The sequence below is a fragment of the Suncus etruscus genome, chromosome 20, assembly GCF_024139225.1.
Source record: "Suncus etruscus isolate mSunEtr1 chromosome 20, mSunEtr1.pri.cur, whole genome shotgun sequence".
In the NCBI taxonomy this organism is placed as follows: Eukaryota; Metazoa; Chordata; class Mammalia; order Eulipotyphla; family Soricidae; genus Suncus; species Suncus etruscus.
This window is the reverse complement of record NC_064867.1, coordinates 31,770,549-31,914,727: the sequence shown is the minus strand read 5'-3', so window position 1 is coordinate 31,914,727 and position 144,179 is coordinate 31,770,549. Positions and strand designations below refer to the sequence as shown.

Genomic DNA, 144,179 nt, shown 5'->3' with positions numbered 1-144,179 from the left:
TGGCGCTGGAGGTAAGGTGCCTGCCTTGCCTGCGCTAGCCTAGGACGGACCGTGGTTCGATCCCCCGGCGTCCCATATGGTCCCCCAAGCCAGGAGCGACTTCTGAGCGCATAGCCAGGAGTAACCCCTGAGCGTCACCGGGTGTGGCCCAAAAACCAAAAAAAAAAAAAAAATGACTGTTACCTCTTCTGAGACTCCCTGGCTCTGGCGCTGTACCATCTCCCTCCTCTTCCTCCCCTGCACTCATGCCAGCATGAAATCTTTGCTTTACTTGCCTGGAGACTTCTCCACACTTAGAAAGGACAAATCTGGGGGCCAGAGTGATAGCACAGTGGTAGGGCGTTTGCCTTGCATGCAGCCAACCCAGGACAGACCCCAGTTCCATTCCTGGCACTCCATATGGTCCCCCGAGCATATTTCTGGTTCCTCCATATGGTCCCCCAAGCCTCAGGAGTGATTTCTGAGCACAGATCCAGGAGTAACCCCTGAGCACTGCCGGGTGTGATCCAAAAGCAAACAAACAAACAAAAAAAATCTGCATCTAGGACTGAAGTTCTTCATTTGGGGAAATATGGGGTGAAGGCTCTGGGAGGCTCTGTTAATAAATGAGAGAGAGGGCCGGAGAGATAGCATGGAGGTAGGGTGTTTGCCTTGCATGCAGAAGGACAGTGGTTTGAATCCTGGCATGCCATATGGTCCCCTGAGCCTGCCTGGAGCGATTTCTGAGCATAGAGCCAGGAGTAGCCCCTGAGCACTGCCGGGTGTGACCCTCTCCCAAAAAAATAAACAAAAAATAAACGAGACTAGAGAGAGAGAGAGAGAGAGACGAGAGAGAGAGAGAGAGAGATGAGAGAGAGAGAGAGAGAGAACGGGGGGGGGGAGAGAATGAGGAGCTTTATAGCTTCAGGTTGTGTTTCACGCCCCCCAAATCCTGTCCTTCTCCCACCCTAGCCCCCTAGGTGAGCTTGCAGAATAGAGGTGGCCCAGGGTCACCTTCTCCATTTTTAAAGAGGCAATTTGATGAGCCGCAGCGGACTCTTAATTTATTCACCCCCCCCCTCCCGTGGAGTGCCAGAAAGAAGCCTGTGTCTCTCTGCCAGGCTCGTGGCAGAGGGGGAGGGAACTGGCACATATTAATTAGCTTAATAAGCATCTGTGTACAGGGCAGGGACCCCAAAGCCAAGTGCCCTGTATCATGGACACCATCAATTGCCGGCTTCCCTGCCTGACCCTGGATACAGAGAAATGAATCACACCCAGCCTGCAAAAACTCTTACGAAGGGGCCGGAGAGAGGTCAGGCGTTTGCCTTGCATGTAGAAGAACGGTGGTTCGAATCCCAGCATCCCATGTGGTCCCCCGAGCCTGCCAGGAGCGATTTCTGAGCATAGAGCCAGGAGGAACCCCTGAGCGCTACCGGGTGTACCCCAAAAATAAACAAACCAAAAAAAAAAAAAAAAAAAAACCAAAAACCTTACGTAGCAGACCAGAGATGTAGCACAGCAGGCAGGGCACTTGCCTTGCATACCATCAAGCCAGGTTTAATCCCTGAGCACAGAGCTGGGGTAAATTTAAACCCTGAGTTTAAATGGGGCTGGAGAAAAGAGAGATAGCATAGCTGTAGGGCATTTGCCTTGCACACGACTGACATAGGAGGGACCTAGTTCAATTCCCAGCATCCCATATGGTCCCCCAGCCTGCCAAGGGTGATTTCTGAGTGCAGAGCCAGCAGTAACCCCTTGAGCACAGCTGGGTGTGGCCCAGAAACCAATCAATCAATAAATAAATAAATTAAAAAAAAAACTCCTGAGTACAGCTAAGTGTGGCCATGAACTCTATCTCTGTCCCCCCAAAAGTCTCTCAGCTGCTCTGGGCATCAGCTCACTGCCCTTTGTCCATGGACTCCACCTTCTGGACTAGCTCATGGTCAGGTCCATCTCTGCAGGACTCTCCTCTCTGCAGAACTCACCCCCTTCAGCTCTGGAAACCTTGGTGGCAGATGTGGGGAGAGGCATGTAGGCACATGGCATTTGTATTTGTCAGCAGGAGCCAGGCGACCATTTCCCCAATGATCTGGCTAAGGACCACCAATTGGGAATTAGGGCTGAAAGTATAGAAGACACACAAACTCAAGCCCCAGTCCTGCCTGTCCCAACTCCATACTCCCACAAACCTCTTTCTCAGATGGGTGCTTCCCTTCCTACACTTCCCACCAGTCACCATACCAAGGGCCCAGGAGAAAGAAGAGAACAACTCGATGCCCACAATACTAAAGGTCAGAGCATACTGGCAGTCAACAGCCAAGCTCTTTGTAAATCCCATATGGATCTACTTTCTCACTCAGATAAACTGGTGGCTTTTTTTTGGGGGGGGGGTCACACCCAGCAGCGCTCAGGGGTTACTTCTGGCTCTATGCTCCTGGCAGGCTCAGGGGACCATATGGGATGTCGGGATTCGAACCACCATCCTTCTGCATGCAAGGCAAACGCTCCACCTCCATGCTATCTCTCGGCCCCAAGATGGTGGCTTTTGTTTTGTGAAGTCTAGACCCATTTCTGACCCTTGGATTGCTTGGCTCATGAATTTTTTAAACTAAATCCTGTGAATTCCCACTTCACTCAGGAACAAGCAGCAGTTGCCAGACCAGGGACCACTCTGACTGTGGGTTTTTTTTTTTTTTTGGGGGGGGGTTGGTGGGTTTTGGTCATGCCTGGCAGCACTCAGGGATTACCTGGCTCTATGCTCAGAAATCACTCCTAGAAAGATCGGGGATCATATGGGTAGCCGGGAATTAAAGCAGGGTCCAACCTGGGTTGGCTGCATGCAAGGCAAACCATCCTACCGCTTTCCTATCTCTCCGGCCCCTGTGTTCTAAAGAGATTTGTTTGTGACCATCAGTAGCCCTGTCAGGATCCAGATACGGGATTCCCTGTGTAGACATAGGCTTGGTGGTTAGGATAAAGTTGTTGTTGTTGTTGTTTTTGGGGGGTGGGGGTGGCTACATCCAGTGAAGCTCAGGGGTTTCTCCTGGCTCTGCGCTCAGAAATCGCTCCTGGCTTGGGGGTTCATATGGGACTCCATGGATTGAACCCAGATCTGTCTTAGGTCAGCCATGTCCTACTCTGTGTTATCACTCTGGCCCCAGGATGATGGAGTTTTTAATGAAACCTGTTAAAGTGTTGGAAGCATGTGGGGTGGCAGCCATGATGAGATCCGTTCTCTGGATACAGAAATCAGGGCCCCACAGATGCTCAGGGACAGGACACATGGGGATGAACAGCAGAGGGACGTACCCCAAAGGTGGTTATAACCCATGGTCAGTATTTCCCCTCCCATCAGCCTAACTGCACTGGACAGAGGACCTTCCAAACCCATGGAGAGAATTCTCCCTGGAACACTGGTCCTTGCAGAACTAGACAAGGGTTGAGGAATTCCTTGAAGTCAGAGCATGCCCATGGTAGGTGAAGTACCTGTAAACCCATCTTCTCTGCTGACCCCTTTATCTTGTCTATCTGTGCCCCTTCTGGGGGAACTTGAGGACACTGACTCAGTGGACAATCATAAAGCACCCAGAATTCTGCCTCATATCCAGGTTTTGCTGTGTGATCTGGGGTTTTGATACAAAATGAAAACGCAATGTCTCTTGTTTTAAAGTGAAGAATTTCAAAATGGTAGCAGCAACACCACACGGGTTTCATTAAGCCCAGCATGGACCTCCCTCTCTGGGTCGCTGTGTGTAGGCCCCCAGTAATGCACTGGTACACCCCAGAAAACAACCTGCAGCCTGACATGCAGCCTGACCTGGCAAAGAAGCGACACACATATTTAATGTGTCATCTCACCCCCATTTCTGGGAGGTGGTCACATTTTTGGTGAATTTGTAAATGAATAAACTGAGGCACAGAAGATTTTTACTTTCCCAGTCTCCCCCAAATCTAGCCACTGGCATGCTTCATTTCTGTTCCATGTTGATCCCAAATCTGGCCTTTGTTTTCCTGACCCCAGAAAGCAGGGATCGTGTTTACCATGGGCTCAAGTGTATTTTTATGTTTTCCAATAATTGATTCCAACAGTCCTTACAGACGTCCTGCCGAAGGAAAACATGTTTTGCTCGTTCAACCTTAGACTTCCTTGTGACGCGCCACTGTCTCGAGGAAAGCGTGGGGTGACTTTTCCCTATTTTATTTTCCATCTAACTGTCCCAGAGACAACAAAACATGTTTTCCATTTTTTTTTTCTCCAGAGGAAATCAGAATTTGCCTATTGACTTTTTATTGCCTGAAATCCATCTTCCTCCAAGTGTGACTCTCTTGGTTGCCCTGAGCCTTGGGAACAAATGTGGCGCCAAGAAACCGTCACAATCACAGTTTGCTTTGGTGCGAGCTTGTCCCAACTTGGAGATCCCGAGTTCATCTTTGTTCATAGTGCAGGGCCTGGGAAAAGGGCATCCAGAGCGAGTGTTGTTGTCAGAGGGAATGTTTTGCAGAAAGATGCATAAAAGTAATTGGAGGTGAGGTCCGGTTAAAGGTCTCCTGGATGCCATACTCTCCAAAGGCCTCTGTTCCAGCACTGTTTGCTGAACTCCGGTGCTGCAATTTGTCTTAGTTAAACCACTAGCAGTGCCTACCAGCGTAAACATGTTAAAATGCCTTCCTTCTCCACCATTCTGCAGACTCTTCTGTTCGCAAATGTTCAAGTGGCTCAATTCTGGACTTTCTGTTCTGTCCTGAGTCCATCTGTCTCTGGTTTCCCCAGGACCACCTGTCTTAATCACTATTGTGCCCACGAAAATCAATAAGTCACCATGGCCTAATAACTTCCCTCTTGCTGAGGTGGCAGAGATGGCCCAGGCTTTATTGCTACGGCAAACCCCTCGCTATCTTGGTGACAGTAAAAGCGGGTAAAGTTGAGACAAGGTCCAGGGCTAAGCGGTGCCGATAAATGAACTTTCTTCCTCAAACCTGCCATTTTGGGGCAAGATGCTAGATGGGCAAGGTCCCCAGAGCAGCCCTGAACAGATTCTTGGAGTTGGGCTGGGCTAGAAGCAGTGTGTGGAGAGGGACAGTGTCTTGAGCAATGAGTCAAATATACCAAAATGGATGAACTGGCTCAGTGTCTGGGGAGCCAGAGAGTCTTGGGGCCCTGCCCCAACTCTGCTATCATACAGCTATGTGGCTTCAGATAGTCATGCTTCTCTCAGCCTCAGTTTCCCTGATTGTAACAATGCCAGTAGAATTGCTTGTTGTTAGCCCTTGTTGAGAAACAGAGGCCAGTGCATAGATTGCTGGCTCCAGGAAGGACCCTGGTCGCCCCAGAATATTATGACAAGGGCTCAGCTACTTCAAGATAGTTCCCCCCCTAAAAAAAAAGATAGTTCCCCCCAAAAGAGCTCTTTACAGAGATCTAGAATGTCCTGCTCTGCTGGAAGAGCTTTCCTGGATGGGGAAACTGAGACCTCAGAGCAGGGGGCAGCCTGAGTGGGGAGTGTCCTTCATCTGTCTCTGAGATTGCTGAAGTAAGCCCTGACCTTGCATTTGGCCCAATAAAAGGGGTGCTTGGCTCATCCATCCTTCCCATCACAGTCAACAGCTCCTCCTCATCCTGAGAGCGACCCCTTTAGCTTGAATCCCAGGCCTCCGCAGGTGGGAAGAGGCCTCAAAGGTCTGTATGATGAGCCACAGGGGGGCTGTACCAGCTGGTACCAGGACATGCCTAGGACATTGCTAGATGACTGAATGATGAAAGCACCCATCTTAGCAAGCTGTTCCCTGGGGTACCTAGCACCCACCTTTACACAGAACAATGGAGTTTCCTGGGAGGCGGGACTTGCCATGGTAAGAGAGGACTATCATGGGCAAAGATGGTTCTCAGGAGTTGCCATGGTATGACAAATGCCATACTTGCCACTGCTGTATCTAATCCTCTCATCTTCAATGGGTGCCCTAGAAATTGGGCCAAAGATTGGGGTGCACGTGCCTGGAATTACGTAAAAGTGCTCCCCAATGGGCTGTAATGGGTGAAGTACTCAGCAAAATTGTGCTCTACCAGGAGATTGGCTCGGTCTGGCTCCATAGAGCACCACAGGCTTGGTCCCAGCTCCCACTCAGGCCTTCCCCCCTATTGCCATGCATGCCAAAACATTGCATGGCCCCGTGGCCTTTGTCTTTGGTACTACTGTCTTTTGACTGCATTCCACCCCTGCCTGGCCCAGCTCTCTTCCTGTCTTGCTCCTTCCCACCATTCAGGCCTCAGCTCAGATACTGTGACTCTATGCAACCCCCCCCCCCCCCTTCCCCATCTTCCCCTCTCCCCCTCGCCTAGTCAGTCACTCTCTCGCCTGAGTCGGGAGATGATTTTTTTTATGGTCCTTGCTGCGATCGGAAATCACTGTGTTTCTTTTCTGCAGTTGCTTTATGTCTGTTTCCATCTCCAGAATATAAATGGGTTTTTTTTTACTCTTTCCCGGAGAGACTCAATCACCATCTGCCCAAGCAAATGCAGTCACCCCCATTGTACAGGTGCCCAAACTGAGGTTCTGAAAAGTGCAGGACCGAGGTACATGGTTTCTCACTAGTGAGGGGGCACCGTAGGGGAGATAAGGAATTCTCTATCACCTTCGCCCATAATAGCCAGTCCTGGAAAGCTACCTGACCTGGGAACCTTATTTGGGTCTACTCTTGGCTTCCCAGCCATGACTCCAGCCAGCTTGAAACCCCTGGGAAAGTCATGCTAGGGCTTTTAGTGAGAAGCCCAGCAGTGTCAGTCTGTGTCCTGCTCATCACATTCAGGGACATGGTGAGTCTCACAGCTCTCTCTGGCCCAATATTTCCACCCTGCGCCCACAATATGCTGGACTGCTTCTAGGGTGGGGTGTTGGCTACTGTCTGCTCTGGTGATCAATGTGAATAATAAACGTTTAGAGTTAATAAGCTCGAGTTAACTTCTCTCGCTTGGGTGACTAATGGGCTTCCCGGAGCCCATAACTCACGCTGTCGGCTGCTGCAGGGAGCCTTAAGCCTCTTTCCCTGGCTGCACCCGCCCTCGACCCAGCCTGCTGTGAAAATGCAGCTGAGCGGGAAGGAGGGCCCGACTCGACTCGGCCTTATTTATGGCCACAACTAAGCCACTTTCGGGGAGCAGTAGAGGAACCTTCCTAACTGGCTTCTTTGGGCCCTAGAGATGAGATGGCGATCATACCACCAGGGCCAGGGGCCAGTGGTTATGTTCTTTCCCCTTCTCTCCTGGACCTCCAGTATCTAATTTATCAAAGTTGATGATTGCTAACACATTTATAGGCCATGTGATGGACGGTGGGTGGAGGACAATGAGTCAGTTCTGTTCACAAAGAAGGCAAAGAGAAGGGCCAGGAACTGGAGACTCTCTCTAGCAATCTTGTACCATGCTCAACCCAAAGGATGTTTGGTCCATCAGCACCCCCAGTCCCTGGGAACTTGCTCAGAGTATGGAATCATTAAAAAAAAAAACTTTTATTTATTGATTGATTGGTTTCTGGGCCACATCAAGCAGCACTCAGCGGTTATTCCTGGCTCTGCACTCAGAAATTGTCCCTGGCAGGCTGGGGGACCATAAAGGGTGCTGGGAATCGAACTAGGCTCCTCCCAGGTTGGCCCGCATGCAAGGCAAAAGCCCTAACCACACTGCTGTGCTATCTCTTCAGGCCCCAGAGTGTGGAATCTTGGCACCTCCCTGCAGGATGGCTGGACTGGAATCTACATGTGAATAAATGATTTCTGTTTCTGTCCCAGACTGGATCAAGCCAAGGTCAGGAACTCAGTATCTTGATCCTGGCCCTGCCAGGAGAAGGCATCACCAATTGCTTGCAGCACATCTACCTGTAGAGCTAGAAACAGCTTCACAGCTTTTTTCTACAAAGCAGCCTCTGCCCTTGGACAGAGCCTGCAGATGAGATAGAACTAGAGGGTTGGGGGCCTGAGCAATAGCAAAGCAGTAGGACATTTGTCTTGCACATGGCTGACCCAGGACGGACCTGGATTCGATCCCTGGCATCCCTTATATGGTCCCCCAAGCCAGGAGCAATTTCTGAGTGCATAGTCAGAAGTAACCCCTGAGCGTCATCGTGTGTGGCCCAAAAGCCAAAAACAAACAAATAAACCAAAAGAAATAGGAGCCAGAGAGCTAGCACAGCAGTGGGGCATTTGCTTTGCACGCAGACGACCCAGGATGGATAGTGGTTCGAATTCTGGCAGCCCATATGGTCCCCTGAGCCTGCAGGAGCGATTTCTGAGCATAGAGCCAGGAGCAACCCCTAGCGCCATTGGGTGTGGCCCCAAAACAAAACACATAAACAAACAAAAGTGTTCTGGAGAAGCCAGAACAATAGTACAGCAAGTAAGGTGTTTGTATGTGACTGACCTGGGTTATATCCCTGCATCATATGGTCCTCCGACTCACGAGGAGTGATTTCTGAGCATAGAGCTGGGTGTGGCCCCAAAACCAAGACCAAAATAAAAAGAAAGAAAAGCAAAAGTGTCCAGAGGCTAGAGTACAGTAGGTAGGGCGCTTGCCTTGGCACATTGATGAATTGCTGACTGGGCTTCGATCCTCGGCTACCCCATATGTTCTGAGAGCACTGCCAGGAGTCATCCCAGAATGCAGATGCAGAAGTAAGCCTCAAGCATCCCCTGTTTGTTTGGTTTTGGTTTTTGGGTTATACCCAGTGTGCTCAGGGGTTAGTCCTGGCTCTGCGCTCAGAAATCGCTCCTTGCAGTCTCGGGGATCATATGGGATGCCGGGGATTGAACCCAGGTTCATCCTGGGTTGCCACATGCAAGGCAAACATCCTATCATTGTGCTATTGCTCCAGCCCTAGGCATCCCCTGGTTTGGTCCCCAAATCAAACCAAACCAAGTATTTGCTCCCTAAGTGAGCTGTGAAAATGGACTCCCAAAGTCAAACAACACAGAAGTGAGATGAAAAGAATATAATCCTAGGGGTCAGAGAGGTAGCACAGCTGTAGGGCACAGCTGACCCAGGACGGACCTGGGTTTGATTCCCATCATCTCATATAGTCCCCTGAGCCAGGAGCGCATAGCCAGGAGTAACCCCTGAGCATCACGGGTGTGAGCACCCCCCCAAAAAAAAAAAAGAGGATATAATCTTTTATATACACCCAGCAGTGCTCAGGGGTTACTCCTGGCTCTATGTTCATAAATCGCTCCTGGCAGGTTCGGGGGACCATATGGGATGCCAGGATTCGAATCACCGACCTTCTGCATGCAAGGCAAACACCTTACCTCCATGCTATCTCTCGGGCCCCAAAGAATATAATCTTCCTCAAAGGATTCCTCTGCTTCCCAGGGGAACAGACGATAGTGATTTGTGAATATTTCTTGACAAGTGACTCTGCTCTTTGAAACCTATTTATAAAAAAGTGAGATCAATCCACATACCTGATTCTACAACTTGCTTTTTTTTTTTTTTTTTGCCGGCGAATAGATCCTAAATCTGGCTCCTTACACACGTCAAATATCTGGACTAACTGTCCATCAAAAGGCCTGCTTTTGCAGCAAACATGTTCGTGCGTATTCTGTGCATCTTCTATGTCCCTGTGGTTCTGCGGCAAGAGTTTTGCCCAGTGGAATGACTGGATCAAAGGACACATGCTTTTTAAACTTTAATAGAATCGGCAGTGCACTGTCCCAAAAGACTGTCAGCGGCTCACACCGCCATCGCAACATAAACCTTGCCTGCCTGGCCCCTCCCTGCTGCCACTGAATGGCATCAATATTTAATATATTTACTATCTGATAGAAGAAAAATGGCATCTCATTGTTCTGCTCATTTGCATTTCCACAACTGCCTGCCAAGTTGTGCATCTTTTCCTGTGTTGATTGGTCGTTGGCCTCTCTGCAGGGTTCCATCATTTTCTTTGTGCCCCCCCCCCCATCCCCCCCTTTTTTTTTCTTAGATGGATTTTCAGGCACTCCTGATATATGAAGAACTCTTTGTTTCCCATGTAAGGGTCCCCCTCCAGTACCAAAAAATCTCTCCCAGCCTCCTGGACAAAAAGATGCAATGATAGGAAAATCTATAGACCCTGGTTCCCAGGTCTGCCAGCTCCACCCTGGGCTGGAGGAGGCAGAGCTGAATGAAAGCTGTCCTGGACCTCAGACTGAGGCTGTGAGCTCATGGGAGGTTAAGCATAAATATACTAAATCCCAGCTGGAGGAGCCTTCTGGGAGATGGATGGTGTCAGGAGCTGCCACTGTTGGGAAAGATGGTCAGCTCGGGGCTGCTGGAATTAAGGAGCCTGAAACAAGATCAGCTCTGTTCCAGGTCAGGGGGAGCTGTGAGCCCTTGCATCAGGGACAGGCATCCTGATGACACATTCCCAGCTGACACAGAGAAGAAATCCTTGCCATCTCCTACTCACCCCTTATTTTAAAAATTGCATCCCATGGGGTCAAGAGTATTTGCCTTGCATGTTGCTGATCCTTAATTCAATGTTTGGTATTTTATATGGTTTCCAAGCACAGCCAGGAGTAAATCCTGAGTGTAGAGTCAGGAATAACCCCTGAGCATCACTGGGTGTGGCCAGAAAAAAAATGCATCTCGATTCTTCTCCTTCTGGTTTTTTGTTTGTTTGTTTGTTTGTTTATTTTGGGGGTCACACCAGGTGGTGCTCAGGAGTTATTCCTGACTCTGCACTCAGAAATCGCTCCTGGCAGGCTTGGGGACCATATGGGATGACGGGAATCGAACCTCTGTCCATCCTGGGTTGGCCATGTGCAAGGCAAACGCCCTACCGCTATGCTATCGCTCCAGCCTCCACTTTTTTATTTTTATATTTAGTACCCATTGCTTTGAACATAAAACAAATGTGGCTGCTTTGTATATAGTAGGTTTCTGCTCTATGAACTCAATAGCTTTAGTCTATTGGGGTTGTTCTGTGTTCCTTCCAGAAGTTTCTCCAGTAGCTGTTGCTCTCCGTCTGGGCTGGTAGGAACATAGGTAGTGAGTTCCTCAGAGGGAGAGGCAAGCAAGCTGAATTTGCTTGGGGGGGGGGATATATTGCCATATTTATCTGTCTTCTTCTCATCAAGGTGAGACCCAGAAAGGCCAATAGGGCACCCCCTTTCCCCAAGGACTACAAGGATCCTGAGAGGGAGCCAGCTGGAAATCAAGCATGCTCCAACTGGGTCAACTTCTGTTTATGTCCTTGTCCTGGCCTGTCCTGTGCCCCGTCCCTCCCCTGCTCATTCCCAGGCCAACTTCAACTCTTCCCCCCCAGCGTGAGGCCCTCGTGTTTTGGAAAAAATCAACCAGCATTGCACCAGACTGAAAATATCTCAAAATATCACTTGCAACTTCCTCCGGCTCCCAGAGGCTCCCTCCCCACCTGGGTGGGCAGAAACCTTTCCCTGGCTGTTGATTTTCAAGAAAGGCTCTTCCGTGGCTGGGACACAGGGAATTTCCAGTATTTTTCTTCTATTGCGTCTTTCTCTCTTTTTTTTTTCTTTTTGGCCTTCAGACACCCACATTGTGCTGTCCTGACACAGCTCCAGGCCATGTTTTGGCCCTAGAGGCTTGGGCTGGGTCAGTGAGGCCTGGACCAGCTCAGCCTGGGGGCAGAAACAATGCTTCCATAATTCACTGAAACTCCCCTTGGATGACTCCTTCCTGTTGCTCATTGTCTCCAGGCTCTAGGGCTGCACAAACTGCTTTTTCCTGCAGCTATATTTAAAAGGGCCAGACCCTGGAAATAGGGCTCCAGGCTGCCTTCACTGTGGGGGCAAAGGTAGGGAGGCTGGATGGAAGAGAGACCCCAGGTATCTTAGCCCTTTGTGCCTGATGCGCGCGCCCGTGCACACACGCACACACACACACACACACACACACACACACACACACACACACACACACGTTTGTTTGTTTTTGCTGTGTGGGCCATACCCAGCAACTCTAAGGGGTCACTCCTGGTTCTGCACTCAGAAATTGCTCCTGGCAGGCTCTGGGGACCATATGGGAAGCCAGGAATCAAACCCGGGATTCATCTTCGGGTTGGCCGTGTGCAAGTCAAACGCCCTACCACTGTGCTATCTCTCCAGACCCAATTGCTATTATTTTTATTCCCCTTACAAAGATGGGGACATTAAGCACAAGTTTGCCACCTGAGTAACCCCTGAGCACCCACCGGGTGTGGCCCCCAAAACAAAAATAAAATAGCAACCATAATAACCCACATAAGTTTCTTAGAAACCAGTTAACAAGACCTGTATTCAGCACCTGTGAGGGGCCGGAGACTTGATTTGCACGTAGCTAGTTCAGGTTTGAACTCTGACATCCCACATGATGCCCTGTGTACCTCCAGGAGTGATCCATGCTGGATTGCAGAGCAGAGGTGATTAGGAGTAAGCCCTGAACACCTCTGGTTGTAGCCTCCAAACCAAACCAGAATAGAATCTCTGATGAAAATTATTGATTAGAGATAGTGTTCCATGAGTGACACACTTGGGACAGAAGTGTTTTGTATTAAGTGGGGGGGTGAGAAACCCCTTTGAAGGTAGGAGGAAATATCCAATGTCTGGGGGACCTGGTTGGGTCCCCAACAGAATGGATGTATGTCAGGGCAGCTTTAGGTCACAGATAAGCCCTGTTCAGAAAAGAGGTAGGTCAAATAAAGGTTCTCTGGGGTCTTCCTCTATTAGTGCCTTTGAAAAGGTTGTTGTACATTGAGGCCGGAGAGATAGCACAGTAGTAGGGCATTCGCCTTGCATGCAGCAGATCCAGGATGAATGGTAGTTCAAATTCCAGCATCCTATATGGTCCGTCTAGCCTGCCAGGAGTGACTTCTGAGCACAGAGCTAAGAGGAACCCCTGAGAGCCTCCAAGTGTGGGGCCCCCCCTACCAAAAGAAAAAGGTTGTTGTACATTGTATGACTGTAACTCAATCATGAATAACTTTATCTGTGGAAAAAAATACCTCAGTATCAACAACCTTGTAATAAAAATAAACTCTTAGATACTGTAAGAAAAAAGAAAAAAGGCTGTGGGAAGCTGAGCACCAGAAGTGACCCTGGAGTGCCAGATAACAGATGAGTGGTTAAAGAAACTGTGGTACATCTACACAAAGAAATACTATGCAGCCGTTAGGGAAAATTAAGTCAATTTTGCTTCTACATAGTTGGACATGAGATTATTATGCTGAGTGAAATATGCCAGAGAGAGGGAGAGAGAGGGATAGACATAGAATAATCTCACTCATCTGTAGGATATAAGGAAAATAGAAGACAGTATGGGAGATATTCAGAAACTATAGAGATGAGGATTAGGAGGACCAGTCTATGGTAGGAAGCTTGCCACAAAGAGCAGAGAGTGCAATTAGAGTAGTTAGTGCAGTAGAGTAGAAAAGGGTCTAATATAAAAGGGACATTCATAGCACCCCTTCATTAACAGTAGGTGAACGAGAGAAAGAGAAAGAGAAAGATAAAATACCTTCCCCAGAAGCAAGTGGTGGTGGATGGGTAGGAGGGAAGAGTCCATCAGAGAGAATGAGAGGAAAACTGTTGACATTGGGGGCTGGAGAGATAGCATGGAGGTAGGGCATTTGCCTTGCATCCAGAAGGACGGTGGTTCAAATCTCAACATCCCATATAGTCCCCCGAGCCTGCCAGGAGCAATTTCTGAGCGTAGAGCCAGGAGTAACCCCTGAGTGCTGTCGGATGTGACCTCCCAAAAAAACCCAAAAACAACAACAACAACAACAAAAGGAAACTGTTGACATTGGTGGCAATAAAATGCGCATTGGTGAAGGTTGTTGTACATTGTATGACATTAACTCAATCATGAGCAAGTTTATCTGTGAGTGTGTGTGTGGGGGGGGGGGGGAGTAGTAGAACAACCTTATAACCAGGGTGTTTAAATTAAAAAAAAAATTTTTTTAAGTGACACCTGGCAGGGCTCTCTGACAACTCCTCTAGCAGACATGGCTAGAAAATAAGTCTCAGGGGCCGGCGAGGTGGTGCTAGAAGTAAGGTGTCTGCCTTGCAAGCGCTAGCCAAGGAAGGACCATGGTTTGATATCCCCCCCCCCCCCCGTCCCATATGGTGCCCCAAGCTAAGCCAGGGGCAATTTCTGAGTGCTTAGCCAGGACCCCTGAGTATCAAATGGGTGTGGCCCGAAAAAAAAAAAAAAAGAAAATCACAGTCTCCCCAAACACAGGTCTGCAGGGATGCTTTACCCAAGGTCCCTCTGCTGAGAAGGAGGGGTGTTCAGAAAGGTGTTTGAAAGGGGGTTCACCACCTTTGGTTCTCCAAGGAACAGGTTCTTCTGCCAACACCTAATAGCATCTCTGAGTTGGAGCTGGAGCGATAGCACAGTAGTAGCGCTTTTGCCTTGCACGAGGCCAACCCCAGATGGATCCTGGTTCGATTCCCGGCATCCCATATGGTCCTCCGAGTCGAGCCTACCAGGGGTGATTTCTGAGTGCAGAGTCAGGAGTAACCCGAGAGTACTACCAGGTGTAATCTACCTCACCCCCCCCCCCCCAATAAGAATCTCCAAGTCTAGTGAGGCGCTCTTTGAAAGTACCAAGAGTGTTGGATCTAAAATACAGCGGGTAGGGTGCTTGCCTTGCACACAGATGACCTGGGTTTGATTCTCTGCATCCCATATGGTTCCTGGAGCACCATCAAAAGTGACCCCTGGGCCCGGAGAGATAGCACAGTGGCGTTTGCCTTGCAAGTAAGCCGATCCAGGACCAAAGGTGGTTGGTTCGAATCCCTGTGTCCCATATGGTTCCCCGTGCCTGCCAGGAGCTATTTCTGAGCAGACAGCCAGGAGTAACCCCTGAGCACCGCCGGGTGTGGCCCAAAAACAAAAACAACAAAAAAAAGTGATCCCTGAGCTCAGAGCCAGGAATAATTCCTAAGAATGGCCTGGGGGTAACCTTCCACCACCACACATACATGAAAGTGCTAAGGATGTGTAGTTCTATGTCATTCTCAGGTCATAGGGTCACCTATGGCATCCCACAGTCTCACCTCCTGAGATGAAGGATCTCCTTATTTCCTTATTACCTGGTGACACACTACATGGAGGGTCCTAGGTGAGACAGCACCACCACCTTCCATCCTGGGGTGCCTCTAATCAAGGTGAACTACATCTAATTTCTTACATCCCCTCTCCTAGCTAGTCCTCCTGAAGCCTAGCCCACTCAGGAATGAGGTGTCCATTCTTCCAGAACTCAGAAATGGGAGGTAAGTGTGGGGAGATTTTAAGGGACTCCAAGGGGCAGAAATAGAGAAGTGCCCTAAGCCAAGCTGTCTCAGGTGGCAGATGGAAACTGAGTGAAAATCAGCTGAGTGAGTGAATGGAGGTGACTGGCCACATCTCCTTAGGGTTCCTGTGAGGGGCAGGTATATCTGCTGGGTTCTGGGGTTTGAGGTCTGGACACTAAGTTCTCCACTGTCAAATGGATGTAGGGGATGACACAGAGAGCACAGGAAGACTGGAGGGTCATCAATGGGCTATCACTTCCGGGTTACCCCATGGGAGGCCCACAGCTCCCCCATCCCCTGTATACCTCACTCTGGTTCCCACAAAGCAGGAGGTTTCAGGGATCCTCCTCTGTTTGCAGATTGCAGTGACAGCACCACCTGTTCCCTAATGACAAACCCAATAATTTTCTAACTTGGGTCCTGGCCTCAGGAAAAAGAGGGGGCCATATTTCTAGACCCTCCTTCATTCTTTTACAATAGCTCCTGCCCCTATGGGGTGCAATTCTTCACCTGTAAGGCCTGTGTTCAAGACCTTCTAGCCAGGCAGGTGGGCCAAAATAGTCATGGTGATAGAAACGCAGCTTTTTTTAATTTTTTTTTCTAATTTTTATTAAACACCATGATTTACCAAGTTATTCATAATACAGTTGTCTCAGGTGTTCAAACACCAATCCCACCACTACTGTGGCCTTCCCTTCACCAGAATTCTTTGTCTCTCATTCACCACCCTAGCCCGCTTCCATTGCAGACACAATCAGATTTTCTTCTTATTGTTTGTTACAACATAAAAGCAACTGGAATTATCAAGATGCAGATCATCAAAGGTCAATTTTATATGACCGTTCTCTCTCTCCATGGTTTAATAAAGTCAGCATCTAAGGATTTACTGGGCTAGTTTGGTGCTAGTTGAATCTTTTGTGCTACTGGTTAGGCTCACTGAGCTTAGTAGATTTTTTTGGTTTGTTTTTGGGGGAGTTCACACCGGTGAACGCTCAGGGGTTACTCCTGGCTATGCGCTTAGAAATTGCTCCTGGATTGAGGACCATGTGGGATGCCAGGAGATTGAACCGAGGTCTGTACTAGGTTAGCTCGTGCAAGGCAAATGCCCTACCGCTTGTGCCACCGCTCTGGCCCTGAGCTTGGCAGATTTCTATGGAATTTTTCCACCATATTTCCTGTGATACTACTGTGCTGACTCTAGATACTGTGCCAACTCTAGATACTGTGCCAAGTCAAGATATTGAGGTGCTGTCAGATTCAGTGTATATAAATCTAAAACAAACTGGCTTGGAAGTTTGATAAGGTGATCCCAGAGTTGGACCCTTTGTGGTGAGGGTAATGGGATGGTGTTGGGCTACTGTGGTTCATGCAGGAATGCGAATCTGCCCCTTGCCTTTCTGAGAAAGCCAGACCAACTGGGAATATTTTTCTTCTGGGACATGGTGGGAGAGCCAGGCTATTTTTCTTGTCAGTTCTTTTCTCCTAGCCAATGGCTTCTGGTTTCCATTCCAGGCTTTCTTTTCATAGACATGCAGAGCACAGCCACTCGCTACTCACTGACTGCAGAACTTCCAACTGCTTCCAACTCATGTGGAATTGGGGTGGTCTTTTGAGACTGGAATGCCTGGGGAATGTGTGGCAGTCCCCAGTCCCCAACATGTCAGTACTCCCAGTTCTAGGATTCTCCTTCTTCACCCACCCACATCATTTTCCTTTTTTCCATCATTTCCTTACCTCTAGGGCTAAAAATGAAAATAACTCGCTAGGCAGGGAGGGAGATAGGGGCAATGGGAATGGGAGTGTTGCACTGGTGAAGGGAAGTGTTCTTTTTATGACTGAAACCCAACTACAATCATGTTTATAAATGCAGTATATAAATAAAGATATTATTTAAAAAAACTCTCCCTCTTTCCCATATGTGAGCTGACATCATTGGGGTCCCCCTTCCACAGCCTCTGGGCCAGAGGAAATGAGAGAGAGAGAAGAGGGGAGGGCCACCCCACCTCCCAGAGCGGACAGGCATTGTCATGCAGCCAGCAAGGAACAGTACCACCAACCCCTCCAACCCAGAGCTGGGTCTTTCATTTCCTTGGCAAGAGATGCACAAGATAGGAGTCTCAGCTGATTGTTGTTCCAACTGGGGGTGACAGGAACTGGTGCCTTAACCATGATGCAACTGAATTGAGTTGGTGTGTGTGTGTGTGGGATCTATTTCCTCATCTTGGTGCTCTCTCTCACGTTTTCCAAGGTGAGCTGAGGATTTTGCCTAATCCTATGTGTGACCCACCCCTGGAAGGCTGGCTATGCTGATGAAGATCAAAGTCACAGCCACAAAGCAGTTGTGGCAGGTTTTGTCTTTTGTTTTGGGGCCACATCTAGTGTACTTTGGAGCTATTCCTAGCTCCCTGCTCCAGAGTTGCTCCAGGGGACTGTGGGGAATCAGGTGTTGGTGGGGACTAAATCTAGGACACCTTCAAGCAGACTCAGGTTCCAGGTTTTGTGTTTTGGAGGAGAAACTTAGAAAGATGAGGGGAAGGGATGTCTGGTATCAGCATTCAGGAAGTGTTGCATGTATTCTGAGTGTCCCTAAACTTGGAGACAAGTCCTCCTGCAACTCCACTCTTTAAGCCATGCCTACTCTCTACCTCACCCTCCCCTCTCTGCCTGCCCTGCCCAAACCATGCCACTTTCTTCTCTCCCACCCATGACCCCCCTACAACTCCTACTATCCATTCCTGCCCTGCCCCAGCTCGTTGAGGACACTACTACCTTGCACCCTTCTTATATGCTCTGGACCTGTCACACTGGCAGAAACCAGAAGTGCTCTTGGGGATATTTTACCTCATTGTAGGGGGAGGATGCTCTCCTATCACTCTAGCTCTGGTCTCTCTGATCATAGAGCACAAGACACCCCCAGGGATGTTTCTGATTTTGAAGGCCTCAGCCCAACAAACTCCCTTATTTTGGTGCTAAAATAGCTCCTTCTCCACAGTTCCCAGGCCCAGTTCTGTAGAAATAGGGGACAGTAACCGAGCCATCTGGAGCCTCTGGGTTCAGACTTATGAGCCACTTCTCCCAGACTGAGGTCTATAGCCCAGGCCAGTCTGGTTCCCCTCGACTGGTCATTTGTGACCTCTTCTGAGATGGAAACCTCTGCCAGCCTCACAGTGGCTTCTTCATGAACGGGGTTTTCGCTGCTTGCATAGGCACCAAACATGATATTTACAGCTCTCTAAGAGGAGAAATGGAAGAAAGTGGTCTAGTGTATATATATGTATATAAACATATACATATATACACACACATACACAACACACACACACACACACACACACACACACACACACACACACACACACACACACACACACACACACACACACACACATGGCTCTCCACCCCCAGCAAACTGGATACACATTCTTCTCTAGTGCATATGGGTCATTCTCCAGGATAGACCACATGTTGGCCATAAAACAAACTTCCATAAAATCAAGAGGATAGAAGTTGTACAAACTACCTTCTCAGATCATAATACACTGACATTAGAAGTGAACTGCAGGGAGGGAGGGGAAAAAAAAAGGAAGTGAACTGCAAATAGCCACAAGGGAAAACTTTAACACCTGGAAATTGAACAGCTCACTATGGAACAAGCAGTGGATCAGGGATGAAATCAAAGAGGAAATCAAAATATTCCTGGAAACAAATGAGAATGAAGATACAAATTATAAGAATTTGTAGGACGTGGCAGAAAGGGTACTAAGAGGAAAATTTATAGCTTTATGAGCACATATCAGGAAGGAAGCAGGGGCCTACATAAATAATTTAATGAACCAACTAATAAACTTAGAAAGTGATCAACAAAATGAACTAAAAATATGTGGGCAGAAGAAAATAAAAAAGCTTAGAGCAGAAATTAGTGAAGTAGAAATCCAAAGAACAATTCAAAAAAGCAATGGAAGCAAAAGTTGGTTTTTTGAAAAAATCAACAAGATTTAGATAAACCACTGGCAAAACTTACAAAGAAAGAGGGAGAGAGAAACTTAACAAACCAAGTTAGAAATAAAAAGGGGGAGATCACTACAGATATTACAGAGATTCAAATGGTAATCAAAAACTACTTGGAGATATTCTATGCCATGAAACAAGAGAACCTGGAAGAAATGGGTCAATTCTTGGGCTCTTATAATCTTCCATGGCTGAATGATCTTCATGAATCAATGACCCTGAATCTTCCAGGATGATCTAGCATATCTAAACAGACCCATCACTATTGAAAAAATTAAAATGGTAATCAAAAATCTTCCCATAGGGGCTGGAGAGATAGCACAGCGGAAGAGCGTTTGCCTTGCATGCAGCCGATTCAGGATAGACATTGGTTCGAATCCCAGAATTCCATACGATCCCCTATGCCTGCCAGGAGTGATCTCTGAGTACAGAGTCAGGAGTGACTCCTGAGTGCTCCTGGGTGTGACCCAAAAATACAAAAAATAATAAAATTTTCCCATAAACAAAAGCCCAGACCCAAATGGATTCATTAACAAATTCTTTCAAACCTTTCAAGAGGACCTACTACCAATACCTTTTAGGCTCTTTCAGGTAATTGAAGAAACAGAAACACTCCTAAATAGTTTATCTAGTCCAGTCTTTATGGAAAACAATATGGAGATTCCTCAAAAAATTGGAAATTGAGTTCCCATATGATCTAACTATACCACTTCTACAGATATATCCTAGGAACACAAAAACACAATACAAAATTGCCTTCTGTGCACCTATATTCATTACAGTGCTATTTACAATAGCCAAAATCTGGAAACAACCCAGATGCCTGATAATAGTTGAGTGGCTAAAGGAACTGTGGTACATATATTCAATGGAATACTATGCAGCCATCAGGAAAAAATGAAGTCATGAAATTTTCCTATACATAGTTGGACACAGAAACTATTATACTGAGTGAAATAAGTCAGAGGGAGACAGACACAGAATAGTCTCACTCATCTGTGGGATTTAAGAAAAATAAAAGAGGGACTGGAGAGATAGCACAGCAGTAGGGAGTTTGCCTTGCATGCAGCTGACCTGGGAGGGACCCAGGTTCAATTCCCGGCATCCCATATGGTGCCCTGAGCCTGTCAGGAGCGATTTTTAAGTGTAGAGCCAGGAGTAACCCTTAGCACTGCTGGGTATGACCCCCAAACCAAAAAAAGAAAAAAAGAAAGAAAAAGAAAAGACAGTATTGTAATAATACCCAGAGACAATAGAGAGGAAGGCTGATAGGACTGGCCCACATTATGAAGCTTACCACAGAGTGCCCTGCCTGACATCCTCTCTCTCTAAGCCTTATTTTAGTGTTAAAAATTATGATTTAAAATATAAACCATTTTATTTGTAATGATAAATTATCTCACTGTAGGTGAATATTTCACATTTTATTTATCTGTTGCTGGACATGTGAATTTTTATATTGGTAGCTTTGCTAAGAGTATTTGTGTATAGGTTTGTATGTGAGGGCTTCTATTTTTTGTTTGCTTTTTTGTTTTGTTTTTTGGGCCACACCCGGTGCACTCAGGGGTTACTCCTGGCTATGCGCTCAGAAATCACTCGTGGCTTGGGGGACCATATGGGGCACTGGGGGATTGAACCGCAGTCTGTCCTAGGCTAGTGCGGGCAAGGTAGACACCTTACCCCTTGTGCCAATGCTCTGGTCCTATTTTTATGGTGAGTTTGACCCATTATCACTTACTGTATTATTTAATTAATGCTTCCATTCTTGGGAGGATATTCTTGATGAACATTCAATTACAGGTTGACTTTGTTTCATTGCTGGGAAACTTGCATTTGTACTTATTTCTCTTTGGTATATGAACATTTGTTATTTCTCATGAGACACTACCATACATTTTTATTAACTTGACTCTGATATACTCTGGTAGTATGGTAGTATTTGCGATCACCCATTTGGTGTGTGTGCCTTGTGTGTCTTGTGTGTGTGTGTTTGTGTGTGTGTGTGTGTTGTGTGTGCTTTTTCAAATTTTATTCTTGGCTATACCCAGAGGTACTCAAGGCTTACCCCGGCTCTGCTCAGGTTTCATTATTAGCAGGCTTGGGGGACTATATGAGATGCCAGGGAACAAACCTAGGTTAGCTGGATGCAAAGCTTTATATGCCAGAATAATCTCTGGCACCTATTCTCTCTTTGAACACTGCGTTGTTCACATTTTTTTTTAACATTTTAAAAACTTCCTTTTAAGTTTAGTTTGGATCTTATATACTGTCCTAACTTCTAGTTCTCTGATATTTTTCTATAGTGTCTAATCTGAATTGAATGTTCTTTCATTTGCAATTTTGTGTCTACATTTTAGAAGCTTTCATTTAAAAAAAATTTTTGGTCCACACTCTTGTAGTGCTCAGGGGTTACTTATGGCTCTTTTTGTTTTGTTTTTGGGCCACACCCGGCAGTGCTCAGGGGTTCCTCCTGGCTGTCTGCTCAGAAATAGCTCCTGGCAGGCACGGGGGACCATATGGGACACCGGGATTCGAACCAACCACCTTTGGTCCTGGATCGGCTGCTTGCAAGGCAAACACCGCTGTGCCATCTCTCCGGGCCCTACTTATGGCTCTTTGCTCAGGAATCACTCCTGGTGGGCTCTGGAGACCATAGGACATGCTGGGGATTGAACATGAGTCAACCATGTGCAAGGCAAATGCACTACCCTCTGTCTGATTGTTCTGGCTCCTGAAAATTCATTTTTGACTGGATTCAGGCCTAAAGATGGTTCTCAGAGAAGACAGTCTCCATCTCTGGCACTCTACTATTGACTTTTATTTTAATTTTTGGGTCACACCCAGAGATGATCAGGGGCTACTCCTCCAAGCTCTGCATTTCAGAATTACTATCGGTCGTGCCTGGGTGTCATATGGATGCCAGAAATCAAACTTGGGCTAGCTACATACAAGGCAAGTGCCCTGCTCACTGTACCATTGCCTCTGGCATTTTTGGCCTCCTATCTCTCCACCATTCAGCAAAATCTATGCTCTTTTTCTCTTGGGATGCTGTTTCTTTCAGTATTATGAGCTAGTGTGTGTGTGTGTGTGTGTGTGTGTGTGTGTGTGTGTGTGTGTGTGTGTGTGTGTGTGTTGTGTGCCAGACTCGTGGAGTAACAAGGTGCTGATTCTTGGCTCCTAGATGGTTGTGGTGTTTATGTCCAAGATTTCTTACTTTCTTTACTCAGAACACACTGGTGGACATCATCACTTTTAGTGAGATTAAAGTAGAGGATTTTGTGATCTCTTTCGGGAGTCCAGTGCCAAGGCCTATTAGGATCAATAAATCCAGGCATGTCCACCACCATTTTCTTTATAATGACCAAGTGTGAGAACACTCGCACTGATATCTACAATGCAACCACAAACAGATTTGCACTTTCTTTGCTTATTGTGGTTGATTTGATCTCTAAAAGCACCACCCCTTACTCAACAACCATCTACTGTGCTTCATAGAGAAATCTTCCTATGGTTCCCAGCACTGATTTGGACCGCAAAGCAGCTCTCCTAAACGCAGCAGCAGCAACTTCGGTTATCATCTCTTTCAGGCATAAAGTTTGTGTTTATTATCCACATCACTGGGTTTCTAGCAGCTAGGAGAGAGTAGTTTAGTTTTCTGTGCAGACAGCCAAATGCCTCAGGCACCATGGAAAAGGCTTCATTTAATATATTTTTTTAAATTTTTGGGCCACACCCAGCGGTGCTCAGGAGTCACTCTTGGGTCTGTGCTCAGAAATCGCTCCTGGCAGGCTTGGGGAACCATATGGGATGCTGGGGAATGAATCTGGTCAGTCACATGCAAAACAAATATCCTCCCTGTTGTTCAGATAACATTTTGTTTTTGTTTTTGTTTTTTTGGGCCACACCTGGCAGTGCTCAGGGGTCACTCCTGGCTGTCTGCTCAGAAATAGCTCCTGGCAGGCACGGGGGGACCATATGGGACACCGGGATTCAAACCAACCACCTTTGGTCCTGGATCGGCTGCTTGCAAGGCAAACACCACTGTGCTATCTCTCTGGGCCCTCAGATAACATTTTTTTTTTTTGGTTTTTGGTTTTTGGGCCACACCCGTTTGACGCTCAGGGGTTACTCCTGGCTATGTGCTCAGAAATCGCCCCTGGCTTGGGGGGACCATATGGGATGCCGGGGGATCGAACCTCGGTCCTTCCTTGGCTAGCGCTTGCAAGGCAGACACCTTACCTCCAGCGCCACCTACCCGGCCCCGCCCTCAGATAACATTTTAAAGTGCCTCATGACATATCAGAAATGTTATGCGGTTGTGTGTTGAATAGTATGGCTTTTATTTGAAAGAGTCTTAAATTATTTTCAGGCAGTTAAATTTGAGATTTTATACTTCCAAGACTTGTAATTTTTTTTAATAATTAGGGTATAATTTACATATAGAAAAAAACCATTTTTAGATATATAACGCTTTGAATTTTAACAAATGCAGAGTCAGGTAACCACACCCATAAGAAAGATATCATTCCATTACCCTTTCCCCCCAATTCCCCTCATACCCTTTGTGGTCTTCCCTTCCTCCCAACCCCTGTCAACTAACCACTTACCCTATTTTTTTCCCTATTGTTTGTCAATCATTGTTTTGAAGTTTCACTATGGAGGGTTTGAACTAGTCCTTCCTCCAAGATGATTTATCTCTGCTTCTACAGTCTGACTTTTCTGTGGATTCTGCAAAAAGACTCAACTCTTGACCTTGGATTGGCTGGAGCCAGATGATCTGTCATGCCTCATCCTGAGCACGTGCAATTTCACATCCAGCCAAACCCTCACAGAAATTTCCAGTTACATGCAACCTTCTGGCACTACATCTGTTACAGGCTCCTTCTTCTGATACCCTGGGTCTTCCTAATTCCAGTCAACGCCATCTCTCCAAACTCTGATTTCTTCCCTCGGTTCAGCAACACTTGTATATGTTTGAATTCTCTTGTCTGCATCATGATCTGAAAAAGAGATCTGGCAGGAAACTAGGGGTGATGGCTAAACTCACTTCTTTTCTGGGGTATCAGAATCACCCCTCTCTAACATGCCAGGAAGCGAAATCCAGCCCATCTCCCTGTTGCGCAATCATGTCTGATTTCTTGCTAATGTTTTTCATCCTTTCTTTTGTTTTCACACACGGAAAACATCTGCTTTATATTCTAGCTGACACTTGTGAGTCTTGGATTATCTGGTAGTTCCTGTTCCTGTTCATTCCTATATTTCAGTCTTGTATGCTTTCATTTTAACCTGGGGGGCTTTTAATCAATTGGACGTGATGGGAATCCATCAAGATTGAAGCTGAGCGAATCTTCTTCAGAGGTAAGGTGTCTGCTTTCACCAGACAGCCTGAGGGTGTCACCCAGTTTCTCAGACTTTAGAGAAAACACATAATAAACTCAAGTCAACACACAATCTCTGGGAAGGCAGAGAGAGGTTAGGCAGGCTCAGAAAGATCCTTCATCCATTTTTTGCTTTGAAATGGAGACATTCTGTTTCCTTAGTCATTTTGTGTGACAGCCATCCCGGATCACTATCTGGGGTTTTCGTCGAGAGCTAACCACCTTCATTCAGGTACACAGCCACGTCTCCTGTCCTCCTACAACTCTCTCACATCCAGGACACCTAAGATCTCAGAACAGGTGGAGGCTGAGTGTGGGTTTGCCCTGGTATTCCGGGAGTCCTCCATTCCAGATGCTCTTGTGGGCCCCAACATGCAACAAGAAGGCACTTTGATGGGTATATTTTCTAGGTATTTTGTACCTGGTACATATTTCAGGCTGAAAGCAAGAGTACTACCTGATGCCAAGAGCAGGGTGTGGTTCTCAGCTCTCCCCACATAATCATATTGAGAACAGGGGGTGGAAATGGCCCCAGGAACTTCATGTGCTGAGAAAATCTGTGCTTAGCCCTTCCTGTAAAAGGTCTCTCTCTCTCTCTCTCTCTCTCTCTCTCTCTCTCTCTCTCTCTCTCCTTTCTCTCTCTCTCTTTCTCTCTCTCTCCCTCCCTCCCTCCACTCTCTTCTCTCTCTCTTTGTCTCTGTCTCTGTCTCTGTCTCCCTCCCTTCTCCTCTTTTCTATGAGGACAGCTAGGCACAGTGGCCCTCGCCCTGTCCTCTTGCTCCCTTCCCATCCCCGGCCCCCTCATCCCCTTTTGTCTCTCTCCTCTACTGGGCTCTGTCAATCTCCATCCTCCCTCTTCTTCCTCTCACCCCATTTCCCACCAGGGCCCAAATGTGAGTCCTTCCTCTCCAGGGACAGGGTAACAGAACCCAGTTCAATCCTATCTGTGACCTCTGAAGAGTGGGCTATACCAGGGAGCTGGGCGCCGGGCACCATTGCTGTGATGTTTTCTCAGGAAAATCCCTCCGGCCTATTTGACGTGCCACAAAAGAAACACTTTCCCCAGGCCTTGGCGTGAACCAGTGGTGTTTAGGACACCCCCTCCCTCCTTGGCTTTGGAGAGCCGGCTGGTCCCACTGCTGCCTCACCCAGGCACTGAAGGCATGTTTTTGTTTTTGTTTTTGTTTTTGAGCAAGATGAGAGGACTGGAGGCAGAGCAGATTGGCCTGGGCAGCCCTGGGGGACCTCATTTCTTAATGGGCTGCTTCTGCCCGACCAGGGACCACTTCTTAGCGTTCTTTTTGTTGACTTTGATGACGGGACTTACATCTTCTTCTGGTGGCGGGGACGGTGATGTCAGCGGCCTTGCTCTGCAAATGAGAGAGAGATATGAATGAATGCTGGTCAGGGTGGAGATGGCTGCGTGGATGATGTGTGGTCCTCAAGGCTGGTTCTATGCTATTAGTGTCATTTTCCTGCTTGTCTGAACCTCTGAAGAATTCCTGTAGCACAGTGGGTACTGTCTGCCTTCCATAGATGTCAGGACCTGCTATGGGGTTTCATCACAGGGCCCCTTGGGCTCACATGAGGTCACCTACTTCTCCATGGCAGCCAGGTACTCCTTGTCTAGCCTTTCTGTCAGGATCAGCGAGCTCATGCTCCCCTGGGTGTCTTCAGACTGCGTCGTTCTCTTGGCTGTGTCATGATCATCTGAGGACACATTGGAGACCGAAGGGCTACAAGGGAAAGGGGGCTACTCAGCAGGGCCTGGGGATGGGCCCAGAGCTGGGGACCTGCCAGAAAACCCCCACTCCCAATTATTATTACTTTTTTGGGCTTTTAAAGCACACATGGTGTGGCACTCAGGGGTTACTCCTGGATCTGCACTCAGAAATTATTCCTGGCAGGCTTGGGGGACTAAATGGGATGCTGGAGATAGAACCTGGGTTTAAGTCATGTGCAGTGTAAATGCCTTCCCTCTTTGCTATATATAGCTTTGGCTTCCTAGTAGCCCTTTTTAATGCCCTAGTTTCTAGAGCAAAAAGCAGAGCTTCGTCTAGCCAGGCAGAGCAGGCATCAGTTCCCCAGGTTTGCCTGGAGCTCAATCACCCCCTAGCTGCCACTTTCACTAGAAAAGGCAGTGGAAGGATTGGATCATGTATCCTCACCCCTACTGGCACACAATAGGGGACTCCAGAACATGGTGGCACTGGGATTAAAGAGGGCACTGCATGCTTGGATGAGCTGAGACCACACCAAACAGAACTGGTGTCTTCATCATAAGGACATACAGGGACATGTGGGGACATAGATGCATACATGGGATGATGCCAGGAGAAATGTCACAGCCAAGGAACCATTGGTAGCAAGACAGCACCTGGCCTGGCCTTCCACAACCCTCAGAGGCCCATGGTGGCCCTCACCCTTGTCATGGGCATGTGGCTTCCAGAATTCCAGCTAATCTGTTTGTGTGTGACACTGGAGGATACCAACAAAAGGTCACAAGTGGTAGCCCCTTGTCTCTGCTGCCTTCCTAGGCTCTGCTCTGCTTACTCATTCTGGACCAGAGTCTGGTTCTGAGCCCCTGCTGTGACCAAGATGGTGGCCTGCATGCCAGACCTTGTCTCTTCACTCCTGGGCCCCCTCTGGACCTTCCCCTGACCTGTCCTGTCGCTGCCCAACCCTACAGTTCTGAACACCTGCTACTAGGCTACACCCTCTTGGTTGCCCTAGAGCTCATGATGGCAGAAGGAAGTCTGGGGTGGTGGTGGCTGGATCCAGGTGGATAGAGTTCTTACTCTGGGGATGAGTGGAGAGGGGTTATTCCAGGAGTTCTCTGTGATCATTCCAGCTAGGGCCTATGTACCAGGCAGCTTTCCTGATAGTGTCTGCCTGCATGGACCCCATGGTCAGGGCTTCATGTGTCCATTGAGGTTGTGTGTATTCAAGAGGCTTTATCTCAACAAGATGAGTTCAAACCCCACTTCAGTGTGGCAGAATCTCAGAAAGAGTCTCAGAGAGTGATTTTTGGGATGTACCAGGAGAGAGAAGTGACCAGTGGGGATGGGAGGAGAGTGGCATGGGGTGAGGGAACTGTGATCAAAGCTTTACACATACTCGGGACAGGTTCCCTCTTGAGTCCCGGGGATACAGTAGCCCTTCCTCAGGTCAAGGCTTCCTCAGGCTGGGCTAGTGTGAGAACAGAGCACCCCAAGAATCTTCCAGGAAGTTCTGGGCAAGTACCTCTGAGAATTGGAAGTGGACAGGCCAGGGGCAAATCTGGTGGGAATGGGGCCTGCCAGACTGGGTACAAGTGGGTCCCTGCCAGGCCAGTTCACCGCTGCAGTTAGAAGATGCTTTTCCTAGCTTTGCTCCATAGGTTTTGTTCATTAAAAAAAATGAATGTTGGTACTGTTTTTGAGCCACCCCTGGCAGTGCTCAAGGCTTATTCCTGGCTCTGTGCTCAGGGATCACTCCTGATGGGCTTGGGGAACTACATGGGATGTCGGGGATCGAACCTGAGTAAGGTATACGCAAAGCAAACTCCCTGCCTACTGTGCTATATTGCTCCGACCCAAAGTTTATGAAGTTCTTTCCCCATCTCCCATCCAGGTTCTCACTTCCTCATCAGGTGACTACTAACACTCTCATTTGAAAGGTGACAGAAGTGAGGACTAGAGAACAAGAGGCCATTAGACTCCCCAAAGCCTGGGGCTCCTCGTAGTCTGAGAGGGCTCTTCCTCAACAAATGAAGAAACTCCCCTCCCCAAAGCCCCCCCACAGCCTGTGCTCTGCACCCCCATACTATGCCTGCTCCTTGCACTCACAGAGCCCACCATGGAAACAATGGCTGAATGCTGAGCTCCAAGCATCTCCCAGCATCCCTTTCCCTCTCCCCCCACCAGCTTTACTTGAATTTATAGTCGTCGGGCAAGAAGTAACCCATCTTGCCATCTTGGCGAGTGCGGAAGATCTGTTTCAGCAGGTTCTGGCGGCTCACCCCATAGCCATTCAAAATGCAGCCCCCATAAAGCAGCTTCCCGGATGCGAACATCTGTGGGCAGATAGGAAGAAAGTGGGGTGCAGGCCTCAGCATGTCACTGCCACATGGGCACTGACTGACATGGGGCCTTGGAACAGCAGTTGTGAGGGCTCCGTGGTCCACTGCTTTTACTTTGAGTAACATCAGAACTAGTGAGGCAGAAACTGGAGCAGGTAGGCTGCTTGCTTTGCATGTGCCCAACCTAGCCCTTGGCATCCCATATTGTCCCCCAAACCCTCACTCAGGAGTGATTCCTGAGTGCAGAGCCAAGAGTAAGCACTGAGCAACATTGGGTATGCCCAAAACACACACACACCCCAAAAAACCTAGTGATATAGAATTGTGGAGTCTCTAGGCTGGGGCTGAGGCTGGGACAGGGTGGGAGGCCATGCTCCAGCCTTGCCTTCTTGGCCAATGGGGATTCCACGAATACTCACCAGGATCATTCCCTGTACCACTGAGTACTTTTTCATCATCAGGGGAGGGTCCATCTGCAGGGGCCCATTCAGATCATAGAACAGCAGGCGGTAAGGGTCACGCCAGCACTGCGGAGACATAGAGGTACCAGGGCCTTGCCCTGTGCCATAGCACATCTGGATCTCTACATTTTTAGCCAGCCGGGGTCCCACTGAGTCCCAAAGCCACACATAACACCCCCAACTCCTGCTCTGTGGGTCTTCTGTGGGCACTTCCTGTGATCCACCCTGAGAAAGTTCTCATTCCACTCAGGGCTCTGTCAGTGACAATTGTCTGCACCAAGTGACAGTCCCTGCCCTGACACACAGGGTCCTCAGGATTCAGTTGGCTCCTCTGACTAAGGGAAGCCTAAAATCTAAAGGCAAAAACCTGAGTACCTTGGCACCCTGAACACACACACACACACACACACACACACACACACACACGTGGAAAAACATATACAAATGCATGCATTCATGGGCACACATACTAAGCATGTATATGTTCCCAGACCAATATACATAAGAACACATAGACACGCATAAACATACACACAATAGACACATGTTTCCCTCTGGGCATGTCCTCAACATTGTTATTAAAAACATTCAATTTACAGGGCGAGGGTGGGAGAAATAAACCATTCAATTTATAGACACAGACCTATATATCTGAAGTCCTGGTCCACCCAGAGAGAGGCTGTACCCTCCCCCCCCGCCCCCATTTTTCATGGCATTTCTGTTGAGTCTGCTTTTCGTTCAGGTGCCTCCAGTCACCCTTCCAGCTGTTGCTTTTAGAACATGAACCCAGACTGAGTCCTGGACTCTTAACTACAGCTCAGGGGCCTCTGCCTCTGTCCATGCCACTCCCTACTTGTAGCTCAGGCTGCACTGATGTGCTCTAGGGACCAAGAACCCGAGCTTGGGACGCCCCTAGCTCCCACAGGCATGGGCAGGGCCTGTGTCTCTGCTTGCACATGGGCACAGATGGGGCCTTGGGAAGTTCTCACTGACTTGAACGAAATTGCAAGCTGGCTTTCTGGGTGAAGTTAGCCTGTGTCTTTGGGGTCTGAGCTGAGGCTCACAAAACCTGCTAGAGTTTGGGTCTAAGTCAAGGCAGGTGGGGTCTGTGTCCAAAGGAAGACAGGGAAGAAGAGTCTGGCAGGATGTCCATTGCTTGCATAACTGTGCTTACCTGACGGGGGACAGCTATGACTCAAGATCAGGGGGTCCTCCAGCAGGTACCAAGTGGAAGGGAGCTCCCAGCACACTGACTGATCAGCCCTGGAGACTTCAACCACTAGGCCCTATATCCTCACCCCACCCCTGTCCTGGGGGGACACCCCTGGACTCCTGGAGCTGTAGATTTCCAAATCTAAGGATCTGAGGTCAAGACTGATCCTTTGACTGAGACACATCTGGGGCCTGGCCTGGGGAGAGGTTAGCAGGCCTTTGGCCCCGTCTCCAGATATCAGATCCTCAGTGGGGGCGTCACTTGTACCCAAACCCTCCAGGCTGCCCATAACCTGTTGCATGGCAGAAAAGGACAGTATCCTGGCCTTGATTCCAGGGTCAGCGAAGACCCCAAGCTTGATGGGGGACAGGAGGAGGAAGCAGAGGGAGAGGAGGGATTCAAGGTGGAGATGTATGGAGAAAAGAGAGGGCCCACTTAGTCCCCCACTGACCCGGGTCCTAGGCCCCACCTGTATGCAGGGTGAAGCCCGGCCCTGCTGCTGTTGACTGTAGAGCGATTCCAACAACCACTGCAGCTCGGCCGTACTGGGGTTCAGGCTTGAGATGATCCCAAAGACCAGCACCTGGCTGGGGTCACGGGACACAGACAGGAAACACTCCAGCTCCACGTCGGACACTTGTGGCGGCTTCCCCAGGCACTTGCAGCCTCCCCGGGTGTCCTCCTTGCGAAGGATCCTCCGCAGCACCAGCGGGCAGTGGGACAGTGAGGACACCCACTTAGTGGGGGTGGCCACTTCTGAGACCTTGCTTCTGGGGGGGCAAGTGAGAGGGTGAGAAAAGCAGAGTAGGCACAGTGTCAGCTTGGCCCTGCATCTGCAGGCAGTGCTCAGGGCTGCCCTTGCCTCATGGCCTCGGTTTCTTCTGAGCTGCAAGATGGGAGAAAAGAACTTGGCCACTCAGCTTTGAAGTCAACACAGCTTTTTCCTGTCTGCTCAGCATACAAGATGCAGAAGGTGGGCCGGAGAGATAGCACAGTGGTAGGGTGTTTGCCTTGCATGCAGCTGATCCAGATGGACAGTGGTTCGAATCCCTGCATCCCATATGGTTCCCGAGCCTGACAGGGGCATTTCTGAGCACAGAGCCAGGAGTAACCCCTGAGCATCACCGGGTGTGACCCAAAAACAAACAAACAAAAAAAGATACAGAAGGTATCGCACTGCAGTCTTTGCTCTGGGCAACACATTCCCCACCTGCAGGTTCTTCCAGTTGCTGCCCAGGCTCCAGACCTTGCTCACTTCTCCCGCACATTCACACATGTGTTCCCCTCCTTCTGCTCCAGCTGCAGAGTCTGAGTTGGTGCTGCTCTTACTGCTGGCCCAATTGTCATCTCCAGGCGCTTACCCCAGAATTCATTTTCTCACCTTCTATGCCCCTTGATACAAATCACCTCTGCAACCTTCTGGTTTTTTGTTTTGTTTTGGTTTTGGAGTTTGAGTCACACCTGGCAGTGCTCAGGGGTTCCTCCTGGCTCTGCATTCAGAAATCACTCCTGGCAGGCTTGGGGACCATATGGGATGCCGGATACAAACCACCGTTCATTCTGGATCGTGTGCGTGTAAGGCAAATGTCCTACCTCTGTGCTATCTCTTTGGCCCCCAACTTTCTGGTTTTTAAGTCCTTTTGCCACAATACTTCTCCCCCTGACCTTCCTTCCAACACCCACCTCACTCTAACTTCTGTACATTCACATATGTTACCTTGCAGTTCACCTTTTGTGGCATCTTTAGTTCTCAACACTGTTATTTTTATTTGTTGCTTTGGGGGGCCATAACCGGAAGTGCTCAGAGATGACTTCTGGCTCTGCATTCATGGATCACTCCTCGCAAGCTCGGGGGACCACATGGGATGCCAGAACCTGAACATGGGTCAGACGTGTATAAGCTAAATGCCCTCTCTACCTGCTGTACAATTACTCTGGCTTCTGTCTTATTTGAATAACCCTCCTGTTATTTTTGTGTTTTTTTTGGGGGGGGGCCACACCTGGCAGTGCTCAGGGGTTACTCCTGGCTCTACACTCAGAAATCGCTCCTGGCAGGCTTGGGGGACCATATGGGATGCCAGGATTTGAACTCCCATCCTTCTGCAGGCAAGGCAAACACCCTACCTTCATGCTATCTCTCTGGCCCTTCCTCCTATTATTTAAAAAAAAAAACAACTTGCATAATGGGTTGAGCAGAAACTATATTCACTATGTACTGATCATGAAATAGGAGGCCCTACAATGTGAATGAAGGAGAAGAGAGGCCCAAAGTAGAGACATAAGTAGACATAGGGACATAGGTTCCTAGAGAAACTCTGGGTGAAGGTTAGGATTACAAACATTATCCTGAATAACACCAAGGCCAGTAATTCACTTGTTAACATTTTTCTGAAATGGGATGTAAACCAGTTGTACAACATTTGCCTTGTATCTGTGAGAAATAGGCTTGATCACCAAAACTACACAATACATATTTTTGGTTTTTTTTTGGTTTTTGGGTCACACCCAGCTGTGCTCAGGGGTTACTCCTGGCTCTATGCTCAGAAATCGCTCCTGGCAGGCTCAAGGGACCATATGGGATGCCAGGATTCGAACCACAGTCCTGCATGCAAGGCAAAAGCTTTACCTCCATACTATATCTCCAGCCCCACAATACATTTTTTTAAAGTTTTATCCATTGATACTAATCTGTTATTATTAAGAAGATTAAAACTTTCTTATTTATAAAAATGAACACAGAGGGACCAGAGCAATAGTACAGTGGGGGATGCATACAACTGTCTTTTATGCAGTTGACCAGACTTAATTCTCAGCATCCTATATGGTTCCCTGAGCACCACCTAGAGTGATTCCTAAGGACAGAGCCAGGAATAACCTGATGCAGCAAGATGTGTTCCCCCAAATTAACAGAGTGTGGAGGCTTCTGGCCCTATTCATCACAACATATGATGGTACATACAAAACACCCAAGGGGCACTCTAGCGGTGACTTCATCTACAAGGACTTGGCAATGACTCTGTCTGGACTCTGGGTATCCATGAGCCTCTTTAACAGTTGAACTTAATGCTGACCAGAGAGAAACTTCAGTGACCACTGAAGAGAACAAGGGAAAAAGCCTTAACACTAAGAGTTTAGAAAAGTCACTAGGTGGGCCCAAGTAATAGTGTAGCAGGTAGGGCATTTACCTTGCACTTGGCCAACCTGGGTTTGATCCCAGCATCCCATATGGTCCCCTGAATTTACCACGAGTAATTTCTAAGTGCGAAGCCAGGAATAATCCCTGAGTATCACCAGTCCCAAAACAAAACAAAACAAAAAGGAAAAAAAGGTTACTAGGGACCAGATATAGAACAACAGGTAGAGAATTTTTCTTGCATGTGGCTGAACCTATTTGAACTCCAGGTCCACCAAGAGGAATTCTTGGGTATAGAGATAGAAGTCCTGAGCACTGCCAGATGTGACCCAGAAATATAAAAGAAAAAATAAAAGTCACAAAGCAAATTATTACAAATGACCACAAGTAACACTACCACACCCAGGGGAATTCTGATTTTTAGAATGAACACATTATACTGTTAAAAATGTTGTTTTCAACACCAAAAGTTTGTGAGGAATGAAGTAAAACAAGAAAATATGGCTCGAGCTGGAGCCATAGCACGGTCCTCAAACTTTTTAAACAGGGGGCCAGTTCACTGTCCCTCAGACCACTGGAGGGTCTGACTATAGTAAAAATAAAACTTATGAACGAATTCTTATGCACACTGCATATACCTTATTTTGCAATGAAGAAACAAGACAGATACAAATACAATATGTGGCCCGCGGGCCATAGTTTGAGGACCACTGAATTGTAGGGCATCTGCCTTGCACACAGCTATTGGTCTCCAGCATTCCATATGTGTTCCTGAGTCTGCCAGGAGTAATTTCTGAGAGCGGATCCAAGAGTAACCCATGAGCACTACTGGGTGTGGCCCAAAACAAACAAACAAAATATGGCTTCGGCTGGAGCCATAGTTGAAAGGCAAGTAGAAACTTGCCTTGTACTTGGCCAAGCTTGAATAGACCCCTGACATTCCATTAGACCCTGACATCCCCAAACACTGCCAGGATTAACTCCTGAGTACAGTCAGAAATAAACCCTGAGCACTGCCAGGTATACCCCCAAAATAAAAATAATAAAAATAACAACAGAAAATATGACTAATTCACGAAGGAAAATGAATAGAAACTTCCTTGAAGAAATCCAAGTATTAGATTTAGTAGACAGGCTACTACTACTACAGCTATCTTAAATATATTACAAGTACCAATAGGTATTATGAATAAAGAATTAAAGAAAGCCAAGAGAATAGTGGACTATCAAAGAAGAGATGCCGGGCCAGAGAGATGGCACAGTAGTAGGACCTTTGCCTTGCATGCGGCTGATCCGAGAGGGACCCGATTTGATTCCCGGCATCCCATATGGTTCACCAGCTGGCCTGGGGTGATTTCTGAGTGCAGAGCCAGAAGTGACCCCTGAGCAGCCAATCAATCAATAAATGAAGTGAAAAAGAAAACAAAGATAAGATGCCAACAGGGCTAGAGAGATAGTATTGTAGGCATGGTGCTTGCCTTGCACATTGCCCTGGGTTTAATCCCATGCATCACATATGGTCCCTTGAGCACTTCCAGTAGTGATCCCTTAGCACAGAGCCAGGGGTAAGACCCTGAACACAGACAGTTATGGGGTCCCCACCCCATCTCTTCACATCCCCCACCACCAAGAGTAAAAGTCAACAAACAGCTAAAAGTTACTAAAAGTAACCATCTAGAGATTTTGGAGTTGAAGAGTGTAATAGCTGAAACGAAAATTTCAGCCGCACATCCAATCTGAGGAGCAGAAAGGAAACAGAAGAAAAATTGGTAATACTTCGGGAGTTGTGAGACCCATGAGAAATACCAACATGCACAGAGTGAGCATTCCAGAGGCATGGAAGAGGACAGTGCAGAAAGAATCTGTGAAATTAGGGACTGGCGTAAGTAACAGAATGAGTCAAAATGGAAAGAGAAATAAAAATGGAATAAACTCCCCAAATTTGATGAAAGACATGGCTGTACACATACAAAAAAACTCAATAAACTCCAAGTAGTATAAATGAAAAAAGATGTATATAAAAATAATAATGTAATAAAATTATTACAATTATTATTGTAATCAAAGAAAAGAGTAGCTTAAAAGCAAGGAGAGAAAAGGAAATCAGCATACACAGAGATCTTCAATTAAATTAGTGGCCATTAAAAAAATTCTCGGGAAGTCTAGCAGCATGGGGTTCGGCAGGCCTCCGCCATGCCGGAGGCCTTCTTAACCAGGCCTGGGGGGGGGGCGGTGCGGGACTTGGGTAACCCCAGCACCCCTCTACTGCCTTGCTCCAGATCTCCAGGGCTTCCCCAGGCCACATGCCTGGGCAAGCCGGTGAGTTGGGCCCCTTGGCGGAACTTGAAGATACCCTAGGCTTTCCCCCATTATCCATTCGGCTCCTTAGGGAGGGTCTGGGTGGGGCTTCGAACTTCTGGCCTCCCAGCTTCTTGAAGTCACTGGTAATCTCTTTCCAGTCTATATATTCAAGATACATTAATAGTACTCACTATCATTGAATTATGTTTTTATGTATGCAGAATGTCCATTTTTTTACTCTGCTCTTTTGCACACCTACAAAAGATCATTTTTCTCTTTAACTTCCTTAACCCCTATCATCATTACTCCTCATTTACCCTTTCTAACTTAAGTACTGTAGAATCCTAAGTCACAGACCAAAGTGGTGCCCTGGAGTTAACACCCACCCAACTATCCCAAAAGGCATAAAAAGGACATGTATGTCTTTTCAACATTTTATGGGTGTTTTCTTTGACAGCTATAACTTTTGCTGAATATTTTCTTATACAGTGACGATCCCCCCCCCCTTTTTTTAATCTTCTCTTTGTGAACTGTTCAATATGGAATTTGGTGTGGAAGAATCCCTCAGTTTAATGCTTATGTTTGAATCAAGTCATGGGTATTGTTGGACGTGTTCTTACGCCCCCATATACTCAGATAACATCACGTGGCTTTATTTCTTGTTTGCTTAGGCACACTAAAACGGAAAAATACTATACATACCAATAAGTTCTTATCTAATAGAGATGGGAATACACAAATCTTGTAGTGCAATGGGACCCTACACCCTGAACATTGACATAAAGACCTGGCACAGGCCTCAGAAGAATGGGCATTCTCCATTCACCCCTGATCTAGAGAAGACATCTACAAAACATCCAAGGTTGTCTATAACATCACCTGGAGGCAATCCGCTACCAGGGAAGACCCTACAGCTGCTCTGACATCTATCTACTCAAAAGAGACTTCCCTTAACACTGAGAAGACTTAACAAGAACAATGACCTGCTTACTGGACAGGGCTTTCTGTATTGCCCCTTAATTGTGAGGTGAAACTAGAGGATACTCCACACCAGCCTGACTTCAATGTAGGATGTGCAGATTCCAGGATCTTTAATACAGAAACCTGATGCCAACAATAGGACTGCGTGAAAAATAAAACTGTATTGGCACTACAGACAATGACTTGGATTGAATAAACTAGTTTGCCTGGAGCCTAGAGTTGGTCTTATGCCAGGAAACTTCAGGGGTAGTGGTCTCCTTGTATTTAGAATACAATAGCCAAGGCTATTCCTTTCTATGACCCCCATATTTTGGTAAGCCTATGCAAACAATATTTGCCACTCTAACACCGTTTTTACTGTGCCCTTTTGACTAACCCTTAAAAAAAACCCTCTTAAACTTTTGATGTTAACTTAAACTAATATGTATGTGCATGAATATATAAAAATACTATGCCTTCAAAGTTAAGGAGTCACATAAATCTCATGGCTTTAGGTTGCTTTGTGTACTGCTAAGAAATGTTACAATGTACTACAATCTGGGGACTTGTGGACAAAGTAATTGTACATGGGTTCTGCCTTATTTTTCTTTTTTCTTTTTTTTTTTTTTTGTGGTTTTTGGGTCACACCCGGCAGTGCTCAGGGGTTACTCCTGGCTCCATGCTCAGAAATTGCTCCTGGCAGGCACAGGGGACCATATGGGATGCTGGGATTCGAACCGATGACCTCTTGCATGAAAGGCAAACGCTTTACCTCCATGCTATCTCTCCAGCCCCTGCCTTATTTTTCTTAATGTTTTTTTTACTGTAAGTTCAATATTTAGGCGTCAGCAAGGGGATTTCTTTTGAGAACTCTGTTTATGGGAGATTGTTCTTTTACTGTAACTTTACCTTGTCCTCTTTGCATCATTGTTCTCATAATTAAAAATAAAAAATTAGGGCCCGGAGAGATAGCACAGCAACGTTTGCCTTGCAAGCAGCCGATCCAGGACCAAAGGTGATTGGTTCGAATCCCGGTGTCCCATATGGTCCCCCGTGCCTGCCAGGAGCTATTTCTGAGCAGACAGCCAGGACTAACCCCTGAGCACCGCTGGGTGTGGCCCAAAAACAAAAACAAAACAATAAATAAATAAATTAAAAAAAAGAAAAGAAAAAAATCTCCAGGATTTACCTGGAAGAAGGTCAGAGGAGAAAAGATGGCTGAAATGAGTTAAGACACAGGGCAAGGTAAGGATGGCATGTGCTTAAATAGGTTTATGATATAGGCCACAGATGTTGGCCAGGGCAAATAAAGATGTTATCTCTCTGGAAAAAAAAATCTCCAAATCTTTTGGATGATTTCTGTAGGATGATACAATTAAAGTGCTGAGAGAAATAAAAGACCTATCAACAATTCTATTTTGAGCAAAATTATCCTTTAAAAATAAAGGAGAAAGGAAGACAACCCAGATAAACACTGAGGAAGTCCGTCACAAATAGGCCCGCTCTACACACACACACACACACACACACACACACACACACACACACACACACACACAGAGAGAGAGAGAGAAAAGTCCTGTAGATTGAAATGAAGAGATACTAATGTAACTAACACAATATGAAAAAATAAAGATAACAGTAGTACCTAAGTAAACTAGCATCACTGTATTTTCCATTCCTGTTTTTTCTGTTATTATTTAAGATACTGATACATTAACAATAATTATGAATCTATGTCAACCGGGCACACATTGCATAATAATGTAAACTATGATAACAAGATAGAGGAATGGGGATAGAATTGTATATTTTTTTTATGCAATTGAAGCTAAGTGAGTTTGAATACAAACTAGACTGTGAGAATAAACTACCCCTAACTCAGAGTATCCACTGAGAAATAATTTTAAAACATACAGAGAAGTTAGAGGAGAGGATGGGCTAAGTCCCCACATGATCAAAGCCACACCTCTGCAGCCATCAACCACAATCATTGCTTCTCCAATGGCCCTGTTTCACTATTCCCCTATAGCTCTCTGCATAGGAGACATATGTCTCTGCAGAGAGACACCAATCTGAATAAAATTCCAGATATGCTGGTATTTGGACTGATATATCAGGACTTTTTTTGAGAGTGAGTGTGGGCACATACTCCCCCGCCCCCACCTTCTCATACTTCCAGAAGACCTAACAGCCAACAACACTCCACAAAAGCCACGGTATCAGCAATAGTGCTTGGGATTCCTATCGAATCCATTTATGTTTTATAATGTCATCCCCATAGGAACACACCAATTCAGATGCCAATGTGTATCTGAAGCCAAATGAAGAGAATGACCAACTAGCAACAAGATCTTACTAAACCTCTGACAGTGTCTTAATAAACTTATTGTGAGATACAATGGTTTTTTCTGTTGTACTCTTTTTATTCTTTTATCTGAGCATATAGAGTCAGGAGTCACCCCTGAGCACTGCCGGGTGTGAACCAAAAACAAAAAGACAGAAAACCAAACAAACAAAAAATCTAAAGTATGTTGTTAGTAAAAAAAAAAGTTTTGAAGTTGCTTTTAGATTATATTCTCTAGGACCTAAGATCAAACCTTCCCAACTGCAATCATGTTTTAATCAAGGTTAAACAGATAAAATATTTAAATAGATAAAATAAATAGATAAAATAGATAAAAATAAAATAGACAAATAGCTTAAATAGATTAAAAAAAAAAGATCAAACCTAGAGTTGGATCCAAGAAAGATCCTATCCCTGACCCCCAAAACAGTGTTTTAAATTTATTTTTTGAGCAAAAAAATAATGAGGATATAAAATAATATTTATATTTATTGACAAGGCATTAAAAACTCTGGATGGATTTTGTCGATGGGGGCACAACAGAAAATTGGGGGAAAGCACAGAAATTTCGAGAATTACTTATCTAGTACCCTCCTTTTGCAGTGGAAGGGCCTTTAAATCACGGGCCAACACAGCTTTTTGAGGGACCTCTCCCTTCTCCTTCTGCCAGATCTAAGTCAAATGTCTGCATACCAAACTCAACCCCTTCATCAATTACCACGGTGCTTGTGGGCTCCCACATTTGGAGCAGGACCTCACTCTCGAACTTGCCAGCTTTGGCTTCTGCAATTCTGAAAGTATGGCCCTGAGTTCTTTTGTCCAACTATCCTTTCTCACTGCACTCTTATACCTAGGCTGTGATTTCAGATAGACTCTAGGATAGCTCAAAATTGTCTCTCCTGCTCAGTCCTATTCTACTATTCAGCATCCTTGCAGGGCTCCTGGGAGGGGAAAGTTAGGAAAGAGAACTTTCACAGGTTCTGTTCAATCTTTCTAACACCTCCCCACAGGGAATCCTATCTTCCAGCCTCCGACAGCCTCCCTTCCCTGTCTTGTTGTTGTCTGCTGCCTTCGGAAAAGTAGCATCAAAGTCTATGGTAAAACAGCTGTGACATAAACAGCAAATGGATTTATCAGTTCCTTCCTTCCTCCTCGCCTGGGTTTCTGAGGATGTCTGGAAATGCATACGCACACGACTACACATCTTTGCTGAATTTACAGCTTAAACAGCACTTTTACATGTTTAACAGCCTTTGCTCCTCACAGGAATCTGGAGGATATTATTGGGAGAGAGAAAACAGTGTGGTGGGTTATTAAATACATCAGACATTGGAGGAAACTGAGGTCTTAGGGACTTAAAATAAGGAAGTCTGCTCTTAAGCATTCATGTGTACGTGGTTCATTCCTACAGCCCCAAGACATTAGAAATGTCTTTTTTTTCTTTTCGTTTTCTTTTTTGGGCCACACCCGGTGACGCTCAGAAGTTACTCTTGGCTATGGACTCAGAAATCGCTCCTGTCTTGGGGGACCATATGGGATGCCGGGGGATCGAACCACGGTCCATCTTAGGTTAGCGCATGCAAGGCAAACGCCCTACTGCTTGCGCCACCACTCTGGCCCATAGAAATGTGTCCTGTGATGTGAAGAAATCAAAGAAGTAAAGATCTCTGAGACCCACTGAACAATCCTAGAAAAACTCACAACAATGACTCTGAATAATTCCAAACATTTAATTATCTAGAGTCCAATTCCTACTCATTATTGGTGGGACAATGTTTATAACTTGGACATTTATTCTTACTGATCTCCTTAAAAAGCTACCCTTAACTCACCCTTCCACGTTCAAATTAAGTGACCCATTCCTTTACCTCACATACCTGCTGGTTAGTCACCTATGACTCTATCTATAAAATATATTCTGCATAGGTCTAATTTTCTCATTTTCTGTTCTCTGCCTTGACTGTCATCAAAACCATCTTCTATTCAACAGTCTAAATTTATGTTCCCACAGAGCAATCAGAAATGTTTAACTTCCATCCATGACTATGTAAATTCTTTTAAAACAACTCTCTAATAAAATGGGAGGAAATGCAACCAAAATATTTACAAATAGTTTCAGATCTCATATCAAGGTCTTTAATTTATTTGGATTTGACCTTTGGGCCTGGTGTTAGAAGTCTGAGTTTGCTTTTTACATGTGGTTCACCAGTTGTTGAAGAGGCTTTCCTTGCACCATTTTGCATTTCTTCTCCTTTTAACAAAAGATTAATTGATTGTATATCTGGGGGTCATTCTCTCAATACTCAAGTGTATTCCATTGATCTGAGGGTCTGTCTTTATTCCAGTACTGTGCTGTTTTAACAATTATTGCTTTGTAATACAATTTAAAGTTGGGGAAAGTGATGCCTCTACCTTTTTTTCCTCTAAGTGTTGCATTAGCATTTATAGGACATTTATTGTTCCAAATGAATTTCAGGAGTATTTGATCCTCTTCTTTAAAGTATGCAATAAATATTCTTAGTGGATTGCATTAAATCTGTATAATGCTTTGGTGATTATTGCCATTTTAATGATGTTAATCCTCCCAATCCATCTAAAGTGGTTTAAAGTCCTTGATATCAGACCTGAAATTATAAGGTATATAGGAGAAAATATAGGCAAAACACTCCATGACATTGAGATTAAAGGCATCTTTAAGGAGGAAACACCACTGTCCAAACAAGTGGGAGCAGAGATAAACAAATGAGATGCGGGGCCGGAGAGATAGCATGGAGGTAAGGCGTTTGCCTTTCATGCAGAAGGTCATCGGTTCAAATCCCGGCGTCCCATATGGTCCCCCGTGCCTGCCAGGAGCAATTTCTGAGTATGGAGCCAGGAATAACCCCTGAGCACTGCCGGGTGTGACCCAAAAATCACAAAAAAAAAAAAACAAAACAAAAAAAAAAACAAATGAGATGCTTCTGCACTTCAAAGAAAAACAGCATTAGGGTAAAAATGTCATCCACAGAATGGGAAAAACTATCCACCCAATAACCATCAGATAAGGGACTAATATCTAAGATATACAAGTTACTGATAGAGCGTAAGAAAAAAAAATCTGGGGCCGTGCGGTGGCGCTAAAGGTAAGGTGCCTGCCTTGTCTGCACTAGCCTTAGACGAACCGCGGTTCGATCCCCCGGTGTCCCATATGGTCCCCCAAGCCAGGAGCAACTTCTGAGCACATAGCCAGGAGTAACCCCTGAGCGTTACTGGGTGTGGCCCAAAAATAAAAAAAAAAATCTAGCCTCATCAAAAATTGGAGAGAAGAAATGAACAGACAACTCTTCAAGAAGTAATACAGATGGCCAAAAGGCACATGAAAAAATGTTCACATCAATAATAATCAGGGAGATGAAAATCTAAACAACAATGAGATATCAGCTTATGCCACAGAGAATGGCACACATCACAAAGAACAAGAACAACCACTGCTGGCATAGCTGTAGGGAGAAAGAAACTCTCAGTCACTGTTAGTGGGAATGCTGTCTAGTCCAGCCTTTCTGAAAAATAATATAGGTATTCCTTAAAAAACTGGGCATTGAGCTCCCATATGATTCAGCAACACTACTCCTAGGGATATACCTGAGGACCACAAAAATACAATGTAATAATGCCTTCTGCACTCTTATATTCAGAGCAAAGCTTTCTATAATAGCCACAATTTGGAAACAAATCAGATACCCAATAAATATGATTTAAAGTATTGTAAAACCAAGTACTTCAATAAAAATGGTTAAGGGAAAAGAAAGAGAAAGACAGACGAAAGAGAAAATGAATGAATGAATAAGGAAAAAAGAAAGAAAGAAAAAGGAGAGGGAAGGAAAGGGAAAGTGAGGGAAGGGGAAGAAAGAGGAGAGGGGAGGCAAGGAAGGGAAGAGAGGGTGAAAGGAACCATGAGAGCTGTCCCAGACCTTTACTTAGTAAAAGCAATACAGTGTTTGCAAAGCACAATAATGCCCAGAATCTCAGTAAAAATAACACAGGCAAGACTCTGACAAATAGTTCAATATTTTTTCATTAGAGAATCCCAGGAGCCTATGACAAACCCCTAGGTCAGGGGAGAGAGAGAGAGAGGGAGAGAGAGATGGGTAAGGTCAGATTGAGGGCCAGGCAAAAGGAACATGTATATGATGTAAAGTGAAAGGATACAGCTGAAGGTAGCCAAAGGTCTGTCCAAATCAGGGAGAAAAGCCATAGCCAGGGGTAGAAACCGTTCAATCCACTTGCTCCTTCAACCGTCTCTTTTTATTTTAATTCATATTTTTTATTTAAACACCTTGATTACAAATATGATTGCAGTTGGGTTTCAGTCATGTAAAGAACACTCCCCTTCACCAGTGCAACATTCCCAACACCAGTGTCCCAAATCTCCCTCCTCCCCACCCAACTCCCGCCTGTACTCCATATGAACTTTCTACTCCCTCATTCATTCACATTGTTATGATAGTTCTCAGTGTAGTTATTTCTCTAACTGCACTCACCACTATTTGTGGTGAGCTTCATATCATGAGCTGGACCTTCCAGCCCTCCTGTCTTTTGTCTCTGAGAATTATTGCAAGAATGTCTTTCATTTTTTTTAAAGACCATAGATGAGTGAGACCATTCTGCATCTATCTATCTCCCTCTGACTTATTTCACTCAGCAGAATAGATTCCATGTACATCCATGTATAGGAAAATTTCATGACTTCATCTCTCCTGACAGCTGCATAATATTCCATTGTGTATATGTACCACAGTTTCTTTAGCCATTCATCTGTTGAAGGGCATCTTGATTGTTTCCAGAGTCTGGCTATTGTAAATAGCTATGCAATGCATATGGTGTGAGGAAGGGATTTTTGTGTTGTATTTTTTTTGTTCCTAGGGTACCAACCACTCTCCACACCCTGGTCTTGGTGGGGAAGGAAAATAGGGGGTATAGATTCAGCCAGCCAATTACAATTAGGATCTTATTTAAAGGGGCAGACCCCTTTTATGGCTGGTTGGTGCTGGACTGTAGAACTAGATATGTCTGTATCCTGAGGTTATAAATCAAACCTTAAAAAGTGTAAAAGAGTGGGGTTGAGAAAAGGGAGATTTGGGACATTGGTGATGGAAATGTTTCACTAGTGAAGGGGGTATTCTTTACATGACTAAAACCCAACTACAATCATATCTGTAATCAAGGTGTTTAAATAAAGATATTAATAAAAATGTAAAAGAAAGGACATATACAAAGAGAAATATATACAAGGTGTTTTAAAGACAATATTAGAGGGGCCAGAGCAGGCAGAATGTTTGTCATGCACATGGCCGACCCAGGTTCGATCCATGGCACCCCATATGGTATCCTGATCTCTGCCAGGAGTAATTCCTGAGTGTAGAGCAAGAGTAACCCCTGAGCACTTCTGAAGAGTCATGGGTCAAAGATGGAATCATGGGGCTGGAATAAGTAAATAGGGGTTAAGGCACTTGTCTTACAAGCGACCAACCCTTCAACCCTCAATCCACAGCAGCAGACTATCAGGAATAACCTTCGAGAACTACTCAGTGTGATACAAATGCCTCCCGAATAGATGAAGTCATAGGAATACTTCAAAAAAAAATCTAGTGTATCAAAATTTGTGGGATGAAAGAGAAACAGTGCTAAAAGAGAGATTTATCATTAAATATTTATATCAATCCAGGGGCTTGAGAGAGTACAATAGGTGAGGTACTTGCCTTCCACAAACCCAACCCAGGTTTAACCCCACCCAGGTTTAACCCCCAGCAGCCCAATGGTTCTCCGACCATCAGAAATAATTCCTGAGTACAGAGCCAGGAGTAATCCCTGAGCACTGCCAGGGATCGCTTCCCAGCCCCCCAAAAGAAAGAAACACTTCAAGCCAGTAATCTAAGCTTACAACCTAAAACACATGTGAAAAAGGAAAAAAATTGAATGCTAAATAAGTAGAACATAGATTTAAAATAAAGAACACAGGGGCCAGAGAGATAGCATGAAGGTAGGGCATTTGCCTTGCATGCAGAAGGACAGTGGTTTGAATCTTGGCATCCCATATGGTCCCTGGAGCCTGACAGGAGCGATTTCTGAGCATAGAGCCAGGAGTAACCCCTGGGGGCTGCCAGGTGTGACCCCCCAAATGTAATAAAATAAAATAAAGAACAGAAATCGATGGCATTGAAAACAAAAGAAAGTAAAGGCGGGCCCGGAGAGATAGCACAGCGGCGTTTGCCTTGCAAGCAGCTGATCCAGGACCAAAAGTGGTTGGTTCGAATCCCGGTGTCCCATATGGTCCCTTGTGCCTGCCAGGAGCTATTTCTGAGCAGACAGCCAGGAGTAACCCCTGAGCACCGCCGGATATGGCCCAAAAAAACAAAACAAAACAAAAAACAAAAAAAGAAAGTAGAGGCAACTGAAATAAAGTTGATTTCATCTTGAAAAGACTAAAAAAAAAAAAAGTTGGCAAAACTACAGCAAGGACCAGAGAGATAGTACAGTAGGTAGGGCATTTGCCTTGCATACAGTTATATTTGGGCTCAATCTCCAGCACTACATATGGTACCCAGAGCCCCACCAGGAGTTGATCCCTGAGAGCAGAGCCAGGAGTCAATCCTGAATACTACCAGATGTGGCCCCAAAACAACCCCCACTAAAAAAAAAAGTGGAAGAATCATTTGTGACATATCTGTCCAAAGTCTTACATCTACAATATATAAAGATCTCTAAAGGATAAATAAAGACAAAAGCCATTCTTATTGCACCATCAAGAATGTCTGGTTTGGGACCGGAGAGACAGCACAGTGGTGTTTGCCTTGCAAGCAGCCAATCCAGGACCTAAGGTGGTTGGTTTGAATCCCAGTGTCCCATATGGTCCCTCATGCCTGCCAGGAGCTATTTCTGAGCAGATAGCCAGGAGTAACCTAAGCGCTGCCGGGTGTGGCCCAACCCCCCCCCCAAAAAAAAAGAATGTCTGGTTTGATACACACTGTTTGTTCTCACTAATACCTCTATTGTTTTTTGGTTTTTGTTTGTTTTGTTTTTATTTTGGGCCACATCCGGTGACACCAAGGGGTTACTCCTGGTTAGGTGCTCAGAAATCGCTCCTGGCTTGAGGAACCATATGGGACGCTGGGGGATCAAACCACGGTTCGTCCTAGGTCAGTGTGTGCAAGGCAAATGCCCTACCGCTTGCGCCACAGCTCCGGCTCCACATTTACTGCTTTTTCTTTTTCTTCAAGGCCCTTCTCACTATCCAATTTGACGCCAGTTTTGGAGGACTCTTCTCTCCAACTCCTGGCATCATAGCTCCAGGAAGATGAAAGTTGGTACTCTTGGCTTCCTGCTAAAACCTACAACCAACCCCCCCCCCCAACCTCTGATGCTCAGAAGCTGAAAAAAAAAAGATGGCGCGACCCACCTGGTTTTGATCAGGCTTCTAGTATGGAGGCTCTTCCTTGGGGTGGGGCTCTCGGGGGAATTCTCTGCTTCATCATTCAGGGCCTCTTCAGCAGAGGAACTGGGGTGCGGTGGCTGTAGCTTCACCACAGATTCTACTTTGCAGTGTAGACTTTGTCTAGCGCTCCGCTCAATGGCCACAGATTTCACCCTTGCTCGGCTGACAATTGTTTCATCCCGGACAGGATATTCGATGGTGAACAGTCCTATTGGCAGAAGTCACTCCTGGTCACTCTCCCTATGGCCTGGCATTCCCACCCAGCTGTCAGGGCCTGCAAGGTGCCTCTCTTTCACATGCCTTCATGTCCACTTGGCTCCACCCTGCTGTCTCCCTGCTGGCTAAACACACCAACAAATCCATGGCAACAGCTTATTTAGCTGTAAGTCCTAGGTTAGGCCCTTCTTCCCCCCACTCCAGGGATTCTAGGTTTTACAGTTCTTCGTCTCCATAGCAGTCTAGATCAAAGCAGCCCCCCCCCCAACCCCAGCATCTCGAAGCTTTCTTCTTCCCTGTGATGGCTGCCCCCTTGCTCTCTAGAGTGAAGTCATGTCCACCTACCTACTTTTCCTCACTGCATTGTATATACTTTGTTGGTTTTGCTTTCCCTACAAAACTGGAAATCTTGTCTAGCCCCTGCATTCACTTCCCAAATATTTCTAGAATGCCACACACTGGACATCCAGAGACAGCTTAAAACAGAGACCCTCCCCCCCTTACACACATCTCTAGACCCTCGAAACACTAAGGGGATGCAGATGAGAGGGGCAAGGAACTAGTGGCCATCTTGGGGAACAGGGTTTATACTTAGAGCATGAATAAAGTGCTGTGGGAAGCTAGAGGTCAGAGTGGTCTATACTTCAGTGGTAGCTGGGTAGGAAATGACAGTTTTTAGGGGAACAACTAGCAGATCTTCAGGGGAACACAGACCTCTGTGAACCCAGAGGGCTAAAGGACAATGCTTCTTCAGTCAGGGAATCCTGCAGCATTGCCACCTGCACTCATTGGCACATTTTTTCTTTCTCCTGCAGCCCTCTCTGCTATCGATTTCCCCAGAGAAAAGCAGGACAGTGTTGAATCCAGGAGAAGGAGCTGAGATGGAAACAGTGTGAAGGCAGAGAGAGAAATGCAGAGGAGGGCCGGAGTGGTGGTGCAAGGTGTCTGCCTTGCCAACGCTAGCCTAGCACAAATAGTGGTTTGATCTCCTGGGGTCCCATATGGTCCCCCCAAGCCAGGAGAGATTTCTGAGAGCAGAGCCAAGAGTAACCCCTGAGCATCACCGGATGTGGCCCAAAAACCAAAATAAATAAATAGATAGAAGAAATGCAGAGGATATGGGACCCCCCCCCCAAAATCAGCCAATCCATGGAGATGTTGAAGACACACGTGGGTAAGCATATGCCAAGGGGAATCAATAAAAGGTCCCCGACTAGCCCTTATCATCACATCAGCCCATGGAGACATTTTCCAGGGGAGGGTGCGGAAAGAGCTTATTGGAATTAGGGGATGTAGAGGGGTGGAGAGATCGCCACCTTTTTACACACTTACCTGCTGCCAACAAGATGCAGTTCGTGAACTGGGACACTGTCTTCTGGAAGCGCTTCTTGATCAGCAGGGCACGACTGGTCCTGAAATGCTTGTTGTCCAAACTGCTGCTTATCCTGCGACACATCTGGGGGCAGGCCAAGGTTAAAGTCACCATTACTACCTGTGCCCATCCTCTAGCCCCAGCAAGGCCACAGTCCGACCTTTCTCTGCTGCGGAAGAGGGCAGGGCCCCTGCCAGGAGCACAGAAAATTCCTGAACCATGACCCCACCTGACTCTTCTAAACTCCACTCGGGGTCTCTGGAAGACCCTCAAAAGTAGGCTGGCTGTGTGTGTGTGGGGCCCTTAGTGGCCATTTTTTGCAGTAGGTGACATGGATTTTGCTCTCACTGTGCCATGAACAGCCATATGCAGAAATTTCTTCTGGAGAGTCTGGATTGTCACCCCTTTAGTGTGGTACTCCTCATCACCCCTGGGTCTTTCCTGTTCCCTGAGATGTTTTCTGTCCTCAGCCCAGACTATATCTGGCTGGTTCTGTGTGACACTGAGGCCTGAGCTTCTGCCTCAAAGTGGGGTGCCTCTCAGGGACCATCTTGGCTTTCTGGAAATGGCAGGAAACCTGTCTCTGCAACTACAGTGTCTGGCTCCTGGCCCTTCCCACTTCATTCTGATGTCCATCTCTTCCATAAAAACACTCTCAGGAGGGTATGGGGTGGAGAGGCCACCACCCAAGAACCCCTTCCCCTGCTGGTAGGATTCTGTCCAGGAGAGCCCCCAAAGAAGCTTCCTGCCTGGCAAAGGTTCAAACACTGCTTCCGGGCTCATTTTATTTATTCATCTGTAATTTATATTCTGCCTGTCTCAGAGGGGATTCGAGGTAGCTCCCAGAGAATAAAGCATTTAAATGGAGGTTTGCCTCGCCTGCAAAGTGCTGCCTTGATGGAAATGTTCCCGGAGGCACCAGACTGCAGGGACTGCCACTCAGACATCATTCTGATGGATAGAGAGGGTATATGCACAAGCTTCCCTGTATCTGGGGCCTTAAGGGGGGAGAGTGGGGACCTACCCCCACTTTCAGTTCTTCAATATTAATAGTCTCAAGTGTGCACATTTCATTTCCTCTCTTCTGTTAAGATAAAAACATGTTGAAAACTAGGGGCTCTAGAGGTAAAACACAATAGTATTTGCCTTGTACATGGTTGACCTGGGTTCGATTCCCAGAATCCCACATGGTCCTCATGTGGAGCACTGCCAGGACTAATTCCTGAGTGCAGAGACAAGACTGAGCTCTGAGCATCACCGGGTGTGACCACCCAGCAACATTTTTTTTTTAAAGAACATATTAAAAGCTAGTTACACGTAACTCCATCAGATGGGGAAACTGAGGCCCAGAAAGGGAAGAGACTTGTCAGGGTTTTACAAACTCCTGTGACTCCCATCTCTGAGCCAGCTCCATGCTTTAGGGTACCTGCAACTCTCCTGGTCCAATCTTTAGAACAAGCCAGTTCTCTGAGTCTTGGAAAGCTTATAAAAATATTCCGAGACCCTCTCCCGACCTTTAAGATCAATAGCTAGAAAATCCTGTGGCCTCTAGTCCATCTGCTGTCTCTCCACTTGGTGAAGATCTGTTTACACAGTCAAATTGTGATGGGCAGTTCACTGCCCTGAGTCCTCCCATAGGACATGCCACCTTCCTGCTACTCTCCAGGTAAGTTTGTCTTGTCCGCAGTAGTTTCTAGAAGTTCCCTGAATGTCTGCTTGGCATATCCCTATGTGAAATGCTTCCCTGTCATATAGTTTATTCTTCTACATGACTTTCCAGTCTTCATCACACTGTCTCTTCAAGGGCCGCCCTCCATAGATTCTACCCATCGAATCCTAGCAGGCCAGTGGAAAGGAAGTCCTAGTTACATGGACATGTTATGTGTTCCTGTAGCCACTTCAAAAACATTCCCTAGGGGCTGGAGTGGCAGTGCTAGAGGTAAGGTGTTTGCCTTGCAAGTACTAGCCTAGGATGGACCATGGTTCGATCCCCCAGAGTCCCATATGGTCCCCCCAAGCCAGGAGCGATTTCTGAGCGCATAGCCAGGAGTAACCCCTGAGTGTCAACAGGTGTGGCCCCCAAACAAAACAAAACAAAAGTTCTGTAGTACAATGGGTATGGAATTTGCCTAGCACACAGTTAACCCAGGTTCGATCTGAGAAGTCCCATATGGTCCCTGAGCACTGCCCATGAGTGATCCCCAAATACTGCTGGGCATGGCCCCCCAAACAAAACAAAACACTTATTCATCAAAGGTAAAATTATGTTAACAACATTCACCTTGCCCTACACTTCAGACACATGATTTCAACATGTAATCAAGATAAAAAGTAAATGAGAAACTTTACATTCTCTTTTGAGATAGTCTTTGAAATGCAACTTGCAGTTTTTTCATTGGTCCAGCTGCAGCCCCTTGTCATAGCTCATGTACTCAAAACTATGGTATATCCTGGGCCCGGAGAGATAGCACAGTGGCGTTTGCCTTGCAAGCAGCCGATCCAGGACCAAAGGTGGTTGGTTCGAATCCTGGTGTCCCATATGGTCCCCCGTGCCTGACTGGAGCTATTTCTGAGCAGACAGCCAGGAGTAACCCCTGAGCACCGCCGGGTGTGGCCCAAAAACCAAAAAAAAACAAACAAACAAACAAAAAAACACAACCTATGGTACATCCTGGCTATAATAGAAGCAGCTTCCAGTTCAGCTCTGGGTGCAGTTAGGAGAGAAAAAAAAATTAAATTGGGAGGGGGTGTGTTTGGTCCCTGGCCTTGGAGGGAGTTCTCTTCTCTGCAGTTCCTACTATCTTTAACCACTTGCACCCTAGTTCTCCACTATGTTTCAAACTTCAGAGATCACCAGACTTAAGGTTGTACAAAGGCAGAACATTATGGCCACTTTCTGAGGACGGGTGAAAATAATCATTTTCTGCCTTTCATTAGAAGTACACTCATTTTTTTTTTTCTTAGACCATCTAAAAGCTTTTCAACGAGCATAGCTGTGCAGTCTCAGAGGAGGGCCTGAACAACATATGATGCCTTTTAGAAGACAAACATGGGTCCAGTCCATGGGATGGACTCATTGACCCACACAGCTACCCATATATCCAGACCCCAAATCCTCTTTGAAGTAACAAACAGGAAGTCAAGGGCACCCACCTTTCCAAGTCACTCCTGGGCGGCTCACTCTAGCAAACACTTTCCCTCACTCCTATGAGGATTCCAGTCTACCCACCCCAAATACAACTAGATGCTTCTGCCTTCTCCCACAGAGGGCTGAAACTCAGAGATCAGAGAGAGCCAGACCTCTTTCCTTTGCACGCCCCAGCAGCCAACTCAGCACCCTGAAGGCTAGACAGCCCAGGGCACTAAGGGCATAAAGCACCACTGAGACAGAAGGGCAGAAGAATACAGGTCCCTAGCTCCTTGCTATATATCCCATGATGTGAGATTTGGCTACTGGGGTATTGGACTGCTTCAAGAGTTCAGGGCCTGTGGGAGGTGGTGGCAGGAGCACGAGTCAGCCCTGCTTGGAATGATGCCATTGCTCTTCCAAACTGGTTCCTTGTAAGATGGGACAGAGGTGCAGATAAAATTCTTCCAGGCTGGGAGATCTGTGCCCTCTGCTTCTACCTTGAGACAGATCCCACAGTATGCACTGTATGCGGTGCATGTGTCAGCCCTCTCTGTGGGTCCATGGTCACCCAACTCTCACACTAATATCAATGTTTCTCACTGACTATATCAACTCCTTGGGGAGCAAGAACGAGGCCCCTTTATTGTTACCCTTCTCACAGTGTTGATGTTGGACCACACAGTAGAATCCACAGAAGAGCTGAGTTTTCAGGCCCAGACAATAGCTTCTTTCTTTTTCCTGAGGTTTTGGGGCCTCACCCAGTGGTGTTCAAGGGTGCTCTTGCAGTAGAGCTTGGAAGCTCAATCCAGGCTCCTGTTTGCCATACATGGGCTCCAGTCATTTCACTGGTTCTTTGCCTATTTTCTTACCAAGTCCTTCACCGGCTGTATTCTTTGCTCTGGGTACCCAGGTAGCTCTGAACTGGGTGGCTAATGCTGGTTCCTATGCACCAGTGTGCCAGAATGGAGCTGAGTCAAACTGGGGGGGAAGGAAAGGCTACTCTACCTGGCACCAATGGGATGGCATTGGGCACTGACACACATTGAGAGTAACATCATTGTCAGCATCATTCTTCCCTCTCTGGACCAGCCCTATTTCCTTCATTTAGGAAAAAAATTTTCACTCATCCTTTGCTCAGATGGTCCATTGGGGCATGGCATGCCCCAAGACGCCCATGATGGCCAGAGGCTCGAGTTTGGCCAGTGAGAGCAGCATATGTTCCTGGCCCTAAGAATAACTTAGGCATCCAATAGAATCCATGGATGTTGCTGTTGCCACTTCTTGTGCAGGACTCAGTTAGGGAAGGAAAGTCCTTTTTCTCCAGAAGTTGAAAGTAGGCAAAAAAGAGAGCTCAGAGATGCTCATGACCATCTTGCCACCACCATGAGAAAAGCCCCCTGAGGATGAAGTCAAAAAATGAGGAAAGCAGAGGCATGAGAGGAAAAGATCTGATGGCTCATAAGACCACCTGAATCCAGCCATGCCTGAGGATATGTATCAAGAGAAATTTCCTTTTACTAAGCTAAAATAGTCTCTTAACATGTAATCCAGCTGGTGTTATATTCTGTCATGGACAAATGAATAAGTCCTAACTTATTAACTCATATAACTTATATAACTAACTTATATAAGTTTCACAAAACAGAAAGGGTCAGGCAAAAAATGAGAATCTTCCAGCCCAAGAAAGGGGCAGATTCTTGCATGGTGGAAAGAAATAACAGGAGCAAAAGCCTAGCAGTGTGAGCTGAAACCCACCCCCAAAGTCTCAGTTTGCACATGCCTGATCTGTTTTACCTTACCCGTTTGTCATGCGGTACCCCGTGGGGACAGTTGTTGGCTGAGATCGTGAGTGTCACAGTTTCATGCCAGCAGGTGAAAGTGACAGTAATGGAGTCCTGCCCCAGCACCGTCAGCTTCATATGTTCATTCACCTGTAGACAAGAAAAGTAGCATTCAGGTCCCACTGTCTCCCTTCCTGATCCACCAAGACCTCCCAAATTCCCTCCTGGCTGGGGCCCCAAAGAGCTGGGACGGCTTTCTGGCATTTATGTGGGAATTTTGCTTTCAGGGAAAAGACAAGAAATCTAGGTTCTCTGTGAGGGATCAACAGAGAAAGTGTCTAATGCCTTTTCACCACTGCCCCCCTTTTCTTCCCAGTTCAAGTTTGGAACCAACTGGGAAGGAGCCAGGGTTGGCAGGTTGACGCTGGTTTGGGAGAGGTGATTGGGATGCTGTGAAAGAAAGAGACCAATACAGGGCCCTGTCCCTGATGGATGGTTATGACTGCCTCAGAAACAGAGCTTGGCTTTTCAGTAGGCCAGTGCTGGCTACATGATAATGGGATACCATGACTCATTTGCCTGGAGGTGGCCAGGTAGATGGCCTCGAAGCATAAGCCAAGTCCTATGTGCTGATTGTCACCCCTAACAGCATGCTAGCCATTACCTGATGGATTCCTGGTCTCTCCCTAAAAGGGAACTATTTTTTTTTTTTTCGTTCTTTCCAAAGGGTAGCACTTCCTAGAGCTCTGTCTCAACTAGAAAGAAATGAAGGCATCTCTCCCTGATGGTGGGCTCAGGGCTGAATCCCTGGTAGCCTCCCTATATTACAAATTCTTCAACGTGAAAAAGCAAAGACTAGGTTCTAGTGAAATCATCAAATGTCTCAGGAGTGCTCCCATATACTGTCCTGTACTGCTTGGAGTAGCTTCTTCCCATCTCCAGTGTCCTGACTTATATCCATCCAGGCCCTATCTGAACAAGGAAAACACCCCCCAACTTGCCCCTTCCATCTTCTGCTCTTCTTCCACTTGTTGTCCACAGATCTGCACTATAGACCACTTCCCCATCCTCTCCTCTGTCCCACCGAGCTCCTTTCTTGCACCCTGTCAGTGGTATGTGAGCACCTTAGGACATCTGACGATTTACTGCTTTCCCACCAAGTCAATCTGCAAAACTTGCAGTAACTCTCTGTTATAAGAAACTGTCCCCTTGTGTATTGTACTGGGAAGTGTAGCATGAGCTATGGTCCAATCCCAGTTTGTGATTTAACCATTGGGCAATTTTAAACAAGTTTAGCTTCTGTGTACCTGGAAACACTCAGAGAATCTTTTCCCTATAAAACTGAACAAATTTCTCGGGGGCAAGCATTTGGAAACTTACTGAAACACGCTAAAATCTTTGTTTCAGTATAATGAAGCTTTTAGCTTTTTATTATCATTATCCCCTGTACCCCCTTTTTTTTTTGGTTTGTTTTGAGTCCATGTTCAACAGTACTCAGGGCTTACTCTTGGTTCTGAACTCAGGTATCATTCCTAGAGGGACTTGGGGGACTATATGGGATGCTGGGAATTGAACTTGAGTCAAGCATATGTAACACAAGCATCCTGTCTGCTGTATTATCTCTCCATATTACCACCACTATCTTTATTCTCTGTGTGTCTTCCTTCTCTTCTCTTCAATTCCCCAAATATGGGTCCTATACATTTGCAGTCATTTTTTTGTCCTCTTGCAAGTTTATGGACCAGTCTAGTTCTCTGTCTCCACCATCCCCAAACAGCCAAGAGAGATATGACAACAGAACATAATCAGCTTATCTGATAACACTCTGATTTCTCTCACTCATCAGAAATATGTTTCCACAAATGTCATTTACATTTCCTCCCTAATAATCGATGTATTACAATCTATGCCTACTTGACATCACCTTCTTTTTATTAAGATCACTTCCTTTCTATTGGTCCAGTAACTGATCTTCCTCTTGAGGCAAACTTCAGACAAATGCTGAACTGAGTGCACCAGACCTCACCTTAAAATCTAACTAAATTATTCTCCTTCTGGTAAGGCATAGTTGGCCTTTTGTAGGTTGAAGCTCCAATTACTTGTAAAAAAATACAAAAGCTAACTACTTAGTGACTCTGGTGAGTGAACAGAGAAAAGCAGATTTTGGAGTTTCAAAATTAAAAGAGAAATTGGGGGTATAGCTTGGCAGGCTATGGTGATAGGCGAGAGATTGGGTTCACTGATGAAGGAAGGTCAAACTAGGGTTGGACTGGTGTTTGAATATTTAATGCCAGGAATGGTTGTATTATGAATATGATAAATCACAGTATTATAATGAAAATTAAAAATGAAAAAAATTCAGGATCTTTGAAACAGTCTACAGTATATGTAATTAGAGTTTTAGGAGAAGAAATGTACTAGCATGAAATAAATAGCAGAATTTGTCTAAACTATGGAGAGAGATATGAGTTAGCAAATACAAAGATGGAAAAGGAAGGCAGTCACACCTAGACATATCAGATTTAGAAAATCAAAGAGATCATCTTAAAGGAGCTACAGCACATGAAGAAGGTTTTGAATAATTACCAGACTTCTCATCATTAACTATGGAAGGCAGATACAGTGCAACACATCCTTAAGATGCTGGAAGAAAAAAAAAGGCCAATACAGAATTCAATATCTAGCAAAATCACTCATTCATAAAGACACTTTTTCAAGAAAGAAAACAATTGTTGCTAACAGATGTGCACTTTAGAAATGTTATAGGAAACTTTTCAGGAATTTGGATTTTTCAGAGAGGAACAAAAAAATACTGGAAGTGCCAAATACCTGGGTTAAAACAAACTGACCAATATAATCTGTAGGACAGCATGCAAATGCCTCAGCCTGATAGCTAATATCTTTCACATCCATTCCACACCTTATACAACACTTGCCAGTATTTCCTTCACAAGAAACACTTGTGAACCATAATGATGCCACATTTAGTCCCAACTCTAAGCCTTTAATGATGCCACTGTGGGACCAGAGAGATAGTATAGTGGGTAAAGAGATAGTACAGAGATAGTACATTGACCTGAGTTCAATCCCCAGCATTCCATATGGTACCCTGAGCATTTCCAGGAGTAATTCCTGAGTGCAGAGCCAGGAGTAAGCCCTGGGCATTGCTGAGTGTGGCCCCAAAACAAAGATGTCACTGTGGTTTTGTTGTGGGACTTAAGTCACAGCTGGTGAGCTCAAGGCTCATTTCTGGCTCTGTATTTAGAGGTAGCCACCACCCTCCATTATTTTATTTAGTTTTCACACACACACACACACACACACAAAAAGCATAAGGTAGGAGGGAAGGATATTTTGATTCTTATTTAGGTTTTCACAAAGCAGCACAAAGTCTAGCAAAACTGATGCCTGTACTTGGCTCCACAGACTATCATCTGAGTTCTATGTCTCTTTGGCCACAGTGTCACCAGCCACCGTAGATTGTCAGACAATACATTTAATAATTTCATATGAAAGGTTAAAATGATTAAGTCGATGCCTCCATACACCACTATGGGATTTGGGATACTGAAGCATCATATTGCGTCAATGACAACATTCAGAGCACACAACAGACCAAGTGAGTCAGAATCTCTCTGATGGTTATGCCTGGAACTGTCTCATTTTGACATCCCATAGATAATCCTTAGAGCTGAGCACTTCCTCGCTGTATGACTGACTGTCAAATGATTAATCCAGACTTCGGGTACTGTGAGGCGAGAGAAATAATGTGAGCTAACGGGTTACAAAGGAAAAGAAGTTTGAACAGGGTTTTAAAGGAGGGATGGAGAGAGGAGGAGAATATTCAAGCTAGGCAGGGGGAATGATGAGCCATGTTCAAGGGGTGAATGTTTCTGAACATGTATGAGCTAACGAAACTGGATGTAGATAAGAATCCAGTGGACAGTGCAGGAGATGGACAGGAAGGGACAGAAGTCTGAGGTCAGGTGCTTGACCCCATATATTCTAAGACTGCTCGTGTGGCCCTTACCTCGGGGCTCTCAATTCCAAGCGATCCTGAGTGGCTCTATGCCCTGCTTGTTTCTTTGAACCCCAGTTCTGAGAGTTTGTCCCCCACTCACAGTTCTCTTTTTGTCTAGCCTGCATTCTTATTATTCCTCTAGACTTTGAGTTCCTCGCTGGAAGTCTTATTTCTCTTTCTATGCCTAGATAAGTGATCCCCCATTTCTTCTTAGGGTACATACATAGAAATGTCTGGGGATACTTTTGGTTGCTACAACTGGAAGAGGGCAGCTGTGAGATGCTGCTACATATCCTTTGGTGCACTGTTCCAACCAAACACTATCTGTCCCCAAACTCTCCATAACGTGGCCAGCACACTTAATCTTATTAGCAAATTAATAGAGCTATTATATAATACTACCAACTCAAATTTAATTCAGTATTTAATAAATCATTGATGATGGCTGCTGAATAATCAAGTGAATGTGGAAGTGGATGGAGGGCTGGAACTATCAGAGAGAGTTAAGTTATAAAATCAAGAAACTGGGGAGACCAACAGAGAATGAATAACTTTTCCTACTGTGGTTTGACATTAAGGGAAAATAAAAACCCTATCAACCCTAGTAACACCAACTTCTAAAAATGAAAACCATTCTAACTACTAAGACATAATCATTTGGGGCCGGGCGGTGGCACTGGAGGTAAGGTGCCTGCCTTGCCTGCGCTAGCCTAGGACGGACCGCGGTTCGATCCCCCGGTGTCCCATATGGTCCCCCAAGAAGCCAGGAGCAACTTCTGAGTGCATAGCCAGGAGTAACCCCTGAGCGTTACAGGGTGTGGCCCAAAAAAAAAAAAGACATAATCATTTTAGTGATAAAAATAAGATTGGCAGGCTATGACCAAGAAGTGTCAACATAGCAGTCAACAGTTGCTGTAGTCTAGTACAAAGTTTATTTGAGCAAGTTCTGCTCCATTGCCTGCCATCTTGGAAGCCTTGGAATGGTTGAGCCTACAAGTTCCTTGATCGGCAGAACAGACAACAGGGAGCACTTAATCCTAGGCAACGCAGAGACAGCCACCTTGTCCACCCCTACCTTGTATTCCAGGGAGAGTAAAGTTTCTGTCTTGGCAGTCCAGCTCCATTTGTGCACTACATAGCCCTTGCTGTCATTGGTGGTTCCTCCTTCCTCATCCAATATCAAGACGAATGGGGAGCTAGGAGAGATACTGAGGTGAGGAGCCTGGCAGAAGCTCTCCTCACTAATGCTACAGGAAAGCAAGGCACAGTCCCAACTACAACACCTTGTTCTGAACCTTTTCATCTGTCAATACTAACTGGGGCGTATGGGAAATGGTGGTAGAGCAGACCAAACTCAGTAAGGGAAGAAATGAACTGCGTGCCAGAGCAACCAAGGACTAAAGGCACCAAAATGGAAAATGAGTCAGTTCCCTATGAGAGGCTCAATAAAATCCACTCTCAGCAGAATTCAGTTTCTCTTAAAAAGATCCCATGCAAGTAGTGTCGATGGTGCCTCCATTTTCTTCTGGCTGCAAAGATAGTACAGTAGGCAGAGTGATTGCCTTGCTTGTGGGAACCCTGGTTCAATTTCCCGTATCCCATATAGTCTCTGAGCCCACCTGAAATCTTGTTTTTGGTTCACACCCAGAGGTGCTCGGGAGTTACTCCTGGTTCTGTGCACAGAAATTTTTCCTGGCAAGCTTGGGAGACCATACGGGATGCCAGGGATCAAATCCTGGTCAAATGCATACAAGGCAAATGCCCTACCCACTGTGCTGTCATTCAATATTATTGCTCTAGGGGTACAAGTGAAGTAAGACGGGGGTCTTCCTGACTTATTGGCAAGGACATGGGTTTATAGAGAAGGTTATTGAAATTCATTACATAATCGTTGCAAGATTTATGGCAATTTTTTGCAGAAAGTAGGGTGCAAGCATTCTGCAAAGCTTTAAAAATATTATAAAACAATTAGGGGACTGAAAAATTATGTAATGAAGTACAGAAAGCACATATGTCCCTGCAGATACCACCTGGATCCTGTTGCCTCACTGAATTACCTCTTAGCACTACCAATATTCCTCCTCCTTTTACTAGGCACTCCAGCTTGTGAATCCAGTTTTCCCCTACCCCTTTGTCACCCCAGAAATAGTTCTGTGGAGTTAGATTCCTCCCCCAGCCTACTCACCGGGTCTTCAGATTGTAGTGGACACAGCCCTGGCCTTCTGCAGTGAAAAGGGCCAGGAACAAGTTGGGGGAGTCATTGAAGAGGAAGGTGATGGCTCTTCCTTTGCAGCAGGTAGGAATCTGACACACGGCAAGGTTTCCAGAGGGATAGCTGGCAGGAACGGTCAAGGTGAACTAACAGAAAATGTTCCAGACCTGCTCTCACGGGGGCCAAGGAAAGCAAGGCTACTTGTCAAAGGGTTTGCTTCATGGTGTTGTTTTCACTGTCAGAGACTGTCCCCAAACTGTGCATATAACATGTGCATAAATAACAAGAGTCAATGAGCATGAGATCTGACCAGGTTCTGAGTGCTGCTTTCTCTATCTTCTCTCTTTTCTTTACTATCACTCTGTAATAAGCAGATGAACTCCATTTTACCTAGAAGGAGGAGTTTGCTCTATCTGAGGAAGGGGACGAGCTACAGTGTGTGCAGAAGGTCAAGAAGGAGGGATGCAGCTCAACACAGTAGATTTAGGGTGCCATGCAGTATCTGGAGATGAGAGTACAGGCTGTAGTCTGCAAGTAAATGTTCAAGAAGGTGCATTGAGGCCTGGGCATCCAACGGTGATCAGTGTGGGCACATGGTCAGAATCCCGCAACACCTCCCTTTTGTACTGCATGTGACAAAATTGCCTACCTCACCCCTGGTCCCCCAACTACCTCTGTTTTCCCCTGTCATGAGCCTCTGATTCTTGAATTTGTCTCTTTTTCTTCCCTTTAAACAAAGCAGCCCAATAAAATCAGTCAGTTAACTAATATATATATATATATATATATATAAAACCTCCTTATCCTTAGTATGATTTGAAAATCAAGGCATTAGGAAAAAAGATAGAGGCGTAGACCAGCAACTGCAGTTCTATGGTATTGGTGCAAATGTATAGATTGGGATAAAATTCATGAGAGTAACAACACAAAAGAGGAAAGAACTGAGCTCTAGAGTAAATTCAAACTGGTTGGCTTCAATGATGATACTCAAGAATATTAATTTCCTGGGGGTGCTGTAACACAGCATCACAAACTAAGTAAAGAACAGAAATGCATTCTTCTCTGCTTCTGGAGGCTAGAAGCATATAAACCAAAATGTCAACAGCTCCACATGCCCTTAGATGCTCTCTGAAAGAATCTTCTCTGGCCTCTTTCTAGTTTCTGTTAGTGGCCAGAAATCTATGGTTTATATATGTACATCACTCTAAACTCTGTTTTAGTCATAACAGTCTTCATTTTTTAAAAACAGCTTATTTATTTATTAATTGATTGGTTTTGGGGTCATATCCAGCGGTGCTCAGGAGTTACTCCTGGCTTTGCGCTCAGAAATAGCTCCTGGCAGGCCTGGGGGGGACCATATGGGAATTGAACCAGGTCCATCCCAGGTTGGCTGCATGCAAGACAAATGCCCTACCACTGTGCTCTCTCTCCAGCCCCTCACTTAGCCTTCTTTTCCTCTTCTCCTAAGGATAACAGACAGCAAATGAGGGCCCACCCTAATCCAATTCTTAGCAATTAGGTATTTCAAAACCTGCATATTTTAGGTGGGTGTGTAAAACAAACAAACAAACATGGTATTGGAAAAATAAAGGGAAGGACATCAGAGCTGCAAGTTCTGCTGCCCCAAAGGAAAGTACTTCACAACATCTAGCATATGAATGAGGGGAGGAGCCAGGTCACTGGAGGGATCCAGTTCTCCAGGCACCTGTGAACACCCCCTCCCACATGGAAAAACCATGTAGCTGCTTGAGATGGAGTGTAAGAGTTGATTATTAGGAACCCAGGCAATTTTAGAAAGTACTATGTGGCAGTTGGGATGAGCGTCCTTACAATCAGGGCTAAACGCCTGCAGCAAGCAGAGCCACAGGTTTAAAAACTATCCCTGAGGCTAAAGAGATTGCACAGCAGTAGGGCATTTGCCTTGCATGCAGACAACCCAAGATGGAAGGTGGTTTGATTCCTGGCATCCCATATGGTCCCCTGAGCCTGGTAGGGGTCATTTCTGAGTGCAAAGCCAGGAGTAACCCCCCTGAGTGTCACCAGGTGTGACTCCCCCCAAACCAAAAATAAAATAAAATAAAATAAAATAAAATAAAATAACTCCTGATGCTCAACGGAGGCAGAAAGAGCATGGACGGACTATAGTCGGCTATCTAGGTCAGACAGTCTCCACAGCAAGCCACCAGTGGCAGAAGCAGCAGATAACCAATGCAAAGCCTTGAGGGAAAGATCCAGGACCACAGTCATTGAGCTTGGGGAATGGGCCTGGCCACTGGAGGGGAAGGGACAACAGGGACGTTATATTTAGACTCTTTTTTCCCCATCCAAGGCAGCAATTTAAGAACCTGAAGATCTACCCCACCAAACACCTAGGGACGTCTGAGAAAGAAGTCATGAACCACACTGCCACCTGCTGAAAAAGCAAAGTAAATGCCAAAAAAGGTTAAATCTGGCTACTGAATTTAGGAGAGAAAAATCCTCAAAAATCGATCTTCACGCCATGCAAAAAGGAAGTTTAAAATAACTGTTGTGAGGAGCTGGAGTGACAGTATACTAGATAGGGCACTTTTCCTTGCATGCGCCGATCCAGGTTCAGTCCCTGGCACCCTATACGGTTCCCTGAGCATACCAGGAATGATTCCCGAGTGAAGTCATCAGGAAGCCCAGAACACTCTGGATGTGACTACCCCAAAACAAGAGAAGACAAGGCTTACAAATACGAAACTTCTGCAGAAACACTGCACAAAACTTCATGACAATAGTCTCTTTCAATGTGAATGGGCTTTATGCAACATTTAAGAGACACAGAGGGGAAGGGTGGATTAGAAAATTGAACTCAATATTCTGCTATTTATAAGAAACACATTGAACGGTCAGAATAAACACAGACTCTTAGTCAAAGGTTAGAAGACAATTATTCAAGCAAATGACTCCCTCAAAAAAAAAAAAAAAAAAAAAAAAAAAAAAGGCCAGGCTGGCCATACTAGTATCAGATGACAGAGATTTCAGTCTAAAAAGATTGTAAGAGACAGGGAGGTACGTTGGAGACTTTAGTACTATACTGTCACTTCTTTTTTTTTTTTTTTCTTTTTTGGGTTTTTTGGGCCACACCCAGCGGTGCTCAGGAGTTACTCCTGGCTATCTGCTCAGAAATAGCTCCTGGCAGGCGCAGGGGACCATATGGGATACCGGGATTCGAACCAACCACCTTTGGTCCTGGTTGGGCTGCTTGCAAGGCAAACGCTGTGCTATCTCTCCGGGCCCTATTCTGTCACTTCTTAAAAGATCTAAAGATCTAGACTAAAACTCAGGAAGGAAATACTTTCAAAGAAGAAATAAAACAGATAGGTGTAGTAGATATGTATTGGGCCTTCAGTTCCCGAAGATTCAAATATACATTGTTCTCCAATGCACCTGGGACATTATCCAAGTTAGGTCATATGCTGGGACACAAAGCATACCTCCGTAACTTCAAGTGGATAGAAATTATTTCAACTCTCTTTTTAGAGCATGATGGGCCGAAAACAGAAGTTAATCATAAACAAAAAGACAGAGAATTAACTCAAATACCTGGAAATTAAACAGCTCACTACTGAACAATCAGTGGGCCAGAGAGAAAATCAAAGAACAACTCCAAAGTGTTGGATATACAGACACTCAGGAAATAAACACACTTAGCTAGAAAGAGGAGAGGGACTTATAGACTCTTAATTATTAATTACAGGAATACTGGCATTCTTAGGGATGATAGTAATCTCTATGTTAGGGATTATTGAATTCTTCACTCATATGAGAAACATAAAGGTCCAAAGGAAGTGAATTAAAAAGCGCATCATAAATAACTCAAGGTTCAAAGTTGTATTACAGCAGATAGTGTTTGTACTGCTGTGGCTGACCCAAGTTCAAACCCCAGCACCCCATATGAGTACTGCCAAGGTGATCCCTGAGCACAGAAAGAGGAGTAATCCTTGAAATACCTTCTCCAGGTATGGCCCCCCAAACAAACTCTTAAGGCACTGAAAAATCTGGTGGCTAGCAGAGAGAGGGATTGGGCAAATGGGCTCGTTTGGACAGTGCAAAAGGACTGGAACTTTGGCAGTGTGTGCAGTGGATCTTACACACACACACACACACACACACACACACACACACACACACACACACACACACGTGTGAAGCTGTGCTCCCCAAATCTACAATACTACTAGCCAGTACTGTATTGTAAGTCCATACATAAACTGGGATAGAACAAAAGTGGAGAGGAAGCTAGAGCAGCAGTGTTATCTGGGGTCTAGAAACACACACTTCTTCATGAATCATGGGGGGGGCCCTACAGGGATGAAGTGACTATGCAGGGTCACCCCAGAATTAAACCCAGAACCTTGGGACTACTCAGGAGGAAATGCACCAAGATCAAGATGGTGACCTTGCTGGGCTGTAAATCGAGCTTCCAGGAATGATGGCCCGAAGATCTGGGGGGTATGGGGGGTGGGTTGGGGGTGAAAGATGGGAAGAGATTTCTCCACCAGGTCTACCTTGGCTTCTGAGCCAGCCAGCCAGAGGAAAGCACAGGCAAACTACATTCGCCCATTCATGGATTCACACACACACATTTATGCACACGATTAACTTCACAAACAGCTCAGGGACTTGAGCTCAAAAGGCTGCGAGGACTAAAGAGGGGAGTGGGGGAAGCTCGCTGCTGATGCCCTGGAACCAAGTGTAATGAATGGATTCATTTATGGTCAGAGAAACAATAGGATGCCTTTGACAGGCGCTTAAATTCTGAATTCCCAACGTAGTGGAGAGGCAAGCCAACGGAAATGAGGCAGGTTTCTTGGGGGGCAGGCCGCCCAGAAAACCCTCTGGGCCAAGTGGTTTTACTGGTACAATGAGGTGCCCATTCAGTCACCTCAGTCTTGAAATGGGGAAGCAATCAGTGCAGGGGAAGGTCCCCTAATAGCCCTGACCTAGTCCTGGTTCTGCTACCAAATTCCACTGGCTACCCAGAGTCATGCTGGGCAGCACTGAGTGATTTAGAACATTCTAGTCTGATTTAGGCTGTGAAACGTACAGTTAGCATTTGGCCTTCTCTGGCCTCAGAGTCTCCCCTGCCAAATAAGTTTGGGGTCTAGGGTCTAGGCCAGTTTCTAGACAGAGAACAATAGTCTCTTCCAGAACTCCTTTCCTCCCTGATCCTTCTGTCCTATAAGTTTTTCCCCTTGTCTCATCTATGGCCCCCCTTATTGCTGTAATTTTTTACCTGTGACCCCTTGGAACATCCTGAGAACCCATGGAGGGGAGAGAAAGAGAGAGAGAGAGAGAAGGGGAAACATGACTGAGAAAAGCTGCTGTACAGTATTTTGAGAAGAAGGTTGGTTCTCTGCTAGGAACAGGGGATCCCTACCACTTTACCACCACAACCAACTCTTCTTTCCCATTATAGAAGAAAACATTAAATTTCTCTCTCTAGGGGGCTTGAGCGATAGTATAGAGGGTAGGGCATTTTCCTTCGCACACGACCAATCTGGATTCAATTCCCAGCATCCTAAACCTGCCAGGAGTAATTTCTGAGTGCAGAGCCAGGATTAATGCCTGAACACCACAGGGTGTGGCCCTAAACCCTAAACAAACAAATAAATAAATAAACAAATAAAATTGCTCTCTCTAAAGTAGAAACAGTGAATTCATCTCATTCCATTAACCTGCCACATACAGTACTGAGTAGTACATGTATGTGTTACTCAACATTATATGTGGCACGTTAGTGGAAATATAATTTATTATAGAATCCATCAGCTCATACATACATATAAGGATCTGAATCAACTCACAGAAGGTATGCAGCCTTGGACTTTCCCTGAATCCTAGAGTTCTGAACTTCAGCTAGGCCTGCGTGGTCTGAAGGTCCTGAAAGCACAGGAGATAGTTCCAGAAACATGCTCATTTCTGGGGAAGACAGTCTAGAGCTTTGACCAGATTCTCAAAGAGAAAATGTGCCCTTCGGTGCAGCTCACACCAAAGCTAGAACTCAGCTTTCAATCTACTCATGGAACATAGAGGGACCACAGCTGCAGACACAGCAAGAGTGCAGGCCAGATGGGGAATCCAGGGTTTAGACTCCAAACTGTCTACCTCTGTAGCAAAATAGGTAAGAGCTGGAGAGATTGGGGCCAGAGAGATAGCACAGCGGTAGGGCATTTGCCTTACAAGTAGTCAAACCAGGACGAACCGGGTTCGATTCCCGGCATCCCATCTGGTCCCCTGAGCCTGCCAGGAGTGACTTCTCAAAACAGAACCAGGAGTAATCCCTGAGCACAGCTGGGTGTGCCCCCCAAAAAAAATTATAAAGAAGAACCAGAGAAATGAATCCCTTTCAGGATTTAGGCATCAACTCCTTCCTTTCACTGAAAATAAACTGTCCCTCCCATGCACCCACCATGAATCTGATCTAGACAGGCTGGGGACCCTGGTGGGACCCAACACCAGGGCCTCCTGGTAAACTGAGCCAGTCGCCACTCAGACTTTGTCATGCCCACAATTTCTTTGGGACTGTGGCAGCACCAGTACAAGGATACTAAACGAAGGAGGAACCATCATAGAGGGTATAAAAGAATTTATAGGTCTTCTTGGGTGGCTTTACGTCCTGGGCATGATGACTAAGTAAAGCATGATGGATGTGGGCCTGGGCAGGGGCATGGGCAGGAGGGGTGGAGGCGGTGCTCATCGTAGAATAACGGTAATGGGTACTTTGGGACTGAGTGTCCCCCGTCTTGGGGACAGCCGTTGAATGAGAGGACAGCTTTGTTCTGTAGTTGCGTAAGACCATGGGGTAGGAGATATTCCTCGCTTTCCATGAGGCCCTTTCACTTTCTCTGCAAGGAAGGAGACCAACAGAACTGCTTGGTACTTGGTCCTCATTTCTCTGAGGACACTATTGCTTCTACCCAGTGCCCAGCATGTCCAGGCCACCCCACTCACCCTCATCTTTAAGGGCAATAACTTCTGGGACTCACCCCACCCTTAAGAGCAGCCCTGGCCTGCTCCTCCTTTATTATTTGGGTGAAGACTCAGGGAGGGGGGCCAGTGCAAGAAGAGGCTCTGGATGGCAGGCTGCAGACTTTGTTCACCATCCAGTCCTAAGGTGACTAAGGAAGAGGGCTTCCACCCTAAAGTCCCAGGAAAGGGTAACCTGGAGGATCCCCTCTCTCCCTGTTCTTCCACAGCAGGACCCTCATGTGCCTGGGTTTGAAATCCTGTATAGCCCAGGCTCTGGGCCTTGGGAGGTAGAATCTGGAAGGACCCATGGAACCCCAACAGACCCACATCAATGGTTTTCATTGGCTCTGAGAGAGCTGTGTGGGTATTTTTTTTTTTTTTTTTTAGCGATGTTAAAAACAAACATCCGGGCATTTTCAGGCTGTGATGCTTAGCCACGCCAAGGGTCAGCATAGTAAGGAAGTCAAGAGTCATGGTAGGGTCTGGCCTGCTGGCAGGTAGGTTCATAATGCTACACCAGTTCCACCTGCTGGGGCTGCCTCAGTTTCTTCATCTGTAGGACAGCCATCAACCCCATCATCAGAAGGTTTTCATGAGAAAAGAACAGGTTTGTGAGGGAGGAATGCAGGGGACAAAGGTGTGGGATGGTCAAAATCCTGTCACTATCACTGGGGAATGTTTTAGCTTCTGATGCCCCTTTCTGGGCACATAGGTGATAGGCAGCTATATTGATCTCCCTGTGCCCTGGGCCACTCTGGTGCTCACATGAGACGACACATGGCCTGCAGTTTCTCCCGGGCCTCAGGGCAGGGATCATTGGCTTCGATGAAGTCAGGAGAGAGGAGTCCCCGATGAGGAGATGATGTGGTCACATCTTCTACATATTTTGCTTTACCTGCATTTAGAGACGAAGGGGTCAGGGAGGGGTTTGGAAGATGAGTTACCCTGCCATCTTTTACTGGGATAAGGTGAGTCAGAAAAATCCAAAGTAGTTGCTGAGGCAGGAAGGCCCAGCAGGTCCCCTAGTAGATAAGAGTCAGAAGAGATCTGTGTGGAACCATAATACTGGCAAGGTTTGTCTGGAGCGGGGTTGCAGATGCTAGGCAGGGGTGCCAGGAACACAGAAGTAGCTGCCTTCAAGTGTCCTGTCCCCAGTGAAACAGACCCCTATCCCAAATGTCAGTTGGTTTCAGGCCCTCTGAGATGGACAGCAAAGACAGGTTTCTTCCCACCTCTACTGTAAAATTCACAAACCAAAATTCTCCATCTCCGCTATGTTAAAGCATTCATATCAGGACATCAAATACATTCACACTGGTGGAAGGCCACTACCACCCAATCACCAAATGCTCTTTATCTTGTAAAACTGCAAGTCTGTACACACTGAATTGAAAAGGAACTGCCCCAAGTCACAGGCAAATGTTGTTAGTTTTTTTGTGGGGAGGGAGGTCGTGTTTGGGCCATACCTAGCAGTACTCAAGAGTTATTTCTGGCTCTGCATGAAAGAATTATTCCTGGTGGTTTTTAGGGGATCATAAAAGATGCCAAGGATTGAACCTGGATCAGCTGCATACAAGGCAAGCACCGCATCTGCTGCACTAACTCTCTCGCCCCATTTTAACTATCTTGCTAGGATTTTGACTACTTTATGCAAATCCACATAAGTGAAGTCACATTGAATCTATCCTTGTGTGACTGGCCTGGTATTTTCACTTAGGTATTATGACCTTAAAGTCCACACACATAGGGCCCGGAGAGATAGCACAGCGGTGTTTGCCTTGCAAGCAGCCGATCCAGGACCTAACATGGTTGGTTCAAATCCCGGTGTCCCATATGGTCCCCCATGCCTGCCAGGAGCTATTTCTGAGCAGATAGCCAGGAGTAACCCCTGAGCACCACTGGGTGTGGCCCAAAAAAACAAAACAAAACAAAAACAAAAAACAAAGTCCACACACATAGAATATTCTAGAAGTGCCTCCCCTTTTTAAAAGTAGGCAATAGTCTACATTTTCTTTATCCATTTAGGCCATGTTCAGACACATTTCAGTAATTGTGAATAATGTTGCAACAAGCTTGGTTGTGAGATCCAACCTACAGTTGCTGTATCATCGAGCAGTTTCCATTCAACTTTCTGAGGAACATTCCACAGTTTTCTGCAACAAATTGTACAATTTTATATTCTCATGACCAGTAGACAAGTGTTCCAATAGCTTGACCTCTATCCAACACTGGCTATGATGTTGATTGGTTTATACTGATGTGGTAGTTCATAGATTTTAATTTTTAATGTTCCCAAATAATTAGTGATTTTGAGTAGTTTTATGTGTGCCTTTGTCCATTTATCTTCTTTGTGGGAAAAAAGGTTCATTCAAGTTCTTTGTCATGTTTGAAATAGGTTTTTAGTGTTGAGTTTTAGAAGTTCTTTACATTTCCTCACTGACTGAGACCCCTAGATTAAGGGGTCTGTCTTTCTCATCCAGATCGGAGCAGAAGTCTTCCATACGGCAGAAAAACACCAAAGGGAGAGTAAATGAATGTGAAAGGAGTCTATAGATAATCCCATGACAATATATTCCAAGGGTAGGGAAACCCTGTATCTCTTAGGCCAAGGGGATTCCCATTTCAGTTGACCCCTACATTTACTGTGCCTTTGTGGGGGCAGGGTGGGAGACAAAAAAACACTAAATAATCCTTTTTTTTTTAATTTTTAATTTTTTATTTTTTTATCTAGTTTTGATCGAATTCTTTGTTTTGGGGTAAATATTGAAGTAGTTGTCCGTTTTTTAATTATATATTTACTTTTTCTTTCTTTTCTCTTCTTCCTCCTTGTGCCCTGTCATATTTCCTATCTCAAGACCATGGCAACTATGTGGTGCATACTTTTATGGCTGCAGTGCTCACTGAATATCTTATTTGATTCCTCTTTTTGAACTGCTGTGGTGTTTCATCTTCTTCTTTTCCCCATCGTCTCTCAAACCAAGGACGAGAGCCTCTAGAATGACTGCGCTCATAGTCGGTGTAGTCGATTTTTACCCCATTATATTACCTTTCTCTTCTTCAAACAAATCCACATAACTTGATCTTTCTAGCCCCGCCTCCCAACTAAAGGGGGCAATAATGGAGGCACCAAGACCAAACAGTTATAAGCCCACTAAGTAATTAACTAGACACAGAGGGGACCACGCATTCTAGCAGCCCCTGGGGGGAAGAGTGGAGGATATGGGAGGTAGGATGGGAGCAGATGTGGGAGGACAATTCGGTGGTGGGAATTTCCCTGAATCAATGTAAATATGTACCTGGAATATTACTGTGAACGATATGTAAGCCACTTACAATTAAAATAAAAATTATGTTAAAAAAGTTCTTTACATTTCCTGCATATTAATATCTCATCACATACTCAGAATTCACAATTATTTTTTCCCAATATGCAGGCTGACTTTTTACTCTAAAAGAGTGTCTTTAAGGGCCCGGAGAGATAGCACAGTGGCGTTTGCCTTGCAAGCAACCGATCCAGGACCAAAGGTGGTTGGTTCGAATCCCGGTGTCCCATATGGTCCCCCGTGTCTGTCAGGAGCTATTTCTGAGCAGACAGCCAGGAGTAACCCCTGAACACTGCCGGGTGTGACCCAAAAACAAAAAAAAAAAAAAAAAAAAAAAAAAAGAATGTCTTTAGATATACAAAATTTTCATAATACCTCCGTAAGTCCTTTTTGGTTTGGTGTCTTTTCCTCCAGTGCCATACTCAAGAAGGAAATGCCAAATCCAATGTCATGAAGCTTTTGTTCTGTATTTTTTTCTTTCTTTCTTTCTTTTTTGTTTTTTTGTTCTTTTGTTTTTGGGCCACACCCAGCGGTGCTCAGGGGTTACTCCTGGCTGTCTGCTCAGAAGTAGCTCCTGGCAGGCATGGGGGACCATATGGGACACCGGGATTCGAACCAACCACCTTTGGTTCTTAGATCGGCTGCTTGCAAGGCAAACACCGCTGTGCTATCTCTCCGGGCCCCTGTATTTTTTTCTTAAACATTGGTCCTTGATCCATCTTTAATTTTTGTATGTAGTATTAGGTTGTGTTCACTTTCAGTTTTCTGCATGTGAATATTCAGCCTTCCTCAGCATCATTTGTTTAAAAGACTGTCTTTCCCCCAAGGAAGAATGCTGGCACCCCTAAAAAAAATCAGGCCCCTATATCTGGAAGTTTACTGTTGGAGTTCACTATTCTCTTCTACAAGCTCATATGCCTAAAATTTTGCCAATGCCACACTGGTTTGATTACTGTAACTTTGTGGTAACTTTGACATCAGGAGATCTGAGTCCTCCAGTTATTAGTTCTTTTACAAGACTGTTTTTGTAATTCTCATAAGATTCCATATAAGTTCAGGATTTACTCTACTTCTGCAAAACAAATTATTGGACTTCTGACTGGCATTGCATTTAATCATATTTAAGTAGTATTGACATTTTAACAAGAGTAAATATGTTCATCTTCCAATATAAGAGCATAAGGTATGTTTCCATTTATTCTATTATTTCAGAAATATTTTGTGAATTTTATTGTACAAGTCTTTCACTCCTTGGATAAATGAATTTGTATTTTATTGGTTTACTGCCATTTAAATTTTCTTTTGTAATCTTATTTTCAAATTGTTCATTGTCCCATGTAGAGAAAAGCAATTGATTTTGCATACCAACTTCTATTCTGCTACTCTAATAAATTTACCAATCAATAGAATCTCATAGAATATCTAAGGTTTTATATTTAAAATAGATATAAAAATAAAATAAAATAGATATTTTTTACAGATATAAGTGTAATTCTTTCCAAGTTGATGTCTTTTTTTTCTTTTTTATGTTTTCGTTGTATATATTTTTTAATAACTAATATCTTTATTTAAATACTGTGCTTACAAAGATGATTGTAGTTGGGTTTTAGTCATAAAAAGAACGAACACCCCCCCTTCACCAGTGCAACATTCCCCTCATTTTTGTTTTTGGTTTTTTTTTCTATATATTACTCTGTGTAAAACAACATTATGATAAAATGGCAATGGGGAAAGCAGGCACCCTTGTCTTGTCCCTGATATGGAGGAAAAATTTTCAGTCTTTCACCACTATGATTTTTGCTGTGGGGTTTTAGTGTGTGTGTGTGTGTGTGTGTGTGTGTGTGTGTGTGTATGTGTGTGTGTTTTTTTTTTACAAAGTTGAGTATATTGAAGTGGTTTCCTTCTATTCCTTGTTTGCTGAGTTTTTATAATGCAAGTATGTTGAATTTTGACAATTTATTTCTGTATTCTGATGGAGATGTTTATGAGATCTTTTTTTCCTCTTCTGTGTGTAGTTACAATGCTGGTGTTTTATCTATTCAAACATCTTTATATTACAGGAATGGATCTCATAAGGCTATATGATGCATCATCCTTTACTTCTGAATTTTCTTTGCTGCATTTTGGTGAGGAGTTTTGAATTAATAGTCACAAAGGATACTATTCTGAGACTTTCTTGTAAAGCTTTGAATGTTTCTGGAGCAGTTTATGATGGCCTCAAAGGATGAATTGACGGGGCTACTTTCATTTTTAGGGGAGACATTTGCCAATGACAATGGTTCTAAATATCTAGGAGAAATAATTTATCAATGAAACTATGAGTTTCTAAAGTTTCCTTTCTTTATTTAAAAATTTAGGAGTATGGGGCCGGGCGGTGGCGCTGGAGGTAAGGTGCCTGCCTTGCCTGCGCTAGCCTAGGATGGACCGCGGTTCGATCCCCCGGCGCCCCATATGGTCCCCCAAGAAGCCAGGAGCAACTTCTGAGCGCATAGCCAGGAGTAACCCCTGAGCATCACAGGGTGTGGCCCAAAAAAAAAAAAAATTTAGGAGTCGATATCTTACTATCTATGCATCTACTAAAGCTTTCCATTTCTTCATGATCTAGTTTTATATAGTTTGCATTTCTGAGAACTTATCATTTGATGTAACTTATCCAGTTTGTTGGTATACAATTGTTCATAGTATATGTTTTCTTGTACTTTTCTGTAAAATATATATTAGTTTTCTCACTTTTCATTTGGATTTTATTAATTTGAGTCCTCTCATTATCCCTTTTACAATAGCCAAGGTATACCAATTTTTGTTATTGTTGTTTTGTTTGGGGACCATAATGTTCAGGATTTATTTCTGGCTCTGTGCTCAGGAATCACTCCTGGCCGGTTTGGGGGACCACATGGGACTGTAGGATTGAACTCAGGTTGGCTGCATGCAAGGCAAGAACTGTACCCATTATATCATTGCTTTGGCCTCCTGAGTCTGTCAAGTTGGGGGGGAGGGGCTTGGGCCACTCCCCGTGATGCTCAGGGGTTACTTCTGACTATGCGCTCAGAAATCACTCCTGGCTTGGGGAAACCATATGGGATGTCGGGGGATCAAACCTCGGTCCATCCTAGGTTAGACACGTGCAAAGCAAACACCCTACCACTTGCGTCACTGCTTTGAGCCCAGGGGCCTGTCAATTTTATTGATCTTTTCAACTATGGGTTTTATTAGTTTTCTCTATGTTTTTTTTTAATTCTATATTTCCATTTATCTCTACTCTAACTTTTATTATTCCTATTCTTCTCTAGTTCTGGGTTTAACTTATTCTCTTTTTCCCTAGTTCCTTAGGTTGTGAAGTTAGGGATGCTTTTAAAATTATTTGTCTTTTTTGTTTTGTTTTATTTTTGTTTTGGGGTCTCACCTGGTGGCACTCAGGAGTTATTCCTGGCTTTGTGCTCAGAAATCCCTCCTGGCAGGCACGGGGGACCATATGGGATGCCGGGATTCTAACCACTGTCCGTCCTGAATCAGCTGTGTGCAAGGGAAATGCCTTACCTCTGTGCTATCTCTCTGGCCCCAAATTATTTATCTTTTCATGAAAGAATTAAAGCTATCAATTTTCTAATTGATAGGAAATACACTTTCACTGTTTCCAATAAGTTTGGTATTTAGAAGGGACTTTCAGAAGCCAGAACAAGAGTACAGGTGGTAGGGTATTCCTTGTACCTGGCCAACCTGGGTTCAATCCTCAGTGTTCCATATGATCCCTGAACTGCCAGAAGCAATTTTGAGCTCAGAGCCAGGAGTAACCCCAAAGCACCATCAGGTGTGGCCCAAAAACTGGAAAAAAAAAGTGCGGGGGAACTTTTAGACAATGGTGGACTGGCGTAGCAGCTCTATAAACAATAATTTTAACATTATTGTAAGCCAGTGCTTCTCAATTATTTTCTATCATGCCCCCTAGGAAGAAGAAAACATTTTTCGCACCTCCCGAGTGACTGTAAATAGTCTTTATTTAAGAAAAACTTTAACCTGCAAAACAAAATTATAGAAAATAATTTGAGCTGATTTTTTAATCAGATGTGATGTCTGGATTAATGGCTACAATGAGCACATTTTGCAAAGCATAGCTTTTCGAAGCGGGGTTTGAAGCAGGACACAGCAACTTTCAGCTCCAGAGACATACAGAGACTTAAACAGGGGCTTAGCTTGTTATGACAGTGTTTGCCAAGGTCAAACACGACCCCCCCTTTACAGAATCTCTCGGGGGGGGGGGGGCTCCCCACTATTTGAGAAGCACTGTTGTAAGCTATGATGCCTTGATAAAAACTAATTTGAATACACACCTGGCATGTGTATTTTTCAGCTCTCTGTAATTTTAAATTTCTCTTGTGATTTCTTTGATTCAAGACTGTCATTTTCCCACAAATTTGTAAATTCTCCAGTCTTATTTCTGTTACTAATTTCTAGCATCTGCCCTCTGTAGCTAGGGAAGGTACTTCACATAATTTTTATCTGTTTTAATCTAATGAAAAAATGTTGGCTTAATATATGGCCTTTTCTAGAAAAATCCCTGTGTGTCCTTAAGAATAAATACTACATTTTTTTTTGTGTTCTACCCATCTATTAAACCTAGTTGGTTTAGGGCTGGATATTTGCCTTGCATGCAACTGACACAGATTTTTTTTTTGGTGGGGGGGCCACACCCGGTGATGCTCAGGGGTCACTCCTGGCTACATGCTCAGAAATTGCTCCTGGCTTGGGGGACCATAAGGGATGCTGAGGATCAAACACAGGTCCGTCCTGAGTCAGCAATGCCCTACTGTTATGCTATCACTCTGGCACCTAATATAACTATTTTTGTGCTCTTGAAGCTGCTTTGCATAACCCCGGCAGTGCTCAGGGGTTATTCCTGGCTTCAGGCTCAGAAATTGCTCCTGGCAGGCACGGTGGACCATATAGGATGCCGGGATTCGAACCGATGACCTCCTGCATGAAAGGCAAACACCTTACCTCCATGCTATCTCTCCGGCCCCAACATAAGGTAGTTTTTTAATCCATTCACTTTCAACTGTTTTGGGATCACAAATGAGTCTCTTCTGATCATCATACAATTGGATCATCTACTTCTAACCATTCTACTGATTTCTGTCTGCTAGTTGAATTCACTTACATGTAAAGCATTTATTGTGGACATAATTTTATCATTGTTTTCTGTTATTTTGTTTTTGACTTGGAGCCGCACCCAGCAGTACTAAAGGGTTACTCCTGGTTCTGCACTCAGAAATTGCTCCCGGCTGGCTCAAGGACTGGGATTGAACCCAGTTCAGCCACATGCAAGGTAAACACTACCCACTGTGCTATCACCCCAGCCACCACAACTTTACTTTTACTGATTTTATTTTATTTATTTTATTTGGGGGGGGGGTTGGGTCACACCCGGCAGTGCTCAGGGATTACTCCTGGCTCTGTGCTCAGAAGTTGCTCCTGCCAGGCACAGGGGACCATATGGAATGCTGAGATTTGAACCACCCTCCGTCAAGGCAAATGCCCTACTGCTGTACTTACCAGCCCCTCTTTCTTGTTTTAGTTGTCACAGAATAACAATGTCAAATATCATGCGCTCCAAAATGTAAACTAGCCATCCTTTTAATGTACAGAGTTTTTAATTTATGTAGAAAAAAGCAAGATTTGGAGCTATTAACTAAAAGCTATAGAAATATTGGTGTTAACATCAAGAATTTTTCTTTTTCTTTTCTTTTTTTCTTTTTTTTGTGTTTTTTGGGTCACACCCGACAGTGCTCAGGGTTTATTCCTGGCTCCATGCTCAGAAATTGCTCCTGGCAGGCACGGGGGACCATATGGGACGCCGGATTCGAACCGATGACCTTCTGCATGAAAGGCAAACGCCTTACCTCCATGCTATCTTTCCGGCCCCAAGAATTTTTCTTTTTAATAAGTGCATCAGAGGGCCCGGAGAGATGGCACAGCGGTGTTTGCCTTGCAAGCAGCCGATCCAGGACCAAAGGTGGTTGGTTCGAATCCCGGTGTTCCATATGGTCCCCCGTGCCTGCCAGGAGCTATTTCTGAGCAGACAGCCAGGAGTAACCCCTGAGCAACGCCGGGTATGGCCCAAAAACCAAAAATAAAATAAAATAAAATAAATGCATCAGAAAGCCAGAGTACAGCAAGTAGGGCACTTGCATTACACATGGCTAACCTGGATTTGACCTGATAGCAAATATTGTCCCAGAGCACCACCAGAAAGAAATCCCTAAAAGTAAAGCCAGGAGAAAGCCCTGAGAACCTCTGGGCCTCTGGGTTTTGTCCCCCCACCCAACATACACACACCCAGCATCCACAAAAATGCATCTCTCAGAGTCTAAGAGATAAGACAGCAGATATAAGGTACCTGTGTTGCATGCGGCCAGCTGGAGTTCAATGTTAGCAACCCATATAGTCCCCCAAATACACCAGGAGTAATTCCTGAGTGTGGAACCAGGAATAAGCTCTGAACATAGTCAGGTGTGGAGGCTCCAAAAATGGTGTGTGTGTGTGTGTGTGTGTGTGTGTGTGTGTGTGTGTGTGTGTGTGAAATTAATCTCTCTTAAATTCCCTCTTTTTATTAAAGCAGTACATTTACAAACTATTGGTTCTATAATTGTTCATGTCTTTACTTTGTGTTTTGTATTTTGATCAGCTTCCTAGAGATCTTTATGTGTTCATGGCTTTGAGGGAAAGGACCTGCCTGTTGTCCTCTTCTGGTACTTTATTGAGCGCAAGCCCTTCCTATGGCACAGGGTGAGTCTGGAGGACAAAAAACAATCCTGGGTTTTAAGTATCTAGGAGTGTCACAGTATCTCCCTCATTTCTGAAAAACAGAATTGCTAGAGGAAGGATTTCTCTTGTTTGTTTGTTTAAATAATTTTTAGAGACCCATGTGAATTACAAGTCTTTCATGGTTATGTTTAACGTACATAGTGACAGTGAACTAGGGCAATTCCCCACCACCAGGGTTAATAGAGGAAGGAAAAAAGGAAGTAACAGCTTGAGCTTTTTTGTTTTTTGTTTGTGTTTTTTTTTTTCAGCCACACCCGGTGATGCTCAGGGGTTACTCCTGGCTCTACACTTAGAAATCACTCCTGGCTTGGGGGACCATATGGGACGCCAGGGGATCGAACCTCGGTCTGACTTAGGTCAGCTGCATGCAAAGCAAATGCCCTGCTGCTGCACCACTGCTCCAGCCCCTTTTATGCTTTGCTTCTTTATTTTTTTTCCTCTTCACGTTGAATATATTGGGTCAGTGCCTGTAGACTCTCAAATTTCTGATAGGAAATCTGCTGCAATCCTCAGAGACAAAGAGAGGAGGGCTGAAAGGTCCAGCTCACAACATGAAGCTCAACACAAAGAGTGGTGAAGTGCAGTTAGAGATATAACTACACTGAGAACTATCATAACAATGTGAATGAATGAGGGAAGTAGAAAGCCTGTCTAGAGTACAGGTGGGAGTGAGGTGGGGAGGAGGAAGATTTGGGACATTGGTGGTGGGAATGTTGCACCAGTGAAGGGGGTGTTCTTTACATGACTGAAACCCAACTACAATTATATTTGTAATCAGGGTGTTTGAATAAAGATATTATTAAAAAAAAAAAAGAAATCTGCAGGTTTTGCAAATTCTTTGTATGTGAAGATTTCACTGTTCTCTCAGTGCTTTCAACATCTTGGATTTTCTTCTCTTTTTTTTTTCTTTGTCTTTTGAATGTATGATTATAATATGTTCTTCTGGCTCTCTGAGTTCATTTTACTGGAGTTTCTTGAGTGTCTTGATATTTATATTCATGCCTTTTATCAAATTTGGAGGGTTTCCAGGATACCTGGTTTCTAACCACGTATGAGAGAAGAGGGATCACCATTTCAGTATGCTTGCAAATAACATCAGACCCAGGCAAGAAAGGCAGCTTCCTGGAACCTACTGTGGATGGTGAAACGCCATGCCCAGCCATGTTCAGTGAGTGGATAGAGGAAAAAATCACAGAGACTGAGACCAACAGCGAACAGACATCTGAACTCCTAGTTTGAAATAGCTTTAGTCAAAGAGTGATCCTTAGGGCCAGAGAACAGGTAAGTCACTTGCGTTGCATGCAGCTGGCCCAGGTTCAATCCCTGGCATTCCATATAGTCCCTCAATTCCAGGAGTGATCCCCGAGCACAGCTAATGTAGCACAAAAAAGAAACCAAAAAATCCAAAGACTCATCCTTGAAAGTGATTCAAGAAAATAAATGAAATATGACTTTGATTGGTTGTTTTTTTTGTTTGTTTTTTGTTGTTTTGTTTTGTTTTGTTTTGTTTGGTGGGGGGAACCACACCCCCTGAGTGGTGCTCAGGGCTTTCTCCTGGTTCTGTACTCAGACATCACTTCTGGTAGGTTTGGGCGGAACCATATGGGATGCTAGAAATCAAACCAGGGTTGGCCACATATAAGGCAAACACCCTATTTATTGTACTCTCTCAGGTGCCAGAAAGAAAGTATTTTTTATTTTAGAGCCTACAAGTGTATTCCTGGCATTCAGAAAAGCAATCAATGAGTTGTCCTCATTGATTGCTTTTCTGAATGCCAGGAAACACTGGTGGACAGAATATGGATGGAGCTAGCTACAGTGAGGTTGGAGCAAGGAAAATCAGATGGTGGGCAAAGGTGGAGTGGTTGCGAATGAAACCAAAGCTTTTCAGTTTCTAGCTTTACTGCCAGCATCTGAGAATCACCTGGGCCATCTCTTAGAGTCCTCACCTCTAAGGCCAGATCCCATTAGTCCTTTATGAACACTGTCCTCCCCTCTTGACTCCACCTTACTACTCTGCTAGCACTGCCTGGTGTACCTGGCTGCTTCCTGCAGCCTAGCTTCCTTTCTCCAAACTGGTTCTCTGTGATGTGGTTTGGGTCTCACCTGTCACCCATGCTGTTCCTTCAACCTTTTCTATAGGTGTCTCCTCAACATGAGGGCCCTGTTTCTGGGTGTCCCCCCCCCAAATCACACTGTTAGATTCAAATATTGCAGCCCGCAGACACTGGCTCCCCACAAACACTGTGGGTAGGAGCAATGATGGCCCCTTTCAGAGCAAAGGTATGTGTTTGGGGGGGTCAAGGGGGGGACTGGAGACACTGTAGTAGCAAGCAGAATTTAAGGGTTGGGTTAGGATAATGTTTCAGGGGAAAAGAATTCTGTCATCAAGGATGATGAGTCTATGAACACTCAAATCATGAGCTTGCTCTGGGGAAGGGGTGCAAGGGTGAGCATCAACTCAGATGGCTGCATTTCCGGCCAAGTCAACTTTGCCACCTTTGTGTCAGTAAAATCAAACCAAATCATTGCATTCACTTAAGACAGAGAATCTTCTCCCTCCATCTCCCCCAGACCAAAGATGATGGGTCAAGAGGTTTCTTTTTTTTTTTTTTTTTTTTTTTTTTTGGTTTTTGGGCCACACCTGGCGGTGCTCAGGGGTTACTCCTGGCTGTCTGCTCAGAAATAGCTCCTGGCAGGCACGGGGGACCATATGGGACACCGGGATTCGAACCAACCACCTTTGGTCCAGGATTGGCTGTTTGCAAGGCAAACGCCGCTGTGCTATCTCTCCGGGCCCGGGTCAAGAGGTTTCGGAAATACTGGTACCTGATTTCTTCTTGATTTCTTTTCCAATTGAGAGGGAAAAGCTCAGACAGCCAGAGGCAGGCTCATAGATCAGCTGGTAGGGTGAGTTCACTCCCATGGCAGAGAAGCTTGTAAAGGACTCTGGAGTGGAAGGGAAAGGGATTCTTATTTGAATCTCTCGATGTAAACTTGAGTTCTGGATCCCAAATGGAAAGGGCTTTTAAAGTCTAACAGTATGCTAGAGTAGATATTTTCATGGACCTCACTGTTAAAAAAAAAAAAAAAAAAACAATTGGATCCTGCAAGAAAAAAATTCATGCTTCCCACTTCTCTTAGCTTCCCTGTTCTCATGGCCCCAGCCAAGAGCTGCTCCCTCAACCAACCATGATGGGGGTGCTTCCACATCACAGCTGTGCTCGCCCAGGACTCTGCTCTCAGGTTTGGTGCTCACACACACCTGGCTCTGGTGCTCCGGAGATTGCCAACGGTGGTGTGGCTGGAGATTGTCCTGGACAAGCAGTATTCTACTACTTTGTATTCTCTGGTCTTAAAAGAAAGGCTCAGAAACTTTAGGAGGATCTTGTTACTTCCCCTCTACCATCCTTACAAACACCTCATCAGATTATTTGCTTATTCAGAACTGGGGAGGTTTCCTTTCTAATTCATTCTTCTGGGGTGGATTGGGCCACCCTAAGGGATGCTTAAGAGTTAGTCCTGGCTCTGCACTCTGGAATTACTCCTGTACATGCTCAGGGGACCATATGATACCAGAAATATAACCCAGGTCAGCCAAGTACAAAACAAGCACCCTGCCTGCTATACTATCTCTCTGGCCCTTCCAATGCGTTGTTTGAAAATGTAATCTGAACCACATCCAGTGATGCTCAGGTATACTCTTGGCTTTGCACTCAGGAATCACTTCTGGAGGTGCTCAAGAGACCATATAGGATGCCAGGGATCAGATCTGGGTCAACCGTATCCATGACGAGCGCCTTACCCACTGTATTATCACTCTGCTCCTCAACCCCCCACTCCACTGCGCCCTTGTTGGTGTTGCTGGAACTCTCACCTCAGGACTGAAACATGGGTACCCACCTTTCCTCAACTGTTTGCTATCATAGCCACTTCTCCTGACTATACTGACGAGGTGTTGGAAAGCCATCTCCTTGGCATTGACGTGGAGAAGTTGACTGGCCTCCATAAAGCGCTTTGTGATGTCCATGGGATTGGAACCTGATAAGGGAATCAACAAGGTAGTTTATTTCCTCCAGCACAGGGTATTCTTGCAGAAAACAACTTTGTGGGTGGCCTGGAAAGTCCAGGTAAAAACAAGGCTCTTGGGGGGGGGTAGATTTACTTTCTGAATGAAGGCATAGCAGCCCTCAGCTACACCCAACACCTTCCAGCATAGAAATGGCCCAACTCCACAGTTGAACCTCATCAAGTCACTAAACCTGCAAATTGTTCTAGCTCCTGGAGCACACAGCTACATACACTGTCATGCAACTCATCCAAATTTCTTAGTAGTGTCAGCCCAGCATGACCACAGCAAATCTGATGGGAAAACGGCATAGAAGACCACCAGCTCAATGAGCTAACTAGTACTAATCAGCCAGTGAATTCTCTATGACTTTAGTAACATCACTGATAAAACAATTATCACAAATTATCTTTAATTGGTCTTTTTTTTCGGGGTGATAATTCCATTTGCCTTTGTGTTAAAACAAGCACTGTGCATTGGGTTACTGATCCTATCCTAATCAATAATTGTACTCCATCCTAGGGTGTGACCTGGTGAGAGTATATTGGATTATTCCTTACTTGGTATTCTGCTCCCACCCTAAGGTGGTACCTGATTCTTGCCAATAAAAGCCAGGATCTGAGGAGGGCTGGGGCTCATTCTTTGGTCTTCTTCCACTGAGCTGCACTCCATCTTAGGAGCAGAAAGCTTTTGTGGTTTGAGTTCCTTGCTTGAGCACTGGATTTCTTGAGCCCATTCTTGTACCTTTTCACTGTGTGAATTATCTCCTTCGGATCTCTACAACTGGAACTGTTCCCCCTGACCTAATTGGACAGGGGAATGGGAACTGCCTTTCCTGTCTGGGAGCTCGGTGGGAATCAAACCTTAACCAATCTCCTAGAGAACGTGACATTTCACTGTGAAGTAAATTTGTGCCTGGCTTAGGCTTGGGGGGGGAATAAATGGGAAACTGGGGACACTTGTGGAGGGAGGGAAAGTCACATGGGTGGTAGGATTGGTGTTGGAACACTGAATGCCTGAAACAACTGTATTATAAATTTGGTAAATTCCCGTGTTATAAGCAAAAACAAAATGGAGACCAGATGATAGCTCAAAGAGCAGTAGGGTGTTTGCCTTGCATGTGGCCAACACAGGACGAACCTCAGTTCGAATCTCAGCATCCAATATGGTCCCCTAAGCCTGGCAGGATTGATTTCTGAGCACAGAGCCAGGAGTAACCCCTGAGCGCTGCTGGGTGTGACCCCAAAACCAAAAATAAAAGAAAAAGATCAATTGTGAAGGCAAATAGGTGTGAAAGGCTTCTTATAAAAGGATCTCAAGTGATGTTGCACTTTGCTCTTTGTCCCTTACCTAGTTCTTTGGTAAGTCTGGGAAGCTGTTGGCATTTAAAACAATACAGCATCAAAAGACTTGATTAATGATAGTAGCTCAAAGTCATAGAAAAGGACAACGGGATATGGGAGAATATTTCATGTTCATGGTTTGGAAATATAGACTTGTCAAAATGACCATCTTACCCAAAGTACTGTACAGAGTCAATGCAATCCCCATCAAGATTTCCATGATATCCTTCAAGGACTGAGACCACACTCCTAAAATGTGTATGGGATCATCAAACTACCCAAATAGCTAAAGCAAAGCTGATAGAAAAAAAAGAGGTTAGGGAGTATTGCATTTCAGAACTTTAAATTATAATACAAAGCCAGAAAAAATCAAAAACTATCTGATGTTAAAATAAGGATAGGCTCTTTGGCCAATAGAACAGAATTGAGAGTGCAGTGAAAAACCCTCAGGTCTATGACCAAAAAACTGGGTGTATGAAGTATAGCAAGGAAATAAACTGGACTTGTATCTAACACTACTCACAAAAAATAATTCAAATGGATTAAAGAGCTTGAGATTTGATAACACAATCTATAACATATAATATTTTGGGAAAAATATAGGCAAAACTCTCCAGGGTAAGAACCTCAGACAAGCCTTCTAAGATTTGATTCTAGTGACAAATAAAACAAAAAAACGAAAACACACAAATGGTATAACATCAAATCCAAAAGCTTTTACATTGCAGCAGAAAAACTCAAGCTAAGAGACACCTTACTGAATGGAAAAATATATATATGCATACCATACACTGATAAAGGGCTAGTTATTTGTAAAAAAAAAATACAAAGAACACTCAAAGCTCAACAACCAAACAAATGAATAGCCCTATCAAAAAATAGAGAGAGGGGCTGGAGCAATGGTACGGCCGGGAGGGTGTTTGCCTTGCACTCGACCAACCCAGGTTCAATTCCCATCATTCCATATGGTATCCTAAACCTACCTAATGGGCACAGAGCTAGAAGTAACCCAAGTACTGCCAGGTGTGCCCCCCCAAATAAAGAGAACAGATTCTTGCAGGAAGTTCTTGGAGGAAGAACTTTCATTCCTACAGCAGATGATGGCTCTACCAATACATCCTGAGTTAATATCCTGAAGACACACAGACACGCAGCCACACAAAGATGCCCCAAAACACAGACATTGTATGTACACTCAAAGTCACAGATGCACAAATATACACATATACTGACACACTCAGATGCGCACATATATGTGTATGCACACAAACAAACTCTTACCAGACATGGACTCCAGCATGGCCTTCATCTTCAGGCTGAGCAGCTCAGCCAACAGGTGGACAGAGTGCCGCTGGAACTGGTGCAGAGTATCTGGGCTCGGTGGTCCCGAATGGTGGTGGCTGGTAGCCAATTTGGCGGGTGCTGAAGCTGGCAACAGCATCCTGGGCAATGATGCAGCATGCAGGGTTTTCTTCCGGGTGGGTGTCTGCACGGGGGTCTGCACTTCTGTGATGAGCAGTGGCGGAGGCCCAATGCTAATCTCCAGACCCAGGACGGTGGATGCCACAGGCAATGTAGAGTCATTGATAAGCTCCTCCCAGGTGAACTCAAAGATGTTTCTGATGCCCTTCGGGATGGGAACGCCTGTACTTCTGCACAGGATAAGCATCCTGGAGATCTTGGCCAGCAGCTTGGGGGCCATGGCTGTGTACTCCTGGTACAGCTCTCGGTTACTCTTTATACCTGTCATGTTGCTGGCACATGCGTACTGCTAGGTAATGCAATCCATCTTGGGCCAAAGGCCTTTAGCTCTGAAGAGGATGGAGCACCCTGAGAAGTGAATGAGCAAGAATTCTTAGCTAAGAGGAAGCATTGGAGACTGAAGGGATATGTAGCAATGGCCCTTCCAGGGGCCGGAATAGTGGCTCAAGCAGTAGGGTGTTTGCCTTGCATGTAGCTAACCAAAACAGACCACGCTTCAATCCTCTACATCCCATATGGCCCCCCAAGCCAGGAGTGATTTCTGAGCACATAGCCAGGAGTAACCTCTGAGCATTACTGGTGTGGCCCAAAAACCAAACCAAACCAAACCAAACAAAACAAGAAATAGCCCTTCCAGTTCATGAAATTGATGAATGCTATCTGGGAAGAGAAGGAAGTTCTGGGCTCCTTTCTCCTCAAAGACAGGAGGAGATGCCACCAGAGAGACCCACGAGTGTGAGTCACCTTTGTGAGACCATGCAAAGTTGAAAATGCTGGGACCCATTCCCAGGACAATCCTATTCTCAGGACACTGAGGAAATGAAAAGGATGGACAAGCCGAGAAATAGTCCAGTGCACCACTGGTAGCTGGAGGCACGAGGATGGGAGATGTGCTTTGAATGTCTGAGAAATTGCAAAAACAAAGGTATATCATATACCTGTCTCTCTCCAGAATCTCCCCGATGCAACGCAAGACTGGGCAGGGAGTTAATTCAATCTGTACACTCACGGGCATGCGGGATAAAGAGAAAGGGCCTGCCTAAAACCAGTCATTCATATCATTTTGTCTTCTGGCAAATCCAGGACTTGGTGTTATTGTTAAAAGCACCATCATGCAAGGAAAAATAAATGGCTGCAAGATGCCACTGACTAAATGACACAACATGGTCTCAGATGTTCAAATGGGAAAAAATACAAACCTTAAAATCAATGGGCTGGAATAAACAATCTCCCTCCATCACAGAACTTTGGGTTCTTGAAGTCAGCGGGTCAATATACCTCTGCCTGAGCCTTCTGAATAACATTAGATGTTATACAGTGTTTTCTTTTTACCCTGAATAACATTTGTGGGCACAAAGATGGTAGAAACACTTGCCAAGATACTGTCCACTCTTTGCAATTAGTTTCAAAAGTTACCTTCATCTGATCAAAAAGAACCCCTTTTTCAGTCACTAACCACTTGTTATGTTTACCAAGACGTAGTCACTTCTGAATCTTGCACTACACAAAATTCACTTATTTCCTGTCATTCCCAAGGGGTTCTGTGAGAATATAAGCTTCAGGAAACCTGACAAATCCAGAAGAACCTGGGCGAGTCCAATGCCTGCATGTCTCTGAACACCTGCAAAGTATGCTGGTGGCTCCCAGCACCACTGGGCCCAACCACCCAACTACCATTAGGCATGCAGAGCTGGGTCAGACATTGTTGGCCACAGTTCCCACATGCCCTCTGAGCGCTGCTTGGGAGACCTTCACCCCAAAAGAATAATCCATTCGCCAGTGCCTATCCTTGGCAGCAGCTTTCTGCCATGTTGGGAACTGTCCCTGGGGCCAACTTCAACGGCACTATCCATGCACTTAACACTCTGGGGCTTCTATCCGGCCTTCTCACATGCCTTATTGTTGCTGCAATGACTACCAGTTCCACCCTTTCCTATGTTCATGCCTCTTTATCTACTGCCAATACTTATTGCCGCACTTTTCAATCCTCCAGAGTTACCCCAGTCGACCCTTCCAGGATCTGCCCCTAGACACCCGCTTGGGACACCCAGAGTAGGTCCTTAGCCATGGATGGGCAAGAGTGAGCAAGCCCCAAATCATGTAGAAGCAGAGGCTAAGGCAGAGTCCCATACTAAAAGACCTCTTCAGTGTCCTTGGAGTTGCTTGTCTGTCCATCAGCAGTAACAGTAGTGAGTCAGCCACTGCCCCAGCACAGGGCCTTGGACACACCACTGCTCCCCACTGAAGTAACTTTTGAGGACTGTCATTTAGCTGACCCCTATCTTCATGCCTCTGGGCTTACAGAGCCAGGAAAGTAGGCTTATTATTATTTTTAAATGGGAAGTCTGCAGGACAAAGAGACCACTCAGAATCTCAGTGGCCAGGGCAGCCACCAGACAGCCTGGCCCCCTGACCTTGCAGGCCAGACTGATTTGCCAGCAGCCAGAACTCTCACATAGAGAAGCCACCATGTTGAATTTTGGGGGTTGGGGTTTGGACCACACCTGGTGATGCTCAAGGGTTACTCCTGGCTATGCGGTCAGGAATTGCTCCTGGCTTGGGGGAACAACTGAGGGATCAAACTGAGATCTGTCCTGGGTCAACCACGTGCAAGGCAAGCGCCCTACCACTACCTACTGCTCCAGCTCCCCCATGTTGATTCCTGATGGTGAAAAACAGGGTCTTTTTGGAGATCTGGTTCACTGATCTATGACTCACCCTTTTCAAGGTGTACAATGGCTGTTCACCTCTTCACAGAACATGTCACCTATGCTGCTCTTGGGATTTACAAACACTTTTATTCCCCCAAGAAGGCAGCCCTTGGTGATCTCTCTGTGCTCCTGCACCCCTCGGCAACAGCTGCTCGAGTCTGTCTCTGCAGATTCCCAGCAGTGGAGTGAGATAACGGGGGTCTCTGTGCTGCCTTTGGCTGGACTGTTTCTGGCTCTGTCCATGTGGCCACATTCCACTGATGCAGAATAACTTCCATTGTGAGGACATAGCAGCTTGATGACCCCTGGGTCACTACTGGGCACTTTGGCTGCCAGTACTTTGGAGCTACTAAGGAAGCAATGACTTCAGTGCATCCCTACGACGAAGCTGCCATGTGGGTAGGGGTTCTTTCTCCTGGGCAAACACTCTAGGCAGTAAGACTCAGTTTTTAGCACTGAGAGAAACAGCCAAGGGCTAGTGCTATATAGGGCTCAACAGGTCAGAGTGGTGAGCAAGGAAAGTTGGGCAGGACTGGGAAAAGCAAGTGCGATCCACTAGAATAAGGCAGGGGTTTTGAGGCAGAGGCGTGAGATTAGGGAACCTGGCCCTCCCTTTACTGCATGATCCAAGGCACAATGTTGGGCAAAAGGTAACACAAGCAGGCCAAAGAAACAGGACAGTGGAGAGGGCACTTGTCTTGCATGTAGCCGTCCTGGGTTCAACCCCTGGCATCCCATATGGTTTCCCAAGCACCAAGAGTGATTCCTGAGCGAAAGACAGAATAGCTCCAGAGTACTGTTGGATATGGTGCCCGCCTCCCCATCAGTGCACATGGTTGTGTGTGTATAGAAAAAACAGATGAGGGAGCCAGAGCAATAGCACAACTGGGAGGACACTTGCCGTGCACACGGCCAACTCAGGTTCAATCCCTAGCATCCCATATGGTTCCCTGAGCTCTGCCTGAAGTGATTCCTGAGTGCAGAGCCAGGAGTAAGCCCTGAAGATAAATGGGTGTGACCCAAAAAACTAAATGAACAAAGAGAGATAGAAATGAGTAAACACCATCTTGTCTCCTGCATTTGGGCTCTGAACACTGCTCTGGGAGTGGCCCAGGTCCCTTAGAATGACAGGAAGTAGGCCTGAATCCTGGGGGCAGTGATTCTCTGGGTCAGAACTTTCTTAGCCAAGCACTGGAACCTCAGTGGTAATGGCACATTAGGGTTAGCACTAAATCAGTCTCCCTGCATCACCACCAAGGAAGGTAGTAAGAATGACAGTTGGTGGCTAGAGATTTTCCTTTAAAAAAATAATGTCCAAGGGAGTCTAGCAGGAGGGGGTCTGGCAGGCCACCGCCATGCCAGAGGCCTGCTTAACCAGGCCTAGTGGGGGTGCAGGACTTGGGTAACCCCAGCGCCCCTCTACCACCTTGCTCCAGATCTCCAGGGCTTCCCGGGGCCACATGCCTGGGCAAGCCGGTGAGTTGGGCCCCTTGGTGGAGCTTGAAGGTACTCTAGGCTTTCCCCCATTATCCATTCAGCTCCTTAGGGAGGGTCTGGGTGGGGCCCTGAACTTCTGGCCTCCCAGCTTCTTGAAGTCACTGATAATCTCTGTCCAGTCTATATTTTCAAAATCGCCCCGTGCGCACAAGAAACATTAACAGTACTCACTATCATTGAATTATGTTTTTATGTATGCAGAAGGTCCATTTTGTACTCTGCCCTTTTGCATACCCCTTCATAAGATCATATTTCTCTTTAACTTCCTTAACTCCTATCATCATTACTCCTCATTTAACCTTTCTTACTCTAAGTACTGTAGAGTCCTAAGTCACAGATCAAAGTGGTGCCCTGGAGTTAACACCCACCCAGCTATTTTAAAAGGTATAAAAAGGACACTTATGTCTCCTCAACATTTTATGGGTGTTTTCTTTGACGGCTATAACTTTTGCTGAATATTTTCTTATACAGTGAAATCCCCCCCCCCTTTGTTTTTTATCTTCTCTTTGTGAACTGCGCAAAGAATCCCTCAGTTTAATGCTTATGTTTGAACCAAGACATGGGTTTTGTTGGAAATGTTCTTACGCCCCCATATATCTGATAGCACCATTTGGCTTTGTTTCTTGTTTGCTTAGGCACACTAAAATGGGAAAATACTATACATACCAATAAGTTCTTATCTAATAGAGATGGGAACACACAAATCTTGTAGTGCAATAAGACCTTACACCCTGAACATTGACATAAAGACCTGGTACAGGCCTCAGAAGAATGGGCATTCTCCATTCACCCCTCATCTAGAGAAGACATCTACAAAACATCTAAGGTTGTATATAACATCACCTGGAGGCATTCCTCTACCAGGGAAGACCCTACAGCTGCTCTGACATCGATCTACTCAAAAAAGACTTCCCTTAACACTAAGAAGACTTAACAAAAACAATGACCTGCTTACTGGACAGGGCTTGCTGTGTTGCCCCTTAATTGTGAGGTTTGTCTATAACATCACCTGGAAGCAATCCTCTACCACGGAAGACCCTACCACTGCTCAGACATCGTCCTCCTGAAAAGAGACTTTCCTTAACAATGAGAAGACTTAACAACGACCAGCTTACAGGACAGGGCTTCCTGCATTGCCCTTTCATGGTGACGTGAAACGAGACGACACTCCACATCATGACTTCAATTTAGGACATGCAGATTCCAGAATCTTTAATACAGAAACATGATACCAACAACAGAGACTGTGTGAAAAGTGTGTTGGCACTACGGACAATGTCTTGGATCGGAAGATAATTTGTCTGAAGCCTAGAGTTGGTCTTATGCCAGGAAACTTCAGGGGTAGGATCTCTTTGTATTTAGGCCAAGGTTATTCCTTTCCATGCCTCTCATATTTTGGTGGGCCTATGCAAACAACAATTGCCACTCTAACACCATTTTTACTGTGCTCCTTTGACTCTAATCCTTAAAATGCACCCACTTAAAATTTGAGGTTAAATGCACCCACTTAAAATTTGAGGTTAACTTAAGCTAATATGCATGTACATTGAAATGTAAAAAATACTATGCCTCTAATGTTTAAGGAGTTACGTAAGTTTTATGGCTTTAGATTGCCTTGTGTGCTGTTAAGAAATATTATAATGTGCTACAATCTGGGGACTTGAGGGACAAAGTAATTGCACATGGATTCTGTTTTATTTATCTTAATGTTCTTTGGCTGAAAGTTCAAAGTTAAGATATCAGCAAGGGGACTTCTTCTGAGAATTATGTTATGGCTGTAACTGTAACTTTACCTTGTCCTCTTTCTTTGCATCTTTTGTTCTCATAATTCAAAATAAAAAAAATAAAAAAACTAATGTCCAAGGAAGGGCTGAAGCAAGGAGAGATGCTTGCATAAAGTCTGGTAAACCAAATTACTAAGATCCTTTTGAGCCAACTTAATTGCAATAATCAAATGGCTCAGTCAGCTAATGATGAGAAAGTACTTTAAAATGACTATTTTGGGGGCAGAGGGACAAGGAACCCATATCCAGCAATGTTCAAAGCTTACTCCTGGTTCTACACTCAGGAATTGTACCTGGTGGAGATTGGGAACCATATGGGATGCTGCGGATCAAATCAGGGTTATCTCTGTTCAAGGCAAATGCCCTACCCCTTGTCCTATGTCTGTGGCCCCTAAAATGATATCAATTTGATAAAATATTAAGCAATATTAAAAATAACTGAGCCCAATTTTTATAAATTAGGTTAAAATTGAAATTTAATTTAAAGAACCAAATTCGGGGCTAGGGAGTCCAAACTTGACTTCAACCTTAGAACCCCCTGTCCATCATCACCCCACCCCAAGACTGCCAGGTTTAGCCCTGGAGGGCCCTGCCTCACTGACCTGAACATTGCTCTATGATCAGGCAGCATCCCTGACCCAAGTATTGCTGAGTGGCCCCAGGGGTCCCTGAGCACCACCCCTGAGGTCCATCTAGTGTGTTCCCATTGATTACACAACCCATAAAAAATGTAAAAAAAAAAAAAAGCCATAATTGGATGCAGAGACATAAATAAAGCCTTTTCCCTCTAAGTGACAATGAAGCTTTTCAGAAAGAAGACAGTCAAACTCAGGCTCCTGGGGTCCAGGTCTCAGCCACACTTGCAACCCAGGAGACCAGAGCTCTGCTTTCTGATTTTCATAAACAATCCTGAACAAGTAAGGTGCAAAGAGAGCAGGCGAGGGCTCAAGTCTCAAACTACCTGTGCTCAAATCCAGGAAGTTTAAATGCTGACAAGGAAAGAAAAGAAACAGACGTGCTGGGAAAAATGCTTCAACCTGGCAGAACTGCCACCAAGCAGATGACGCTTTCAGAGACTGAGAAAGCATGGTGGTTAGTGCTGCAGTAGAGAAAGAAGCTGGAGTAAAGATGAATGAACAGGAAGACTCTTAAACAAATGGCCTTGCCAGTTTAAATGCAGCCCAGAATTTATTAGAAAACTCTAACCGATCAATCTTGGGCCTAGGTGCCGCCTTTTGGCTAAGCAATCTGCTCCTATTTACCTTCTCCCTAATATACACCCCAGTCACTTCTTCTCCCCGGCTTTACCCCAAAACACAAATCCACTTTAAATATGACTCAATGCCCATAATCACACTAACAAAATGTCTCACCAGCAAGCCAGTTCAGAAGGCCAGGGGAGGGAACAAGTTTCATTTAACCCCCACCCCACTTTTTTTTTTTTCAGCAGAGGGCCAAAGGATTTCCAAGAAACTTCACTCACCTTAGCCATGTAGTTCTTTTATCTGAATGATGTGACTGATAACCAACCAATAACCTGATAACCTACCAGTTGAAAGGGAGACATATATGGCGGGACCCCTCTCTGGTGTTTCAACTGTAAAGACCGGTACCCACTTCTATACTGGATTCTAAATTCCACTGCCCCATCTCCATATCACAACAAGCAGGCAGCAAACCAAACTATAGCCAGCAGTGTGGCTTTAAGAGAAAATGCATAATTCCACCGGCCCTTGGCTAATGTATGGTTACGCATTAACAGGAATCTCATGTATATGGATTTCAAGTTTCTCCATTGGGAATTTTGCAAGCAAACAAAATGATTTATGGAGCCAATTCAAATGAACTGTGTCAAAACACACAAAGGCCTGGTGAAAGATTACAATGAAAATAAATCACTCAGGGCCATTTCCGATCACCCTAACACCCCACTTAGCTCTATAGAGACCTGACTAAGATGTGGCCACATTTCCCTACCCCTTGCTCTCAAGTCAAACACAGCCAGACAGGGTTCCTAAATGTTTAATGTTAGTCTGGAAGAAATGTTTCCCCAAAGTCAGCCCCCCTTTGGTTACTTACCGATGGGATGGTTACATGGAATCAAACCATAAAACATGTGGAAACAGATTATGTAAAGCATGTAAGAGCATTGGTCATACAATGTCTTTTGAGCAACTGAAATGTGGCTGGCATAGGTAGGAAACTCTAATTTTGTTCAGCTGAAATAGAAACCAAAGACTCAATTTAGAAACTAACAAACCTTTAAGTATGTTGAGCATTTTTTAATGTTTAGAATACTTGTTAGAACAGTTTAGGTGTCATTGTTTTTCAACTACATGTTTTATAAACCCTGAAGACAAATCAAGTTATTTTTTTTTTATCGTTTTGGGTTTTTTTTTTTTAGTTCGTTTTTTACGTTTTTGGGTGCAATTATGCTCAAGGCTTACTCCTGGTAGGGCTCCAGGGGACCATGTGTGATGCTGAGGATCAAATCTAGGTGCAGGGAGAGAGCCTGAACCCCTGAACCATCATCTCCCCGGCCTGTGACAGACCAAGTTTTCTTCATGAAAAGGTAGCATCCACAGGAGATGCTCTATATATGAATATATTCTGTATGTGTAGACAGCAGAATTGGAAGATTTGGGGAGAAATGTCAAATACATACATGTCAAATACATTCATAATATTTTATGTAATGATAAGTGCTGAGATACTTGTAAATGAACTAAATAGGGACTGGAGATATAGTATGGAGGTGAGGCGTTTGCCTTGCATGTAGAAGGATGGCGGTTCGAATCCTGGCATCCCATATGGTCCCCTGAGTCTGCCAGGAGCGATTTCTGAGTGTAGAGCAAGGAGTAACCCCTGAGCACTGCTGGGTGTGACCCAAAAACCAGAAAGAAAAAAAAAGAAAAAAAAAGAACTAAATAGTATGTCATAAGATTAATTTCACTTTAAAAACGTGGTTCCTAGAAAGCGGACACAGAAAGTGGTACTATACCAGTGCAGTTTAAGGGAAACATCTGAAATCTAAGAATTCTATTGCCATCTGCTGGACACACTTGGATAAAACAGGCTGCCTAATTAATTTGATCAATTAATGAATCAATCAATTAATTAATTCTTAACACCTCTGGGTCTGAAAGTGCAATATGCATGATATAAGAGGAGACCGGATGGAAATTTCATAATCTTTAACTGGGAAAAGAATCTAGCTCAAAGGGCTGGAGCACAAGTATTGTATGTGGGAGATTTAGAGTCAAATCCCAGAACCACCTGGTTCCCCTGAGCATGAGGCTAATCCTGAGCACTAGATGTAATCCCCTAAAACAAAGAAAGCACCCTCCTTTAGAAAGGGGGAAATTCCTAGAGAAAATCTGACTCACAGTTACACCTGACACCACCGTCCTCTGCTTCTTCATCCATGCTGGGGTCCAGGTGGAAGGAGACAAAGCTGCTAGCTTTCCTGACTGATCCCTCATGGGCTGATGCCTTTTTTTTTTTTTTTTGGTTTTTGGTTTTTGGTTTTTGGGTCACACCCAGCAGCACTCAGAGGTTACTCCTCGCTCTAGGCTCAGAAATCGCTCCTGGCAGGCTCAGAGGACCATATGGGATGCCGGGATTCAAACCACAATCCTTCTGCAGACAAGGCAAACAATCTACCTCCATGCTATCTCTCCGGCCCGGCTGATACCTTAAGGTTTTTCTCAGCCCTCCTAAACCAGCCGCTCCTGTCCTTCAATTATCTATTGCTGGTTTCTTCTCTTCCTTTTAGGTGTTTGGTGTATTTTGAGCTGACTTTTAGTATGAGTTAAGGGCAACAGTTATACCCCAGTTCTTCAATTGTCTTCCCTTTACCTAAAAATCTTAGTTTTTTTCCTTTTGGTATTCCAATTTTTCCATCTAATCCTTTTGTTCTGTTTTCATTTTACCTTTTTTATTTTTTTTTATATTTTTGGTTTTTGGGCCACACCTGGTGGCGCTCGGGGGTTACTTCTGGCTATGTGCTCAGAAATCACTCCTGGCTTGGGGGACCACATGTGAGGCCTGGGGATTGAACTACCGTCCATCCTGGGTCAGCCTCGTGCAAGGCAAACACCCTACAGCTGTGCCACCACTCTGGCTTCTTACACTATTTTCTTACTCTTAGGTGTTTAGTGCATTTTGGGTTGACCTTCAAATATAAGTTGAGGGCAACAGTTGCCCCAGTATACTCTTTTGAGACCATTCTTTCCTTGTGGAAGGGGCTGGTATTGTAGTCAGAGACGAACCATAATGACTGGTTTTGGTTTTATTCCACTGAACCCCCACCCCCTTCCTTCAGTCCTTCTATCAGTGCTACCTTGCTTCGAATCCTGCAGCAACTTTGTTCTCTTTCAAGATCTGTACTGGATTTTCCGGGTGCCTTGCAATTTCATATAAATTTTAGGATCAGCTTGTCAGTTTTTACCAAAGAGGCAGTGAAATCAGTTGATTTTAATGTCCATTTTCTGAGAAAGGTACTAGCCAGCTTGAAAGTTCTGAATGGCCATTCATATGACAGTCAACTTTGTCCTTGTTATAGAATTTAGAGACAAAGTTTGCAAGAACTTAGGTGTTTGTTTGTTTATTTTTGAGAGGGGTTCAATGTTGGAAGTAAAGACAGGGGCGAGGGTGGAAGGGAGAAGCACTAGTCTGGACAAGCTGCAGAGAAGACCCCAGGACGAAGGTTCTGTCACAGGTCTCTGACACTGCCATCCCCACTGTCCACTGTCTAGTCTATACTGAGCAGATGTGCTCCCACCAACTCTACTGTGAGAATGAAGCCCACACACTTGGTCCCCCAAAATGATGAGGTCCAGTAGGCAGATGGAGCTAGCCACAGTCACTACAGCACAGCGGGAGGGCTGTGGCACTCAGGTAGAAGATAGATGGACCAGGTCTAGAAACTTCTACATATGGCTAGTCCAGAAACATGGAGCCCAATTGTCATTTGAGACAATAAAAAGGACTTCAGGGTCTACCTCACCAAGTGCTCCTTCCTTCTATACATCCAGTGACAAGTGTCCTGAGTGACAGTCCTGAGTGATTTGAGTAATCTGAGTGGTCCTGGCTCTACACTCAGGACTCAAGTGACTCAAGTGGTGGACTCAAGTCCACCAGCTTCAAGGTCCCTGCGGAGACTAGATCCTATTTACCACCATCTCACCGGCAAAAATGGCTCTTGACGGACACTCTAGCAACTAATCTAGAAGCAGGCTCCTTGGAACAAAGATATGTGCCTGTCAGGACTTGCAAAAGGGACAGAAAGGAGTCTTCAGACTGTGTGAATGTCAGAGAACCCAGATGCCTCATCACCGAATACTACAGAAGATTCTGCTTTATCACAGTTGACAACAGAAACTGAGAGGACGGTGGCCTCACAAAACAAAAACATAACGAGCCAAGAGTTGCCATAATTCATTCACTTTCTTAGATATCCATCAATCCAACCAAAAGTCCATCCCTAAGGTTTTCCCCTTGCTGGGGGAGAGGAAGGCACCATCAATAGTTCGTACCCACGAGAATACTTTTGGCGCTCATGTTACTTGTTTATAATAGGATATCATATCATCCAGAGTTTCAAAAGTGACAGGGGCCTGTGGTGGGCTACTGGGGGCAGGTGTGGCTGACGCCTGTGAAGAGCTGGGGTCTTGGTGCTGGCCAGCGGCGCACTGTACCGGTTCACTGCGGGCAGGTCCAGACCTGCTATTCACAGGCCCAGTTCTCTTCTGGCCCACAAAGTAATCCGATGGGGGAGCAAACTCAGGATCTCTCTCAGCCCGGAGATCTGACTGCCTCTTCGACCAGTAGCCAAAGGAAAAGTCTAGTGAAAAAAAGGAAGAATGTTATTAGAACTCATTATTGAATACTGGTTCTATTACTAACACAAGATCAATATATAGTTTAAACAATGATTTTTATTGGGCTGGAGAGAGAACACATTTGCCTTGCATGCAGCCAATCTAGGACGGACGGTGGTTCAAATCCCAGCATCTCATATGGTCCCCTGAGCTTGCCAGGGATGATTTCTGAGTGCAGAGCCAGGAGTAACCCCTGAGCACTGCTGGGTGTGACCCAAAAACCAAAAGAAGGGGCCAGAGTGGTGGCGCTAGAGGTAAGGCATCTGCCTTGCAAGTTCTAGCCTAGGACGGACTGCGGTTCGATCCCCTGGCATCCCATGTGGTCCCCCAAGCCAGGAGCAATTTCTAAGAGCATAGCCAGGAGTAACCCCTGAGTGTCAATGGTTGTGGCCCAACATCAAAACAAAACAAACAAAAAAGATTTTTGAATTGGTTCAATTTTTATGACTATTCTTTAATCACTGTTTCTTTCTTTCCTTTCTCTTTTTTCCTTTTTTTTTTTTTGTTTCTGGGTCACACCTGTCAGTACTCAGGAGTTACTACTGGCTTTGCACTCTGGAATCTCTCCTGACAGTGTTTCAGGGTGCCAGAGATTGAGCCCAGATTAGCTGTATGTAAGGCAAACACCTTACCCCTGTACTATTGCTCTAGCTCCAATCATTGTGTTTCTTAAAAATCATTCTCAATTTCTCTGGAGAATAAGGACAGCAACACCACACTATTATACAAGAGGTCAGTATAATATCTACAAAAAGGATGAGGAACCAGGCTAAGAGAAGCGAGTGATTTATTTCTTCCAGATGGGGGAAGATCAAGGAAGGCTTTGTGGAGAGAGATGAGACTGGAGACAGTGCCAAAATAGACACTAAAATTCCATCTGTGAGAAAAATATGTAAAATCAAATCCTCGCATAACTTGGTTTGAAGTGATGGAAGAGGTGAACTTTGGAAAAGTTCCTTTAACATAACAACTTTGTCCTTTATTTGATTTTTGAAAGGATCTGTCTGAACCTATCTTGGTGTCTCATCTTTCCGATAGAAGCATTAATCAAAGGTCCTTGTCTACTTGCTATCTTTGATCTTAGTGTTTGAACTCCGTGAGTGAATGTTAGCATAATCTTTTCTTTTATTTGTGTGGGAAGGGCCTACACCTGGTGGTGCTCGAAGCTTACTCCTGGCTCTGCACTCAGGGATCACTACTGACTAGGTTCAGAGGATCAAAAGAGATGCCAGAGATTGAACCCAGGTCAGCTACATGCCAACCACATACCCTACCCACTGTACTATCACTCTGGTTCCAACCTGGCTTCTTTTAGAGAGACTTAAACCCTAGTCTCTTCCCAAGACAGGCGACTGCAAACTTCACAGTGTATTGACAGTTTGCATAATTCAACAGAATTAAATGTGAATCCAGGTCAACATTTCAGCACACAGACTGTCTTCAATGAACATAAGGTAGGCTGCTAAAAACAAAGAGCACAATAAAATCTTCCTAAGATTCAAAAAATTAAAAAAAAAAAAAAAAAAAAAAAAAGCCATTCTTGAGGCCAGAGAGATCAGTTTGTAGAGCAGGTAAGGCACTTGACTTGCATACAACCAACACAGATTCTATCTCTGGCACTTCATAACACCCCCCAACAGCACCAGAATGATCCATGAGCACAGTCGGATGTAACCCCAATACTACCAACCCTACCTGCAAAAACAAAAACAAAACACAAAACACAAAAAACTAGCAGTTCCTGTGAAACAGAATTCAAAACTACCATGAAAGCAGCATGAATTTCAGAAAGTACTTCTAAAAAGAAAATAACCATGCTTTGGGGGTAACACTTTCTAGGGCCCCTGTTTACAAGGAGATGATATTTGAGTAGGAAACAAATATAAAGATCAGAAGAATTCCTGAGGCCTCAAAGGACCAGATTCTGGAACTCCCTCAAATCTCCCTGTAACCAGGTGAACCAGGAGATTCTCCCGTGCAGGGCAGGGGAAGGTTGGGGAAGGCTTCACTGACAAGAGCCCAGGCCCTTTCCCAGATCCCATGCCCACACGTGTGGCACTCCATGCCCTGATCTTCCCCCAATCCACTCTGGCACATGTGGCACCCCCAGGTCCTTACCTTTCCCCCGGTCCCACTCCCGCACATGTGGCACTCCAGGCCTGGTGTCCCTCCTTTCCTGAACAATGACTTCTACTTTGCTGTTCTGGGCAGCAGGTTGTGGAGGTGGCATCACTGGTTCAGGTGGCAATGGTTCAATTTGAACATCTCCATCTATTTTTTTTTATAAGAAAGTAAGATTTCATGATAAAAAAATTTTAAAGCTACTTAAACATGAAATAAGGCATTCTAAATTCTTCAGGTTGCAATGGGTATCTACTGAGAATCTGGCATGCCCCAAGCAGTGGGCTACAGATCTTAGATAATAACAATTTAATTCTATAATAACTCTAATCAAGTCAGCAGTGGCATTCTGTCTTATCCTTATTTTGCAGAAGAGGAAAAGTGACCTAGATAAGTTCCACAGGTAGAAAATGATGAGAACCAAGACCCAAGCCGAGGATGGATGAGTTTCTCATTAGATCACTTACTATTATTATATGTTATTATTATTATTAGTCCAACAAAGGACTAGAACCTAATTATGCAACTAAAATAAACGTCTGAACTAAAAGAAATGCAAAAGCAGGATCAGTAAGGAAGAGTTGGGGTTTGTTGACAGTCTATAGGCTACTCAACCCTGGCTGTATTTTAAAAAAATGAGATCGGGGGCCGGGCAGTGGCGCTAAAGGTAAGGTGCCTGCCTTGCCTGCGCTAGCCTTGGATGGACCGCGGTTCGATCCCCCGGTGTCCCATATGGTCCCCCAAGCCAGGAGCAACTTCTGAGCACATAGCCAGGAGTAACCCCTGAGCGTTACCGGGTGTGGCCCAAAAACAAAAACAAAAACAAAACAAATAAAAAAATGAGATTGAATGGATTTACAAAGTAAAAAGCAGTCTATGATAGATCTACATATCTTGCAGAAACACTAGATATTTGAAGTGGAGCCAAGTAGAAAAACACATTCCACAGTTCAACATATTACCAGGACACAGCATTTACATAAAATTAAACAGATGATGGTCCAATTTCTAAACATTCCTGGTCTCTATTCAGAACTACAAGAAAGATACTCAGAACCAAAAAAAAAAAAAAAAAAAAAAAGGCCACGAGACCACTGTGAGAGGAAGGGAAGCTTCTAGAAACTCCTGACATCTTCTCCCTTCTACAAAGAGTGACCCAGTTTCTGCTGGTCACTTTATTGGGGGACATCATTCTGAATGGTGTCTTTTGCAGCTGAGGGTGGCCCATGGAGATATAGGCCAGAGGAAGCAAATGTACATTTTGTGGTGACTTCCCCATTCATGTTCCTGAAAAGGAAGCCCATTTCGTCCTCCCTCTCTCCCCTTTTTCCCCTGGGCCACGTCTGAGCAGGTGGGGCTTCATCTCCCATCAGGCAGAGAAATTCCTTTAGGGGAGCATTATGGCGTGTGTTACTGTCTGGTCACTATGAAAAGCTGCCTCCTGGTGGTGCCAGCCACCTGCTGGCTCAGTTTATGGATGGGTTTCATTATTCATGAAACTCAAGTACATTTTTAAAGGATAGATAATTAGGTCATCTTTCAAACTACCACCTTCTGCAGCACTTTTTTTTTTGAGACAGTCATGTCCTACAGTGTTCAATGAATCATGTCCACCAAACTTGAGCCTCCTACATGCAAAACATAAGATCCAGCCCACTAGAGTTCTTCCAGCCCCACCTTTTAAATTCGTATAATTTTTGTATGTGATGCCAGGGATCAAATCCAGATCATGACAACATGTGAGGAAAGTGTGCTATGCGCGAATCTGGTGCCATATTTGGGTAAGCAAGTCTCTACCCCTATTTCTCAAGTCTTTAATTCATTTAGTCATGGTGAATGGATTTCTTTAAAATATGCGTGTGTGAAATAATGAAAAAATTTAAGTCTAAAAGCATGTACATGTGCAGCTTAAAGTTTATCTTAAAAGGTCGTTTCTAGAAATCTGTTACTAAACTATACCATTCTACGGAGCAGTACAATGTGCCATTTGCTATTATTCCTGTCTATAAGCTAAAAATACTCTGCGGTATCTCTCTACATCGCTTTGGCTCTGAAAGCTCTTCCTGGCAGTTCCTCAAAGGCACACTGTTTGCTGGAGAGTGGAGCCAGATGGCACATTTCCACTCTGCCCCAGTGCCACCAGGAGACTTTACTGAACTACCCTTTCCTCCCTACAGGAACAAAGGCCCCATGTACCTTTATTTTCTTCCTCGGTCCCATCTTCTTTGGTTTTCTTCATCTTCTTTTGTCGCAGTTTGGCGAGTCTTGCTTCCAGTATTGCTTTCCGCTTCTCCTTTATGTTCTCTCGTTTTGTTCTCTGATCTGTTGTCTGAGGAGGAAAACGAGAAAACTGTTAGGTCAAATCACTATACTTCTGTTTAAAAGAAAGAAATAACTGAGCTTATGAAAAAAAAAAAAAAACACCAAGCTTCTTTTTTTGTTTGTTTGTTTTTCGGGCCACACCCATTTGATGCTCAGGGGTTACTTCTGGCTAACTGCTCAGAAATTACCCCTGGCTTGGGGGGACCATATGGGACACCGGGGGATCAAACTGCGGTCCTGATCCTTGGCTAGTGCTTGCAAGGCAGACACCTTACCTCTAGCGCCACCTCGCCGGCCCCACCAAGCTTATTTCTACTCCACATCTGAACATGAGTTCAGAGGTCATTGAGATGGAGACCCAGGATGCTTTGTGGAGTTGCTGATGCTTAAGTTTAGTGGGAGATACGCCATTCCAAGAAATGTGGCATTCAGAAGCCAACCCAAAAAAAAATTTTATATTTTTCTTGGTTTTTGGGTTACACCCAGCTGTGCTCAGGGGTTACTCCTGGCTCTGTGCTCAGAAATTGCTCCTGCCAGGCTTGGGGAAACCATATGCGATGCCGGGATTCGAACCACCATCCGTCCTGGATCTGCTGTGTGCAAGGCAAACGTCCTATTGCTGTGCTATCACTCCAACCCCCAAGTTTGGTTCTTGATCCCTCATACAACTGACTTCTGAATGTAGCACATTTGAAATCAGATTTCAAACATCACATTCATTGTAACAAGCAGCTCTGATCTTAGTCTGAACTATGCCCTGTGGTCCCAGCTAGAAGCCCTGGGTCAGTGCTCTCAACAACCACTGACATCTCCAGCCATCTGCTTATCTTTTCATTTTGTGGGATGGCCTAAAGAAGTTCAAGTCCTCTAAACTTCAACCCAGAATCTGTCTTGTACCTGCTCACGCAGCATCTCCAGTGTTTTCATTTGCTTGTTCCTTAGCTCCTTATCTTTCGCAAAGGCGAAATAGCCGACGCCGAGCTGCCGGGCCTCTGAAATAAGTCAAAATCATTCAAAAGATTAGAATTTTTCTGTTCCGTCCATCAGAGTTGGGCCAAGCTCTCTGCCAGTACAGAAAAGAAATGCAGTGACATTTTGGCAGAAGTTTAAAAGGGGGAAAAATTTAAAGTAATTGTCATCCTGTTTGGCAAGTGATAAGTAGAACAAAAACTCATTAATTTTCAGTCATAGGCTGAAAAGACTCTCTGTTAGGAAGCTATTCCCAGTATGAGTATTATTTTTTTTTTCTTTTCAGGCTATCAAATGAACAAAGGGGATATTTTCAACTTCCATAGCAGAATCTCTTCCTCCTACGTCAGAGCTGCTGCTGGATGAATGCTTCTCTTCATGCCTGCCGCTGGATAGAGAGAGAACTGGGGCTGTGGCACTGAAGGACGGTCATACCATTTTCACGAATGTCTTCATAATGGATGGGCCCCATGGGCCTTTTCAGGGCCTCCCTTTCTTCCTCTTCCCATTCCTGGCGCTGTAGCTCTTTCCTCATGTCTTCAGATAGCAAGGATTTTTCATTGGCAGGGCTGAGGAAACTGGGAGAAAACAGAAAGAGTAAGTTCTTTTTAGGGGCTGGAGCAATGGTACAGCGGAGAGGGCATTTGTTTGCCTTGCAAGCAGCCAACCCCGGTTCAATTCCCCGGCATCTTATATGGTTCCCCCAAGCACTGCGAGGAGTGATTACTGAGTGCAGTGATAGGAATAACTCCTGAGCACCATCAGGTCTGGTCCCCAAATTAAAAAAAAAAAAATATAGGGGGCTGTAGAGATAACACGGCGGTGAGGCAATTGCCTTGCATGCAGTCAACCTGGGAGGAGCCTGGTTCGATTCCCGGCATCCCATATGGTCTTCCGGCCTGCCAGGGGTGATTTCTGAATGCAGAGCCAGGAGTAACCCCTGAGCACCACTGGGTGTGACCCAGAAACCAATCAATGAATCAATGAATCAATAAATCAATAACGTTAAAAAAATAGAATTATCTTTAGATATGAGCTGAGGGGTTGGCTGAACTGCAGTTCTGTCAGTGGATGGTGGATGAATGACTCCTGCTCAGAAAGGCAACAGACAGTAGTTTTCTGGGGTGCTTCTGACACAGAAGTAGCTTTCTGGGGTGCTTCTGACACAGAACACCACAGAACCCAAAACATAGCCAGGATTCCTGAATTCAGAGCCAAGAGTAATTCCTGAGCACCACTGGGTTTGCCCCACACCCCAGAAAAAAAGGGGGATCAGAAACTTCAGTAAGCGCATATGCCAATACATTAAAAAAAAATTCTCCTTATTGAAAAAATATAATTAAAAACAGCCTCACCCATAAAGCAAACTATGCATGTACATTTACTTAAGCCCTGGGATTGCAAGCTTTGTAGATCGCACACTTACAGCCTCCCCTGGAGATTCTTATCAAGCTCCAGCAGATGTGGTAGATCCTTTTTCATGCAGCGCCGGGACCGCCCTAAAGAGTCCACATAATCCACCCTGAAATACAAAAGAAGAGATGGGAGGCTCTGGACAGGACCTCCAGAGGGGGTTCCGGTGGGGGACGCGGATATAGAGTGGACCACCAAGAGACACCTTCAACCTAGACCACCATTCTCATGACAGGTTTCTGGACATTCTCAAAATCAACATGCCTCTCACTATTACAGAAAATGATTCATCACATATATGATTCAAAGATAAAAGAACCAACATAGACGCTTGCTGGAGCATCTCCAAAGGCAATCTGATTTAGATTATGACGGCTACTGGCAGTCCGAAAACCACTGTTAGTACACAAATGTAAATAAAATGTTGACAGTCGGGGGCTATGCAGCTCAAAGGCAAATCAAAGGGCAGGCAAACATGAATCCTGGGTGTAGTTTACACACACACACACACACACACACACACACACACACACACACACACACACACACAATTTGCAAATACACACACCATACCATAGACCAACTGATTTAGGTAGTTCCAAACGTGATCAGCAATGTAATAATTCTATTCTATACCAGTCTTCCCCAAAATAACATTTTATTCCTTTACTTCTTCTCAATGTACACCCTTTTCCCAAGGAATTAAAATATTTTCGATGGGGGCCGACGAGGTGGCGCTAGAGGTAAGGTGTCTGCCTTGCAAGCACTAGCCAAGGAAAGATGGCGGTTTGATCCCCCGGCGTCCCATATGGTCCCCCCCAAGTCAGGGGCAATTTCTGAGCGCTTAGCCAGGAGTAACCCCTGAGCATCAAATGGGTGTGGCCCGAAAAACAAAAAACAAACAAAAAAAATATTTTCGATGGACGTTTTCTATTGCACAGACTTGCCTGCATCTCAACCTAAGATATATATCCTTGGCTCTGTCCTATCTGGAGAATCCTGTATTCTCTCTCAAACACAGAAATCTAGTTCTCTTCATATTTCTCTAAATCAGTGGTCCTCAAACTATGGCCCGTGGGCCACATATTGTATTTGTATCTGTTTTGTTTCTTCATTGCAAAATAAGATATATGCAGTGTGCATAAGAATTCATTCATAAGTTTTGTTTTTACTATTGTCAGACCCTCCAATGGTCTGAGGGACAGTGAACTGGCCCCCTGTTTAAAAAGTTTGAGGACCCCTGCTGAAGATATTTTACTCTAAAAAGACAATGTCTTTTTCTTTTTCTTTTTGGTTTTTGGGCCACACCCAGCGGTGCTCAGGGGTCACTCCTGGCTGTCTGCTCAGAAATAGCTCCTGGCAGGCACTGGGGACCATATGGGACACCGGGATTCGAACCAGCCACCTTTGGTCCTGGATCGGCTGCTTGCAAGGCAAACACCACTGTGCTATCTCTCCGGGCCCAAGACAATGTCTTTTTAAGGCACAGTTGTTTAGAGCCTTTATGAAGAAGTCAAGTGCACCTACGCTGCACCCCCAAAAAGTGCCTACCAGCAGGTTGATCCAACAGTTGCTCCTTCTTTCCTTGTACCTGCTCTGACCAGTCAGTTACTGAGCCAGGTCAAGAGCAGTCATGGAAGTGCTGACTCCTAGAGAAATATGGGCAGATTTGCTTGGAAAACATTTCATTCACATCTTGTTGCTATATATCTTTTGATCTGATAACCCAGGGCAAGGACTCTCCTAGTTTTTTTTTTTTTTGGGGGGGGGGACAGGAAGTGTGCACCATACTTAGTGTTAGGAATCAGTCCAGGGTGGCCACATGCAAGGAGGTGCCTTGATATGTCCCCCCGTATGACATGGCTCTGTTGTGTGCACACATACCACAAACACACCACCCCCTGCCCCATTGCTCATAGACGTTTAACACCAAGAAAGGGAACAGGAATGATGGTGGACTAATTTTTTTGTCTTGTTTTTGGGCCACACCTGTTGACACTCAGGGGTTACTCCTGGATATGCGCTCAGAAATTGCTCCTAGCTTGGGGGACCATATGGGATGCCGAGGGATCGAACCATGGTCTGTCCTAGGCTAGGGCGGGCAAAGTGGATGCCTTATCGCTTGCGCCACTGCTCCAGCCCCTGGTGGACTGGTTTAAAGTTAGATTCCCTGCAGTTTTGCTTTTGTTAGCAATTTCTTTTTCTCACATCACTAGCTTGTAATTTAAAAAACTGAATGTTTGGGCATCTAGTACTATAATCCTCAAGCTCAATCCTCAATCCTCAATCCACAATAAATAAAATCTCAAGTTGCAGAATGCAGTTTCTTCATTTTTTTTTCTTTCTTTTATATGAATAGAAAAAGAGAAACATCTAGCCAGATGGTCTGCGTAATTATTTACAGTATTTCTGCAGAAAGATTTTTCTACCACCTGGAACTTAACTAACCAAAAACATTTTACAAGCAGTCCAATTCTGGAGCTTCATTTGAAAACAACAAAAGTGTCAGAACTGCTTGCAGTGCATCTTCCAATGCCATATGGTAACATGTGACACCCTAGATTGTCCTTCAAACTCTTCTAATCTCCGACAAATGCTTGCAATCATGTGGGCATTAATAAAGGGGAGGGGGGAACAGTAAACCTTTCAAAGGAGAGATTTCTCCCTTGAAAAGCAATCACAAGCTATTGTGTTTCTGGAGAAGGCGTTCCAAACATGCAGAGCCCATCAAAACACAAGAGGCAAGATGGGCTTGTCAGCAGCTACTATCAGCAGCAATCATGGAGCACGCCTGAAGGAACCAGATCCTCAAGGTGTAGGACACGTAGGAGAGCTCAGAGTCACTTCAGAGGGCTTGGGGGTGGGAGGAAGGCAGGGCAGGAAACACTGAAAGTGGACCTCAGGTCTCTTCTGGGGACCAGAGAGATAGTCCAGAAGGTAAGTCATTTGATTTGCATGTGGCCCACCCGGGTTCAAGCCCTGGCGCCCCATATGGTCCTCTGAGCACTGCCAGGTGTGATCCCTGAGTGCCATCACTGGGAGTGGCCCCAAAACAAACAAAAACAAAATTCTGCTTCTCCTTGGGTGTTTTCCAGCCAGGCACACAGCACCTCCAAAATAGATGTTCTGGGCAGGTGAGACACCTAATGCTCTTGGCACCATGAAGACACTCTCAGCTTGGAGAAACTGCGTGGTAGGGTGCTCAGCAGTATGGTTGCACCTTCAGTACTCAAGTCCTCTTGCCCACGACAGATGAAAATGAGCATAAATGGTTCCCCACAAAATCCCAAGAGAGGCTGTGAGCCATGAGGAAGTGGGGTAAGAGGAGGTGCACAGGCAGGATCTTCCCCAGGCATCTTCACACAATTCTGAATGCATCTGAGCAATACTTCCAACAATCTACAGAGAAAACCTGAAGGATGGAGTTTTCCCTCTGGTCTTGATCTATTGACAACTGGTTTTGGTAAGAAAAAGACAGTTGTTTCCCCCATTATTCGTAAGAGTATTCAGGATGAAGGCAATAAGGCTTTCTAGACAGCAGTTCTGAGGGAGGCCTAGAAAGAAGGCTTCAGTCTCAGGAAGAAATTTTAGGCAAATCATCACCCAAGAGAGAGTAAGCAGGCACTTCCTATAAAGGTGCCCAAGCTCCAAGAGGCTCCAAAGCTGCCCAGGTCCCCGGCTGATGGCACCTGCCTGCCCTGCCTAAAGGAGGCCCACCTCACTTTAAACAGAGACACCCACAGTCCTGGAGGTGTGAGTCAGGAAGAGTTAAAGGAACAGCTGAGCTGACGAAACAGCATAGCCTGCCTCCATGGCTCCTTTATACCAAGGAAACCAGCATATTCATAACCCTGTGCCTCATAAGGTGCTTGGTACATGAGGCGAGCTCCAGCTTTATTTATGACTACTTTCTCCTGGGAGCTAATATATCTACAACTATAAAACTAGCCTTCTTGGAGTTTGGGTCAGAGAGAAGGCTCAATGGTTGGAACACATGTTTTGCATGCTGGAGGCTTGGGTTCAATCCCCGGTACCTCAAGGTCCTTGTACATTGGCAGGAGTAAAGCTGACCTCCCAACACACATGTACTCGTGATAATGCACGCGCGCACACACACACACACACACACACACGTAGCCCCTGAGCAATGTTGGGTACAGTCACCAAAAGTAAGAAATAGTAAAAGAGAAATGCTATAATAATAGTCCAGTCTTGGACGAACACCCACCATTCTTCACTGGGGTCCTGGGGCGGAGGGATATCTTTTTCAGAAAGGCATTCATCTTCATCATCTTTGTCTTCCGTCATTCGAGATGTCGTGTGGGCACCAGACGCCTCCATTTCTCGGTACCGGTCTATGATCTTCTGTGTGAAGTCCACGAGGTACATATCCTCTACCTCCTCATCTAGGGCAGAGAAGTGAATCCTCAGTCTTTTTTGTTTGGGGGTATGACCTGGAAGTGCTCAGGAATTACTGGATCTGTGCTCAGGGGATCACTCCTGGTGGGTTTAGGTGCCTATACAGGGGGTCAGGGATTGAAACCAGGTTGACCCCTTGCAAAACAAGTACCCTACCCACTGTGTTATCTCTCTTGCCCCACTTGTCTTAAGCCCTGCCATCAAAGAAGGAAACAATGAAAAGAACAAAGAGAGGGCCATGACATGTTTAGGGTCTCCCTCATCACACCTGCAGACTGGCAAAATTCACCCTCCGGCGCGGTCTCCAACACCCAGAGAAGAAGGTTGAGGAGACACAAAATCAATGAGACCTGACAGAGCTGAGGAGACAGAGTTGACAGAACTGAAAGACATAGAGACTGAGGGACCTGGCAGGGCAGCTGGCAGTAGCCCAGGGGAAGCCTGAAACCTCATAAACCATTCTGAAAAGGCCCCCAGTTCCCAAGCTGCCTGCTGACTTGCCAATATGCCAGTAATCCTGCTTCCAAAAGCACCTCTGAGAGAACAAACCTAATATATGCAATCGATGCAGCAGCAGCTAGAAAGCATTTGCCTCACCATCAGACAGCCTTTGCTGCATAACCCTTGTGACTCTGTGATGGTAGGGCTAAGAGATTTGAATTCACCTTAACCCAATGAGCCCTACTTTCAGACAGGGAAAGGTAATATATGGCACTATATGTTGGACACACACAGATGTGTGAGATGTTTCCTTTTAGGGCACGGCCCATTTCACTAAAATATCCACTGGAAGAGAAACAGCAATCCCTGAATTTTTTTTGGGGGGGGGGGGGGGTTTGAGCCATCACCCAGTGATGGTCAGGGATTACTTCTAGCTATGCGGTCAGAAATCACTCCTGGCATTGGGGGACCATATGGGACAGAGAATCGAACCCAGGTCCATCCTGGGTCAGCCACATGCAAGGCAAATGCCCTACTGCTGTGCTATCTCTCCAGCCCCCAGCAATCTCTGACTGTTACTGAACCTGGGATGGCTGATATATATGCATATAATATTGGTATGGAGTTTCTTTTTTTTTTTTTTTTTAATTTTAGGCCACACCCAGCAGTGCTCAGAAATCACTACTGGCAGGTTCGGGGGACCATATGGGATGCCAGGGATTGAAGCTAGGTTCCTCCCGGGTCAACGACATGCAAGACAAATGCCCTATGGCTATGCTATTGCTCCAGCCTCCGGGTATGGAGTTTCTTTATGCTTGATTTAAGGTAAGTCACTTGCCAGCTAGAGATAACTCATTGGATAAGTCCATAGGTAGGAGGCCCAGGTTCAATCCCCAGTACCACCAAGAGACCCTATTACAGAGCTCTAGCACTTCTGCTATGTATGGTCCCAAAAACTTTGTGATTTTCTCAGAGGTCAAATTAGGCTCTAGGCATACACATCAGAAACCTACCAGAGGGTGTGATGTAATCCCCACTTTGCTGACACTGAGTCCTCACTCCCTTATCCCTTTCAGGAGGAGGCAGTCTTCCTGCTCAGACAAACCAGACCTCCAGGGTTCTCCTGGTGGTCCTGATTTTCCACTAGAAAAATTCCTTATTAGCAAGGAACTCTTCACTGCTCAGGACTGAATGGAAAGGGAAAAAAAAAATCTATGTTTAAAAATAACATAATAATAATAAAGCCATGAAGGGCTAGAGTAATAAATAGTACAGCAGTAAATGGTATAATATGCACATGACCTACCTAGGTTCCATCCCCAGCATCTAATATGGTCCCGAGACCCCTGAATCAAAAATTAAAAAGAAAAAAAGAGAGAAGGAACAGAAAGGCATGAGTTGGAGATGTGACCAAGAGGTAAAGCACTTACTTTGCATCCATGGGGACCAGGATTCCAGTCCATCCCCAGCACAGAAGAAAATAAAATAAAAAGCCACACAATACCTCAAAGGAAAAGAGATGCTCTTTCTCTCTCCTCTCTCTCCACCACCACCCCCCCCAAGCACGTGCCTTACAAGAGCACCTACCCACTGTGACTGCTCATTACACTGTGTTTGCTTTGCTGTGACCACTCCTACATGATGGCCTCCTTGATTGAGTGCAGAAGCATATTTATAAGGAACTTCCTGGTACAGAAGCCTGGTTTACCAACCTACACTGGTCGACCATAAGCCACTGCTGATGGTGCTGTCTCTGCACTGGCACAGATCGTAACCAGTAGGACTTTTAAGAAAGGATCACTGATTTTTTTTTTTAAAGTCACCCTGTAGCACAGTGGTAGGGAGTTTGCCTTGCATGTGGCCAACCTGAGACAGACCCGAGTTTGATCCCCAGCATCCCATATGGTCCTCTGAGGCTGCCAGGAGCGATTTCTGGGCACAGAGTCAGAAGTAACCCCTGAGTGCCGTCAGATGTGACCGAAAAAAACAAAAACAAAAATTAAAAAGTCACCCTGTTTCTAGGTTTCCTTTCTTATATAGCAACTTTAATAACAACAACAACAACAAAAACAAAAACAAAAATAACATAAGGCAGTACGAATTACAGAAAACAAAAATATAAATAAATAATTGTTATTTACCTATAAAGTCTCCTTGAGTCATTTTTTCATATAACTTGGCTTTTTCTTCCAATTTCTCCCTAGGAAAAAACAAGAGTTAGAAATAGCAGCAGAAAGGGGCCAGAGCAATACAGTGGGTAGTTTTGCCTTGAACATGGCCGACCCCGGTTCAATCCCCAGCATCCTATATTGTCCCAAGTCTGCCAGGAGCAATTTCTGAGTGCAGAGCCAGAGTAGTAACTCCTGAGTGTTGCCAGGTGTGGCCAAAAATCAAAAAACAAAACCCCAAATCAAAACCAAACAAAAATACTGTGGCAAAAAGGATAATACAGCAGGCAAGGCCTTGCTTTGTATATAGCCAACCTGGGTTCAATTCCCAGCATCCCATACGGTCTCCCAAGGAGTGATCCCTGAGTGCAGAGTGAGAAGCTTGGAGTACAAAGCCAGAAGCACTGAATATTGCCGGGTGTGGCCCCAAACAAAACAAAACAAAGCCTTGAGAGTTTGATAGTGGTATTTATGATTATGGCCTCATACACAGAAAATAAATGCTGAAATATTGAAAGCTATCATGATGTTTAACAAAAATTCTCTATGGAGAACTAAAATATAAAGAATGCCAGAATATTCTTTATACTCTTTCAATTATTTTTCTACTTTGAAATTTAAAAAAAGGGGGCCGGGAAGGTGGCACTAAAGGTAAGGTGTCTGCCTTGCGAGCACTAGCATAGGACGGACAGCGGTTCGATCCCCTGGCATCCCATATGGTCCCCCCAAGCCAGAGGCGATTTCTGAGCGCATAGCCAGGAGTAACCCCTAAGCGTCAAACGGGTGTGGCCCAAAAACCAAAAAAAAAAAAAAAAAAAAAAAGAAATTAAAAAAAAAAAGCTAGGAGAAAAATTTTAAGGTTTTTGAACACTGATGTCACTGATACCTAGACTCCCTAATATCCTCAAATGTCACCGTTATAGAAACCATCTTAAAATATGCCCTGATAATCTTATGATCTAACAGAGGCTTCAGTAGGACTCAGACTCTGGTTCAGGAGATCATGAGGTGATGAGGATCAGGCCCCCGGCTCTGGATGAAGAGCCTGATCTCCAGCTCTTCAGGGAGTTTCCAATGCCCCTTTCATCTTAAACTGAGATGAATCTTTATTCCTTACAGTACCACAAGTGCCATTATTTATAGAACATTTGTAATATGTATAGGGGTAGTGGGTTAGAAGTATAACCAAGGGGCTGGAGTGATAGCACAGCGGTAGGGCATTTGCCTTGCAAGTGGCTGACCCAGGATGGACCTGGCTTCAATCCCCAGCGTTCCATATGGTCCCCCAAGTCAGGAGTAATTTCTGAGTGCATAGCCAGGAGTAACTCCTGAGCGTCACTAGGTGTGGCCCCAAAACAAAAACAGACAACAAAAAAAAGAAGTATAACCAAAAGAAAAAAGAAAGTCTAATTGTCAAAGTTGAACTTTCATTTCTGTGTGTGAGTGGCCTTGGAAAATCAGTTTTCACCTTACCTGGCTTTGTCTAAAGTCTTCTGTTCCTCAATCTTTTGCTCAGCATCCTTCTCAGCCCGGCTGGAAACCCCTGCATTCTGTTTGCTCCAGATACTTGGTTTCTGGAGAATAATTTAAAAAGATAAAAATAAAGCATCGGATTGCAAAAACTCGATGTGACTAGCTGAAGAAAATACAGGAAGATAATTAATTCTCATTAATCAACTGAGATAGGTCTCCTAACAACCATCCTATGTCTTGCAAATATACTATATAAGACAGAGTTCTGATCTCTGTAAATAATTTCAGAGTTACTCCTTTACCTTTGATCTCCTGAAGGGTTATAACCTAATTCAAGATTCTGATGAAAATGCATGCCTTAGAGAATTAGTAATATAAAACAACAGCTATTAAAGAAAAAACAGCTAAAATTAGAAAAATATTCACACTTCTTAAAGTTCCTGACATTTTCCATTATATTTCTATACTGTCTAAATATTTCAAGATTTCTTTCTCTTTTGTTTATGCCTGGGCCACACCCAGCAATGTTCAGGGGTTACTTCTGGCTCTACACTAAGGAATTATTCTTCACACCATATGGAGTGCTGGGTATGAACCCAGGTTGGACACATACAAGGTAAGGGTCCTACCTACTGTACTATCTCCCATCCCCAACATTTCTAGATTTTTAAGTAGCTCTCCACAATCATCCAAGAGAATGTAAACAAACCATTTAAGCATATTAAGCTTATACTATTAAACATACACAATTCAAATAGAAGTGCTAAAAAATTTTAAACAATACTTTAAAAAACTCACCAATACTGATTTTAATAGTAAAAATATTTCACATAGATGTTAAAAATGATAACTTTCCTACTTATAGTATTAGTAAATTTATCTTTAATTTCCAATAGTTATATTTACAAGATCCCTACTTATAATATTCTCTATACAATTTACATGTAGCAGATATCCTAACCACTTTCAAAAAAGCTGTTTAATTCTCCCATGTTAAAATCCAATAATGATACTTATCTTATTTTTACCTTGTTAGTTGTTTTTGGTTTCCCCAAAACTCCAGAATCTTTTAGAAGTTTTTCTTGCTTGAATTCTTCTTGTTTTCGGAAGAGTTCAGCCTTAAGGTCCACCAACTAGAATAAAACCCACAGCAAATAAAAACATTTCATTAATTCTGGTGAATGATTGATTTTAGTTACAATCCCCAAAGAAAGATTTCAAGTTCCTATAAGCAGGCAAAAAAGAATACAAAATTAACCCTGAGAAGGTTGGTACAAAAGAAACAGATCCTATTTCTTCCCGGCTCTGTTGAAAATCAATTCCTTTGACTAGTTCAACCCTCGATGACTTTCCCCTGAGCAAAGGGAGAGAGAAAAAAGCAGAGTCTATGCAGTGTAGACGCAGATTCAAATGCAGCTGTCAGGAAATACTGCACTAAACTTGGCCTTTTATTATGATAATTTCATCTTAGTTTATTGTCACAGCTTATTATTTCTAGAGGGAAGAGCCTCTGCTTCCCATATGAGAACCCAGTACATGACTGGTACTTGACATTGAAGAGTAGGACACAAACATGAATGGCAGACACACATGCTATACAGAAAACTATCACCTAACGATAAAGGCAGCTCCTAAGCCCAGGGGGATAAAATGTACTTCATTAACTGCAGCAGCAAGCAGCAGAAAAGTTCAATGAAGAAAGCAAGTCCTTTTGCCCAGAGCCACAGAAGCAGATTTGAGCAGAATTTTAAATAAGAAACAAGATTTTAACAGCTAGAAATGAAGGGGACAAAGTGAATGGCTAAGAGCAGTGCCATGCTGCAGTATGCCTGAGAATACTAAAGAGGGTTGGGGGGCCACACCCGGGGGTACTCAGAGGTTACTCCTGGCTCTGTGCTCAGTAATAGCTCCTGGAAGGCTCAGGGGACCATATGGGATGCTGGGAATCAAACCCAGGCCTGTCAGGTCTGCTGCATGCAAGGCAAACCCCCTACCACTGTGCTATCTCTCCGGCCCCATAAACCACAGAGTTGAAGGATGGGAAATGCCAGAACTGGAGTGATAGAAATGCAAGTAGGATGCTTGCCTTGCACCTGACTGAGAAGTATATAGTCCCACAGGTGTGATCCCTGAGCACAGAGCAAGGAGCAAGCCCTAAGCACCACTGGGTGTAACCCAAACCCCTAATTAATTAAATAAAATTAAAAGCAAAGCCTTTTCTTCAAAGGCTGGGGTTGGTCAGGCCAAATCACCCTGAGATGGACTTAAGGAAGCTATGCCACCTTACTTCCCATCCCCATCCTGACAGTGTTTGCATACAATTCTTCCCCATCCATTGGCACATCATTTAATCTATCAGGAGTATGTCCTGAGCACCTCTGGTGTGGAAAAAAAATTGTTTTTTTAGTTTAATTTTAAAATAATGGGAAGTTCCAGCCAGCTAAAGGGAACTTCTACACACACACACACACACACACACACACACACACACACACACACACACACAAATTCCAGCCAGCCAAAGGGAACTTCACGTGTGGATTCTGCAACACACACACACACACACACACACACACCCCACTTGCAAATCAGAATCCTGAGAAGCACTGTTTCAGAACCACAAAAGGACTGAACCCTTTGATTTCTACTTTGGAAAAAAAATCATTTTAATAATAGCACTACAACGGGCAGGAATTCAAAAAGCTAAAAACTTTTTTTTTTTTTTTTGGTTTTTGGGCCACACCCATTTGACGCTCAGGGGTTACTCCTGGCTATGCGCTCAGAAATCGCCCCTGGCTTGGGGGGACCATATGGGACGCCGGGGGATCGAACCGCGGTCCTTCCTTGGCTAGCGCTTGCAAGGCAGACACCTTACCTCCAGCGCCACCTACCCGGCCCCAAAAAGCTAAAAACTTTTAAATGAAAACAATTTCCCTTGGAGATGTGTCTTAGTGGTCAACACAAACTGACTCAAGACCCAGATTGGATGCCTCCACAGCTGCCTCTGCCCTTACACCATAGCAGTTACAAAACAACTTTCATATTTTCTTCTATTCACATATTTCACATTTTCATATTTATGAAAATATGTCATATTTTCTCTTAGCTACGAATTTTTTCTGTTACAACCAATAATTTTAACCTGCCACAATAGCTTTACTACGCAACTTTACCAGTTCCTTATCCTGAAATTATACTATTCTATTCTATACTTTACTATATTATTGTATTCCATTCTATACTATTCTATAAATATATTATGAATACTATACTAGTCACACACACTATACTTAACTATTCTATACTATACTATAAATATATATAAATATAAGTAGCTTTACTCTGTAACTTTACCAGTTCCTTATCCTGAAATTATACTATTCTATTCTATTCTATACTATACTATACTATACTATACTATACTATACTATACTATAAATATATTATGAATACTATACTATACTAATTATAAAAAAACTATACTATTTCTCAGTATTGGTAAAGGAACTCAACCACTGGGACACTGGGTGTTCTCTCTTGGGCCTCCCAAAAAAGTTGCTATCAATTCTCAATGAAACCAGGGGACAGGCCATCCATTCTGATTATCATGGGAATGTCATGCACACACACAAGACGAGCGTGCATGCATGGATAAGAATCCTGTCTGCTACTGCAGCCCCTATGGCATGGTCTGGAGGGCTGCTAGGCCTCAAGAAGGTGGGTGGATCTGACCTGTCAAATGCAGCAATCGGATGTGAACCTGGGGTTCCCCAGAATGGTGATAAGGACCCCCTCTTATTGCTCATACTCACAGAGGACGCTGTCACCTCCAAAGGCTTTTTTCTCCGGTCCATGGTGGCCCCCCAGAGTGTCCTGGACCCAAATTGATGCTTCACTTGGCCTTCCCCAGATCGACTTCCGGTGTCGATTTCCGGCACAGCCGGAAAGTGTCGCAAAAATAGCAATTTTTACGGCGTAGAAGGTAAGAAGTGACGTGTGCGGCGCCATTTTGAGAAGGTCAAGACCCGCCCCAGATCAGACAGAGAGCGAAGTTCAACGAGGATGGGTTGGTTTTGGCGCCATGTTGAGAAGGTCGGAAATCATTGGCAGGGACACTGTTCTTCCATGTTGAGTGAGGCAGATTGGATATATGGGTGCTGATGGTGCCATCTTGGGGAGGTCAGAGTACCCTTAAAAAATAAAAACATTTCACAAAAAAATAATAAAATTAAAAAATTAAAACATTTCACAGCATAAAGTGCCCAGGGAACTATATGGCACAGAAATTAAACCAGATAATTATGCATGAAAATCTAGACTGGTTTGGGTTTGTTTTTAATCTATTTAAAATAAAGATCTATTTAAAATAGAAATCTATTTAAAATAAAAATGGACTTTCGTAAATTATTTAATATCTATATGAAAATAAAGATATGTTACAGTTGTTAGAAACCTTAAAAAACAAACACTAAGAAGAGACAAGATTGCTTTAAGTTTTATTTAGTATTCTAATTATACAAATCCTGGTCTTCTACTATTACAATTTGAAGGTTTTTCTGAGGTAGAACAATAAAATTAAACACTAAATATTAGTGTTTAATTGTAGTCATCTATTTTACCAGAGCAAAGACTTTTACACCACTCTTGGCCTTTGTGAATCTATTTCATGGATGATAGCAATGAAAATATCAAGGTAGTTTTTTATTTCAAAAGAGACTTGGGACAAAAGGAGATTTGGGACATTGGTGATGGGAATGTTGCACTGGTGATGGGTGGTGTTCTTTACATGACTGAAACCCAAACACAATCATGTATGTAATCAAGGTGTTTAAATAAAAAAAAAAAAAACAGAAAAGATAAATCATGGGGTCCGGGCGGTGGCGCTAAAGGTAAGGTGCCTGCCTTGCCTGCGCTAGCCTTGGACGGACCGCGGTTCGATCCCCCGGCATCCCATATGGTCCCCCAAGCCAGGAGCAACTTCTGAGCACATAGCCAGGAGTAACCCCTGTGCATTACCGGGTGTGGCCCAAAAACCAAAAAAAAAAAAAAAAAAAAAAGATAAATCATAAAAAAAAAAGAAAAATATGAGCTGGAGCGGTGGCGCAAGCAGTAGGGCATTTGACTTGCATGCGACTAACCTAGGACGGATCATGGTTCAATCCCCCGGCCTCCCATATGTTTCCTCCCCCCCTCCCCCAGCCAGGAGTAACCCCTTAGCATCAACGGGTGTGACCCAAAAACAAAATAAAACAAAATAAAAATAAATAAATAGGGGCCGGGAAGGTGGCGCTAGAGATAAGGTGTCTGCCTTGTAAGCGCTAGCCAAGGAACGGACCGCGGTTCGATCCCCCGGTGTCCCATATGGTCCCCCCAAGCCAGGGGCAATTTCTGAGCACTTAGCCAGGAGTAACCCCTGAGCGTCAAACGGGTGTGGCCCAAAAACCAAAAAAAATAAATAAATAAAAAAGTAAAATAAATAAATAAATAAATAAAAACAAAAAACCTCTTAGGGCTAGAGTAATATAATACAGCAGGGATGGTGCTTGCTTTGCATGTGGCAGGTGTGGTTTCGATCCCCAGCTTCCCATATAGTACCCCAAGTTTCACTGAGAATGGTCACTGAGCACAGAACCAGGAGTAAGCCCTGAGCACCACCGTGTGTGACCAAAAACCAAACCAAAACAAAAAAAACAAACTCTCTTGGTGAGAAGAAAAGTGACTTACTAGCACTGGAAAGATTTGAATACCAATTAAAGCCTTACTGTATGCCAGAAAGCCTAGCGTGTCTGACAGGTTTACTTTTACTACTCATATGTGATAAGAATCATTGCACTATTATTAGAACAAATAACAATAACAGCTAACATTCATTTTTTTTTTTTTTTTAGCTTTTTGGGTCACACCCAGTGGTGCTCAGGGGTTACTCCTGGCTGTCTGCTCAGAAATAGCTCCTGGCAGGCACGGGGGACCATATGGGACACCGGGATTTGAACCAACCACCTTTGGTCCTGGATCGGCTGCTTGCAAGGCAAACACCGCTGTGCTATCTCTCTGGGCCCAACAGCTAACATTCATATAGTGACTGACTGCTATGTGCCACTTGATGTGTTTCCGTTTGTGAGAACATGAACTCCAGAAGCCAATATATCATCTTGGAATCTCTTCTTCACTACTTACTGAATGTGTGGCCTTAAGGAAGTTGGTAAGTGGAACCTGAGAAGCAGTAAAAAAAAATAAATAAAGGTAAAATTCTGTGCATTTGCAAGAACAGGGGTTCAGACCCAACACTAAATAGGGCCTCCAAGAACTGCCCGAGTGATCCCTGAGCATAGAACCAGAATTCCTGTGACCCAAAAATCAAAAGGATGAAGGATTTAAACTCTTCTGTACCCATTTCCAAATTGGAATTCTTTGAAGGGTTTTAAAAACTAAAGAAGTGGGGCTACAGAGATAGTACAGCAAGTAGGGTGCTTGCCTTGCAAATGACTTATCTGGGTTAGATCCCCAGCATCCCATATGGCCCTCCAAGCCCACCAGGAATAATTCCTGAGTGCAGAACCAGAAATAACTCCCAGGCACCACCCCCTAAAATTAAACAAAGAAAAAAAGAGCTAAATTAGTTAAATTAGCTAGTCTTGATAAAAATTAATAATAATGATGACTATAGTAGAAAAAAGATGCCCCTTCTCTATTTGTTCACCTAATAATGCTCAGAACTTTTTAGCCTGTATGGTAAAAGGGAATTTGCAGGTCTAAGTAAATCAAAGATCTTGAGAAAAAATTATGTGGATGAGCACAAATGTGATCGTTCTATATTGGGGGTGGTGGGTTGGAACCGTACCTAGAAGTGTGCAGAACTTCTGTGGCTCTGTGCTCAGGGCTTACTCTTATAGGTGCTCTTAAAGGGAACTACATGCAGAGCTCAAGATCAGACCAAGGTTAGCTTGATGCAAGGCAAGCACCTTACTGCTATACTATCACTCTGGCTCCATCTATTATAGAAGGAGGCAGAAAGATCAGAGTTCAGGAGAGCCATGGATGTTACCCTGTAGACTTTGAAGAGAGATGATGGGTCACATTCCCAGAATTCACAGACTCTCTACAAACTGGGAAAGCTGGTAAATCCTTCTCTAGAATCTCAGGAAGGGGGGGTCTGTCAATAGTGTAGAGAATTAGATGCTTGCTTGCATTCCCTGTTATATACCTTGGTACCAAATATGGTCCCCTGAGCACCACCAAACATCACTCCTGAGCAAAGACCCAGAAGATCTTTTGAGCACCACTGGTTTTTGCCTACAAGCCCCTCAAATAAAAAATAGAGTCTTCTAAGAGAAGCAGCACTGCTGACACCTTGATATACCAGTAAACATAGAGTGGTTTGCCTTTAACACTTTCCAACTTGCGAACATTTGCATGAGGTGTTACAAATTTCCTGTGCATTTAAATGGAAATTTTTTACTGCAGCAATAGGGAGCAGAAACAAATGGCAAAATAGATAAATAACAATACAACAAAGACATTGCTATCTATCCAGGCATGTGCGTCTCTTCTTGAGGCTTATCTTTGTTCACTCTTGCACGAATCCCAGAAGTGGAAACTATAACCTTCATTTGACAAAAGGAAAAATGAGGCCTCAGAGATTAAATGATTTACTACAGCTCATTTGCCAGTTATCAGGTGATGGATCCTAGAGACAGGGGTGGGGTAGGTGGGACTCAAAGGCATTAAATTAATATGCAGGCCTGGAGAGATAGCACAGCGGCGTTTGCCTTGCAAGCAGCCGATCCAGGACCAAAGGTGGTTGGTTCGAATCCCGGTGTCCCATATGGTCCCCCGTGCCTGCCAGGAGCTATTTCTGAGCAGACAGCCAGGAGTAACCCCTGGGCATCGCCAGGTGTGGCCCAAAAACCAAAAAATAAAAAATTAATATGCTATTTATTTTCAGAGAGAAGAACCATAGATCAACTTTGTCGAAAAGAGAAAAGGATTTCTATCAGAGGAAAAGAAATGATTTATAGAAATGGGAACATGAATTTTGTTTTTCTTGCTTATTTGATTCCAGGTCATGAGCCCTCAGAGATTTTATCTTGAATAGCCAGAAAGAAAATTTAGAGGCCAGAGAGTAAGTAGGGTGCTTGTCTTGCACATGGCTGACCTAGGTTTAATCTCTGGCTTGCAGGGAATGATCTCTGACACAAAGCCAGAAGTGAGACCTGAACATTACCAGGGGTAGCCCCAAAACAAACAAAAAATATAAATGAAAAAGTAAACATAGTTGTTTACAGAAGCTGCAGAAGACCTTGAGTATTTTTGCTTCTTCTTTATAATGTCCATCAGTGTCCTTACATCCACAGTCACCACCCATTCTCACTAGAATGGTATCCAGAAATTATAATTACCTTCTTAACCATTTAAATTCAAGGAAATAACACAAAATCTCCTTTATTTCTCCACCCTTGTTTAGATCAAGGTCTGGAAAAACATGGAAAGCATAGTTTTAGATTAAGAGGACCAGTTTCCTGGCATTCTAGCATTTTCTACATTTCCTGTTTCAACAAATCTTCCTCTATCCATGCTGCTATCCAGGTGTCTAAGTCTTGTTGGAATTCCTTAATTTCCTTGGTCAATGACTTAAATAGCAACCATGCTCTCTTTCTACAAGTCTTCCTCTAAAATGCACACCAGGCCATAGAGTCTCACACAGGGGCCTGGATTTGTTCCCGAAGGAATTGAGGGAACTGAGATGACCAAATCTGGGAAAGAGGGGAATCTGAGAGTGAGGGGTTTTCCTCTAGCTGTACCCCTTCATTTCCCATGAGAACCTCACAGTGCCCCCTCTATTCTTTTGATCAGCGAACAAGCTATGCCGCATCCCTACGTCCCTCCCAGGCTGCAGAAGTTTAGCTCAGCAGGTTTTCTCACTGCAGAAGGCTGGCACTTGTCACAGCCTGTGTTCTGACACTGCATATTTTGCAGTGTTTGTCCCTCTCCTACTGGGTGGCATGAGAGCGAACCTAGGTGGGAGATCAATTATCTCCTTCCTTCTCCTCTCTCTAATGATTTTAATTGTCAAATCTCCTAGGTACTTAAAATAAAAAGAGGGGAGAGGAATCTTGCCAAGCACACAAATGTAATTTGTGTAAGGCCATTATTTCTTTGTTTTTAGATTGCTTGGGTCTGTGGGGTTTTGTTGTTGTTGTTGTTGTTTTGTTTGTTTGTTTTTGGTTTTTGGTTTTTTTGGGGAACATTTTGTCTCCGAACCTGGCAGTGTTCAAGGGTTACTCCTCGCTTTGCACTCAGGTATCACTCTTGGCGGTGTATGGGATGCTGGGAATCAAATTTAGGCTGATCTAAATTGAGTTTAGATTAAGCTAACTGCACTACCTGCTGCACTATCTCTCTAGCCCCACATGACTTTATTTTGTTGTTGTTGTTGTTGTTTGTTTGTTTGTTTGTTTGGGGGCCACACCCGGTGACGCTTAGGGGTTACTCCTGGCTATGTGCTCAGAAATTGCCCCTGGCTTGGGGGACCATATGGGACACCAAGGGATAGAACCGAGGTCTGTCCTAGGTTAACACATGCAAGGCAAACACCCCTACCGCTTGCACCACTGCTCTGGCCCTCATGCCTTTATTTTAAAGGGGTCTGCAGGTCGTTTTGCAATTCAAGGGCTCACCAGAGCATAATCAGGCACTGCAGTCTGTAGAGGCTACTGTCCTACTTTCATGGCTGGCTAGGTCCAGAAGCTGATTTCAGTCAAAGTCTTTTCAGGCTTGTGAACCATTTCTCAGCATATCCTGTGTCTTCTAGCCACAAACATCCCTTCCCTATGGAGTTTTTACTATTTCTTATCCCCTGTACAAGCTCTCCAAGAATAAATTGTTCAGTAAAGATGGATTAGAAGAGTCTGACTAGGAGAGAAAAAGGAGAAGACAAGCCTAAAAATAAATTAGGTTCTCAGCATAGGCATGGGAGAAAAAATAAAAACAGATGCTCAGAGGCTGGAAAAATAGTACAGTCACTTGCTTTGCCCACAGCAGACCAAGGTTTAGTCCCTAGCATCTCATATAGTTCTCCAAACCTTCCAGGAGTGATTCCTTAGGGAGAAGCCAGGAGTAAGCACCTGTAAGTCTGGAGTGGTGTTTGGTGCCAGCTTATTCCTGCTGCTTTCACTGACAGTATTCAGCATTGTGAGTGTAACAGCCTACATTGCCTTGGCACTGCTCTCTGTGACGATCAGCTTTAGGATATATAAGGGCGTGATCCAAGCTATCCAGAAATCAGATGAAGGCCACCCATTCAGGGCATTTTTGGATTCAGAAGTTGCTATATCTGAGGAATTGATTCAGAAATACAGTAATTCTACTCTTGGTCATGTGAACTGCGCAATAAAAGAACTCAGGCGTCTCTTTTTAGTTGATGATTTAGTTGATTCTCTAAAGTTTGCAGTGTTGATGTGGGTGTTTACCTATGTTGGTGCCTTGTTCAATGGTCTCACACTACTGATTTTGGCTCTGATTTCACTCTTCAGTGTTCCTGTTATTTATGAACGGCATCAGACACAGATTGATCATTATTTAGGACTTGCAAATAAGAATATTAAAGATGCTATGGCTAAAATCCAAGCAAAAATCCCTGGATTGAAGCGCAAAGCTGAATGAAAAGCCTGAAATAATAGTTTGAAATAAATGAACAATAGTTTATCTTTAAAGGGGATGTTCATTTGATTACTTGGGGAGGGTCAGGGAAGAATGGAACCTTGGCATTGCAGTGTAGTTCACAGATCTTTATTTTTTGCAATGTCGTGTCTGAAGAAAAATGACCTGTCTTGACTACCATGTGTTCATCATTTTAAGTATTGTAAGCTGCTATGTATGGATTTGAACCATAATCTTTTATTTTTCCCATACGAGGCACTGGTAAATAAAAAAAGACCTGCAAAAGCTGTATGGTATACTTTGATACAGGTAGTCTTGCTGTGTTGAGGAATTGCAGAGAAAAGTGGAGCTGAGAAAATAACCTTTTTCACAGTTTGTGCACTGTGTCTGGTCTGTGTAGATTGATGCAGATTTTCTGAAATGAAATGTTTAAATGATATACAACTAAGGTATAAATGAAAGTTTGCCTTTTTGGTATGCTCTAGGTGTATTATGAATTTTACTGTTATATTGCCAATATAAGTAAATATAGATTATATATATATCTATATATAGTGTTTCACAAAGCTTAGACCTTTACCTTTCAGCTGCCCCCACAGTGCTTGGTATTCAGAAAGTCCTTGGTTATCTATGTGTGTAGTTCCAAAGCTCTTAAGCTAGAAAAAGAAAATATATTTCTAGGAGCACTTCCATCTATTTTCATCATGAAATGATGCCATGCTCATAGACTTCATCACGCAGACTTATTGGAGTTAATTTCGTCACAAACTCAATCTACGGACTGACTAATGCTTCAAAAAATATTTGCAAATATCAAACATTGTTATGCAAGAGATTATACAATGAAGATTTATACAATTGTGGTTTAAGCTGTCCTGAACTAAATCTGTGGAATGCGTCGTGAACTGTAAAAGCAAAGTATCAATAAAGAGTGGCACCAAAGCACCACTCTTTGGCTATGGGCCAAAGACAAACAAATAAACAAAAACAAAGAACAGACTGTGTCTCTGTGATAGGATGGTGGGTAGGGCGTTTTCATTGCACACAACTGACCTGGCATCCCATATAGTCCCCCAAGTTGGCCAGGAGTAATTCCTGAGTGAAGAGTTAGGAGTAACCCCCTGAGCACCACTGGCTATAGTGCCAAACAAAACAAAACGAAACAAACAAGCAAACAAAAAACCCAAAAATCTCGTTTTTCCCACCTTGAGTGACAAAGAAACAAACCTTTATCCTATGCCGCAACTTCCCAGTCCTATTTTACTGCCTTATCTCTAACCTCTACCTTGGGGCTAGGCTCTGTTCACATATTGTGGATTATGAAAGTGAGATACAGAGAAGTTAAGTACTTGTGTGAAGTCACACAGCAAATGTTGGTTTCGGGGTTGGAAACCAATGACTTAATTCCAGGACCTCTAATTGTCCTCCTTCTGTGCTTTGGAGACCAGATTAGCATTTACTCCTTTGTCTACTAGGTAGTGTTGGGCCCCCGCCCTTCACAGGAGTTGCAAAGGAGGCATCTGCTGTTGGGGTTCAGACCTCAAATTCCGTGGAAAGAGGCTACAGCTCACTGGGAATTGCTAATGCTTTGTTCTGCTTTTTCTTATTTAATTAACTTAAGTTGTTTTGTTTGCTTTATTTGGGGCCACACCCATTAGTGCTCAGGGCTTCCTTTCCCCCTGCCTCTATGCTCAGGAACCACTCCTAGTGAGGTTTGGGGGACCATTTGTGGTGCCAGAGATCAAACCCAGGTCGTACAAGATGTACAAGGCAAGTACCCTACCTGTTTCACTACTGCTCCGAATCCTAAACTCAAGTTGTAAACAATTTTCAAATTATAGCTGGCTTGTGGAGATCACCAGAGAGATCCCACCAACCTTTCCCTGCTTCCTGCCCTGGAAGCATCTTACAAGAAGGATTGTCACCTCACAAGGAGCCAACATTGACTCAATGTCCCCTAACCCTCCCAGGCAGGGTCCCCTCAGACACTGATTCCTTTTACTGTGCAATTTCCTTAGGCTCCACTGGTCAGTTCAACTTTCTCAGATTACTAATTTCTGGATCCTTGATCATGTCATATAGGCGTGGCTGAGCATTGGCATTTCTCTGACAGGTTTCTTCAAGGTTTTGAGCGTAGGGGAATGCCACAGAAGGGGAATAGGCAGCTTCACCTCTTCTCAAAGGGACCTCTGGCTGTAAGGGTGCTCTGAGCACTAGCTGAATATAAGACTTCCAGTCCCCAAATCAACCTAATCTTTGGTAGAGTATTAGATATTTATTTATTTGGTTTTTGGGGCCACACCCATTTGACACTCAGGGTTTACTTCTGGATATGTGCTCAGAAATTGGCCCTGGCTTGGGGTATCATATAGGAAGCTGGGGAATTGAACCACGGTCTGTCCTAGGCTAGAGCTTGCAAGGCAGACACCATACCTCTAGTGCCACCTCTCTGACCCCGAGTATTAGATATTTAACTCATTTTATTTTCATCTCACTAAACCTGGCAGGGCAGTCTCTATCTACAGAAAGGGGAAACTGAGGCTCATAGAACTTGGGAGCTATCCCTCCTATTCATAGAAGAAAGGGGCTCCTGTCTTAGCTCTCATAGGAGCTAGAGGTCCCTTCCATGTCTCCCCTGATTCCTCGTCTGTCTCTCATCCTCCCTCTGCATACATCAGAGTAGAAACAGCCTCACTTCCCCATGAGAAGTTCATGTCAAGCCAGACATGGACAGGTCCTTGAGGGAACCAGGTTCCAAATTACATTCCTCTCTGCAGACCTTCTTGGGTTTCAGAGCTATTTCCTACCCATGCCCTGATGTCTGCTTTCCCCTCACAGGTCCAATTATATTTAATTGGAGGGCAAAGGGAGGTCCAGAGCTTAAGGGCCACAGGGAACACAATCACTGAGTCATGGTCAGTCTTTTTCAGGTGACCCAAGTTACTATGTCATATCAGAGACCTTAGCACCCTTGTAATGGGGGAAAACAGAGTGAGGTTTCATTCCCTCCAGGTTGTGCCCTTCCTCTCTGTAGCCTCTTTGTTGTTGTTGTTGTTTTTGGTTTTTGCTCCTGGCTTGGGGGGTGGGCCATATGGGATGCTGGGGGATTGAACTGTGGTCCGTCCTAGGTTAGCTCACGCAAGGCAAATGCCCTATCATTTGCGCCATTGCTCTGGCCCTTCTCCATAGCCTCTGACCTCAATCTAAATGCAGCATCCTCTTCTTGCATTCAGGTGAGGACTGTAGGTGGTTTCACCACAAACCAGACATTGGTTACTCTCATGACCTGTTGAGTGCTTATTGCACCTGAACAGGTGGTGTGAATGGCTTTTCTCTGTTCCCTAGGCCTATGTGTAGAGCAGAAACTCAGGAGAAAACTCTGTGCCCTGCTCCTCAGGCTGTGACATGGGGCTCCCCTACCTTGTGGATATCTGTGTTCACCTTCCTTGCTGCCAGAGTACCTGAGCTGAGTTTGGGAATTGAGACTCCCACATGGGATTTGAAGGGGAATGTCCCCACCAGAGTTAGTGAGAGCAAGCCAGGCATTCCTCAGCCATGGAGGTAAGGTATCCTTGGCTTGCTCTGTGAAGACCCTTGTCAAGATTTTTCTGAGGGTGCTGGGATGTCACAGACCACACCTCATACAGTCCTTTTATAACCAGGAAAGCAAGACTATGTGTCTGAGAATAAAGTCAAGTTGTTGTTTGTTTGTTCTTTTTTTGTTTTGTTTTTGTGCTCTGTTTTGTTTTTATTTCTGGACTGTGATTATTGTTTGTTTGTTGTCTTTATTGCTGTGGTGCTTTTTGGGTTTTTGTTTGATATTTTTTGTATTGTTATGTTTTTCTTCCTTTTTTTCTTTCTTCTCTTAAATTGATATTTAAGCCTCTAGAAGGACTCCTCCCATTTTTTGTTTGTTTGATTCCCCCCTCCTTTTTTTTCTTTCCTTCAAACAGAACCACATAACTTGAATTATCTTGTTCCATCTCACAAATTGAGGGGAAAATAATGGAGGGTATCAAGACCAAACAGTCGTATGAACATTGAGTAGAAATAAAAAATGGTAGACTTGGGTACCAAATCCAAAGCCAACGACAGCAGAATTGCTACCCAATCTACAACAAGCTAGACACAAAGGGGACCACTTATACTAGCAGTCCAGAGATCAAAGGAGGGGGATATGGGATGCATGCTGAGAACAGGGGTGGAGGGAGGACAACATTGGTGGTGGGAATTCCCCTGATTTAATGTCACTATGTACCTAAAATATTACTGTGAATGATTTGTAATCCACTTTGGTCAAAATAAAAATTATTTTAAAAAAAGTCAAGTTGGAAAAGTGAAAATAAAGCAGTGGAGCTAAAGCAGGAGCCTGGGCTGTCTGTTCAGAGGCCAGTCTGAACTTCCTGTGAACTCCCTTATAGAACAATTATGAGTTTTTCTTCTTGAGGGGGCATGGATGCTACATTTAGTGGTGCTCAATGATTACTCCTGGCTCTGCATTCAGAGATCACTCTTGGAGGACTATATGGAATGCCATAGATCAAATCTAGGTTAATTAAATGCTAGGCAAGTACCCTACCCACTGTACTGTTACTCCAGCTCCCAACCACATTGTCTTACTGGCCAACACTCAACACCAAAGGTAGCTAAGCCTTTATCTCTACCATGAGGAATATGGAAGGAAGATAAGGCTGGATCTACAGGGTCAAGACTCACCTCTGGGGGGACCATAGAGATATCATGGCAGTAGGGCATTTGCCTTGCACACAGCCGATCCAGGACTGAAGGTGGTTCGAATTTCAGCATCCCACATGGTCCCCTGTGCCTGCCAGGAGTGATTTCTGAGTGCAGAGCCAGGAGTTAACCCCTGAGCATAGCTGCCGAGTATGACACCCCCCCCCCCAAAAAAAAGACTCACTTCTGGAATATGTGGAATGTCAGCATTGGGGGCTGAGACCCTGGACAAGGAGGTATTCATGCATCTCTAAGCATAGTGAAAGGTAAAAGAAAAATAATTTTTCTCTGCAGCTTCCCGAGGACTTGCCCTTGATGCCCTGGACCCCACCCCTTCCTAAATCCCAAGAACTCGCCCTTGACCAAAAGATATATTTTAGCTGTTGCAAACCTTGTGACTTGTGATTATCTAAATCTTGCAAAAATGGAACTGAGCAAATGTCAAGTGTCACTACTCCCTGAAATGGACCACCCTACTGTAATTTCCCACTGTCTGAAAAGCTATATAAAGGCTTGTTAAATCTGGTTCGGGGCCCTCATCCTCTGGCTTATGTTAGGCCACATTGAGAGCCCCTGCATATGCTTGCATAATTAAACCCCTTGCTTTTGCATGGTCTCTGCCTCTTGGAGTCATTAGAGGGGTGCGTGTGGAATTCCCTACCTTATCAATAGAATTTGGCCACACATTATGCCCTTGACTTAGAAACACAAATAAGAGGGGCCAGAGCGATGGTGCAGCGGTAGGGCGTTTGCCTTGCATGTTGCTGACCCAGGATGGACTGCGGTTTGATCCCCCTGGCATCCCATATGGTCCCCCAAGCCAGGAGCGATTTCTGAGTGCATAGCCAGGAGTAACCCCTGAGCATCACCGAGTGTGCCCACCCCCCCCAAAATAAAGCACAAATAAGAAAAGAAGCCTCAACATGGCTCTGAACTTTGACTCACTCATATGCCTGTCCTGATCATCTTTTTTTGTTTGTTTTTTGTTTGTTTTTGGGCCACACCCGGCGGTGCTCAGGGGCTACTCCTGCTGTCTGCTCAGAAACAGCTCCTGGCAGGCACGGGGGACCATATGGGACACCGGAATTCAAACCAACCACCTTTGGTCCTGGATCAGCTGCTTGCAAGGCAAACGCCGCTGTGCTATCTCTCCGGGCCCCCCTGATCATCTTTTGAAGTCTTTTTTTCCAGGTGAATCTCAGAAAACTTTAGACAGTGGCCCAAGGCTGTGCAGTAAGGTTATGTGACATTAAGACCAAGTTGCTCTGATTCCACAGCCCAAGTGCTGTTCTGGAATTTTCTACATGATTAATTCTGACATCTTTTGTTTTATTTGTGTGGGTGAGGGTGGAGCTTCCAAGCCAGGGTTAGGAGGCCCTGGAACCCATCAGCAAATCTCAGTCAACTGGGCTAACAGTTGGATGCAAGAACCCAAGGATGCTTTGCTACTCAGATCCTGCAGTGCCAGGGAATCCCTGGGCTCCTGGACAGTGCTCAATGCTTCCAGGGTTACACTCAACCATATTAGGGTATTGGTGCTACAGGGTGCTAGTGCTGAAAATTAAACTGTGGCAACTGCTTGCAAGGTTAATACCTCAACCCCTGTACTACCTCTCCAGCCCAAATTCTAACATCTTGATGTTTTGCTTTTTTGGGAGGGGACACACCCAGTGACTCAGGGGTTATTCCTGGCTATGTGCTCAGAAATTGCTCCTGGCTTGGGGGACCATATGGGATACTGGCGGATCGAACCACAGTCCATTTGTCCTAGGTTAGCATGTGCAAGGCAAACGCTCTACCGCTTGCATCACCACTCTGACCTGATGTTTTGTTTTTTAAAAAAGCAAAACCAAGGGGGGAGGGGCTGATAGCATGGAGGCAGGGCATTTGCCTTGCATGCAGAAGGATGGTGGTTCGAATCCCGGCATCCCATATGGTCGCCCGAGCCTGCCAAGAGCAATTTCTGAGTGTAGATCCAGGAGTAACCCTCGAGCACTGCCTGGTGTGACCCCCCAAAAAAAACTTAAAAAGAACCCCCCCAAAAAGAAAAACCAAGCCAGGGGTCAAAGCAAGTGTGCAGTGGATAGAGGATTTGCCTTGTATGCTGTCAATCTGGATTTGAACCCTGGCACTCAATATGGTACCCTGAAAACAGCCAGAGTAATTCCTGAATGCAGAGCCAGTTGTAACCCATGATCATTTCTGAGTGTGGCCCCAAACCAAAAACCAAACCAAACCAAACAAAGCAATAGTACATTGAGCAAGGGGCTTGTCAGAGCCAGAAGTAAGTCTGAGTACTGCCAATTGTTGCCCCAAACCCAAAACATTTAATTAAATAAAATAAAAGGAAAAGCCAGAAGACCCTTTGCTTTTCTTCTAAGGCTGAGATTGGTTTGGCCAGATAACCCTGTGGTGGGTTTGGAGAAGCCACAGCCTTCCTCACTCCCCATCCTCACCCCCTGCTCTATGTTTGGGCAACAAACGCCTTGCCTGGAGAGTACATATTTGTGCATCCGCTGTCACACAACATCTGCTCTGAGGGGGCGCCTCTCCTCCTGCACAGTCAATGACGTGAGACAAGAGGCAGAAGACACATGCCAAATGTCAGTGTGTGTTCACACCAGCAATCCAGGAAGCATGGAATCTTCACAGAGCAGCTTCCGTCACCACTCAGGGCTTGGAGTCGAAGCCCCTGGGGGCACAGACAGAACCAGTGTGAGGCTGTGCTTTGACAGTGTGGATCCGTGTGTGGATCATGGGTGTATTATTCAATCCTGCACACATGGTCCCAGCTCAGACCCAACTCAGTGACAAAGCTCTGCCATTAGGTACTTTATAACAAAGCAACTGGGTCTCTGCCGGTGAGCAGAAATACCTAGAAGCCTGTTCAATTCTCATGACCTGGAGATCTCGCAAAAGAGAGTGAAGTCTACAAAGTTTGCCATGCTCTAGACTCTCTAGTCTAGAGGGTCTCTTTTTTACCCTACTGACTTGGCACTGAGATGTATTCCCATGGTTGGTGAGACCATGGGGAGTGACTTACTGGAGCACAGGCAGAGGGGCAGGGGCTGGATTGCCAAGATGTGGAGCTGGTGGCCACATGAGGGCTCTACTTACCTTATGTCCATTTCCCCTTCTGGTGATAGCACTCCAATTTGTTATGGAGAAGTACTACCTTCTCACACTCACACTCAAAATACATGTTGAGAGGAGTTGATTCTACATTTGGTTTTAAGGGTGTAGGTGTGACTGACGCAGAGCCAGCTCATGGTTAGTGTTTAGGGACAGGCATATAAGCTAAGCTAGTGTGTTGGGGACCGGCATCAAGAGAACCAGCTGAAGAGAACAAGGTGGAACTATGAAGAGAAAGGAAAGAAAGAAAGAAAGAAAGAAAGAAAGAAAGAAAGAAAGAAAGAAAGAAAGAAAGAAAGAAAGAAAGAAGAAAGAAAGAAGAAAGAAAGAAAGAAAGAAAAAGAAAGAAAGAAGAAGAAAGAGAGAGAAAGAAGAGAGAAAGGAAAAAGAAAGAAAAGAGAGAAGAAAGAGAGAGAAAGAGAGGGAGGAAAGGAAGGAGGGAGGAAGGAAGGAAGAAGGAGGAAGAAAGGAAGAAGAGAAAGAGAGAGAAAGAGAGAAAGAAAGGAGGGAGGGAGGAGGAAGGAAGAAGAGAAGAAAGAAAGAAGAAAGAAAGGAAAGAAAAAGAAAGAAAGAAAGAAAGAAAGAAAGAAAGAAAGCAGAAAGAAAGAAAGAAAGAAAAGAAAGAAAGAAAGAAAGAAAGAAGGAAGGAAGGAAGGAAGGAAGGAGGAAGGAAGGAAGAAAGGAAGGAAGAAAAAGAAAGAAAGAAAGAAGAAAGAAAGAACGAAAGAAAGGAAGAAAGAAAGAAAGGAAAGAAAGAAAGAAAGAAAGAAGAAAGAAAGAAAGAAAGAAAAGAAGAAAGAAAGAAGAAAGAAAGAGAAAAGAAGAGAAGAAAGAAAGAAAGAAAGAAAGAAAGAAAAAGAAAGAAAGAAAGAAAGAAAGAGAAAGACAGGAGTGATAGCACAATGGCAGGGTCTCGCAAGGGTGGCCTCGCAAGTGGCTGACCCTGGGACAGACCTGGGTTTGGTTCCCAGCATCCCATATGGTCCCCTGAGCCTGCTAGGAGCAATTTCTGAGTGCAGAGCCAAGAGTAACCCCTGTGCACCGCTGGGTGTGCCCCTCCCCCCCAAAAAAAAGACAGACTTAAGAGAGAAGAGCACAGGGGTCAAGGGTGTTTATAGCTTCATGAACTGAGAGCCATGATTTTCCATCACATTACAAATTTATTCTCTTAGACCAACAATCATAGACAGATATTGCCTATCTATATTAATCTGGCCTTATTAAATGAATAGAAGCCAACAGGAACTAGATAACTGATGGGCAAAGAAATTACATGACTGATGGTCCTTAAAGCTAATTTATCTTTTTTCTGGGGGGGTGGGGTGGGGTCATACCAGGCAGCACTCAGGGGTTACTCCTCACTCTACGCTCAGAAATCGCTCTTGGCAGTCTCAGGGGGACCATATAGGATGCCACCGTCCTTCTGCATGCCAGGAAAATGCCCTACCTCCATGCTATCTCTCAGGCCCAAAGTTAATTTATCTTTAAGGAAGTTTCTTTGACAGAGGGAGCAGAAATAAGAGTGGTCACAGTCCCATGCCCACCCCACTGAGCTTTCCAGGAAATGAAGGTCCCACGAACCACTCACTCATCTAGCATCTCTGCTCAAATCTGAGTTTATTCCTGACTCAAGTGCAGTGGAAGCCAGCCTGCCCCTGAGTTGGAACTGTTAGCAATTTCTCTCTTCCTTGGCATGGCCAATCACAGAGACTAGAGCCGCCAGAAACATCCAGCCACTTGGTGGGAAGAGCTGCTCACAGAATAAAGTAACCATGAGGAAAGCAGTGTTCAGATAAAAAGCAACAGAAAGCTTTGAAATGACATCCTTAGGGACTGAAACCCAGGACGTCTGTTTGCTCTGGGACTCAGGAGGTAGGCGAGATCATAAATTTCCTGTTGTGTTCAAGCCACTGGGAATTGAGTTTTTATTACCTTCCCCCAGGAGAATCTGTTGAAGACCAGACATAGATTTGACTGCAAGGGATCTGATGGCCCTTGATAAAAAGTCCAGGGTTAACAGTAAAGCTTTTCTCTAGGGACTCTGAGAGATGAGTCACATAGTCAGGGACTCCTGAGAAACCACGATGAAAAAATGGTGTCAAAAGTGAGTTGTGTTGGGCCCGGAGTGATAGCACAGAGATGTTTGCCTTGCAAGCAGCTGATCCAGGACCTAAGGTTGTTGGTTCGAATCCCGGTGTCCCATATGGCCCCCGTGCCTGCCAGGAGCTATTTCTGAGCAAACAGCCAGGAGTAACCCCTGAGCACCACCGGGTGTGGCCCTCAAAAAAAAAAACAAAAAAAAACAAAAAACAAAACAAAACAAAAAGTGAGTTGTGGGCCGGAGAGATAGCACAGCGGTAGGACTTTTGTCTTGTATGCAGCCAATCCAGGACTGACAGTGGTTCAAATCCCAGCATCCTGGATGGTCCCCCATGCCTACCAGGAGCGATTTCTGAGCGCAGAGGCAGGAGTAACCCCTGAGTGCTGCCGGTTGTGACCCAAAAAACAGACAGACAAACAAAAAGAAAGTGAGTTATATTAAATGATTTAAATGACCATTTGGGGGGGGGGGTTGGGCCACACCCGGTGATGCTCAGGGGTTATTCCTGGCTATCTGCTCAGAAATAGCTCCTGGCAGGCACAGGGGACCACATGGGACACTGGGATTCGAACCAACCACCTTTGGTCATGAATCGGCTGCTTGCAAGGCAAACGCCGCTGTGCTATCTCTCCGGGCCCCTTAAATGACCATTTAAATGATTTAAATGATTTTTTAAAATCTTTTATTTTATTTATTTATTGATTGATTGGTTTTTGGGTCACACCCAGCAGTACTCAAGGGGATACTTCTGGCTCTGCACTCAGAAATTGCCCCTGGCAGACCGGGGGACCATATGGGATGCCAGGAATTGAACTGGGTCCCTCCCAGGTTGGCCACATGCAAGGCAATCACCCTACTGCTGTGCTATCTCTCCAGCCCCTTAAATGGCTAATTTTAACTAACAATTCACCCCCCCCCACAAACAGATAAGGGGTGCCTGTGAAGGATCTGGCCCTGAAGATCAGACATCATTCCTGTCTCATTCAAGACCAGCAGGACAGAAGCCATTTCTGTCCATTGACAGCGTGGCACCACTGTATGTGGGAAATGCAACATGACGTTAAATCTCTAGGCTTCAGCTTTGAAAATGCCAAAGGCCACTTGAATTTCCTTTCCCACACTGGTTAGAGAGAGAGAGAGAGAGAGAGAGAGAGAGAGAGAGAGAGAGAGAGAGAGAGAATGTAAAAGAGAGAGAAACAGAGAGAGATAAAGAGATATTGCATTATTTATAGTTTTTCTTTTTACTTTCTTTTTGGTTTTTGGGCTACACCCTGTGATGCTCAGGGATTACTCCTGGCTATGCACTCAGAAATCGCTCCTGGCTTGGGGGACCATATGGGATGCCAAGGATAGAACCAAGGTCAGTCCTAGGTCAGCTGCATGAGAGGCAAATGCACTGCCACCATGCTATCGCTCCGGCCTCTATTTATAGTTTTTCATTTGTTTTTTTTTTAAATAATATTTTATTTTCCAAAATTACGAACATGTTTGTAGTTGGGCCTCAGTCATAAAAAGAACAGCTCCCTTCACCTATGAAACATTCCCACCACCAATTCTCCCCATCTCGCTCCTCTCTCTCCCCCCTGTCTGTATTAGAGACAGGTATTGTACCTCTCTCACTCGTTACCATTGTCATGATAGTTTTTAGTGTAGTTATTTCTCTAACTGCACTCACCGCCCTTTGTGGTAAGCTTCATATCATGAGCCGGTCCTTTCAGCCCTCATCTCTATTGTCTCTGGGTATTATTACAATCATGTCTTATTTTTCTTAAAACCCATAAATGAGTGAGACTATTCTGTGTTTATTTCTCTCCCTCTGACTTATTTCACTCAGCATAATAATTTCCATGTCCATCCATATATAGGAAAATTTCATGACTTCATCTGCAACTAGTATGCAGTAGTTTTTCCTTTTAATAAAGCTTTGCTAATATGTTTATAAAACACTGCATTGAATTCACTGATACAGTGACCCTCTGGAGCTCAGCTTGGATGAGGTTCCATGACCTTCATGAAGGCTTCATGACCGTGTCACAATTTATAACAATTTCAAGGATCTACTACCTCACTTAGCTCTTCATATGCTCTGACCCTGGCTCCAGTCTGACCCTGTGCAGAAGCCAGGGGACTATATTTATCCACAGCAGCCACACACCCATGACCCCAGGGGAAACCTTTTACTCTGTGGCAATGACCCTGGATCCGTGGCAAGCCTTGGTGCTCAAACTCTCAGGCAGCCCTACCTCAGTCTTGACTTTGGCTCCAAGACAATCCATGCTACTTGGAGGAATCACTAAATGGGTTTTTTGTTTGTTTTTGAGCCACATCCAGTGTTGCTCAGGCTTTACTCCTGGCTATGCACTCAGAAATCGCTCCTGGCTTGGGGGACCATGTGGGACACTGGGAAAGCGAACCGCTGTTCATCCTAGGCTAGCATGTGCAAGGTAGACAGACACCTTACCGCTTGTGCCACTGCTCCGGACCTTGGAATCATTGAATATTGAATAAATATTTGCTGCTCTCCTGCATCCTCCTGTGGGTTGTATCCTCCAAAACATTCTTTTTTTTTTTTTTTTTGTGGTTTTTGGGTCACACCCGGCAGTGCTCAGGGATTACTCCTGGCTCCATGCTCAGAAATTGCTCCTGGCAGGCACAGGGGACCATATGGGACGCCGGGATTCGAACTGATGACCTTCTGCATGAAAGGCAAACACCTTACCTCCATGCTATCTCTCCGGCCCCCTCCAAAACATTCTCCCTACCACAGACTCTAGCCTAACTCACTCACCTACCTTCTCAGCTTGGTAAAGACTTGGAGTTGTTGGGACTATTTTGGGGGGTAGGTAAGGAGGCTCCTAAAACAGTCTTTAGGGGACTCTAGGGAGCAACTCCCCCAAATACTTTACCACATGGGCAGAACGGTTCAGAGCTCAAGCTCCATCATGCTTGGAGAGACTCAGTTTCCCTCTGCATGATTCCCAATAGATAGGCCATCTGATGCCCATTGAGCAGATGAGAAAGCAGGTTCGTTGAGGCTTGAACAATACTGCCACGGTTGCAGAAGAGCTAGACCCTAGGTCTTGAGCTGAATCCAGTTTCTACAGGGGGTTGTTCTGCAAGCTTTCCAGAGGACAGAGAATTTGCAGCAGGGGGCGCTAGAGCACAAAGGTGGGATGAGTCTCTCTGCTGACATCTGCAGACCCCAGCCCTGCAGGTCTAAGCTCCTTTCCCCTAAATTCTTGAAAGAGTGCTGAATGGAAAGCGCATTATCACCTGCAGATGGTTTACCTGGAGGCTCAGAGCCTCAGGGAAAGCTGTTCACCAATTATGCACCACTCATGCCCCATTAAGCCGATTTACAAATCCGCCTGATAGATGTATTAAGTATCAGGCTCCAGCCTGGATGCCTGTACACGCAATGCCAGGTGAGACACGGGGTTCCAGCATTGCCTACTGTCATGCCTTCTTCTTTTCTGTTGCAAGACTGAACCTGTCTATATGAAGACCAAAGAGAGGGGAAAGGGTGTACCCCCTTTTGCAGAAAATGTTTTGGATGGATAAATGTATTCAGGTCTCCAGGGACTCCCTGTGCTTTGCCAATGGATTTCTGCTACCTCTCCTTTGAGGCAAGCTTGTCTCCCTACTCTTCCAACACCAGTGGATCTTAGGACTTAATTTGGTGATGATCCCTGGATTGGATCCTTAGTGCCCCTTAGTCCCCAAAATATCACTAGGTGAGACCCCCCCCAAAACTAAAAGTGAAATTCAAGAGGGCATGGTAGACAGATGACTTGCCTATGACCAATATTCCCACACACTCTCTCTGTCCCTGCTTTATTTTTCTTTCTCCTTTTCTACCTCAGGCTAAAGGAACAAACCTGACTGAGAAGGCAAAGCTGGAGAATGCAAAGCCCCATGAAATATTTAGTGCTTTGCTCCAGCTTCAGCCTGGGCCAACGGAGTGCCATCTGAGCCCCAGACACACAGGAGCTGCTTCTCAGCATGAACAGCCCACTGAGCTGAGACCCCAGGAACCCACAGTGCCCCCCACTTTGGTGCAGGCTGAGGTCCTGGAGTTGGCAGTGTTCAATTCGGAGCAGGAACTGCCAACTTTCTGGGGGAGGGATCTTGATTTGGGGAGAGAGGGAGCTTGATTTTTGGGGAGACCACAGCTGGCAGTGCTCAGAGTTTACTCCTGGTTCTGCTTAGGAGTCAACCCTGGACTATGCAATATGGCGGGTGGAGACTAAGCTTCCTACATGCGAAGCCTCAGCCTGTTGAGTTCTGAGTTGTCCTGGCAGGGGTTGGCAATGCAATTCCACTGGCAACTACCCTTTCCCTATTTATCTTCACAGCTGGGAGAAAATAGCACCGTTGAATGGGATTTCTGTAGGGAGGTTTGGATCTTACACAGCATCTGATGGAACCAAAAGTTCTACGACAGGAAAAAGAATGTGACCAGAAAAAGCTGACCCACATGCACCTTTGGGTGAAGTACCTCTGATTCTCTCTATGTCCATGTCTCCTTAGCAGTGGGGACAGCTGGACAGGCATTGGAATTATATTAGCTATGAAGGATTTTCTCAGGCACCAGCTGCCCACATGGCTCCTCCTGATCCAGCAGGCAACTTGGCACCTCTAAGTCCACTGGTCACTCTGCTAGAAACTTCTAAGTACAAATAGCATTCATTGAAAGGGAAAACTAGATCCCAAAGACATTTCAAGTTCAGCAAGAAATGCCGGATAACATTTTGACAAAAGAAAGTCAGTAGGAGAACAAGAACGATGGTAGCAAGGAAGGCATTTGCCTTGCAGCAGCCACCCTGGGTTTGATCCCAGACACCCCATATGTTCCCCCAAGCCCCACCAGGAGTGATCCTTGAGTGCAGAGCCAAGAATAAATTCTGAACACCCCTAGTTATGGATCTCCCTACCTCCAAAGAAAGGCAGTGCCTGTTGAGTTTTCTCGGTAATTCACAAATTTATGCCTTCTTTCCCTGAGTGGGTGCTGGCACCATTCCTGTCATCAGTAGGGAAACTGAGGCTCACAAAGGGTCTGAGCATGCCTTACTGCTGCAAAAGAGACCAAACTCCTATTCCCACAGATCACAGTCCTGAGATGGTGGGGCCTCAGAAGATAAAGATGTTGACCTCAATGCCTATTCCTTAATCAAACTTAAAAGACACTGCCCTTTCCTTTGTGATGGCTCAGCTGCATATCTGACTGCGCGCGCACACACACACACACACACACACACACACACACACACACACACAGGTGAGAGGCTGGCTAAGGGAGACACCCTTTGGAGCAGAAACAGGCCACAGAATTGTACTCAGCGTATGGGCTGGTGCCAGGGATTTAACTCATGGTGAAACTGGTGCAAGGAAGGTGTTCTAGAATGGCCATCCCAGAGCCTCCAGATAGTTCTTTTATGTTTTTTTGGGGGGAGGTCATATCTTGCCAGATATTTTCAGAATGCTGAGATTTGAACCCAGATGTAAATAAGACAAGGATGCTACCTACTGTACTATTTCTCCGGACCACAAATCCCCATCCTGGCTTCTTTCTGACCATTCTTTTTTTTTTTTTTTTCCATTCTTATGCATCAGTACTTGTTAAAAGCAAGAAAGAGGCCCAGAAAGGAAAAGAAAAACGAAGAAGAAAGGTGAACCATTTTCATGTCAGTCGGTTTTGCCAGCCCCTGTCTCCTCTCAAGCCTCTGGGGGTGAATCTGCCACTGAAGCACTCCAGAACCGAGGCCTGGATAAGCCTATTGGAAAGATATTGCCCTACTTTGCTGCATCAAATCTAGTCGTAGATTTCCAGCTAGGAAGGTGATGGGGTCACAAAGTCTCTGCCAAACTGATATGAGGCCACATTGGCTTTAGCCCACTATGATCTGTCCATCTGGAGGTGCCCGAGGCCTTTTTCTAGTTGCTGGATGTACTGGCAAATGTCTGTCGTCCCACCCGCCCCCGGAGCAGACCCAACCAATGACAGAAGAGTAGAGATATAAGCATGCCAGTCTCTCTCCCTTCTGCCATTTAGCTCTGTGCCATGTCTCTCCCTGACCCTCCAATGTTCCGCTCCAATTGCCCACAGCAGTGCTGGCCTCAGAAACTTCTCCACTGGCCCCCTTCTCCTCTCAAATTTAGGGGCTCTCTTTGTCTCTCTCAGGGGCTTTCCCTTCTTCCTTCCTAGAAACACCCACACACATTTGAATCCTTGTCTCATGTCCGTTTATGAGAACCTAAAGGAAGAACATTTTCAGATAGCCCCAGGGGGGTTCTGAAAGCATCCTGGAGCTGAGAATCTCCTTAGCAACCCATCCTAACTCCTGACAAGTCGGCTACAGGGATCAGTCCCCAGCCTGTCAGCAACAGCTGTGTTACTTGGATCTGTTTTCTTCCCTGACCATGCAGGAACCCTCTCTCCACAGCCTTGTGAGATTCCTATGAGGCACATACGAAGTGCCAGAACTCAATAGAAATTCAAATTACACATTTCCCAGTGCCAGGGACAAATATGCATGTCACAAAAAGCTATGTCGTTCACCCAGCAAGTAAATGCAATTGAGTGTATGCTTTGTATAAAGGAATCCTGAGTTGTTTGTTTTGGTTTGGGGGTGTATAATGGGCAATGCTCAGGGCTTACTCCTGGCTCTGCACTCAGTAATCACTCCTGGCAATACTCATGGACTATATGGGATGCCGAGCATCAAACTAGGGTAGCAAGGTAAAAGTCTTGCCTATTGTACTAATCACTCTGATCCCATACTACTCTATACCTAGGACCACACAATTTCTTAAATACCACAACAACTAAAGTTGTTGGGGTCAGAGCGATAGAACAATGGAAAGGCAAGGCATTTGCCTTGCATGTGGCCAACACAGAACGAACCCTGGTTTGAATCCCGGCATCCCATATGGTCCCCCAAGCCTGTCAGGAGTGACTTCTGATTGCAGAGACAGGAGTAACCCCTGAGTACCACCGGTGTGACAAAAAAAAAAAGAAGGAAAGAAAGAAAGAAAGAAAGAAGGAAGGAAGGAAGGAAGGAAGGAAGGAAGGAAGGAAGGAAAGAAAGAAAGAAAGAAAGAAAGAAAGAAAGAAAGAAAGAAAGAAAGAAAGAAAGAAAGAAAGTGTTGTATCAAATAACTAACGATGGGGCTGGATGGCAATGGATGGAGGCCTTTGTGCTTAGGCCCCAGCCACGTGGCTTCATACCCCATCCAGCTGGCGAGTCCCAGGCCCAGGTGAACGGCGTAATGAAGACTCACTCACAGGCAGGCATTAGGAAGCATCATTTTTATTCATGCCCTATTCACCACATGTGTGTGGCCTATCTCATAACCTTTTAAGCATTCAGCCATTCTAGGCTACCCTGCGTTTAAACCCTTTCAGCCATCTTCCCTTTGGCCTCCATCCTGGTTCAAGACCAAAAGAGGCCCCTAAGCCAGCGAGCCAGCGAGCTCAGCAGGGCCGAAAGGGCCCAAATCCCCTCGGTTCAAGGCTTATCTAACTTTTCCAAAACCCCTCCCAAAAATGGGCCGGGTCTTGCAGGTAAGGTCACACCTAATATCCGGTTCCCAAGACCCCTCCCAAAAATGAGTGGGTCTTAGGTATCTACACCAAATCCAGGGTCTCACACCAACAGGTTTAAGCCAACAGAAGCAAGAGAGAGACACGTGTGTGGAGTCTCCTTGAGCCACCTCTTTCAGAGTTGTGTTTTAGCTGATACTGAGCTGAGCGAATCTGATGAGTTTACCATCATTAGGAATATCTGAATCTTCCACACCGGATGCCTGAGAAGAAAACAAAATGAAAAGCTCTAAGTATTTATTGACAGAAATATAGCTATAAAGACTATTGTGGGGACTGATGGGAAGGAGGGTATTGGGCAACAGGGCCTTGGACACTAACAGGAGTTAGATGAGTCTCTTCCCAAAAAACAGGGCTCAGGTTAAAGGTAGCATCACATATGATGGGTTTGTGGGCATCATGTGACTCGCAAGACTGTCACGTGATCCATAAACCCGGTACATGACTCCCAAACCCGTCATGTGACACACAAACCCAGAAGTCCCTGTGGGGATCAGGTGACAGGCAAACCTATCACATGATTGGCAAACCTGAAAGTCCCGGCGGTGATCACGTGACTTGCAATCTTGTCACGTGACTCGCAGACTCCTCATGGTCTATCCCTGTCATATGGTTTCCCAAACCTGAGTCCTCTCAGGAGGATATCTGTGTAAGCCCTGAGTAGAACTGGGTGTGGCACAAACACCAAACATTTTTAATTAAAATAATAATCGCCCCTTGTCCATGAACAAAGCCAATTTGTCTGTAAAAATAATATTGCATGACATAATATATATTTCATAGACTCAAAATTATAGATTGAGAGCTCAATATACTCATAAAATTGCAACACCACATTTTATAATCAAAGCTTTTTTTATTTTGGTATTTTGGGCCACACCTGATGGTGCTCAGAGGTGTTGAATTAAATAATTAACGATGGGGCTGGAATGGCGGTGGATGGAGGCCTTTGTGCTTAGGCCCCAGCCACGTGGCTTCATTCCCCATCCAGCTGGCAAGTTCCAGGCCCAGGTGAAATCACTCACTCACACGCAGGCTTCAGGAAGAATCATCTTTATTTATGCCCTAGCCACCACAGGTGTGTGGCCTATGTCAACCTTTTAAGCATTCAGCTATATTTTGCTAGCCCTGCATCTTATCTCCTGTTAGCCATCTTCCCTTTGGGCTCCATGCGGCCCAAAGATTCAAAAGCCAGAAGCCAAGCCGGGCCAAGAGAGAAACGGCCAAAGGGGCAAAGAGCCAAAAAGGGGCCGAATTCCCTTGGTCCCAGCCTTATCTACCTTTTTCCAAACCCCTCCCAGGAATGGGAGGTCTTGCAGGTAGGGTCACACCTATTATCCGGTTAAGACCCCTCCCAGAAATGGGTGGGTCTTAGGGTACACCACATTTCCCCCTTTTTTAAATATTTTCATGCGCCAACGTAATAAAGTGAAAATTAATATACCAGCCCTTTTCAAAAACATATCATTTGCAAAATATACTTTACACCTGTAACCTAAAATTCTATTAATGCTTTTTTACCAAGCACTATTTTGGAACTTTCATGTTCCTAGATTTTTAAACTATATTGGGGGAACTTCACTGTTCCTATATTTTTCCTATACACAAGTACTTCAGCATACATGCATAACATACATTTTAAAAACAGGCTAAGTACATTAAAATACACAGTAAAACATTTTGCAATTGAAAATATTAACTCTGAAAGACAACAAAACACATTTAAATTATAAAGAAAATGACTTAAGACAAAGATGCAGGTGGTTAGAAATTAGATGTTAAAATGAGCTAAACTGAATGACTTCCCTTTTATTTTTATTTTTTAACTACTAAGTAAAACTTATCCCATCACCAACTATGAGTAAAATATTACTACCCACTAATTTTCTACACCTAAAACCATAGTTCAGATGATTAATTTGTCCCACGTTGATCTCACCACGTGGCTTCTTTAAACTTTTAAAGTTCAGATGTTTTGTCCCACGCTGATCTTACCACGTGGCTTTCTTCCGTAGTTCCAGGCTCCGCTGCCGGTTTGTGATCTGGAGCGAGGATTCCAGGTTTTTCGCTTTTCCGGGCAAAGCTGAGCCCAGCCAAGCCGATCCCAGCCGAGATTCCAGCCGAGCCGAGCTGCTTGGAGCTTGCCGCTTGGAGCTTTTTGCCGCAGGGGCTTCACCGCTGCCTTTTTTTCCCTCTGGGAGCACTTTGGATGTTCAGAGTTCCAAGTGATTTAAACTAAAAGTTCAGTTCGAAATTTCCAAAGTCGAAATCCAAATTTAAGCCAAAGGTCATTTTCAGAAAATCAGTCCATTTTTAATACAGTCTTTTTTCTCCTCCGTTTCCAATTTAAGCTTTTAATAAGTTTTTGTAGAGGCCGAGGTTTTTGGTTTTTGTAACAAAGTTTTAGTTCTGGGCCTTGGCCTGGGCTGGAGGTGATGCAAGCTTTCATCTCCCTCCTTTCAGTTGCCCTTTTGCCCCTAGAAGGGGTTGCGGCCATCTTTGAACATGGCTCCACGTGGCCATACACTTTGGGCTGACTGCATGTGAACAGAGCGAAAATCAAACAGAAGAGCAGAAATCTTACCATTTTTGCTGATTTCTTGGATTCAGGATTCAGGTCAAAGTTCGGAGCGCCATTTGTTGAATTAAATAATTAACGATGGGGCTGGAATGGCGGTGGATGGAGGCCTTTGTGCTTAGGCCCCAGCCACGTGGCTTCATTCCCCATCTATTTTATGTAGCAGGACAGCCCCTGAAGAGGTTGACTGATGGAGGGATGGAGAATGAGGCCCTTTTCTTCCAGCTCGTAGCACGTGTCTGCCACCCTGTCTAGCCCACGGTTCTGAGGTGAAACGGCGGGTAAACAGCTCGCAGACAATCAGGCTCGTGGAAATATTTGCTTTATTTGGATGGACAAAACTGAAGTCCAAAGACTCCGATTCAGTTCCAGCCAGCAAAAGCCCCTCGCCTTCCACAGACCCTTGCTCTTATAGTCCAGAGTCAGGTCCCACCCAATGGTGGGATCAGATACCAACCAATGGTGGAAGCAGAATCAGGTCCTACCCTAGGGTGGGGGCAGAATGCCAGGTCACACCCTAGGGTAGGGCACAATCACCTAATCAGATTAGGGTGAGCAACATAGTAATCCCCCAAAATATTTACATACACAACAATTCCCCCTTTTGTTTTTAGTAAACAAACTTAATTGTTTACAATTAAACTTATTGTCTACAATTATTAAAAGAAAAATTAGTCAATAATAAAAGAGCGGCTGTTTGCATAAGCGCATCACAGGAAAATGTAAAGAAAAACTTCTAACCTAAGCACAGGGTGTCTAAAACCAGAAACATGTATCAAGGAATCAACTACAAGCTCCTGAGAAGATAAATCTAAGACGTACATAGATCTTTCGAAGAGACACCAGAAAGGTTGTGTAGCAGGCAAGAAGAAGCACCTTTTCTTTATTTGTTGTTGTTGTAGGTGGTGGTGGTCGTTTTTGGGTCACACCTGGCAGTGCTCAGGAGTTACTCCTGACTCCACGTTCAGAAATTGCTCCTGGCAGATACCGGCATTTGAACCAATGACCTTCTGCATGAAAGGCCAACGCCTCGCCTCCATGCCATCTCTCCAGCTCCATTTTCATTCAAGTTCAGGTAGACCAGAAAGCCCATCTTTGAGGGCATTGAACTAGGCCTTTATTTCGGAAGAAGTGGCACATACACCCTCTGCACAGTGGGGAGCCACTGCAATGATGATCAATAGGTATCTGAACTTAGTCCAAGTTCTTAATCCGGTCTGAAGTCCATAAGATGTCTGAAATTGATGTCGACTATTTATAGATGGGAGCTTAAGTCACAAACCAAAACAAAATGTTTAAGGCAGAGACCCTCCCTGTGTAAATAAACAACTTGAGGGCCCATCCAAAATGGATGGAACCTTCTATAAACCTAGTATTTTGCCTATGATGCGCCCACGCAAAAAACCCTGAGAACAGACAAAAATATCATTTGGGAAATTATAGACAATAATATATAACTCACAAACCTAAAGTCAAGAAAGCAAAACCTTAATGTAATACAACATCGATTCCTAATATTAAAAACTAAAATAGAAAAACATTAATTACGATAGTCAAAAGAAGCGTAGTACCAAACATAACTTCAAAGGATTACAGTTATAGGAAAAACAACAGATGTAATTTCTACAGAGTTCAATACCAATCTGTAAATATGAGGGGTCTGGAACTCCAAAAAGACCGGCAGAAGACACTTGATGGGTCTGGAAAAGCCGGTTGAAGCCTTGTACAGGAGATAACATCAAGCTGAATGAAGAAGGAAGGCCAGTACAGTCATCCATGTGTTGGGGCATCCCCAAGCGTTACATCATTACATCATATGTTGGTTGGGCTTCTGTATTTCCTTTGGGATCGGTGCAATCTTGGGGTAGCCATTGTAGAAACGGTCAACAATAGCATTTTGTATGTGGATGGAAAACCAGAAATTCAGATAGCACAGTTTAACTGGGATCCAGAGACTGTGGGTCTTGTCCATGGATCTTTTCTCTGGTGTTACATTGTGGTACAAATCCCAGGTGGCTTCATTTCCAACAAGTTTGCAGCATATATGGTGTAAAACTCCAACAGTCATGGATTTCTTCTTCCCGCCGAGATCAGGAAGCTTGTAGTTGTGGGTGAAGGAGATGGGTTGCACATGTGAAATCCTGAAAATTAAAATGTTAAGGACTAGGAAGAGAGAAGGAAGGATAAGGAAGACTAATTTGGGGAAGATAAAGTTAGGAAAAAGGAAACTATATACAAAATATGTAGAACAGACAGACACTAAACAAGACATACACACACAGACTTCACAAAAAATATGGCCATAACACTCACTCATACTAAAAAATATTTGTTGGAAAGGATCCAAAATAGAGCAAAAGAAAAGAGAATTCAGCTGAATCAATTAAAAGCTCCTTAAAATGTAATAGCCGGCAATTGTTTAGATAAATCATTTCAAATTCACAAAAAAAAATTTTTTTTTTTTTTTATGGTTTTGCCTAGCAGATCTGAAAGAGAATTTCATGCATAATACAAACATGGACAACTCTACTATACGTGTATATCAGTATATATACAAAGTTATTGTATAACAGTAACTTTATGATAATCAATCATAGGCAAGAAGCACTGTGAAGAAAGTCCACCTAAAATTATCATTATGTAAGCGTCTTAAAACCTAAATTGAGGGAAATAAAGCAATGATGTTAAAATAAAAAGAGTGAAATTCGTTAAATGAGTATACCTAGAAAGAAAAACAACATTAATATGATGAGAAATTTCTCTTTCAGGTGAACCTTGACTAAATTAATTTGTAAAATTTCATGATTAACTG

The 144,179-nt window shown here is 44.8% G+C and overlaps 3 protein-coding genes across 3 annotated transcripts; 1 reads left to right on the top strand and 2 right to left on the bottom strand.

Moving 5' to 3' along the window:
• Positions 1-25,890: 25,890 nt before the first annotated feature.
• C20H3orf20 (chromosome 20 C3orf20 homolog) lies at positions 25,891-83,628 on the bottom strand. Its single transcript, XM_049766104.1, has 15 exons — positions 83,160-83,628; positions 80,370-80,507; positions 79,296-79,415; positions 67,087-67,216; positions 65,901-66,197; positions 59,296-59,445; positions 58,186-58,306; positions 53,108-53,239; positions 48,139-48,262; positions 46,555-46,798; positions 30,848-31,148; positions 29,124-29,231; positions 28,556-28,698; positions 26,243-26,380; positions 25,891-26,014 (listed from the first exon to the last, which is right to left on the bottom strand). The coding sequence occupies exons 1-15, from the start codon at positions 83,626-83,628 to the stop codon at positions 25,891-25,893; spliced, it is 2,739 nt and encodes a 912-aa protein (XP_049622061.1).
• Positions 83,629-94,794: 11,166 nt separating this feature from the next.
• Positions 94,795-114,470, bottom strand: CCDC174 (coiled-coil domain containing 174). Its single transcript, XM_049766530.1, has 11 exons — positions 114,373-114,470; positions 111,589-111,693; positions 110,561-110,661; positions 109,061-109,119; positions 106,288-106,465; positions 102,073-102,168; positions 101,082-101,224; positions 100,575-100,669; positions 99,552-99,684; positions 97,353-97,505; positions 94,795-95,197 (listed from the first exon to the last, which is right to left on the bottom strand). The coding sequence occupies exons 1-11, from the start codon at positions 114,412-114,414 to the stop codon at positions 94,911-94,913; spliced, it is 1,392 nt and encodes a 463-aa protein (XP_049622487.1). The 5' UTR covers positions 114,415-114,470; the 3' UTR covers positions 94,795-94,910.
• Positions 114,471-114,641: 171 nt separating this feature from the next.
• Positions 114,642-122,150, top strand: LOC125997919 (reticulon-4-like). The gene is made up of 2 exons (XM_049766103.1): positions 114,642-114,652; positions 120,664-122,150. Exons 1-2 carry the CDS (start codon positions 114,642-114,644, stop codon positions 121,220-121,222), a joined length of 570 nt encoding a protein of 189 aa, XP_049622060.1. The 3' UTR covers positions 121,223-122,150.
• Positions 122,151-144,179: the final 22,029 nt, after the last annotated feature.

Coding starts and splice junctions, on each gene's coding strand:
- C20H3orf20 (XM_049766104.1), bottom strand. CDS start 83,628: ATGACAGGTATAAAGAGTAACCGAGAGCTGTACCAGGAGTACACAGCC. Junction 53,240..58,185: donor TACTCTCCCTGGAATACAAG/GTAGGGGTGGAC, acceptor TCTTGTCTACAG/GTGAATGAACATATGAAGCT. Junction 26,015..26,242: donor TACCTGGCTGCCATGGAGAA/GTAGGTGACCTC, acceptor TCTCATTTGCAG/AGCAAGGCCGCTGACATCAC.
- CCDC174 (XM_049766530.1), bottom strand. CDS start 114,414: ATGGACCGGAGAAAAAAGCCTTTGGAGGTGACAGCGTCCTCT. Junction 102,169..106,287: donor CAGGACCCCAGTGAAGAATG/GTGGGTGTTCGT, acceptor TTTGTATTTCAG/GGTGGATTATGTGGACTCTT. Junction 99,685..100,574: donor TGGAGATGCTGCGTGAGCAG/GTACAAGACAGA, acceptor TTTCCTCCTCAG/ACAACAGATCAGAGAACAAA.